At 34.5% G+C, this 130,735-nt stretch overlaps 17 protein-coding genes, 1 long non-coding RNA gene, 4 other non-coding genes and 1 pseudogene across 27 annotated transcripts; 10 read left to right on the top strand and 13 right to left on the bottom strand.

Moving 5' to 3' along the window:
* Nucleotides 1-9,497: 9,497 nt before the first annotated feature.
* On the bottom strand, nt 9,498-16,399 carry LOC118062066 (uncharacterized). Of its 2 annotated transcripts, XM_035075745.2 has the most exons (16): nt 15,818-16,399; nt 15,659-15,720; nt 15,503-15,570; nt 14,232-14,353; nt 13,820-13,925; nt 13,643-13,694; nt 12,946-13,063; nt 12,814-12,844; nt 12,690-12,713; nt 12,396-12,520; nt 11,779-11,860; nt 11,302-11,424; nt 11,112-11,165; nt 10,918-10,987; nt 10,291-10,324; nt 9,498-9,966 (listed from the first exon to the last, which is right to left on the bottom strand). In XM_035075745.2, exons 1-16 carry the CDS (start codon nt 16,011-16,013, stop codon nt 9,620-9,622), a joined length of 1,614 nt encoding a protein of 537 aa, XP_034931636.1. In that variant the 5' UTR covers nt 16,014-16,399; the 3' UTR covers nt 9,498-9,619. The 2 variants fall into 2 exon arrangements, with proteins under 2 accessions (XP_034931636.1, XP_073265680.1); XM_073409579.1 differs by lacking the exon at nt 15,659-15,720 and having other exon boundaries at nt 15,818-15,959.
* Nucleotides 16,400-19,556: 3,157 nt separating this feature from the next.
* On the top strand, nt 19,557-19,644 carry LOC118062306 (small nucleolar RNA snoR20a). Its single transcript, XR_004689727.1, has one exon. It is a non-coding gene; the product is annotated as a small nucleolar RNA snoR20a (small nucleolar RNA).
* Nucleotides 19,645-19,723: 79 nt separating this feature from the next.
* On the top strand, nt 19,724-19,809 carry LOC118062308 (small nucleolar RNA R38). Its single transcript, XR_004689729.1, has one exon. It is a non-coding gene; the product is annotated as a small nucleolar RNA R38 (small nucleolar RNA).
* Nucleotides 19,810-20,911: 1,102 nt separating this feature from the next.
* LOC118062067 (protein BASIC PENTACYSTEINE6) lies at nt 20,912-24,229 on the bottom strand. Of its 2 annotated transcripts, none has more exons than XM_035075746.2 (4): nt 24,104-24,229; nt 22,603-22,652; nt 22,308-22,479; nt 20,912-22,161 (listed from the first exon to the last, which is right to left on the bottom strand). In XM_035075746.2, exons 3-4 carry the CDS (start codon nt 22,374-22,376, stop codon nt 21,223-21,225), a joined length of 1,008 nt encoding a protein of 335 aa, XP_034931637.1. In that variant the 5' UTR covers nt 22,377-22,479; nt 22,603-22,652; nt 24,104-24,229; the 3' UTR covers nt 20,912-21,222. The 2 variants fall into 2 exon arrangements, with proteins under 2 accessions (XP_034931637.1, XP_034931638.1); XM_035075747.2 differs by lacking the exon at nt 24,104-24,229 and adding an exon at nt 23,335-24,088.
* Nucleotides 24,230-28,085: 3,856 nt separating this feature from the next.
* LOC118062069 (uncharacterized) lies at nt 28,086-29,469 on the bottom strand. Its single transcript, XM_035075749.2, has 3 exons — nt 29,245-29,469; nt 28,887-29,057; nt 28,086-28,389 (listed from the first exon to the last, which is right to left on the bottom strand). The coding sequence occupies exons 1-3, from the start codon at nt 29,338-29,340 to the stop codon at nt 28,294-28,296; spliced, it is 363 nt and encodes a 120-aa protein (XP_034931640.1). The 5' UTR covers nt 29,341-29,469; the 3' UTR covers nt 28,086-28,293.
* Nucleotides 29,470-29,714: 245 nt separating this feature from the next.
* LOC118062068 (histone H3.3) lies at nt 29,715-30,677 on the top strand. Its single transcript, XM_035075748.2, has 4 exons — nt 29,715-29,868; nt 29,996-30,072; nt 30,165-30,255; nt 30,341-30,677. The coding sequence occupies exons 1-4, from the start codon at nt 29,797-29,799 to the stop codon at nt 30,509-30,511; spliced, it is 411 nt and encodes a 136-aa protein (XP_034931639.1). The 5' UTR covers nt 29,715-29,796; the 3' UTR covers nt 30,512-30,677.
* A 2,004-nt stretch (nt 30,678-32,681) lies between these two features.
* On the bottom strand, nt 32,682-34,407 carry LOC118062267 (aldehyde oxidase GLOX). Its single transcript, XM_035075996.2, has one exon. The coding sequence runs from the start codon at nt 34,356-34,358 to the stop codon at nt 32,682-32,684; it is 1,677 nt and encodes a 558-aa protein (XP_034931887.2). The 5' UTR covers nt 34,359-34,407.
* A 3,017-nt stretch (nt 34,408-37,424) lies between these two features.
* Nucleotides 37,425-39,298, bottom strand: LOC118062070 (aldehyde oxidase GLOX). The gene has a single exon (XM_035075750.2). It carries the CDS (start codon nt 39,207-39,209, stop codon nt 37,548-37,550), a length of 1,662 nt encoding a protein of 553 aa, XP_034931641.1. The 5' UTR covers nt 39,210-39,298; the 3' UTR covers nt 37,425-37,547.
* Nucleotides 39,299-51,715: 12,417 nt separating this feature from the next.
* Nucleotides 51,716-61,694, top strand: LOC118062071 (lysine-specific histone demethylase 1 homolog 3). 3 transcript variants are annotated; one of them, XR_004689701.2, is made up of 11 exons: nt 51,716-51,870; nt 52,100-54,175; nt 54,954-55,095; nt 55,245-57,557; nt 57,716-57,809; nt 57,964-58,412; nt 58,879-59,595; nt 59,746-59,820; nt 60,251-60,347; nt 61,279-61,315; nt 61,393-61,694. XR_004689701.2 is itself a non-coding variant. In XM_035075753.2 (10 exons), exons 2-9 carry the CDS (start codon nt 52,212-52,214, stop codon nt 60,314-60,316), a joined length of 5,820 nt encoding a protein of 1,939 aa, XP_034931644.1. In that variant the 5' UTR covers nt 51,716-51,870; nt 52,100-52,211; the 3' UTR covers nt 60,317-60,347; nt 60,494-60,982. The 3 variants fall into 3 exon arrangements, 2 of the variants coding, with proteins under 2 accessions (XP_034931644.1, XP_034931643.1); XM_035075753.2 differs by lacking the exons at nt 61,279-61,315; nt 61,393-61,694 and adding an exon at nt 60,494-60,982; XM_035075752.2 differs by lacking the exons at nt 61,279-61,315; nt 61,393-61,694 and having other exon boundaries at nt 60,251-60,982.
* Nucleotides 61,695-62,788: 1,094 nt separating this feature from the next.
* LOC118062072 (V-type proton ATPase 16 kDa proteolipid subunit) lies at nt 62,789-64,825 on the top strand. Its single transcript, XM_035075754.2, has 3 exons — nt 62,789-63,013; nt 63,137-63,422; nt 64,498-64,825. The coding sequence occupies exons 1-3, from the start codon at nt 62,935-62,937 to the stop codon at nt 64,628-64,630; spliced, it is 498 nt and encodes a 165-aa protein (XP_034931645.1). The 5' UTR covers nt 62,789-62,934; the 3' UTR covers nt 64,631-64,825.
* Nucleotides 64,826-67,028: 2,203 nt separating this feature from the next.
* LOC118062073 (1-acylglycerol-3-phosphate O-acyltransferase) lies at nt 67,029-70,524 on the top strand. The gene is made up of 9 exons (XM_035075756.2): nt 67,029-67,349; nt 67,435-67,671; nt 67,966-68,012; nt 68,126-68,244; nt 68,335-68,495; nt 68,994-69,103; nt 69,176-69,275; nt 70,050-70,173; nt 70,263-70,524. Exons 1-9 carry the CDS (start codon nt 67,150-67,152, stop codon nt 70,386-70,388), a joined length of 1,224 nt encoding a protein of 407 aa, XP_034931647.1. The 5' UTR covers nt 67,029-67,149; the 3' UTR covers nt 70,389-70,524.
* Nucleotides 70,525-72,797: 2,273 nt separating this feature from the next.
* On the bottom strand, nt 72,798-76,680 carry LOC118062074 (uncharacterized). The gene has a single exon (XM_035075757.2). The coding sequence runs from the start codon at nt 76,482-76,484 to the stop codon at nt 73,101-73,103; it is 3,384 nt and encodes a 1,127-aa protein (XP_034931648.1). The 5' UTR covers nt 76,485-76,680; the 3' UTR covers nt 72,798-73,100.
* Nucleotides 76,681-79,412: 2,732 nt separating this feature from the next.
* Nucleotides 79,413-79,485, bottom strand: TRNAE-CUC (transfer RNA glutamic acid (anticodon CUC)). Its single transcript has one exon. It is a non-coding gene; the product is annotated as a tRNA-Glu (tRNA).
* A 951-nt stretch (nt 79,486-80,436) lies between these two features.
* Nucleotides 80,437-80,509, bottom strand: TRNAE-CUC (transfer RNA glutamic acid (anticodon CUC)). Its single transcript has one exon. It is a non-coding gene; the product is annotated as a tRNA-Glu (tRNA).
* A 490-nt stretch (nt 80,510-80,999) lies between these two features.
* Nucleotides 81,000-84,460, top strand: LOC118062076 (protein ACCUMULATION AND REPLICATION OF CHLOROPLASTS 6, chloroplastic). Its single transcript, XM_035075758.2, has 7 exons — nt 81,000-81,387; nt 81,477-81,707; nt 81,786-82,010; nt 82,202-82,462; nt 82,548-83,490; nt 83,789-83,925; nt 84,025-84,460. The coding sequence occupies exons 1-7, from the start codon at nt 81,115-81,117 to the stop codon at nt 84,310-84,312; spliced, it is 2,358 nt and encodes a 785-aa protein (XP_034931649.1). The 5' UTR covers nt 81,000-81,114; the 3' UTR covers nt 84,313-84,460.
* An 828-nt stretch (nt 84,461-85,288) lies between these two features.
* On the top strand, nt 85,289-88,356 carry LOC118062077 (uncharacterized TPR repeat-containing protein At1g05150). Its single transcript, XM_035075759.2, has one exon. It carries the CDS (start codon nt 85,708-85,710, stop codon nt 88,099-88,101), a length of 2,394 nt encoding a protein of 797 aa, XP_034931650.1. The 5' UTR covers nt 85,289-85,707; the 3' UTR covers nt 88,102-88,356.
* A 2,529-nt stretch (nt 88,357-90,885) lies between these two features.
* Nucleotides 90,886-93,996, bottom strand: LOC118062078 (uncharacterized). The gene is made up of 5 exons (XM_035075760.2): nt 93,450-93,996; nt 92,926-93,351; nt 91,823-92,428; nt 91,494-91,621; nt 90,886-91,266 (listed from the first exon to the last, which is right to left on the bottom strand). The coding sequence occupies exons 1-5, from the start codon at nt 93,906-93,908 to the stop codon at nt 91,263-91,265; spliced, it is 1,623 nt and encodes a 540-aa protein (XP_034931651.1). The 5' UTR covers nt 93,909-93,996; the 3' UTR covers nt 90,886-91,262.
* Nucleotides 93,997-96,109: 2,113 nt separating this feature from the next.
* Nucleotides 96,110-99,131, top strand: LOC118062079 (uncharacterized; annotated as a pseudogene).
* Nucleotides 99,132-100,403: 1,272 nt separating this feature from the next.
* LOC118062268 (uncharacterized) lies at nt 100,404-102,115 on the top strand. The gene is made up of 3 exons (XM_035075997.2): nt 100,404-100,627; nt 100,671-100,788; nt 100,840-102,115. The coding sequence occupies exons 1-3, from the start codon at nt 100,404-100,406 to the stop codon at nt 100,978-100,980; spliced, it is 483 nt and encodes a 160-aa protein (XP_034931888.1). The 3' UTR covers nt 100,981-102,115.
* Nucleotides 102,116-105,062: 2,947 nt separating this feature from the next.
* LOC118062080 (B-box zinc finger protein 21) lies at nt 105,063-106,683 on the bottom strand. Its single transcript, XM_035075762.2, has 3 exons — nt 106,261-106,683; nt 105,713-106,174; nt 105,063-105,578 (listed from the first exon to the last, which is right to left on the bottom strand). Exons 1-3 carry the CDS (start codon nt 106,444-106,446, stop codon nt 105,288-105,290), a joined length of 939 nt encoding a protein of 312 aa, XP_034931653.1. The 5' UTR covers nt 106,447-106,683; the 3' UTR covers nt 105,063-105,287.
* An 8,295-nt stretch (nt 106,684-114,978) lies between these two features.
* LOC118062081 (uncharacterized) lies at nt 114,979-116,783 on the bottom strand. The gene has a single exon (XM_035075763.2). The coding sequence runs from the start codon at nt 116,268-116,270 to the stop codon at nt 114,987-114,989; it is 1,284 nt and encodes a 427-aa protein (XP_034931654.1). The 5' UTR covers nt 116,271-116,783; the 3' UTR covers nt 114,979-114,986.
* Nucleotides 116,784-118,767: 1,984 nt separating this feature from the next.
* Nucleotides 118,768-127,165, bottom strand: LOC118062082 (uncharacterized). The gene is made up of 7 exons (XM_035075764.2): nt 126,686-127,165; nt 122,907-124,937; nt 122,746-122,800; nt 121,919-122,067; nt 120,649-120,735; nt 119,904-120,032; nt 118,768-119,075 (listed from the first exon to the last, which is right to left on the bottom strand). Exons 1-7 carry the CDS (start codon nt 126,752-126,754, stop codon nt 118,983-118,985), a joined length of 2,613 nt encoding a protein of 870 aa, XP_034931655.1. The 5' UTR covers nt 126,755-127,165; the 3' UTR covers nt 118,768-118,982.
* Nucleotides 127,166-129,156: 1,991 nt separating this feature from the next.
* Nucleotides 129,157-130,170, bottom strand: LOC140955572 (uncharacterized). 2 transcript variants are annotated; one of them, XR_012169835.1, is made up of 4 exons: nt 129,898-130,170; nt 129,748-129,793; nt 129,579-129,640; nt 129,157-129,474 (listed from the first exon to the last, which is right to left on the bottom strand). It is a non-coding gene; the product is annotated as an uncharacterized lncRNA (long non-coding RNA). The 2 variants fall into 2 exon arrangements; XR_012169834.1 differs by having other exon boundaries at nt 129,157-129,640.
* Between the last annotated feature and the right edge of the window lie 565 nt (nt 130,171-130,735).

The raw sequence follows: 130,735 nt of genomic DNA, 5'->3' as shown, positions 1-130,735 counted from the left end.
ATAGGAGTCATGGCAGATATCTGGCCACCATTGAAGAGATGGAAAAAGATACGTCGAGGAGAATAAGATTGGTTGCTGATACACTTTTATTATGAAAGGTTACCTACCTTTTATTTTATTTATGGCAAACTGAGATATTCATGCAAACTTTCTGATAAGCTATTTCAATTATTATGAGAGGACGCAATGAGGGTAAGGGTGCATAGATGAGGACGGCACCAAAAAAGGGTCACAGAGGAAGATACTAGTGGATGGATTAAGGATGATAGGCTTCCAACTAACAATGATGCTTAACAAACCCTTGCATCAAAGTTAAAAATCCAGGATCATTCAATTTCATATCAATGCTAAATCATTAATAATTCCCTTATATGAATATAGGTAACAAATTAATAAGAGAATCTTTAAAAGTTATGGTAAGTGGACAATAAGATATGAATAAGAAGTCGTATATAAAAGTACAAAATCAAAAGATTGGGTAGAGAGGATCATGCCTTTAGTTAATGGATGGCAGGAAGAAAAGGAAAATGGATTACAACCCATCAAACTCAAAGGGTACATATATGGATGAGAATCACTTCAATGATGGGATTTCTTTCTCTATATGAGATATTGACTACCCAATCAACAATAATTTAGTAATATCAGGACCTAAAAACCAGGCTTGCCACAAGCTATGAATTGTATTAGCTGGAATGAGGTATGAGCCAGGTAACGAGTCTATTAATCCCAAACAAGGTATGAGACATGAAAATTCATTGTTTTAACTTAGCTATTTTAGGTAAACAAGGATGGAAGTTGATCACCAAACCTCACTCTTTAGCAAACAGGTTTCTCAAAGCTAAATATTTCCTTAGAAGGGACTTTTTAAATGCCTTTAAGACATGGTTGCAATGGATCTAATAGAAGATGATGGTTACTGATGGAATTGGAATATATTGGAGACTTTGTTTCAACTAAGAGATAAATAGCTAGTATTATGTTATCATCTAGAAGGCTGGAAGACAATCAAATATGACATTATAGCAAAACTATAAGCTACTTAATAAAATCAAGATACATGTTAGCTGTAGGGATAGAGGCTTTGAATTATAAGGATAAGTTAGAAGGGAATTGGAGGTGGTTATAAAAGCTGAAGGTTCCTCTAAAGATTAAATATTTTACGTGGAGGGCTTATCATGATAGTATCGCTATGAAGGTGAGAGTTTTATAGGGAGGAATTCAGACAGGTGGCTCATACTTGTTTTGAGGGTATGAAGGAGAATCTATAAAGCATGTGCTAGTCAAATATCAATTTACAGTCTAGTACTGGCAAGAGCTAGGCTTATACGTGTCTATTTCTCACTTGGATAATCTGTGAGATTGGTTTTTCAATTCAGTGCAGGTTTTTAATGGAGACCTGATGGCTAAAGTGGTGGAAACAGTACAAGCCATGTAGAATCAACAAAATAACATTATTTGGAGGGATAAATGGTGTACTAGTAGTGCGGTGGTGGATTATGGATTAGGTCATTTGAATAGATTAAGAGATGCCCAGAAGAAACTTGAAAGATATATAATCGTTCTTAATGGGCAAGATCTAACTGGGTGCATGACTAGATGAAAGAAACTTGTTACAGGGTACCTTAAATGTAGTATAGACGTAGCCATCTTTAAACATGAACAAGCTATGGGGGCTAGATTTATTATAAAAGATCAAAATGGTTCTATAGGGTGGTGTGAGTGCTAGAAACAAATGGGGGTCTTTAGACAAAAATGACAAAACTATTAGCTTTGAAAGGAATTATTCAACAACTCGTATCTCTTAATACAATATCAATCATAATTAAAGTGGATGCACCAAGATCGTTGTAACAATTTAGCTCGTGGGCATAAAGACGACACAGAGTATGGAATCATTTTATAGGATTGTGAAAACATTATTAATGAAGCTGATAATTTTAGTATTAGCCATGTTTGTAGAATGGAAAATGAAGTAGCTTATCAACTAGCTATAATTTCATGTAATTCTAAGAGTTTTGCCTTTTGGCAACAATCCCCTAACTCTATTTGTCCTTTCATTGCTTTTGATGTTTAATAAATTCTCATATTTATTAATAACAAACTATTTAAGAAGTGTTTTAGCTTAATCTTATCCATTCCCCATATAATATTATTAAGAGTGACAATATTAACGACTTATTATAATTAGTATAATATCGTGGGCCCTAACTGTAACCATTATCATTTTAAGCTACAATATAAACAAGCTTACAATATGATCATATAAAAACTTTTGGTTCAAACATTTGACATACATGACAAGGTAGTCAAACCTACAACTCTCAATATTTCAAATGTTAAGGTTTTTTATAGCCTTGTGTATAGTAGTGATATTAAAGATAGTCTTGTTGATCAAGTTAATTTAATGACTCGTCGATTCATGATTTAATATAAACTGGATCCTAATATTAAGCATGAGTTAAAATGATCAATTTTAATCGACCCTGCAAAACCCGATCAAAATCGAGTAACATTTAGATTGGTTTTTTTTTTTAAAAAACATTATTTTAAATTAATTCGGGTTAAATCGTCCTCTTAGTAACTCTAATCTTGGGTTAGATCACCAAGTTAAATCAAGTTTAATAGCATTATTGGTGTATATATACGTTGTTTAGAAGTTGTGTGGTCTCCTATCATGTTACAAGTAGCGATCAATAAAGAAAGAAATCGATAACACCTACCAAATTAATGGCCATATTTTAATAGCACAGCACCATTTTCATCTATAATCCAAGATTTCTGTTGAGATTTGAATCCCATTTAAAGCGAAGGATAGCCTTCGCACACCTAAGTGAAAAATTATTTCAGCAATCAAACTGGCAATTTAGGTACAACAGCACATGACCGCCAACCATTCAGACTTTCTTTCTTTAAAGGATTGCCTTGTGGAGCCCCCTCGCATGGTAAGACCCTGACAGGGATGATGATAATGAGATAAAATGTTTCTTTCCCTTGCTCGATCAGTGAGCATTGGCTTGTTTCAGGCAATAATTAAACATAGTGTAATTTCATTATAAAACCGCAGACCATCGTTGACAAGCAATTTTTTAGAGCCATGAATCCATCATTGTTGTAGAGCCATGAATCATCATTTAGTGTGTTTAGATGTCTTACGGGGAAAAAAAAAAAAAAAACTTGGAAAAAATAATGATTATCCTTAGCGTAGTATTTGGATATCGTGTGAGAGGAGACAGTTAGTATAAATAGAACGTGTTTACATGTTGTTTATATTTTAAAAATATTGAAATTCATTCCAAAATTATTATAAATACATATTTATTTTATTTTATTTATTTAAGACAAGAACCAACGAGAGATTCAATTTTTTCTGGGTTTTCGTATTCAACATGTTCTATTTTGTATTGTTTTGAGGTGAACTATCCACATTTAAATTAGTTTATTTTAGCAAATTATTTCTCGACCCTTTCATAAAATCGAGCCATGAATGATAAATTGAAAACATGGAGAAAAAATCGAATGATAATCAATCATTCCTTAATTTGACGACTCCGTATAATAACCACAACGATCTTTAACTCAAACATTTTCTGGCCCACAGGCTTATCTGGGCCGGGCCTAAATTGCAGCGACTTTACGATTTCCGCGACCCCTCTTCACTGTCCCATGGCATGTCTGTTTCTGATTTGGACACAAGTTTTGTTGGAATAATTTGGGTTTTTTTTTTTTTTTTTGGTAATTATATGTGTTCGGATTAATTTATACGCATCTCGATTAATTTTTTGAAGTTCTGATAACTATATAAATTTCTATCAGCCTTATAATTTATGATACTTAATTAAAAAAGTAAATCTAAAACGTGACTGAAGCATGATATCTTTAAGTTTTTAATCCATGACAACAACCATGTTGGGGGTGGGGTGGCTGGAATGGAGAGCAACTGATGCTTCCTCGCAGCTTTCCACATGCCCGACTTTACAAGCAAACATACTTGAGCATGGTCCCCCCCTGCATAATTTTCCATGGAGATGCTTCACAGCATAACCAATCTAGAATCTTTTCTTCTGATAAAAAAGACCTCCCAATTGGCTTATTATATAGCTCATCAGTCAGTGAGGAGCAATTGAAAAGCAAAAAATTGCTAAAATATATCGCTTTTTCAATGGTATAAAGCTCTTTTTTTCTCCCTTCTCTCCCCCACAATTTTCTCTCACTTCGTAGTTTTATTGAAGGAACACTGCTCCCATATGTTCTTCCACCAATTTTACTTGTTTTCATTTGAAAAATCTGCCGTTATTCATACAAGGCTCACTTATGAATGATATATTTGTTTTTATGGTCTAACCGTGCTTCTACTAATATTAAAGATAATTTTTAAAAAAATTAAAAAATATATATTTTTAATACTTTTTCAAATAAAAATATTTTAATAAAATATATTTTACCGTTGAAGTCTCTCGGTGGCAGACGAACGAGGGGTCAAATGTATAATCAAAGTGTGCAAAACATGAAGGGACACCGAGGCCCACTCGACACGAAATGAGGCTTGAATCTTGTTATCATAGAAAGAAAAACTAAAATGAAAGTGCGGCTTTAGCTGTCCAGTGAATGCTAGGCCCAACTGGACCTCAATCAGGAATTACACTAGTCAATATCCCCGCAAGTTGATTTTAAAAAAAATATTTGGATATCATGTAATTTGTTAATTAAAAAATAAAAATATAATATACGTGTTTAATATAATGATTGTAAGAAAACTATAAATGCTAAATAAAAACTAAAATGAGAAGCTGATTTTCCAGTAAAAAGTAAAATAAACATACAAATGCAAATACTTTACTTTGAATATCCTTTTCATATTATATATTCTCTTTATGGTTGTTAAGTACAAACGATTTTTTCTCTCATAGACTTCGAAAAAATAAATAAATGATCTATCTTAAATCTAATAAGAACAAAAATCAAACATAAATCACAATAATAAATTAGAAGTATTATTACTGTTTAAAAAAATACTTAAATTAAACAATTAAAAAAAAATGTTAATTAAAAACCTAATACAAAAGTAACAAGCTGCTAGGCTAGAAGACCAAGCCTGCATGCTTGGCTAAAAAGATAAAAGCCTAAGAGCACATGCACATGCATGGTTCTTCCTTTTTTTTATTACTTGGGAAGACGACTTGTTGCCTATGGTTCTTTATTTTTTTTAATCACATCTGATGATTGTCGTAATATTAAGTTTTGGATTATAAAACCCTAATTTTAACTTAATTTTCACCTAGAAACACCTATAAAAAAATCATAGAAAAACCCAACCAAACTAATAAAAACTTGATGGTTCTCAATTTATTTTTTTGGCATATTCAAAGAGTAGTACTCACCTTCTTTGAACTCATTTTTTAAAAAAAAAAAATTATTGACACTAAGATCAAAATTTTTATGACTAGAATGTTATTGATCAAATCATTTCTCTTTTCTTTTTTTTATCCAATGAATTTCTCTTTTTATTCTAAATATCTAGAGATTAAAATATAAAACAAATAAAATTTAAGATGGAATCATAAAAACCTAAAACAAAAAAGAGAAAATATAAAAATATTAAAAATTAAGAAACCAAAGTGAAGTTTTTTGTATACCAATAAAGATAGAAAACAAGCTTTGTTTTTTTCTTGTTTATGTTACATCCTTGTAATTCTTTGAAGTTTTTTAACAAAAAACTAAAATTAGGATGTAAAATGTTCTGTGTAATCTATTCCTTTCGCACAATGGGTTAATTTTCAACTCTCGTTAGGATGCTAAAATCAAATATCATAATTTAATTCAAGCAATTTCACCCTGATATGATATCTCCCCTGCCTTGCTGAAGATATTTGAATATATTCATCTTTTTGGTCAACAAACAAATTTTGTAAATAAATCTAGCCCTCTCCTAAATGTTTGATATAACACGTCCATCCCTCTGCATAGACATGAGTAATGAAAGTTAACCTCAGAAATAATTGACGAGCACCTGGATCCAAAGAGAACCAAACCTGAGAAAGAGGACATCATTGACGTGTTACTTCGCCTGAAAAAGGAACACTCATTTGCATTTGATCTCACTCGGGATCACATCAAAGCAGTGCTAATGGTCATCAATAAGTTTCTCAATTCATTTTGTTTTTGTCATGTGTAGCTTTTACTAGAGATTCTGTAGTTTTCTTCCGTGGAAAAGATATGCATCGCTTCCTATATATTTAGACATTTTTTTTTTTGGTTGGCAGAACATATTTGTTGCTGGTACAGACACAAGTGCAGGCACCTTGGAGTGGGCCATGACAGCTCTAATGAAGGAACCTAGAGTGATGAACAAAGTTCAAGAAGAAGTTAGAAATTTTGCTGGTGACAGAAAACTCGTGAAAGAAGACGATCTCTTAAGATTACCATATCTGAAGGCAGTGGTGAAAGAGACATGGAGATTGCATCCAGTGGCTCCATTACTGCTCCCACGAGAAACAATACAAAATTGCAACATAGATGGTTATGATATACCAGCTAGAACTCTAGTTTTTGTGAATGCGTGGGCAATTGGAAGGGATCCTGAAGCGAGGGAACTACCAGAAGTGTTTATGTTGTAATTAGATGTACTTCGGCAAGTCTATAGACTTTAAAGGACAGGATTATGAACTAGCTAGAACTTGAATCCTAGGCCAGCTGTTGAAAGACTAGGTTTCACCAATTTCTCCTAGCTGAAAGTGAAAGTACGTGATCATGATCTGCTTTTCTTCGTATCTTGCTTCTTCTTCTTTTCATCTATTATACTGTTACGAGGTTTCACCATTATATCTTCGTATAGCTAGTTATAATTTATAAATAATACATGGACTGTGCGTTGATAAGGTTGCGAGTTATATGAAATGCCATCAAGAGATTATTCAAGCCAAAACAATTACAGGTCATGCAATTCTTAGTTGACAGTACAAGAAACTATGTCAGAGGTTGATAAATTCTGATTCGTATATGAGAATGATCCTGGTAGTTCATTCAAGGGTCAGTAAACCTGGCCGAAAGGCAGAATGTGACCAAACATTTAATTATTTTAACTCAACAATGGAACAAGTCACGGATTTTCCCAAGGCACTGAAATCTCTCTTCTTGTCATGGTATTGCAGTATTTCGGAAATAGGCGTGCACGTACGTACTTGGTTCAATTTATCATAGTTCTTATTAAACCCAGTTTTAGTTTGATATTACTTAAAATTCGGGTTTTTGAGTCAACTTGCAGGTTACTGGACAAACCTGGATTGATAAACAACATCATTTCAAAAAAAAAAAATATTATTTCTTAGAATTAAATTAGTTAAGTCTCACTCAAATTTAAATAAATTAACTCATTAAATCAAGTTTAACCAAATCAATATCAAAAATGTCTCAAAATAAAACTTGGTTTAGGTTAGCCTTGGTTCACCAAGACTCTACCAATATGCCACAAAATTTAACTTATACAAGGTTTAGATTAAGGTTCTATTTGTTTTTATGTTTTTAAAATATTTTTAAAAGATTTAAAAATTTTATTTTTTTTTTTACTTTAAATTAATATGTTTTTATATTATTTTAATATACTAATATTAAAAATAATTTTTAAAAAAAATAAAAATATATTATTTTAATATATTTTAAATAAAAAATATTTAAAAAATAACCACAACCATAAATATTATAAAGCTTTATTTTTCAGAAGCCATCAATTTTTATGACACCTAGCCAGTCTGTCTAATCCCTGTGAGCTGTGATCTAGCAACGGGTTTCCAGTATATAAATGTTTTGCTGTAACAGTACTGTTGGCATATGGTCGAGAATTAGTGCCATCATTCAACTTTATCCTTACAGGGCCAAATATAACTTTGGTACGTCTACGATGCATGGCAATATATACACATTTTCATATCAGATGAAGCATGCTGACCTCGATAAGTAGAAAAGAAGACTAAAAATTATTAATTTAATACTTTTTCAAGCATAAAACATTTAAAAAGTATGTTTAATTACAAAAAAAAACACTACATAAGGTATAAATTGCTTCCTCAATTTAAGTTTTCATCAATTTTGAAATTAAAATAAATAAAAATTAATTTTAACCAATTCTTTGGTTTTAATGATTAAACATTTCAAAAAATCAGTTTTAGAAAGATTAAAGTTTCTATTTTTTTATAGATATTTTTTTGGTAAATTTGTATCTAATACAAAATCAAAGAAAATTAGCAAAAAATTAATGTTAAATTGACCTTTGAAAAGTTAAAAGGGCTAATAAAATAGGGGCAAAATCAAGGAGTGGTACTTTTTAGTTCTGAAAGAAATTTACAGTTGTCCATGATATTATTCTTTGATTTTGTTTTGCATCCTTACGGGCCATATTTCTTGGCGGAACAGGACAGAAACATCTGCTGTTACTGTGAAGGGGCCATGACCTTTCTATGAAGAATCCTGAGGCAATGAAAAAAGCTCAAGAGGAAGAAGTTAGAATATTTTTTCTGGGAAAGAAAGGGTTTGCGAATGAAGATGATGTCCAGCAATTGCCTCATCTTAAAGCTGTGGTCCAGGAGAACATGCGATCGCAACCACCACCAGCACCATTACTGAATGGATACGAAATACCAGCGGAGACCTTGGTCTATGCAAATGCTTGGGCTATTAGAAGAGACCCAAAAGCTTGGAAGAATCCATGTGAGTGAAGTTCTACTGACCTGAAAGGAAATGATTTTGAGCTAATACCATTTGGCGCTGGTCGAAGAATTTGTCCTGGAATATTTAAAGGACTTGCCACCGTGGAGCTCTCACTTGCCAATCTTCTTCATAAATTTGACTGGGAAATGCCATCTGGGACATTGATGATGTGCTCCCCGGTCTTGTTCCTCGCGTGAGGGATGCTCTCTGCCTTGTGCCGCAAGGCATTTGTGTGGTGGGAAATGTTACATAAAGGAATCATAGCTCATAATTAGATACTTCCTTTTGTTCAGTATCAGCTTGTTGATTACTATAATAAAGAACGCACAACATAATCCAGGTCATAATTCAGTTGTAGTATTACTGAATTGAACAGCCTTTCCAGAAATGTAAATGGAGACCAATTGAAAGAAATCAGTGCTAGAAGTTCCCATATACTACATCAATTTTGAAAGTGTGCAGTTGTTATTACTTTTCAAAATATTTTCCACTCAGAAAAGCATGCTAAAAATATCTTTTTATTTTTTAAAAATTATTTTTGAGATCAGCACATCAAAATAATTTGAAAACATAAAAAAATATATTAATTCAAAGCAAAAAAATAAATAAAAAATTTTCAAATTTTTTCAAAAGCACTTTTAAAAAGCACTCCCAAACACCAATTTCATTCTATGAAAAAAAAAATTGATACAAGCTGCCACTGAAATCATACAATTCTCCTAGGCCTCCAAGCCATCAAGAGCCAGCCCATAAAAATTGTTTCCGTGAAGAAAACAGAAAAATTGTGGAGGCAATTGAAGATTGAAAATATAAAGCAATTAAAAATGAACGCAAATTGCAGCAGTTAATGTATGCGATGGTACAATTCTCTACATTGAGAGAACAAAATTTCTTATTGGAACCTGGGAATTGTTAGTTATGACTTGCGTGGCTTTCCTCTCTTACCAGTTTTTTCTAGAGAAGAATTTGTGCTTTTATTTGCCGATGGAGGGCGGCCCTGCCCATGTCCAGTACTCTTTCCTGCGGATGAAGATTTTTTTCCACCTCTACTTTGACCCGTACCAGAAACCTTTCCACCACGTATGCTCTTCTTTTCTGTCTGGCCATTGACTTCATCACTGGCGTCACTTTCATCATTGCTATTCTCTTCTTCAGATTCTGATGCATCCTTTGACTTCCTCTTTCTGGAGTTATCAGTGGTTTTAGCAGCTCCCTTTTTCCCACTTTGCTTAACATGGTCTTTACTCCCAGGCTCCCCACTACCTGCACAATAATATAAAATAAACAGGTCAAATTCAACTTCTCATCACTGATGAGTCATACCCTCATTGGTGTCTTCTGGTATAAGCCTTTTGCTTATCAGAACAAAGAGATCAAAGATGTCTCAATCACTGAGGCCACGTAGAAATTGCCCATAACTATGTTTAGCCCGTGGTAAACAAGGCAGAAATCTGGTTGCCAAAACTACTTATGCATGTTTGCTCCTAGCAGATGCAAAGGTATTGTTTATTTATTTTGAGAAAGGGGCAGAGGAATTTGCCAGTGAGAAAATAAATCAATGAATTGTACATTTAACATTTAGCATACCTTCATCAGAAGCTTTGCCATCATAGACATCAAGCTGTTAAGACAACAAGTGTTGCACATGAGTATTCATGTAATTAGCATAAATCAAACAGCACGCGCACGCGCATGTATACACAGATATACACCCACAAACCAACTTTGATAATGCCATATCTAAAGAACCACGTAAATCCAACAAAATACAGAGGGATTTAAAACGAGTCATTTGTCACTGCCAAGGATTCATGAATGAGAATTCCATGGACAATTCTGAGGATCCATATTTTGAAAGATTTAATATGGATCCTCAGTATTTTGAACATAAGCCTGCAGTGTCAATCACATGAACTGAGTTATCTTCTTAAAAGGACAATTGCCGACCAACATGAGCAGGGTGTAATTCCAAAACATATATCTTGTTTCCACTTTCCACCAAATAATTTTTTTTTTTTTTTTGAGAAAACACCAAAAGTTGACACCAAGTAGACTTTTGTTGCAACCATATAGTTGCTTTATTTTATTGATGACATGAGTATGAGCAAAACAACACCATCAAACCATAAATAAGAAACCAGCCTTTTTGAAACTAATGGCACAGAAAGAGCACTTGGCTTGCAATCCCAGGAAGACCAATTCTAAACTTGTTACCTGATCAAGTCCATCACCAACATTCGTCCTGTCAACTATGACCATGGAATGGCCCATGCCACATGCAACACTAGAAAGAGAAAAGCTCTCATTGTTAAGTCCAAACGAACAATTGAAGCATATATTGTTATCTATGCATAAATTTTAATTAAATAAATATAATAACAATAATACTAGTACTAGTAGCTGCTCACCCAATAACATGCATGCCCTCCAGAATATCTACCTTCTTGGGCACTGCCGAAGACCTGAAGTGCAGAAATTTAAAAAAAAAAAAGTAAAAAGTAAGGATAAAGAAGACCTGAAGTGCAGAAATAAACAAAAAGTGAAAAGTAGAGATAAAATAAAGGACCACAGAAATGCCAAGTGTTAAAAAATACATACTTTTGACCATTAGGGCCATATCCCAGTTCTCCATTCCGAGCATGCCCCCAACTTACGCAGGAGTTATCAGCACCAACAAAATGATGCATGTTTCCTGAATCCATGCAACGTAAATTCCAACCACTGTATGCAAAACGACCCCAAAAATTGGATATTTTTTTTTTTACTTGCACATCAAAACCATTTTATTGAAGAAATGAAGGAATCTCAAACTTTGTATAAGCCATTAATATCAAATATTCCAATACACAGAGGCAATTCACAAGTTAACCAACATTAGTATCAATAATTATATTATTGTGCAGGCATTGCTAAATCAAACATAATTAGAACACAGAACATCAATATCTTTACATAATAGCAGAAAAGGATTCATAAGAGAAAAGTAGGGCTTCAATGACAAAACAAAACAATTGAACGCTGCTAAATCAAAAGTGAAAAGGATGACAGTAATATAAAAATGGCATCAGGAAGAACCTTAAATCCATGAGAGGTTTAGGATACATCCAGTCATCACCAGTATTTTTTATTTTGCCCCACATATACAACTGTCCACCTCCTGGAAATAGGAACAGGATCATATATTTGGAAAGAAAATTTACTAATACAACAAGGCTGAACCAGAGCCAGCCAATGGCTAGTCTGAAAAGCTTGACAGGGTATAAAATTATATTGTAAATCATGTCCTCTGAATAATATATAAACCTAGATATCATCTGGAAGCCATTCTAAAACTTCCCATCTAATTGATGAATGATATAAACAATGCATCAAGTCATCTTAAAAGCATCTACATTCAACAGTGATGCTCATTGTCATTTCCTAGATCATGCATCCATCTTCTAACTTTGAGAAACTTTGCAAGCGCCATATTTTGGGATGGCATTTAGTCTGAATAACAATCATAACCAGGAAGTGATGCAATCCAAGAAAAGAATAAATTTAGGGCTTTTTTGACAATCTTGTTTCTACTTGTCTGAGGTACGTTATGTCCCAAAATTAAAACTGTTGGGTCCTCTAGTTGGTCCAACCTATGGTTTCTAGCATCCCTAAAAAAAAATCAGTATAACATGCCAGTCACTAACATATAATACCTGCAGTACAAGCAGGATTCATTGAACCAGCTGAAATAATTGCACCAGGAGGCAAAACATTGTGCTTTGAGAAGATGTCCACGCGCCGAGGGACCCACTCATCCTTCTGCTCTTTATGTCCAAGCCTACAAGGCAAAGTCATGGAATTACATGAATTTTGAAATAGAAAAGAAGCAAGATACCATGTCACCATGTACAAGATTTCAAAATCTTTAATTTATCTAAGTCCAAAATGCTTCAGTTGTCCACAACAGTATGACTCACAGAGACCAATGTCAAGCACATAGTACAAACCTTCCATAACCTCCAAAGCCCCACCTAAACATACCAACAGAAACAATTTGCAAATATAAGTGAATTTTAGATACATGGGAACAAAACAAAGTGTATAAAGTGGATCAAGCAGGAACGTACTTACGTGTATACATAACCATTTGAATCCACAGCCACTGAATTCCCATAATGAATTGGTCAATCAACAAACAAAAGCATGTCAACAAGGGTGTGATGAAAATTGAGAGACAGGAGAGGGAATGTGTTAGACAATAACCTGTATGATTTGTTCCACATGCAACTTTCACAATGGTTTTCCCAGCAAGAGAAGCTATCGCTCTAGGGCGAGGTTGGGCTTCATATGCCAGCCTGACTGAGCTGTCTTTTGTATTGTACTGCAAGCACCCAAAGTCACATTAAAATCTGTAACTGGAAACAAGTAATGACATGACAAAGTGTAGCTACCTGACAAGCACAAGTTACTTAATTTACAGAGAGATGAACTAGATTCCAGATATTTTGTACACTCCTAAAACATTTAAAAGCTCAAAAACGACCTACATCAATCAGATGTGCCTCTTAATGTAAAAGGACAAGAATAAATACATTTGCAATGCTTGGACTGCTGTGGTGCCATCTCAGAATACGAGAAACTGGACACAGCAAAGTGATTTGAAAAGGCTTAGGATATTCAATGGTAGAAAGTGATTGGCAATGCAAACATGTCGGAAGATTTGACATCTAATTCACTATCAGATGGTACAATGCACCTTTATCACTTCCCCGGGTACCCAAGCCTGATGCCAGTACAAATAACATACACAAAAGGGACCATATAAATCTGTTCTATACTTTATTGTTGCTGTTGAGCTTAGCACACAAAGCCACAGAATGTAGCTGCAACAGTGTATCTAGGATGATTCAACATTAATGAAATGCTCAGAAAATAAAAGAAAGATCTGCTTCAAACATACCTCTTTGTCCGTTCCATGTCCAAGTTGACCATACTGTGGAAGGCCTGCAGATCTAGTTACCAAAAGAACATTGTCCAAATCAGTAAGTAATCTGAGTAAAATGATAACAATTAACCATGAAGTTGTTCAGCTGTACAACCAAGAAAAACAGAACTCAAACACATCCACAAACCATACAATATAGAAGCTCCTTCAACAGAGGATAGCCACACTGTGAAGTCAGCGCCACAAGCAGTAGTTTTGACATCAGACACATGACAGCGAACAGGAGATGACTCAATTTCTACAAAGAAGTAGAGCAAAAGAATGAACTAGAAGGTTGATATCTGAAATTGGACATGTCAAGAGACATACAACAAACACTCTACATCCAATTAACATCTTTTAATAAAAACATGCAACTTATATTAACAGCATTCCTTTTTTAAGCTCGTTTTGAAAATGCAACAATCCAAAGCTAGTCAAGAAAAGAAAAAAATATTTCACACCCTTCAATGAGAATATCAGAATGATTTTTAAATGCAGACATCCTATCCAAAGTATCAAACCCTTGAAATTCCATTCAACATGATCTAGAAGATGGATTTACCATTTCTTGCTGAGCCAGAGCCCAGCTGCCCATGTTTATTCCAGCCAAATGCAAGAGATAAACCATCTTCAGTAACCACAACTGAATGGCTCCTACCAGCTCCAGCTCTAATAAGTTTATACCTTCAGAGAAAACCAATAAGGGTTAGTAGAAATATTTATCAACATTTCTTCAGTTAGCAAAAAAGAAATTTCTACAATTCTTTCTAGATAAACCCTTCTCACAATAATCACCTAGTTTCAAATCATCAGACCTGATTCATTTTTTACAAAGGAGAAAAAAAATATATTAGAAAAAAGGAAATCCAGGAAGACACAAAACTGCCAACCAGGTCACTAGAGCAAGGTACTCCATTCAGACAAGTTCTGAATTGGTGCAAGGTAGAACGACAAATTTCTTTAATGAACAACTCTTCTCACAATAATCACCTATTCCCAATTACACAACCTCATTCAGAAGTCACAAAAATGAATTTTGAAAATGAGTGGGACAGAGATAATTTTCCAGTGACATCTTCCGCTGGTCAATATCTTGATAACTTGCTATAGAGTTAAAAATAAAAGTTAAGCAAACTCTTCCAAAATAGCACTAACCATTCCCTCATGCTATAACAGGTTCACACAAATCTTCAAGCCTTTCTTCTAAACTGTAAATTTTACATAAAGAGGTGTATCCTGGTATTTCCCTAAGTATGGTAAAAAGTATTTAGCATTGACAAACATTCTTAAGAGATTTCTTATTGTGAACCAGGTACAAAAACATCATAGAAATGACAAACAAGCATGTTACCAGTCTATACACTCATAACAATTTGCATGCTCCCTTGAATATTACATGTCATCATTTTGACAAAGAAATGCTACAGATCAAGGTCTGGAAGCACTTCCTGCTCAGTGATGTCACATTTTCAGACCACACCGCACCCAACACCAAAGAAATGAGGACTCGGCCTAAACTTTTCGTTAGAACTCAGAAATTTTCCAATCACACTCCCAACAAAAACTCATATCTGCTTCTGTAGTGCCTGGTAACTCTGCCAATGACCATAAAACTCCTAAATATACTTCTATTGATGCTGATCAAACATCTGATCACACGGAAACCTAGGATATCCATACAAACTTTATCAATTTCAAAGCTCATCCTTTCCCCAGTTACTTCAAGTGCAATACCGGTTAGAAGTCCACCTAAAGATCCAAAGCAACACTCCTATCTACATGTGTATTACAATAAGCCAATCAAATATAATAGCAATGGCTCCAACAACTTACTTGGAAAGCTCAGAAACGACTGTTGGTCTATCGCGCGGAATCATGTCTCCGTGACCCAGTTGCCCCCTCTGTAAACACAAGCTAAGCTCCATTAATTGACAGATACTAACATAGACTAGCTAAATTTACTAAACAGCTTTAGAGATGAGTCCGTGCCTCATTGCGTCCCCATGTATAGCAACGCCCCTCAACATCCAATGCCACACAGTGAAACGACGCTACACCAAGAGGTGACGTAATAAAATAACCAATCAGAAGTGCCAGTTTATATGCGCTATACACGTGCAACTAGGCAATTGGGGAAATGGAACTCACCGGAACCTGAGGCAACGACGCGGATATCGACACCAACAAGAGGACGTAGCCGGGTAGGGGAGACCAAGTTGCCTTCCTGTGCACCTTTCATGCGACTAAGACTCCAACAGGTGGAGCCACAGAACAACAGCTCCCCTCCTTTCTCTTCTACCTTCATCTCCTCTGCAGCCTTCTTCTCCGCTTCAACAACCGACATTTCCGGCGAGATTGAAAAGAAGCTGGTAGAAAAAAGGCGCAGATCTAACGGTTAGTGTTTTAGATAGAGAGTGGTGAACGGCTGAGATTTAGTAAAATTGGCGGGAAAGAGGGAGTAACGGCTAGTAGGAGAGATCGGGGGCGTTAGGGTTTAGAGATTTGACTGTGAAAGAAGAGCTAGGTAAGAGAACCCTGATTTTCAAAATGGAAGCCTCTGAAATTAGAGAATAAATGAATAAAAAGGGATTGTTTGGGGATTGTTTGGCTCTTCCAGAAGAGCTACTTTTTATTTATTATTAAACGAAGTAAAGTATAGCATGGAGGAGACGGTTGGATTTTGTTTCTCTTTGTTTTTTACAATTCGTATATCTCTCTCTCTCTTTATTCCCGCTATTTTAAAATTTCCTTCTATCTTTTTATAAGAAAAATAAGACGATAAGCTCCCTTCCTTCATGATTATCAAAATCGGTTCAATTCTATAAGTTGAACCGTAAATCCATTATTTAAAGATTGCAAAGCATGATGAGTTGATTGGTTCTTCTGATGTTTTAATATAAAAAATATATATAATTTCAATATATTTTTAAAATATATTACACATCATAATATTAAATATATATTTTAAATCGAGCTAACTATTTTCTTTCATGCAGTAAATTTTATTATAATTAAGTTGTAAATTAATAATATTTTATTGAGATTTATTTTTTTAAAAATAGATAAATTAAATATTACATGAAAATATTCTATTTATTTTTTATGGATGGCAAATTTAATCTTTCTCTATCTATCTATGTATTCTGTAAAGTAGATCTTGATAATTATAGCTTTAGCACGATGGAATTTTATCTTCATGCTGATATTTATTTTTGCACGCGAAAGGTGTATGATGTTTATCTTCGTTTGCCACGCAACAGACCCGGTGAGTATAAAAGACATTTTTGTCCTGTTCTCCAGGGATAAGACTTGCTTCTTGTACATGGAAAATCATCAAGTATGCTGTCCCACGTGGAGAAGAATTTGGTGAACAGCTTGTAAAAAATGACAATCTTATATTTTATAAAGCAAGGGAACTAGTGATTTTATTTCCTTGCTGCAATTGTTTCCCATCCACTTGTTGTTTGTTTTTCTCTCTCCTCGCCTTCCTTCCTTCATTTTCAACATTTATCTAGATAACTATTAACAATTAATTAACATTAACATTGACAATTAATAAGAAAAATTTAAAGAGAGTGGAGCTTTACGGTACCTCTCCTCATTCTTGTAATAAATAGTGTTTTATTTATTTTTTTTCTTTGATTTTTTTAATTAATGTTTTAAAATATATATATTATTATTTAATATTAAATTTATTTTTTTATTGGGTTATCTCATTCTCGTGAAATGAATTGTGAGTTTAGCAAGTTGACCTGAGTTTTTTTAAAGCACTATTTTATTGGAACAGTGCTTTAGTTTTTTTTTTTTCTTCTTTGGTTTTTTTTAATTAATATTTTTTTTATTTTATCCTTTAATATTATATTTTTATTGAGTTGTTTTAATTTCATGGCATGGGTCATAGATTTGGCAAGTTAACTCGATTGATCTGGGTTTTTTTAATAACTATTTTTCTTAATTTTGTCCTTTAATATTGGGTTGATTCATAATTAAGTTTCATGATTGATTTGTTTTGTTTGCTTTTTATCAAGTCATTTGGGTCTCATAGCTTGAAAATAGTGTTTAACGGGTTAATTTGAGTTGACTTGTGTTATTTTTTTAATTAATTTTTTTTAATTTCATCTCTCAATACTAGGTCAGTTGGGAATTGAACTTCGTAACCTGTTTTAGTTTGCTTTCTATAACGATATCTTGATCTCATGATTAAGATCATGGGTTTTTGTATTTTTAACTCGGTTAAACCGAGTCATTTTTTCTAACAGATTATATGGTCTCGCAACCTAGATCACAGGTCCTACGGTGTTGAATTTGCTTTTTACTATGTTGCTTTGGTCTTGTAATCTGGGTTGCGAGTTTAGTGGATTAACTTGGTTTTTTTAACTTACTATTGTCCCTGATTTTATCATCTAATATTGTGTTTTGTCTTGGAATCATGCTTTATCGTTTGTTTTTGTTTGTTTTTTTTATCAGATTATATGGTCTCATGATATAAGAATAATGCTTAACAGATTATCCTAAGCTGACTTAACTTCTTTTTATGTCATTTTTTAATTGAAACTTTTATAAATTTCATCGTTCAACATCGAATATGATAAGGTCGATTGAGAATTGAGTTTCATAATTTATTTTGATTGGTTCTCAATGAAGCTTATGAGTTTTATAACAAGAGTTATGGATTTTGCATTTTAACCCAGGTTAAACTAAGTCATTTTAAAAATTTATTTTCAAATGGTTATCCTGATCTCATGACTTAGGTCACGGGTTTGACGAATTGATTTGGGATATTTTTTATATATTTTTTAATTGATTTATTTTTCTTCAATATCAAGGTGACTATGAAATAAAACTCGTAATTTGTCTCAACTTGCTTTCTGCAAGGTTATCTCGTTCTTATGACCTAGATTGTAATTTTGAGAAATTAACCCGAGTTATTTTTTTAATTTTATCATTCAACACCAAGTTGATTTAGAATAGACTTCATAATTTGTTTTGATATGCTTTATATGAGATTGTTGTAGGCTCGTAGCCCATATAATAAATTTGATCCAAATCAATCAAATATGTTGTTGTTTTAATACTAAAAAAAGATATTATATTGAAAAAAATCAGTCAAATTATATTTTTTACAAATCATTTAATTTACTTTTAAACCTGTAGAACTAGAAAAAAAAAAAAAAACAAGACAAGTTTACAATATATTAGAAGGAGACGCTTCATGTCTCGTAGTTATCCCCCCTCTCTAAAATTATTAGATAATTACAATATAGAAAAAATAGACAAAAAAACTAAAAACACGAGGAAAAAAATAATTTTTTTTCTAATAACATATAATTCTTATATAATTTTTTAAAACCAATATGATTTTTACTTTCTCCCTGTGTCTATTCCACCGAATAAAAATTCCCATCACCCAAACCAAACACAGCGTTAGGGTAACCATATAAATAGCCCATTTGCTTGACCCAATCCAGGCACCAAAGAAGGCCATGAAATTAAAGCCACGGGCTTCCAGTTACCGAACTTCGGATCCAATCAGAAGCAACGACAAAAAATTTACAGCTCTATTTAAATAATGCCCCTGATTCCTTGTCGAGGAAAACCCTCGTCAAAACCCTCTATAAAAGGACACCGATGACACACCAAAAGCCTAGCACAAAAACGCCGTCATCCTCCTATTTTCTTATACGTTTTGTTTTCAACAGATCTCTTTGTTTCTCCAATCTGAAGAGGCAAACAGCGAATCAATTTGAATTCTTGAATGTTCAGTCTCTTACTTGTTTTTTTTTTATGACTTAGATTCACGAGGAGGAAGATCTGAAGTTCTCTTTCTGCTTTTATCTCCAAATCTCATTTTTTATTTTTTATTTTTCGTGGGTTCACTGTGCTGTCAGCCTATGATGACAAACTTGAGTTTCACTGAAAGCAAGTCTATGAATTTGCATAATTGTTGAAATTCATGAACTAGGACGGTCTGAGGCTTGAATATTTTCACAGTTTTTTTCCCTATATTTTCACGATTTGTTTGAAAACTAAATATTGGACTCTGGACACTACAGGTCTCGTGTATGATGAGAAACATAAAAAAATTACAGTTATCCCTGGCTGATGCATCAGTGCTGATTATCGTTGACTCTGACACAAACTTTAAAGTTTTGATCCAAAAGCGCACTTGATTAACAATAATCAAGTGTTAGCTGGGGCAAGATTAATTTTATGATTGCTTTAGTTTCACATTAATTAGCAGATTAATAAGAGCTAGTTATCGTGTTTCTTTCTTTTTACATAAATCTTGCCTTCCAATGCTGACCTTGCAAAGAACACAGTTAATGAATTTAATTTGTATTATGCGGGGAATCTGTTTGAAACCAAGAAGGCCCAAATCTTTTAGAGTGTTTTTGTGTTTGAGGGGTTTTTTTATTGTTATGGTTTAAAAAAAGAATGGATAGTTGTGGGTAGTTGAAAAAATTGTAGTTGAATATCTAAAAAATTATTTATAAAATATTTGGTAAAAATACTGGTGTTGTTTTTAAAGTATTTTTTACTTAAATGTATTAAAATAATATATTTTTTATTTTTTAAAAATTATTTTTAATATCAATGCATTAAAATAATATGAAACATAAAAAATTATATTAATTTAAAATAAAAAAAATTTAATTTATTATTTAATATCTTATGGTATTTGTTTCACTATAAACACCAAAACAAGTGAAAAATAAATTGGGTCTCAGGCTTAAAAATCCCAATCCTTAATTTGGCCCGTGGAACGTCAGCGACAACATCTGAGAATTACCTCCGAAAAGTTTGCAAAAACGATGTCTGCCGAAGTCGAGGTATCTTGAGTTTCAAGTCTCGACCTTTTTGATGGATGGCTGTAGTCTAAATTCTCCATAATGATAAACCTTCTATCCTCAATGCTAAACCTCCAAAAATAATTTGACAATTGAGGCCTTTTCCTTGGCAGATAATCCCAGCTGCTAACTGTAAGGCAACATCCTCATTGCGCAGGAATAAGATGTGACATGCAAGGGTGTAACTTAAGACCTCGAGATTCACTAGTTTGAGTGTTTAGAACAATTAGAAGTTTACACGTTAACACAGAACACTATACCAGCTGATATCCCAGCTGATAACCGAGCAGAAAATGAATTCCATGACTCTTGAAACTCACTGTTCTGTTGAATCATCAAACAAACATCTCAGAAGATAAGTAATCAAACGTATACTATATCAAAACATTTGGAATGCCTAAAATAACAGATTCTATTATAACTTAATACTTGTATTCATAAGAGTACAACACCACTTTGCAAAAGACCCTTGACATTTAACTAGAGTTACGCGGATAACTGCCATAAATACATCCCCACTTCACGACAAGAACCTGTAGGAAAAAGAAATGCGGCGTGTCTCACTTGCATGATAACCTACTTTATGGCTGTTATCTAATCATTATTTTCCCACAGCAGATAAAAAAATAAAATTGAGGATAGATACAGCTAAGGAACACTACATGACGTTTCCATGTTTATCCATTGATTCGCAGGTTTCTTCATCTATTTAATTGTTATGTAGCGATTAGTTCCATGCTTGGCCCAATGATCCTTGAGATCAACTGGATTTGACAGATCCTGGCCTTCAGCTGCAAGTCGGCTAAGCAGTTTGCTAAAAGCACTCCCACTCATTTTTCGCCCGCCAACACGAGCATGCCGCTTGTTGGGCACTGCAGGTAGAGGATACATTGACAAGGCAGTTGTGCAGCATGAAGACTGCCATCCACCATTTCCCCATTTATAGCACTGCCTAAAGAATCCAGTGCAGGAGCACACTGGTGCTGGCATGGTTGTTTCATCAAAAGCAACCTGGTTCAACCCCAGGTCTTGACCCTTCCAATCAGACTTAGATGCTGCCAGCTGTTTGTTTAGATCATCACCTCCACCATTCATATCCTCCCCATTCTTCCACTCATTTGACTTTCCAAACATGTTGTTCAAGTCCTCGCTCTCCCTCTTAACCTTCATTGGTGATTTTGAGGTCTTTTTATTAGATGGAGTTGACTTAGTATCCTTTGGTCGTTTACCCCGACGTGGCTTTGCAACCTCAGAAGCAACCGGTGATATTGGCACAGCATCACTTGTCTGCATTTCCCTAGCACCATATGCAACTTCATTCATGTGAGGCAGATGAATATGCTGCTGCTGGTGATGCATGTGCTTCATCCCACGCGAGTTATGGTATACTGGTGGACTAGAGGACGTGTTAGCACTTGCAAAGGAGTTCTCTCGATATTGCAGGGTTGCAATAGCATTGTCTCGCTCCAGTAGGGCATTATTTCGCTCAGCAATCGCTGAGTCTCGCTGCAGGAATGCCATGTCTCTCTCTGCAATAGCCGCCTTCTTTTCTGAAAGGGCCATATTTCTCTCATGAATGGCAGCGTCTCTTTCAGCCATGATGGCCATGATCTGTTTCATGGATGGCTGTGGTGGCATCAGCCACTGCAATGACAGCAGAAAGAATAACAATAGTAAGAACTGGCAATTGTATGGAAATATCAGAAACTACATACTCTACGATTGAATTCAACCAATGCTATCATATAGTTTTTAATTGTTATTGTCAGCAGAAAGATGCTTTAAGATACCTGGCCCTGAGCTGTTTTATATTGATCTGCTTTGTGCCTGCCATTTTCACGATGAACACCATCATCCATGTCAGCTCCACAGGTGGCAATAATTGCAGATAACAAATAAAAACCCAAGTGTACATGCAGTGCTCGGTCAATTGAGCATTGAAAACTTGTCCAGCTACAAATCCTGTATCTCAAAGGAGGAAAAATAATTCAGAGGCTGTTTATAGGGCATATTGCATGAAAAAAGAAGGGGGCAAGACAGTTCTTATGCTAATATTGAGAACAAGAAGGAAAGTGCCACAATTACCATCTGAAATTCAAATCACAAGTACAAACTCGTTCCCTTACAAAAGTTTCCTGCATAAGAAACAAATTATAGATCCAGATCAACAGAACAGAAATTCAACCTTTCAACAAAGGTACAATTCTAACTATAGTATAAGAACAGCATTCTTCAATCTTGATTGCATACCAAAGATAAAAAGAATAGGCAAGACCAGCAGAGTTTATTCGGATACATATGCGTGCTTATAAAACAGCTACAAAAGCAGAATTGGAAAGTCATACATTCACGGTTACAGCCTTACGCAATGATATATATATATATATATATATATATATATATATTTTAAACCTTGTTGGATCAAATGCTGTTGTTGGTGTGTTAGGGAATGAGAGAGGGCAGAGCATTTTTTAAAGTGGTTCTTATCAACAACATGGATTCAAGTAGGGGTAAAACAGTGGTTCATAACAGTGACATTCAAGAAAAACTTAAGCATACTTATAAGCATAATTGCACACATATACAACAATACTGAGAATTAAAACAGAAAGATGCAACCAAGTTCTTGTGCAGTGCATATATTGTTGAAAATTGTTTAAGGAAAAAAGCTTGCCACCATGTTTAATATGCGCAATGTGAATTGTTGCATAATGCTTAATAGGTCCAAGTTCTTTCATAATGTGCTACAGTAAGTGATAAAATGTCGACAAGCAATGATTCACTAGCTAAAGACAGCAAACAAGAAGTTATAATTACCAATTCAAACCACGATTGGCAAAACTAAAATCCAAACCCCACCCAGCACAGGCACTGGTCTATGCATTCCAGAATATAGTTTCTTCCTACTTCTGCATAGCAAGGACTGGGGATGTGGTGCTATCTCATGTGCAAATGCTTATCATGGAAAACAGACAAGAACAGTGACAAGCATTCAGAAGAAATGTCTAGTACCTTACCAGATGATTCTAAATCATCACAAGCACCTACTCACAGAGAACATTGTAACTAAAGCTCATTACTAAAGACCGGGTTTCCAAGCACGAATTAGCAATTGGATTCCTGATTATCTCCAGAAACTAACCAAAGATTCAATCTTGCCTCTGGTCAAACACTGGATATAATTCTAATTACATAATGCTAATATGCACCTAACAGGTCAAAACATTGAATCAATCCTTAGCAAAAAATCTAAAATCAAATGCCACTAAATCCATCTCCACTAACCATCACTCCTACGCTAAACACAAAAAAAACCAGGGAATTAAAACCCACCAAGCCCTTTTAAAAACGCACAGCTTTACACTTAAACACGATCAAAACCCAAAATCAAACAAAATGAACACAAAAACAAACAAAAACTAGCTGCAATAGCAACAAAAACGCAACAATAATCCACTTGAAGCACCGAGAACCACAAATGTCAGTGACAAAAAAAGGTAGGCAAAAGCGACAAAGAATGATCGGATAGTAAAGAAAGCGAACAGCAGAGAGAGGAAATTAAACATGCAAGTGAATCTATGCTTACTTAAAGAGGCAATACAGGAAGAGAGACTGAAAACCCTAAGGGGGCAAGAAGAAGTCAAATCCGTGGAAGAACAGTGGAAGAAGAGAAGATTTTTTTGCTATTTTTATTTTTAATGAGTGCGTAGATTTTACCTGTCTGTCTTGTCTTAATACGTTTATTTTTTATTTATTTTTGTACTTTTTTCTATCCTACTCATTCAAGCGGTATTTTTCGGAAAAGAATTACAGTTTCTTTTATGTATTAAAATTATTTTAAAAAAAATTAAAAATATTTTATTTTTAAAATTATTTTTTATATTTTCAGAACATTTTGATATATTAATATTAAAAATAATTTTTTAAAATAAAAACAATATTATTTTAATATATTTTTAAATAAAAAACACTAATGATTATGGCATTTTTAAACATCTTTTGTTAGCAAGGTGGGACTAAACTTCTGATAAGGTCCAATGCATTGTTTTAAGTCATTTGAATAGCTTGTTTCGTGCTGGGGTAATTGTTAATTTTTTAAATATTTTTTATTTAAAAATAAATTAAAATAATATTATTTATTTTTTAAAATAACACATCAAAATAAAAATAAATAAATAAAAATTTGAAACAAATAAAAATATATAAAAATTTTAAAATTAATTTTAAAACACAAAAATAAATAAATTTGCATCATTCAATTGTATATGAAACAGGGAAGATTTTCGTAAAAAAAATACCACAAATATATTTTAAATGTATATGTAAGTTATATTTTTATTTGCACCATAAATAGAACTTCAATGCAAAATATATACATGTAAAAGCTGATGGTAAAGAATCGAATTGATCATGATTATGAGTGTGTTTGGTATTGTGGTAGCTGTTGTGGTTGTGGTTTGAAAAAAATTGTTTTATAAAAAGTACTTTTAGTTGAGATTGGTTTGAAAAAATAGATGTTTGGTTAAAACTGTGATTAAAATTAAGGTTGAAGAAAAAGTAGTTTTAATGTGTTTGGTTAAGAATGCTTTTGAAATTGAGGTTATAAAATAATTTTTAAAAATATATATTAATATTGATGGTTTTTAATTTAAATTTTATGGATTTAATTATTGCTATTACATCATGAAATAAATCACACTTAAAAAAATTACTTTAACAAAAAACTATCTACAATTCCATTACGTACAAAATTCACCCGACAAGAACTACAAAATTAGATAAAATATTATCAAGAATAAAATTAAGATTACACTACGAGTAAATTTAATTCACCTTAAACTAATTAAAAAAAAAACAAAAAAAAATTGTTGTTCACGTGAATAGCACAAGTGAAATCAATTAACTACATTGGTATAAAAAAAAAAAACCTGTTCAGCGAACAGTGGAGGCATGCTCCACTGTTCACCGAACAATGCATGCCTCCACTGTTTCAAAAAAAAAAAAACTGTTTAGTGAACATTGAACAGTAGAGCTGCCATGCAAAAAGCAGCAATTTGTTGCTTTTCATTTTCCTGCGGCCAAAACACAATAAATTGAGGGACCCACGCACAACAAACAACTTTTTTTATTTAACCAAACACTCAGCCATTGCTTTTTTTTAGAAACGCAACCTCTACCTCGTAGCCAAACAGGCTCTGTGTGTACGTGGTTCGAAGAATCAAAATTACTAAGCTTAATCTAGATCCAAAGCTTGAGTTCATGGTTATAAATTAACCCGATTTATTAAAATAATATTATTTTATTTATTTATTTATTTAAAAAATAAAATTATCTTGGTATTTTTTTTAAAAAATTCAAACTTAGTTTTTACCAAATTGATGAGGTGAATTAGATCAACTATATATTATTTTTTTAAAAAAAAAATCTTATCTCAGGTTGAGTTTAATATTTATAAAATTACTGAGTCTTTTCTTATAACTAAGCTTGAGTATCACCTGATAGAACCGAAGTGCCACTTAAGGATAAATTTCTAATTTTTTTTATGGGTTGGGCTGGTCAAGTATTAAATTATGGCTAGATTATTTTTTTACCCCTTAGAAAAATATGGTTTTTATTGAAATCCTTTATTATTGATAAATAAGTGTCTTTTGAGTATGTCAATAATTATTTGTTTTTTGTATTTTAAAAGTATTTTTTTAAAATAAATTATTTTATATTTTTCTTTACTTCAAATTAATATTTTTTTGATATTTTAAATTATTTTGATATGTTAATATTAAAAATAATTTTTAAAAAATAAAAAAATATTATATTGATATATTTTTAAATAAAAAATATTTTAAAAAATAATTAAAACCACATTTTAAACAGCGAGTAGTTACCGGCCTGCCCACTGATTTGTGATTTCTTTCTTCAATTCACATGCTAGTAATCTTCTCTCTCTCTCTCTCGGTGGCTGTCTACAGGGGACGTATGCTGGATAGTTTTTTTTTTTTATCATAGACGCGTATGAAGTTTCTTTGCTTCACCTTCATGATAACATTAAATAAAACAGCCACGCCTCTTCACACATCCTCCCTTTGCTGCTCAAGTTACTGTCGTTAAACTCAAGAAGCGTACACAGCACCTGCCTGGAGCAGAGAAAAGAGAGGTGGGGGTGGGGCAACAAATCATCTATTAATTACCCCCTACCCTTCACTGACTTTGCTAAGAAATTAGCTACTTAATTTGTAACCAGAAGTTAATATCAAGTGAAATAAAGGGTGTTTTGTTTGATGAAAAATAGTTTTTTAAAAATTATTTTTAATTTTTTTTTATATTTATTTATTGTTAAAAAATTGATTAATATAAAATATTTTTTAATTAAAAAAAATGACTTGATTTTCAGGAAAATATATATTTTTTAATTTTTAACAGAAAACACTTTAAGGAAATTGTGGAAAATTTAAAAATATTATATTATTTGCTAATTATATCAAATTTGGTATTCAAACTTTTAATTGCTATATATATATTGTTTTAAATATTTATTTTTCAATTTCATCAATTATAATTCAATTTTATATTAACTTTGATCCTTATTTTTGTAACTGTTATTTACTTTTTCCTTGTTATTTTTTAATTGAAATTTGTTATCCATCAAATTTGACCCTTATTCTTTTAATTGTTACTTATTTTATTTGAAATATTTTATGAAATGGTAATTATTATTATTTTAATTTCTTCATCTTTTAAATTTTTTATTTGTTATATTTGATCTCTATTATTTTGATTATTATTTATTTTATTTGATATAATTTATGAAATTATATATTTTTTTCATTTTCATTTTCATTCAACTTTTTAATTTATAAGATTTGTTCCTCGTTGTTTTAATAAAACTTGAAAAAATAAAACATTAATAAGTTATTTTCCAGCTTAATTTGCATGACATAACCAAACACTAGAAAATGTTTTCTAACTTATTTTTTATTATACTACTAAACATAAAAAATTAACTCATTTTTTTTATAAATAACTCTTTTTATAAAATTACTTTCTACTGAATAAACAAAGCCCAAGTCAATGGAAATAATGCAAGCAAGCAGTACCTGTCCATTCGACTCTGCTTAGGTCAAAGGGTAATTTTTATTTGGAGTTTTCTAAAATTTTATATTTTAAAAAATTATTTTTGAATAGTTTTAATAAAATGATATAAAAATAAAAATTTTAAAATAAAAAATATTGTTTAAATATATATTTTAAAAAATATTATTCTAATATATTTTTAAACTAAAATTACTTGGAACAAACCCTTAATATGACATTTTATGAGAAGCTCTGCGTATCAACAACATTGAAGGCTGTTAAAGTAATACTTGCGAAAAGTTAAAACCATGTTTTTTAAAAAATAATTTTTTTTCTCTGTTTAAAATAATTTTTAAATTTTTTTGAATGTTTTAATATCAAAAATAAAATTTTTAAAAATAAAAAAATATTATTTTAATCGATTTAAAAGTGAAAAACCAAAGTGCTAATTAACTGAAAAGTACTTCCATGACAATTGTATGTGAGGTGGAGAACTCAGATTATGAAAGATTGTGCCATTGAATCTTGTTATAGTTTATGCAGGCCGTGATCCAGCAGACTGCATTGGATTTACACACAACAACCACAATGTCCTTCAAATTCGCAGAGATTACACTGATAATTTTCATAAACGAGAACAAAACCATCTAAATACCGATCGAAACATTTAGCCAAAGTGAATCAAAAGAATCCAGACATGCATAACTCCTAGTCAAGCTTCTGATCAATGCTCTCCTTGCGTTCTATACTTGACTTGCTGAGTATGACCACACCAATCACAATGAGCAAGGCACCTGCGAACCACTGCATGACGGGTTTGATTATCAGACACAGACAAGTTAACGAGTAAAACAACCAATCTAGGGTGCTTTGTTTTGTTAAAAAACATCTCAAGTTCCACCAGACATCTCTGCGATCATATCGACATCATTCTCAAGGGTGAATCATTCACTAAAGGTAGAAGGAAAACATGAGCAAATTTTAGTGTGGATCAGCTTGCAGTCACAACCGTGGAGAACTCAAGCCTAAATCATTTGCCTTCAATATGTTAGCTGGTGTCTTTTTAAAGGGTTCATCCATTTTAAGCAGTGATGCCAGCCAGAATAAACTATAACCAAGCAAAGCTTATAGCATCCAACAGAATACACGGTCAGGACTTGATAAAACTGCTTCCTATATTTGAGAATGCTTACATTGTTCTTCAGTTGACAATGAGTAATGTCAGCAGCAGAATTTATGGATGCAAAGTAGACAAAAAATAAAATTTCCAACGTTGGCACGAACAGCATCCGGTGATTTACCTGAACTGATAGCGTCTCCTTGAACAAAAAGAATCCAGCAAGACCAGAAGACAGGAAATTCGCAGCAAAGTTTGTCACCGTGGCTTGCAGGGATGAAAGAGCTTTGAGGCTGTTAACGTAACATCCCCACATTGTCACATTGAATAACACAACCAAACCATATTTAATCGCCTATCAAGATCAGGAAAAAAACAATCACCTATCAATTTATAGACAAGAACAATAATTGAAACTTTTTTAGAGACTATCTACTCTTTGCTGAATTGGGTTATAGACAGATTATGATTTAGGGGACAGAATAAAATCTAAAATCCATCTGGGATTAATCAGAGATTAGAGTAATTATAAGATTTATTACCTGATATGAAAAGAATTTTGCAGCAATGGCAGCAAAAGCAGCATTTAATCCAGCAGATATTGCCCACACGTAGCCTGTTCTTTTGGTGCCATCCATTGCCAAACTGCAAGAATTCGACACAGCAGAGAGGCTGCCAAATTTAGCAAGGGGTGCCGGGCTAAGCAAGCAACGATGTCGTTTGAAGAAAGGGTAAGCAACAAGTCGTTTGAATTTCTTCCATATAGCACGTTGTTATGATGATGACTCGAGTGAGTTGATGTAGTTACGACTCGGAGGGTTTTACCTCACAAAAGAAACACAACTCGTCCACGCTGGGAACCCTCGTTTGTAAAATCTATCCAATCAAAATTAGTTCTTGGACGTTGGCGATCCTGACGATTAAAGATCAAGCAATCTCAGCCGTTGTTAGATTTTTAATCTTCTTCTCTCACGTTAGTTCCAAGAAACCGACATAATCCCCATTTTGCCACTATATAAAGCCTGTCCTATCTACGTCTTCGTTTCACAAGATAAAAAAATCAGAATATCTCTTGGTTAATCTTAAGAAAGGAGATGGCTCGTACCAAGCAAACTGCCCGTAAATCAACCGGTGGTAAGGCTCCAAGGAAGCAGCTCGCCACCAAGGTGCGTATCTCTAGGGTTTCGGCTTATAATGTTAATTATTTTCTGTATAAACTCAGGGTTTCAAGATTTAATTCTAATTCTTGTCACACTATTTTATTCGATTAATGGTTTATTTGGTGTGATGTAGGCTGCAAGAAAATCTGCTCCTACTACCGGTGGGGTCAAGAAGCCTCACCGTTATCGCCCTGGAACCGTTGCTCTCCGGTAACGATTTCCCTAGTTCCATTGTTTTATATTTAATTGATCGTGTTTTTTAGAACCCTAATAGCAATTTTTTTTGTTCTTTGAATCAACAGTGAAATCCGAAAGTACCAAAAGAGCACTGAGCTTTTGATCCGCAAGTTACCTTTCCAGCGTCTTGTTCGTGAAATTGCTCAAGACTTCAAGGTATAATAATTTCTTCTATGATTGCTTTTATTGTATGAATTTCTTATCTGGCGTTTGATTCATATGGGTTTGTTGTTTTTGGCAGACTGATTTGAGGTTCCAGAGCCATGCTGTCCTTGCACTCCAGGAGGCTGCTGAGGCTTATCTCGTGGGTCTGTTTGAGGACACCAACTTGTGTGCTATTCATGCCAAGAGAGTCACCATCATGCCTAAGGACATCCAGCTTGCTAGGCGTATCCGTGGTGAACGTGCTTAAGCCCTGTTCTTAGTATACTAATTTTAGTTCATTGGATTTGATACAATTAGTTTAGCTTTTGTAGTTTCAATTCACTGTGAACCTAATTGAGGTATAGTTGATGGATTTTTATGTGGTTTCGTTCTCAATTCTGATTATATATTTATGTGGGGTGCTGTTCATTATAGTGGGAGTAGCTACCGTGTCATTGATTCTATTAAAGTTCTTGATGATACGAATGAGGAATGGCTAGAGGTTACTCAGCCTCTCAATGCCCAACAGGACTTGATGTTCCGCCATCCTTAAAACCTGTAAAGCATCTAAATTCCAAGAGTCGGTAGTTGGCAAAATTCCCTTTTCCAAATCATTCAATTTGCTAGTGGAGCGTGGTGTGACGAATCATGTCATCTTCCATGTTAGGATCGTTTATCAGACTATAATGCGTGTCAGAATTAGATTGGGCTGGGAAATCATATTCAACGCCAGGTATCGATTAGGATTAATATTATTCCTGGAGTCAGAAATGGGATGCGGCCTTGAGAAGTGTCCCAATCAAGGCAACTGCCGAGCCTGTAGAATAAGCTTAAACCAGTGCCGAGCTTCTGGTAAAACGCGAAAATAGATTCAAAGAGGTGGACTTTTCCAACTTACGGAAGTGCTTCGCTGTACGTAACCTAAGAATACAGTTCAAGCTTGTCTACCATATCTTGCAATTTCCTATTAAATTTAGTTCAAGGAGGCGAATATTATGACCGAAGGACCGTAAACGTCAGCAGGCTCAACCAGGTCAATTAAATCTATGGCCTCGTGAACTATTGAGAACCTTTATCTAAGATGTTTTTTGTAAGGCCTAGGTCCATTAGATGGCGTTTTAGACATTTAATTTTTTTTTTTTTTTAAATTGAATGTAATTTGTAATTTTTGAATTGTTTTGATGTGTTAAAAATAATTTTTAAAAAATAAAAAAAATATTATTTAAAAAATAATTAAAAAAATATTATTTATATATATTTTAATATAAAAAATTATTTAAAAAATAATCATTATTACACTGCCGAACAACACACGTGGTGTATAGGCCACTATGATCCAACTCTCTTTTCTTTATATTTGGATTTTCGAAGGACGATCTATTTGCCCAGTAGCCAAACAGGGAATGATTTCGATGATGAAGGCGGTGTTTTTACTTTTCACACTCGTTTTTTAAAATATGAAAAAATAATTTTAAATAAAGAATTAAACCACCTAGCTAAAAGTAATACATCGTATGTACTGCACTGCAAACCCTTTATAACCAGACGCGCCCGTGAACTTTTAGAATGAGGTCCAAATGATATCCCGTGCAACGCCAACCTTACGCATGCTTATCTTCACCCTCCAGCATAGCCGCCTATGAACTCTCTTTTGGACAAATAATAACCCCATTCAGTCCCTTTGTAGTCTTTTTTAGATTAAAAACTAGTATAATTACATCTATTTTTTTTAAATGTAAAAAAATATAAAAATATATATAAAATGTGTTGAGTATACGTTTAATTATGCGTACATCGATCGATCAAACCTTTTGAGTTGATCAGTATCTCATTAATAGAAAGAAATACATTTTATCTCCGTGGGAACAAGTTGAAACAACATTTATTGTCGATGACGATGACCTAATTAATTCACAGTGAAGGTGCACGCCCTCCTTTAATGTATTTAGATTTTGTCACCGTGATTGGTGATGAGTATACGATATATTCAAGGGTGACAAACTTACTCCAGGTGCATAAACTCTACACAGGTCCATCGTAACTATGCAATATAATCTTCCACAGCCCACCACTCATAATTCAATGGCTCTCTATTCCTTACCGTGTCAGAAAATCATTTTCCACTTAATTTCCATGATCGGTGCCTGTTATCACCTTATCATCTCAATACCATCAAGAATATTTTTCTTTCACGCTTCAATCTTTCCTCGAAGGATGGCTATTCGATGTGTAATCCATTAATTAATAAAAAATAGTTGATCACAAGATAGAAAATGGGATAGGTGCCAAAATAGTAAAAATACTCGCATCAAATTAATCACAGGGGAAGAAGCTATTACGATTCTTTTCGTAAATGCCTATAAAATAAATAAATAAAAATGATGAACCAACCTCTGTATTGGCACAATTATGCCAAAGCAAAATATGAATCTATACGTTTAGATATATAATTTGACCCAAATGCCTATGCTAGGAATATATTGATGGACCACGTATAACATGTAATAACCTGAGGGTGCAAGGTATCCGGAACTGGGCGTCGTGACTTGAATGTCATAAATTGATGTGCGCACATAGGTCACATTCTCGTTCCTAAGTGCCAGCAGCCTATGATTCATAGAAAAGGAATGTGTGTTGAATGCTGGTGCAACCATTGTCACCGACACCATATCTGCTTTTAATGTTCCTATGACCTTGAACCTTACCCACAATTTTTGTCCGAAACCAATATATTTACCTTTGGAAGCGGTTGATGAGACAATTTTTGGTCTCAAGTACTTATTTTTCGAATCCAAATATGGTGGAGAGAATGCTTCTAAACTCAATTCAGTTGGAAATAAGACCCCAGTGAATTCATATCCACTATGGGGATTGCTTCCACCAACAAGAACCCTGCCATCACGAAGCAAAATTGCCGTGGAATGGTACATTCTTGGGATTGTACTTGGATTTAGCGGCTCAAACCTTGAACCTGCTGCACCGCCGGGCCAATAGAGGACGGGGTTCAAGGCTGGACTTCGCCCATTTTCCCACCCGGCAGTACCATCTCCAGCTCCGTTAATGATCAAGACAACGCCGTTCGGAAGCAATGTCATATCGCCCATTACTCTAGAACAGGGCATAGTTTCCATTACCCATTGAGGATTTGGTTCGTTTATCTTGATCCGGCCACAAGTATCCAAAGCTTTGAGAAATTTACGTTCTGCCGATTTCCGTTTTGTCGCCATTTCAAAAGACCCTTTTGGTGCACCTCCACATACCAAAAGCTCAGCTTCAATAGTTGCAGCATCTAAGTTCTTCAATGGAAGCAGCACTGCAGAACCTGTACTTGGATAGCTTCTTGGATCACCTCCTGGTATTGCTGGATATGTCTTCACCACCTTACCCGTCTTGTAATCGAACAATATGGCTCGATTATTGGCGAAAATGAATAAATTCCCATCACTATTGAGAAAAACAAATGGATATAAGTTGTTTTCACTGTCGAGATCATTAGTTTGCGCTAGAAATGGCAAAGTGTAGACATCCGGGGAAGAAGTTTTCGGATAAAATTCGTAATTGAATTGCCTTCTACCACCAATAATGATTTGCTTCCCATCTGGCAGTATATGATTAGTGGCATACCATCTTCTTGCCTTAAGACCATCACCAGTTTCTACCCAATCACAATCACCATTGCATGGATAGAAAGTCCTGACCTTACGTTCACCATCAGTGAAACCACCGGTCTGAACCAGACTCCCATCAGGGACTACAGCACCTGAAGAACACCAAACATCGGTTTGGACCATAAGTGGCCTGAATTTATTAGCCAAGACATCATACTCAACAGAATGAGCGGTGCAGTCATATTTGATAACCAACTCCCATGAATTATTTCTACATTTTCCATGTGGTAATGAAAGATTCGACCTGCCAAAATCAGTTCTATCATAGATCACTACACGGTCATTGTTGAGGAGTTGCATATGCATAGCTACTATGCCAATGCTTTTCTGCAAGAGTTGCCACCTACCACCAGCAGCAGCAGAGGTCACTACTCGGTGACATGGTTGGACAGCAAAGAACAGTTGCAAGAAGAGAAAGAAGAGTAGTATCGAAGTATAACGATGCATTGATAGATTCTGATGTTTTTTTTACCTATTATTTTATGATGAGGATTTGGTGGGGCTGTGGGTGTCTCTATACTATAAATTATAAGTTGTCTGCCAGTAGAACTGCGTTGTTACAGTACGCTTTTGAACCTCGAGAGATAAGATTCAGTCAATCTGGACAGTGAAAGCGATGAGTTTGCGGGCGATGAAAGGACAGTGTATGTTTAATTCCTTATAGGCTCTATGAATTCCAAGGGAAAATATAAGTTCATACGCAAGATGTTTAATTCACTCGTTTGTCTTTCTTCATTTTTTTTTTTATCTTACAATAAGTAACTTCTACTTCTATTTTTATTATCTTTTTTCTTAAAATAAATATCTAATGAAAATAAAAAAAGTCATATATTCTTCTACCATAATTTAAGCCAAAAAAATGTGTTTCCAAACACAATTTAATATATAAATAATTACTTGATTTTTTTTATGAGTTTGCTTCAATTCGTATATTCTTGGACAAACAGCACAAAACATGTTCAATACAAACATGTCTTTGTTTATTGGGAATTATAATAATAAAATGACAATTTTTTTCCTTTAAAAAAACTATCATAATGTTGCATTTGTAGGGGTAAAATGATATATTTCTTTGGTCAATTTGTTATTTGATAATTGTTCAAGAATTTTATTAATTTTTTTTATCATATTTATATATAATAAAATGATTATGGGAATTTTAAAAAGTAAAAAATCATTTAACTCTAGTTAAATATATTGATGGAGATGCTATAATGGTGTTATTTTTTTTTCTGCTGTCAGAAGACCGAGTGCAGTCCACAGTGTTCATGATAAGAAGTTTGGAAAAGCGAACGCCTTCTAATAACTAGTCTGGTAAAAACCATTCCCCCCCAAATTTTCCAGTCCATCGCCTAAAATTTATTGTGGTGTACCTTGTTGGGATTAGCGTTTGAATACTTCAATTATTAGGCCTCCATTTGGTCCATTGCATCTAAATTTTGGTGAAATAATAAGTGCCACCATTTAGATTTTCTTTTTAACAAAATTGTTAGCACAACATATTAAAAATATTAAAAAAATAGTATAATTTAAAAAATAATTATTAAAAAAATATAATTTTAATACAACGTGTTTATTACACTTAATGATGGTTCATTTATTTTAAATTAATTTTCAAATAATAAAAATAATTAATTTGTAGTCAGTTTTTTTTAAAATAATATTTACACATGATAAATTTATGCTTTAAGAAATTTCGTTATCTTTTCAGCCCACTTTCAAGAAAAGCATCCATTAACAATTCATTATTATAGTTTGATGTAATATCATAAAACCCTTAATACAGAACTAAAAATTCAAGAAAAATAATAATTAATACATGGATAATAAAACTCATTATCTTTGTGGTTAATTTTCTTAAGGAGAAAGCTCATAAACAATGAATTAATTAATACATGGATAATAAAACCTTAATACGCAACAAAGTTGAGTATTAAAACTACGAACATAAAACATAACAAATTATAAACAATGAAAACATAACAAATCAAGAACAACATTAACACATCATACTACTGAACATTATATTTCTTGTATAGTGTTGGACAATCTGCTCTCGTTGTATCAATCCATTCACTGTTCAAACTTCATGAGATTTTAATGAACTCCATATTTAAATATTGCTTTGTTGGGTTCTATGGATATTCCTGGTTCAATATGATGGTGTGTACTTTGGACCTTCGGGATAATATAATTTTGATAAGTTCAAATTTGATAATCCTTGTTTAAGTAGAGTATTGTATGACATGATGGTTTAAGATGATGTTTGATATTGTGATTCAAATGTATTTTTAAAAAAATTAAAAGTTTTTTAAAATTTTTAATTTTATATGTTTTTAAATAGGTTTTAAAGTGCTGTTATCAAAAATAAATTTTAATTTTATATGTTTTTAAATAGATTTTTCTGTTATCAAAAATAAATTTTTAAAATTTTTAAAAATATTATTATAATATATTTTAAAAGAAAAGAAGCTCAACCACTCCTGTACAGTGTACACTGAATATCCATGTTAGCTTTACGCCCCCCTTCATAACTATATGCATGTATCTTTCACGAGTCTAATTTTGAGTATATCTAGAGAGCATATATCATGGGCCCACCACTCAGAATTCAAAGGCTTTCTGCTTGAGTTTTGTTTTGAAGTAACTCGGAATTGAACTTGATATCGGCGGGTTCCGCTGAGGGGAATACCGCAACCACGTGGATTGCTTTGCTCTTAGGAACGCCATTTAACAGGGAAACATAACATATTGAAATATAAAAATTATTTTATTTATTTATTATTCTTAATATTTATCTGTTTTTTTAATCACCTGTTTTTTTATAAGAAATTGTCTCTCAAGATTCAGTTATCAAATCAACTGATTTACATCATTTTATTCTCTCTTTTTTTCATAATTATTATTTAACTTATCATGTTAAGCAATCCTAATAAAATTTAAATCCACTACAACTAACTTACTAAGAAGTCTTATTGAACTTTAAATTGACTAAAACTAATCATCTTGATAATTATTATAATTATTAATTAATCTAATAAGTTAAGGAATCCTGTTAAATTTTAAATCGTCTATAACTAATCATTTTCATTAATGATTGTCATAATTATTAAGAATAAAACGACATCAATCAAGAAGAAGAATTATTTAAAAATATAAATTAAGCTAAAAAAATGTATATTGAATTATATTATTTTAAACATCGTAACCTGCGTGCAACGCAACCCATCAGCTGCTATGTTTTTCCAATTATTTTTTTAGTCAGATTTTGGCCTTTCGTTATATTTAAAAAAACTCCTATTCCTTCACGGGTCGGGAAATCCTTTTTCCACTAACTTCCATGATCGGTGCCTGTTACCATCTTACCATATCAATACCGTGGAGAATATTTTCCTCTCACGCTTCAATCAGTCCTCCGAGGATGATAATTTGATGTGTAATCCATTAATTAAAAAATAGCTAATCACAAGATAAGAAAATAGGAAAATACTTGCAACAAATTAAGCACATATGTATAGAAGCAACTGCGATTCTTATTGTAATTGCCTACAAATTTAAGCGAAAAAAATGCTAGACCAAATCATGAGACCATTATGCCAAACAAACTTATGAATCTGCATATCTTTACATAAACAATCACAGAATTTTGACCCAAATGCCTGTACTAGGAATATATTGATGAACGACGTATAAGATGTAATGACCCGAGGGTGCAAGATATCCAGAACGAGGCGTCGTAACCTGAACGTCATAAGTTGATGCGCCCACAGAAGTCACTTTCGTGTTCCCAAGAACCAGCAGCCTATGATTCATAGAATAGGAATGTGTGTTGAACGCTGGAGCAACCATCGTCACTGAAATCCTATCTGCCAGTAGTGTGCCCGTGACCTTGAACCTTACCTGCAGTTTTTGTCCGTAACCAATATATTTACCTTTGGAAGCAGTTGATGAGACAATGGTTGGTCTCACGTAATTATGTTGTGCATCCAAATATGGTGGAGAGAATGCTTCTAAACTCAATTCAGTTGGAAATAAGACGCCATTGAATTCATAACCAATATGGGGATTGCTACCACCAACGAGAACTCTGCCATCACGAAGCAAAATTGCTGTGGAATGGTACATTCTTGGTATCGTATTTGGATTTAGAGACTCAAACCTTGACCCTGCTGCACCGTTGGGCCAATAGAGGACCGGGTTCAAGACTGGATTTCGACCATTTTCCCACCCGGCAGTACCTGCTCCGGCCCCGTTAATGATCAAAACAGCGCCGTTCGGAAGCAATGTCATATCGCCCATTACTCTAGCATAAGGCATAGTCTCCATTACCCACTGTGGATTTGGGTCGTTTATCTTGATCCGGCCACAAGTGTCCAAAGCTTTGACAAAATTACGTTTTGCCACCTTTTCAAAAGACCCTTTTGGTGCACCTCCACATACCAGAACCTCAGCTTCAATAGTTGCAGCATCTAAGTTCTTCAATGGAAGCAGCACTGCAGAGCCTGTACTTGGATAGCTTCTTGGATCACCTCCAGGTATTGCTGGATAAGTCTTCACCACCTTGCCCGTCTTGTAATCGAACAATATGGCTCGATTATTGGCGAAAATGAATAAATTCCCATCACTATTGAGAAAAACAAATGGATATAAGTTGTTTTCACTGCCACGATCATTGGTTTGCAATAGAAATGGCAAACTGTAGACATCCGGGGAAGAAGTTTTCGGATAAAATTCGTAATTGAATTGCCTTCTACCACCAATAATGATTTGCTTCCCATCTGGCAGTATATGATTAGTGGCATACCATCTTTTTGCCTTAAGACCATCACCAGTTTCTACCCAATCACAATCACCATTGCATGGATAGAAAGTCCTGACCTTACGTTCACCATCACTGAAACCACCGGTTTGAATCAGACTCCCATCAGGAACAACAGCTCCTGAAGAACACCAAACATCGGTTTGGACCATAAGTGGCCTGAATTTATTAGCCAAAACATCATACTCAACAGAATGAGCAGTGCAGTCATGCTTGACAACTACTTCACTTGAATCATCCCGACATTTTCCACCTGGTAATGAAAGATTCGACCTGCCAAAATCAGTTCTATCATAGATCACTACACGGTCATTGTTGAGGAGTTGCATATGCATAGCTACTATGCCAATGCTTTTCTGCAAGAGTTGCCACCTTCCACCACCAGCAGCAGAGGTCACTACCCGGTGACATGGTTGGACAGCGAAGAACAGTTGCAAGAAGAGAAAGAAAAGTATCGAACTATAATGAGGCATTTGCATGTTTTTTCTTTTTTATTATTTTTATTATTTTATGATGATGATTTGCTATGGTTTTTGGTCGGGGCTGTGGGTGTTTTTATACTACAAATTATAAGTTGTCTGCTAGGAGAACTGCGTTGTTACCGCAATATAATATACGCTGGATGTTTAATTCACAGTCTAGGTATTTATTTTTGCTTATCTCAAAATAAACGTTCCGTCTTTATTTTTTTTTTTTTTTAAAATCAACACATTAAGTTTTTTTTTGTTGTTGAAAAACTAGCATAGGTGAAAAAAGATATTAGGAAACAAAACAATTCGGTAAAAACCGTGGTTCTCGAGTGTCAGTTTTAATAAGAGAGAGAGAAAAATAAAAGAAAGGAGGAATCTGACTGCCTATTGAAACTTTAATGATAACTTTCGTAGGATAATCTAAAAACTTTTGATGAGACAAGTCAATCGACACTAGCAATGGCTGGAATTAATGGCCTTACGCTATATACCTTTGTGCCATTCATTCCATTCCCTGTAACATTTTGTATTTTTTTAAAAATTGTGGTTAGTTATGAAGGATGTACACAGTGGTGGAGGCAGGGGAGGCTAGTAGGCCCTGGCCCTGCAAGAAAAATTTTCCCAGCCTCTTTTTTATATAAAATAATAGAAATTTTAATTTTTTTAAACAAATTCTTTTGATTTGACCCTTTTAATTTTTCTTTTCTGCTTTTGATTTTTTTGTTTTAGACTGTTTAAAAATGTGATTATAATTATTTTTTAAAATATTTTTTATGTTAAAATATATAAAAATAATATTTTTTTTATTTTTTAAAAATTATTTTTAATATCAATATATTAAAATAATTTAAAATATTAAAAAATATATAATTTTTTTAAAAGCGCGGAGGTTCCCAACCGGAAATGTCTTTCAAAGCAGTTTTTAGAATTTTAGGAGTCACCTTTTTCAATATTTTTTAAAGAAAAAGGCTAGAAAACTAGGGGGGGCAATGCCAAAAGGTCATAGTTGCAAAAACGGGCACTAATTGTAGCTGGACTCGGTGTTTTGTTGAAAATGACAAACAAAATGAAAAAGAATTAATGCGTTAAGATTCAGCGTAAACGAACACATGTCATTTCATTCTCAAAATAGTGGCATGTTTGGCGTTTTTAGGGTCTGTTTGGTATTGAGGTTGCTGTTGTGGTTGTGGTTTTAAAAAAGTTGTTTTATAAAAAGTACTTTTAGTTGAGGTTGGTTTGAAAAATATATGTTTGGTTAAAACTGTGGTTGAAATTGAGGTTGAACAAAAAGTAGTTTAATGTGTTTGGTAAAAAAATGATTTTCAAATTGAGGTTATAAAATAATTAAAAAAAATATATATATATATATATATTAATGATTTTTAATTTAAATATTTTAGATTTAATCACTGTTATTATATCATGAAATAAATAATATTGATATCAAATATTTTTTATTCTTCCATTAAACTATGTGCAATGTCATTACATACAAAATCTATCCGACAAGGACTATATTTTTCATGGTTTCTTAAGCGCGAACAACAAAAACTGAATTTTTTATTACATCGTTAAGCGATCTCCTTTTAAGTTTTTGAATAAAACACAATTAAAATAAAAATAAAACTGAATTTTTTTTTATGTAGTGTTATTAAATAATATTAAATACTAGTTTTTCAAGTAAAGCATATTTTTTAAAAAAAATTACAATTTTATTATGTACAAAATTCATTCAACAAGAACTATAGAAAAAATAATTTTTTGAGTGTGCAATAAAATTAAGTAAAATATTATCAGGAATAAAATTAAGATTACAATACGAGTAAATTTAATTCACCTTAAACTAATTTTTTTAAAAAATAATATTGTTCATGTTCACATGAACAATGCGAGTAAAATCAATTAATTGCACTAATTTTTTTAAAAAAATAAATTCTTGTAATGTTTTTCAAAAAAAAAAAAAAAAACTAAAACTATAACAGTGCGAGTGAATTAATTCACTCGCACTGTTGCAACAGTGGAGCCATACTGTTGCAACAGTGGAGCATGGCTCCACTGTTCACTGAACAGTGGAGCCATGCTCCACTGTTGCAACTTTTCTACCCTACGAGAAGCAGCATTTTGCTGCTTCTCCCAAACCTGAGGCGCGGCTGAGAATTGGATGGGTCCCACATCAAAAATCTGTTTCCTTTTGTTAACCAAACGGTATTTTGCGTGGCTTGAAACTCACGCAGCCACGTTACCAACAGGCACTTAAAGAGCACAAAACGATGTGTGCTTAGTTGTTCGGATTGAGATTTGAAAGGGATTCGTGAGAGTAACTCTATTGAATTTTTATGTTTAGAATAATTTTTGGGGTTAAGAATTGAATTTTAAATATAATTTAATTTTTAAAATTGTTTTAAAAATAAATTAGATGTAAACCTTTTTTATTTACAATTTTAAAATAAAAAAATGTAATGTTAAAACTATTTTTTGTTAAAATATCCATCAAGCCTTTTTATAAAAAAAAATATTTAAATAAATAATGTAAAAAATAAAAAAAATAAAACGAATTGAATTAAATTTTCTATCTTTTAAACACATAAATTCAATTTATTTATTAATTAAATTTAAATCAAACACTATAACTTCAATTAGTAAATTGTTAGTGGTTATTTCATATATAAAAAGCATTCGAGTTTTCTTTTATGTTTAAAAATCATGTAAATGATGTTAAATTATATATCTAATATTTGTTAAATTTATTTATATTATGTAATTTGAAAAGAATACATTAACCAATACTTGGTACTTGAATAGATATTATACGAGGCTAAGGGACATTAACATTTTAATTTTATATATTCTTTCAGATTTTTTATCAAAAAGAAATTTACATATTCTTAATTAATAATAATTAATTATCATTATCATCACAATCATGTATTTATAATTATAAATTAAACTTCAATTATAATATAAAGTTAGAAACTTAAGTTTGATTTTTATAAGATTTGTAATTATTCATAATAAGAAAATCAAAGAATTTTTTTTTTTTTGGTTTTTTATAAACTAAATCTTAGTTAGAAAGTAAGGATTATATGATTAGGTTTGTTTTACAGGGATTATAATAGTTATATAAATTAACAAAAAAAATAAAATAAAATAAAAATAAAAATATTTTAACCCTGACCAAGCTAGATAAACTTGCGACTTAATTGAATTAATCAAGCTGGATAAGAACCCACACTCAATCAAATCGGATAATATTTATAACTTGGTGAGTCAATCCCTATCTTTCCTCAAGATAAAATAGTCTTTTTGATGATTCTAATAATATTTGCTGGGAATCTTTTCCCCGTGACCTTTCAAAGTGATAAGGACAAGAATCATTCACTTTTTTTTATATATAGAATTTGTTTGTTAGTGTGATTCAAATGTATTTTTTAAGGTTTTTTAATTTTTTTTAAATTGTTTTGAAATGTTAATATTAAAAATAATAAATTAAAAAATAATATTTATCTGGTACGATTTCTCTTCAAATTTATACAGTTGCTAAAGGCTCGATTTTTTTTCTTCAAATTTGGAACAAATATATAAAAAAGAAAGAAGCCTTTTTATTTGCGTGCACGGAAATTACCCCCACAATTACATTGTTTTCGTGGAACTAGAATAAATCTAGAATTGAGTAATTAAGTTAGACCTTTTATACTTTATATTGTTTTTTTTTTTTTTTTATCTTTTTTGAGTGATGGGTTGTCTCTGGTTAGTTTCTCAACCCATTTATGCAGTGCAAGTGAGCTAAGCGAAACACGAGCATGCATAGGCATCTATGAACCTTTTGGAGCTCGATCAACGATCAACCTCGAGCATGGAGTGACGTTAAGGAATGGACTTTATCGTTTTTTTTTTAGCCCCTTTTGACTTGATTAATGTGTCATATTCCACCATTTATTTTCAGAAACATTTTCTCGACAAGTATTCCTATTTTTCAACTTTCGTCTTTATAATTATTTCTTCATTAAAATATGTTTAACTAACTCTTTTCCGAAATAGAAAGCAAAAGATCTCTTTAATTTATTTATTATGAAAATAATGAACCATAAGGAAATAAAAAAAAATCTATGTTAACCAAATAAGGACCCTTTCAAGTGAAAAAATTGGGAAAAAAGCTATGTTCTAAAAGGGCGTAGTTTCTGCTTTTGAGTGTGTTGACAAACTGCAAAGAACACAAGCGCCTCCACTTATATTTACCTGATGATGCTTTTAGCTATGGCATCTCCTTTTCTGTTCCTTGTATCTTGCAGTTGCAGACAAACTTTGTTTTTTTAACACAACTGCTCGAAAATTCCTTGCGAACCCAACACAAGACGAGCCTTAATCCGCAGGTTTACGTACATGATCTTGACTTTATCAAGACATTAAAAAGAAAAAAAACTTTGTGGCCGGTGTGCATGGAATCATGAATATTTGGATTTAATTAGGGCCCCATTAATATATTTTTCTCCACGTTGATTTCCTCTTCGATGTCCACCAGCTTCCCTTCCTGCAAACGCAATTGACTCTGTGTGGTCCAATCTATCTCTCTGAATATTATTTATCAATGCAAATTCCAGAAATACTTCGCTAACTTCTGTGTTCTGACGAGCTCCTTAACGACTACATGTACTGGCATGGCTTCATTTCCAGCTCAAACATTTCTAGTCTAAAAAAATCCATTACTTGTTCTTCGCAAGACGTCAGTCTCAGATTATTTTTCTTCTCACATCGCTCTCAGTTTATCAAGTAGGCTACGGAATCAAATTCAATGCCTACCTTAGCTTGGAGATCGATGGGGTTGCAGAATTACTTGAGCAACCATCTTTTATATTTAAGCTCTATATAATTAAAACCAATGAATTATCTCTTCACCAACCCAGTTTGCTCCACTTTATTAATCACCTAATTCTTTGAAGGTGTGGACGTTTGATCCTCTTAATTAAAGCAGCTAAAGCATGCATTGACAAGTACCCTAATTCTTTGAAAACGTGGACACTTGATCCTCTTACAACAGCCTACGCATGAGTTGACAAATACGTACGATAGGCAAATGATAGATTATTTTTTTTATTATAAGATGAAGGATAAATAACTCAATTTATTCGATCTTATATAATTGAAATTTTTTTAATGTGTTTTTATATTTTTAATTGTGTTTATTCTGTTTTTGTATGGTATCAAATTCTCCAATATATTCTTTTACCAAGTTTTTTCATCTAATTATATTTTCATTATGAAAATGCATTTGAGCTGTACAAGAATGTAATCTTTTTTTTAAAAAAAAAGAAGAAGTGAAAACACGTGTCTTTTAAGATCTTAATATTTGATGAGTAATTTTGAAACTTTTTATTTCTTAGAAAAATTTAAGTAATTTTGAGAATAGAAAAACTTAATTGAAGAACATATTATAGAATTGAACACTATGTAAGGAAAAAATAGACGGAACTAAAAATATAAAAATATATTGAAGACTTGTTGACTTATATATAATGATATTATATTAAATCATTTATATATCATAAGATTAATAAACCAAAATAAACACATCCTTCGCCTTTCCTTTCAAGATTGGTGTCTATAGATTTAGCTTCTTAATTTGGAGAGGCCGATAACTTTCAACTTCTTGCTAGAAAATGACTACTATACGTTGTTGAAAACATTTCCATGATTCCATCCAAGGATCAGCAATGCTTTAATTGTTGATCTAAGACACATACCTAATTGATATCGGTTCTTCATAAATAATCTTTTGCCGTGGGGTTTCTTCTTTGAATTTAAGAGTATCGTATTGCGAATGGCCATGAGAAATCAAAGTCAAAACTAAATCAAGTATTAATTAGGACTGTGATTAAATATTTTTTTTTTCCTGTTCTTAGAAAAAAATAATATTTTTTTTGTACGTTAACTCTAATATTTGAATTAAAAAATCAAGAAAGGGTGAAACCTCCTTAACCCAAAGCACTAACCAAACCACTTGAAGTTAATTTTATGGTACGCTATAGCTCTTAGAAATGCAGGATAATTCATGTTTTTAAAAATTTAAAAATTATTTTTATTAAATTTTTATATATATATATATTTTGGGATAGTTTTAATGTTAATGTTAATTTTTTAAAAAAATATATTTTTAATAAATTTTTAAATAAAAAAAATTTTAAACTACAATCACAATTATATTCCCCAACAGCTCTAAAACATAAAAAGAAAGAAATGGTTCTCGACTAACAACGGTCAATCAAGGCCATGTAAAAAATAGAAAGCCATCGGAAAATAGAACGCAGCAGTAGTTTTAAACCCTTCCAATCCTCGTAATTAGATTCCCATGCACGGCAAAGATAAATTCCTAAATCTTGAATCTTGACTAAACACAGTAGGCAGGGCTACATCTAATATATATAGATCCCTTAGACCAATAAGAAAGAAACAAGATATAGTGCACGACTTAATCATGGCGAAAGTGATTGAAAAATGAAATTAGTCAGATAAGTTTCTCAATCCACCCATTGGCCAAATTAATTAAGCTAGAAAAAAGCTAGCCATTTCCTAATTGGAGGTTTATAATAGCAGACAGGCTCATCTATATCACATGGAAGGGATACGTATGTGCCAGTTATGAACATAAATGCAGCTGTTTACCAGAACAATGTGTGCTGAAATTATCATGACGCATCGAATCAACGTAGTTTGGCTGCTCGATCTGGGCTTGTTTAGGAGATTAATTTTGTTCTTTTCTGTTAATATTTACTTGTTTAGGCATTATGAGGTTTGATTCTGTTAGGTCTCTAATGATAGGAGAACTGTTCATCATTTATGCCTTAGAGAGCAACAAGAACGATTACAAGAGGAACAAGCGATGCATTCTTGCACATAACTTTCTCATGACAACCTTCCTAACTCGGTCTAAGTACTCTTATGTCCGATCATCTTGTCATCCCTGTGACAATTTTTATTTTAAGAAAAACCTTACCTGTCTGCCACAATTTTAGTGCTGGTTTGGCACATTTCTTGCTTGTCTTGGAGTAGAAAAACAAACAGTCTAATCTCCTAGCATTCTAAGCGTATTAGATTGTTAGAAGTCGCCTCAGGCATCATGTTGATAAAAATAATGCCTCAACATTGTTAATAATAAAGTTTTTTTCTTTTTTCTTTTTCCAAATCTTTTAGCCAACTGAAAGGAAAACAGGATAGTATTTCCTGAAGTTCACTCTCAACATATCCAAGCAATCATCTAAGTCTGGCATGGGTTATTAAAAATAAAAATAATGTACAAATTGTTATTTTTCTTATGAAAAATGTGCAAATCGTTTCCCTCTTTAATTAATTATAATTGGGGGGGGGGGTATTCTCCTAATGAAAATCCCACTTTACTAGTTCAACCAAAAACAAAAAATACAAATCCCTTTCCTCCCCTGAGATTCAGCTAATAGGGCTAAAGTGCATGTGGCATTTCATACACATATATATTAAGTTGCATTTCATCATATTAAACATCAAGTAATAACATATTTTATGTTGAGAATTCCGACCAATAATATTCTGATAGTTGTCCATTGGAGTCAAAGCCTACTGACATAATATTTAACGTGATTCGGTAAATCGCCTACATCCAAGGGAGAAGTTAACATTATTAGAGATAAAAAAAAAAAAACAACATAGATACATGAAGGAGGACACTCTACTCTACTGCTATTGCTCTCTCACACACTGCTAAACAAGGCAACATCCCTTTGGCAACCACTAATCTTTTTCTCTCTCACACTATCTAACTCTTTCATTTTATTCTTTAACTTGTACCTTTATTTATAGACATGAATGGTGAGATAACTTGGCCATAGATTATAACACTAATGGTAGCATCACATGGATTACGCCGTTTTATCAAATGGTTGGTGCAACTTGTTTGATAATACCCATCATTGTATTTTTTTGATAATAATAACCCTTTTTTTAGAATAGAATTGTAGATGCTGTCACATAAGTGATAATATCCCAACATTTTATTTTTTGTAAAAATAATAATGAACATTTATAAGTCAAATTTTTACTATGTTCATGTCACATTCATCCTTCATCAGTAATCTTTGTTAGATTCCAGCATTCATATAAATATCTATTGTTCTACTATATATATATATATTGATTTAGATTTAAGTGGGTTAAATAATATATATATATATATACACCTTATTCATTATTATTTATCAAGTAAGTAAGATAATTGTCTAAGAAAATTAATTATCCATGTATAGGTATCCATTGAATTAGAAATAGATTGTCATCCCTGCTCTATGGTATTGACTTTTTCCACAGCAGAAAACATTGTGAACATTGGAATAAAAGATAAAAAAAAAGAAAAAAAAAAAGAAGGCCATTTCATTTTCTGACCCGAATTTTAAACTAGCAGGTGCATGGCTGGTCAATACCAAATGGGCCTAGACGAGCTCCGAGATAAGACCTCGTCCATGCAAGAACAGCCAGATTGGTTGTATTTTCAGTTTTGTTCAAAGTTTAATGGCTGAAAGGATTTAATTAAGCACGATAAAATCCAGCGACAACCACATACGAATTCATAGGTGCTTTAAATTCATTATTTTGATGTATTCTATTACGGGGTATTTGTTTAACGCCTTTTGTTTTCCGTATTGATGGTGTTTTTTTAATTAAGGTCCAATGATGGCTTAACTTTTGGATGAGGTACAAGTTTATTCCATGAGCTTTTGGCCAAGCTAATGTTTCTGGAATATTTGTTAAATCAAATCAATCTGTTTCATTTATTATTAGCGAGATTGCTACCTGATCATATTTGATACCTATAAAATATCATTTTTTATGTATTTAGAATTTTTTTAAATATAAATAGTTATAATTAAAAAACAATTATGCTATTTTTTATTGAAGAGTCAAGAAGAGAAAAGTTAAAGCATAAGTAAAAAATTCTCTAATTTCTCATGATAAAACATATACTTTTTATTTATTATGATAAGATATTTATGATGTGAAAAAAGTATGAGCTCAGTGATTAATTGAGCCCATATTAAATCCTACGTATGAATCAACTTAGCACTTATATGAATTAAAAGATAATGGGTTATTATATTTTATTTGATTATTTTTTTGAATGACACATCTAAATAAAAACAATAAATATTGATGCATCACTTTCTATTTGTTTTTTCTCCAAAGTTATTTTTCTTAATATGCTATGCTAGCATGGTGATTGTTTATCGGGTGGGTGGAATATTAAGTGTTTGATAATGTGGTATAGTGGATTTTTTAAATTATTTTTAATTAAAAATATATATTTTAGATTTTATTATTATTTTTATATTAGTATATTAAAATTATTTAAAAATATATATAAAAAATAAATTTGATATCTTTTCAAATAAAAAATATTTTAAAAAGCACGGAAAAAAAAACTCATATAATATTTCTACATATTCAAATTCTCATCTAGTGTTGTAACAAAAAAAATAAATCTCATCCAGTGTTAATATCACAATCAAATTCTACCTCAAATTAATTTGAAGTATACAATTGCATAATTGTACCCTTTTTTTCCTTTCTAAATTTCATAGTTCGTTGTACTGTAATTTAGCAATGCATATGATGATCTAATTTTAATAGTTTGTTAATTTAAAAATAAAATAAATATACTGTTTCTTGTAATGATGTTTTGTAACGATAATATAGTTAAAACATTGTGTTGAATTGATATAATTATTTATATTTATATCATTCTTGTGGCGTGTAAACATGAATAACATCGAACGTCCATGAAATCAAAACATTTGATTCAAACCTTATTTGATCTATTTGATTATAAAAATATGTACGTAAATATACTAACCATTTTAATTATCTTCTTATTAGTTCAAAACACTTCATCAATTAATATTTATTTGTTGTTTATTGATTGAAATAATTCAAAAATGTAAATAAAATGAAAAACAAAACAATCTTGAAATATGTATATATAATATGTATATATGTATATATGTATATATAATATGCTATACATTCTCACGCATATTCCATTTTTTTTCTGTTCCGCATGTATTCTACAGAATTGCCATGCCGGCTAAGCTAAGCTATCGAAAAAAATGTGTTTGATATTACGATAAATATTATAATTATGGTTTTAAAAATAATTATTTTATAAAAAATATTTTTAGTTGAAATTAGTTTGAAAAAATAGATGTTTGGTTAAAACTGTGGTAGAAATTGAGGCTTGAACAAAAAGTAGTTTAATATGTTTGGTTAACAATGCTTTTAAAATTAAGGTTATAAAATAATTTTAAAAAATATATATATTAATATTTTTAATTTAAATATTGTAGATTTAACTATTGCTATTATATCGTGAAATAAATTATAATTTATATAAAAAAAAATTTATTGTTCCATTAAACTATCTACAATTCTATTGCATACATAATTCATTCAACAAGAACTACAGTTTTCATGATTTTTTGAGCATGCAATAAAATTATGTAAAATATTATCAGGAATAAAATTGAGATTACAGTACGAATAAATTTAATTCACCTCAAACTATTTTTTTTTTAAAAAATAAAAATTACAATTTTTTTAAAAAAAAATGTTAACTGATTTTTTTTAAAAAAAAATGATTAAAAAAAACACTTTTCACTTTAGTGAACAATGCGAGTGTGAAGGGATGCTGCATTGTTCATTGAACAGTGCAGCCGCAAAAAGCAGGTAGGACCTACTTTCTTTTTCCAAGCATTTCAAACGCGTAATTTGGTGAGACCCATAAATAATAACTTATGTTTTTTTTTGTTACCAAACATTGTTACATTTGCATTTTAAGCAAAAAAACAGACACAACAACATAGATAAACTTCATAAGCTTTGAAATTTGATGCCTTGATCCAAAGTCCAAGCTATGAGAAAGTTCGTGTATCTACGTCACCACTCTTTAAAAATATAAAATATAGTTGCAATTATTTTTTAAAATATTTTTTATTTAAAATATTATTTTTTTTATTTTTTAAATATTATTTTTGATATCATAACATTAAAATAATTAAAATAATATGAAAATATTAAAAAAAATAATTTTTTTAAAATATAAAAATAAACAATATTTTTCGTGAATACCGTCAAAAGAAAGTGTCCCAATGAGGTTGTCTGTCGCCCGAGACAGGTATCCAGGTGAGGTAAGACATATCACCGAAGCGTGGTGTCGTTCATCTTGAACTAGTTTACAGATTATTAACCACTGACGAGGAACTCGATACAAACCACATGCCGTCTGCGTGGTAAGAGCTTAAAGGTTCGAGCTCTAGGTTGCTCTGGGGGTCGGTCATGCGCTTGGACGTGTTGGACCGGGTGGTCCTCATCGTGGCCATTGCGACAATGAATGGGCTGAGGTGGTTATGAGTTAAGCACTACCTGAATCGGATGGTATATCGAATCCAAATCCAAAGAACTATCCTTTATATTTGGGCCCATGGCCCATGGAATCAACGCTCTCAATAAGATGTCGTCGTCTTATTTATTACATAGAAAAATAAATATGGATACGTGGTGTTTGTTAAGTTAATAGATTGATGGCGCGTGCTGGAGCCGAGGTAATTTCTTTATTTTAACATAAAATATGAATATTAAAATGTTATTAGCATGTTTTAAATAAATAAAAAAACCCATGACTTATATCATAAACACAACTAGATCAAGTAAGCTGATTTCATTTATTATGTGGAAGAATAAATATAATAATTGATAAGTTATAATTTTTTTTATCATGAAAAATTATAATTAGTTGATGATACGTGATTGATAAATTATGAAGTTTGGGACACGTTATAACAAGTACTCCATGCATGCATGCATGCTTTAAACTTTTTATAATTAAATTAATTGAACTATGATTTTTTAGGCATGAATATTCCGCCATACATCTATGTATTACTTGCTTGAAATTATATTTCAATTGTATTTGGAGTGAGTTTTGAATAATATCGTTTATAAATATATTAATTCTAATTAATTTACAGATTAATTTAAAAACATTTTTCATCATCAAATAAAAAATTTAAATTATGCCTGGATTGTTATAAATTTATGCTGAAGCAAAGCATCGATTCCCTTTCATTTTTTATAGTGTTAAAGTGAAAGACTAATGATATTTATTTACGAGTAAAAGAAAAAGGATAAAAAAAGCTTCGAATACCAGGGAAATTAAAAAAAATGCTAGGAATTTTTTTTTAAAGACAACACAATCAGTAGGAAAAAAAGACAATAGTCTTGGCTCTAAAATAAATAAATAAATAAAACAAAAAAACCAAGACATTATTATATTATTTCCCTTAACTTTAATATAACAGCACAATATATTAAGTATTTAGAGCTGTTTGATTTTGTGTAATATTTATTTTTAAAATATATTTTAATTTTTTTATATTAATACATTAAAATAATTAAAAAAAAAGTTTCAGTTTTTTTTTTAATACCTTTAAAACTAGAAAAAAAAAAAAAGTCTCCTACGCTTCAAGCCTTCTGATTCCAGAAAACAAAAATCAAATTAAAATAAAAAAAATTAAACGCTAACGGACTCCTCTCACTCTCCCTCGACATCCATGACCGCTACCTCCCTTTCCATGTCAAAGCTCCATTACTCTCTCAGGTCTGATTCCCTTCTCCCCTCTCTCCCTGCTCCTCTCTTTATTTTTTTTCCCTCTCTCCACACGCAGCACTGTCTATTCACTCGCTTCAGAATCCTTCACTTTTTTTTCCTGTTAATATCGTTAGATTCTTTGCTTAAACTAAAGCAAAGCTATGGATAATTACTTGCATTAGAAAGAGATGATTCTGTTTCTAATTTGTTGTTTTTTTTTTGTTTTTTATATATTTAGGTTTTGATAGGTTGTGCCTGGATTGTTATTTTGTGTTGTTTTGGTTGGTTAGTGATGGCATTAGTTTGTTAATTGAGGGGAAAATGAGGTTTGATTTTTTTATAATAGAGAAATGGAAAGTGATGATTTGTCGAATTATAAGGATTTGGAAGCTAAGTTAGGGTCACAGAAGGGTTTGTCAAAGAATTTGTTGAAACCTAGGGTTAACAAAGGAATGGAGGAGCAGAAGAAATTGTTGGGGAAGCAAATTGAGGTTGGTATCGATTCAGATGATAATGAGCCTATTGGGTCTTTGTTCAGGTTGAAGAGACCTAGAAACTCTAAAAAGGTTAAGGTGGTTTTGGAGAAGATTGAAGTTAGGGAAGATAAATTGGCGACTGAAGATGAGGATTTGGGAGGAATGGATGATACACTTGCGAGTTTTAAGAAGAAGTTGAAAGCTCCTAAGAAGGGTTCGGGATCTGTAAGTGCCATTCAAAATGAAGGTGATGAGTTATTGGATGGAAATGTGGAGAAAAAAGTACAAAACAAGCATAAGGAGAGAGCGAGTAAAGTGGAGAGTGGTTGGAAGAGAGTGAGAACTCGGGGTGATGCTGCGGTTGATGATGATTTGGAGGGTTTGGGATCTCAGGGTGCTATGTTAGAGAACCAAGAAGAGGAAAGTTTGTTGCCTGGCGAGAGTTCAAGTCAGTCTTTGGATAAGTTGGAAGATTCAATATCAGTTTTTTATCAGAAGAAGCAATCGGATTTGCTGAGGAAGTCTTGTGCAAATTCGAGTTCAAAGCAAATTAATAGGGTTCAGTGTTTGGAGGCCAGATTAAGCCCTGGATCTGGAGTTGGTTGTGGGGGTTCCAAGGATGTGGATTTAAGTACATTCAGATCCACTCCTGTCTCAAATGTGGTCTGCAAAGATCTGGAAGCTGGAGACAGTTCTCATATAGTTGCCAATTTGAGTTTGTTAGATTCTACCTCTAGACAAATTTTGAATACAAAAAACCAGAGGCTTGATAATGGGTTTGGTGAAACTACCTATTGTATAGAAGAAAACTCTGATAGAATCAAAGGGCTCTCTGTGAGCAAGGATGAAAGTATGAAATCCAATGACAAGAGACATGGTAAATCTTCAGAAGTTACTGCTGAGGTTGCTGCACCCGCATCTCCAGCATTGGGATCTCAACATGGGGCGATTGAAGATGAAGAAACGCAGGACCCATGCATCTCAGATTTTAAAGGGGAACCTATGGGGAAACCTTGTAGTTCATATAGAATTTGGAATGAAAGTCATTCCGCTTCAGGCAATAATGATGGCTTGGAAGCTCAAACTTTAAAGAATGGGTTAAAGCTTTGTTCTGTGGGTAAAGTAAGCACCAGGAACACATTAGAACAACAATCTAAGGGTGTTTCAGCTGCATGCATTTCAAATGCAGAACCTCAAATTTCAATATCTTCGGGCGGAAGAGAAGTCTCAGCCTCCTCTAGCCCTAATAGTCAAAATGATCTGCAGGATCTTGCTTCAGTTCCAAAAAAGGAAAATGTGGAAATATCTGATGTTAGGTTATCACCTATTACTGTAACATCCAGAGAAGTCCACAAATGTACATTTTCTTTGTGCATGAACCACAATGGGAACTCCTTAGATTATCTTTCCATCAATGAAGAGGCCAATGGACCATCTCCTCGATCTGTAACTCCAGAAGAAAATGAAAGTTATCCAGAAGATGCTGTATCAGTGCCAGATTCTGACATCAAAGATGGTCACTTAGCAGCTGTACATCGTGCTATGCGGAAGCCCAAAAAGCGTAGACTTGGAGACATGGCTTATGAAGGGGATGCTGATTGGGAGACTTTGATAAATGAGCAACAATTCCTGGAAAATGACCAATTTGTTGAAAGTGACCGATCTTTTAGAACCAGAGAGAAGTCTGATTCTTCTTCAAATAGTGCCGAGGCTGAAAATTGTGGGATCGCAGCAGTTTCAGCTGGATTGAAAGCACGTGTAGCAGGTCCAGTTGAAAAGATCAAGTTTAAGGAGGTCTTAAAGCGCAAAGGTGGGCTTCAAGAATATTTGGAGTGCAGGTTAGTTATTATTATTATTTTTTTAAAATCTGGCTGTGCATTGCACGCAGTACAGTTCCGGTAATTTCTTTTTACCTTTTTCCCTCCTTTTTTTTCTTGTTACAGTTCAGAAGAGCTGTTTTCTTTTGTTATTTGTCGTGTTATCAAGTTGACACCAACGGTTCTTTATGTTTAGTGGCATTGGATATTGCTATATATGCTTTATACTGTTGTTTTTGTATCCACATCTAATAGCTACCCACCACCTCTTCTGAATCAACTGGCAAGTATCATTCCAGCCAGAGCAAAAGATCTTGGAATCTTGGTCTGTTGTGCCTTTTTATGTGTTGGAATCACAGGGATATCCAAGTAGCCAACTATCTGTCCATCTTTCACTTGTTGCTATTTCTTGTTCTATACAATAGTATGTTTGAAGGACCATATATTATTTTATGGATAGTGAATATATCCATTGGAAGGTGGCTTCTGTTAAGAAATATATTGTGATTATAGGCTGTCTATTGCTAGCCTCCTATTTCCACGAAATAGATATAATGTTGATCTCGTTTCAGTTTGCATTTTTTATAGCATAGCTTGTAAGAGCAGCAATGCTGTTGTTATTGTATCTTACTATGTTGGCTCTTTATAGTCTTCCCGTTCAGAGACTAGAATTAGTCGTCCTCCTATTTTCTTGTTCTCCCAAAAGAATATGTTCTTGGGATGGATTATGGTTACCATAATAGACTATGGACTGTGCCCTTTTTCCCATTGCTTACTTGATTGCCTTGGTGCATTGCAGGAATCGGATATTGGGTCTTTGGAGCAAAGACGTTAGCCGTATATTGCCTCTTGCAGACTGTGGCATCACCGAGACTCCTTCCCAGAATGAATCTCCCCGTGCTTCTTTAACAAGGCAAATCTATGAATTTCTTGATCAGAGTGTAAGTTGTGTTACTTTTGATCTTGTTCTTTCATGCACGTTCACAGCTGATGCCTCCTCATCAAAAAAATTAAAAATAAATAAACAGTCCAATATTTTGGTTCCAGTTACATCATGTCTGGCATCTAAATGCTCATAATATGTTGACAGGGCTATATAAATGCTGGAATTGCTTCTGAGAAAGAGTGTGCAGAACCTAGTGCCAATCACAATTATAAACTTGTCGAAGAAAAAACTTTCGAGGGAAATCCTGGAGCTTCAGTAGCCGATTTAGAAGATGGGGTCTCCTTTATCCTTGGTCAGGTTAAAAGTTCTCAAAATTCCTTGAAGCCAAAGGACAGAGTTCCAATGGATAACCAAGACCTGGCATTGAAAGCTTTGAAAAGTGGGAAGCTTGTTACTCCAATGACACTGGATTTACCCAATGTCAAGGAATGTGAAGAATGGCCAGCTGAAGATATTAACCAAAATAGTGTTAGCAATACAAAGTTATCTAATGGGCTGGCCAGTTTGGATGTTTTGAGCACTGATCCATCTTGCACAATGTTGGATAGCAGGACGGCCCCTGTAATAAATCCAGAGTTAAGGAATGGCTTGCAGAGTGTTAAATCTAACTCTTGTGCTGAAATGGGAGGAAGTCATAAATTGCTGTGTGATTCCAAAGACAGAAAGAAAATAATTGTCATTGGAGCTGGTCCTGCTGGCTTAACTGCTGCACGTCACTTGCAACGTCAGGGTTTTTCTGTCACTATACTCGAGGCTCGGAGTAGAATAGGTGGTCGTGTTTATACAGATCGCTCATCTCTTTCAGTCCCTGTAGATCTTGGGGCTAGTATTATAACTGGAGTTGAGGCTGATGTGACTACTGAAAGAAGACCAGACCCTTCCTCATTGATTTGTGCTCAGTTGGGCCTTGAGCTAACTGTGCTAAATAGTGACTGTCCTCTTTATGATATTGTGACTGGAGAAAAGGTTCCTACAGATCTGGATGAAGAATTGGAAGCAGAGTACAACAGCCTTCTTGATGACATGGTCTTGGTTATTGCTCAGAAAGGGCAACATGCTATGAAAATGTCTCTGGAGGATGGTTTAAGCTATGCCCTCAAGACACGTCGCATGGCACACCCTGGAGCCTTTTTCGATGAAATTGAATCAGGAAATGCAGTGGATGCTTTATATGATTCCAAAACTTGTAGTGTTGATGGTGGAGCTCCTGAGAATTCTAAAGAGGAGATTCTGAGTCCTCTTGAGAGGAGGGTTATGGATTGGCATTTTGCTCATTTGGAGTATGGCTGTGCTGCTTCTCTCAAGGAAGTTTCTCTTCCCTACTGGAATCAAGATGATGTTTATGGAGGATTTGGAGGAGCTCATTGTATGATTAAAGGGGGTTACAGTAATGTTGTCGAGTCTCTTGGGGAAGGACTCTCCATTCACTTGAACCATGTAGTCACAGATATTTCATATGGCATCAAAGATGCTGGAGCAAGCGTGAGTCATTGTAGCAAAGTCAAAGTCCGCACCTCGAATGGTAATGAGTTTTTGGGAGATGCTGTGCTGATTACCGTGCCTCTTGGGTGCCTGAAAGCAGAAGCCATCAAGTTTTCCCCTCCATTACCGCAATGGAAACGTTCTTCCATTCAGCGACTTGGTTTTGGAGTTCTTAATAAAGTAGTCCTTGAATTTCCAGATGTTTTCTGGGATGATTCTATGGATTACTTTGGTGCGACTGCTGAGGAAACTGATCGGAGGGGTCATTGTTTTATGTTCTGGAATGTCAAGAAAACTGTTGGGGCTCCTGTTCTTATAGCCCTAGTGGCTGGTAAGGCAGCTATTGATGGCCAAAGAATGAGCTCATCTGATCATGTAAGTCATGCACTAATGGTTCTTCGTAAACTTTTTGGGGAGGCTTTGGTACCTGATCCAGTTGCATCGGTGGTGACTGATTGGGGCAGGGATCCTTTCAGCTATGGTGCTTACTCCTATGTTGCCATTGGATCATCTGGAGAAGACTATGATATATTAGGCAGGCCTGTTGAGAACTGTGTATTTTTTGCGGGTGAAGCCACCTGCAAGGAGCATCCAGACACGGTTGGTGGTGCTATGATGAGTGGACTCCGGGAGGCAGTGCGTATAATTGACATATTGAGTATGGGAACTGATTTTACAACAGAAGTAGAGGCAATGGAGGGGGCACAGAGACACTCAGAGGTTGAACGCGATGAAGTTAGAGACATAACAAAGAGACTTGAGGCAGTTGAGCTGTCCAATGTATTGTATAAGAATTCTCTAGATCGGGCCAGGCTTTTAACCAGGGAAGCTTTGCTACAAGACATGTTCTTCAGTGCAAAAACCATCGCAGGACGTTTGCATCTGGCCAAAAAGTTGTTGAATCTTCCTGTTGGAACTTTGAAGTCCTTTGCTGGGACCAGGAAAGGGCTCGCTATGCTCAACTCATGGATTCTGGTACGTTTTTTATCTCACATCATCCCACCCTGTTAGGAATCTAGACCACTGGGGCTTTACAAATTATTTCAAAATTCTCAAGCTGCTAGTGTCATTTAATGATGATCATATGCAGACCAAAAAATCCTAACCATATGGATCTATTCGATTTATTGCAGGACTCAATGGGGAAGGATGGGACTCAACTCTTGCGTCACTGTGTTCGTCTTCTTGTGCTAGTTTCAACTGATTTACTTGCTGTGCGTTTGTCAGGTATATTTTCTGATCTACATGCAACTTGAGCATGTCTACTCATTGAATACAAAGCGTTAACTTGGAGAGATGTTTGATGTGATCAGACATCAGAAGTCGTGGATTCAAAGTATTAAACCATTTTTAATTGTTGAAATTTAATTTGTTTGAACAGGCATAGGGAAAACAGTGAAAGAAAAAGTGTGTGTGCACACAAGCCGTGATATACGTGCCATAGCAAGTCAGCTGGTTAGTGTGTGGCTTGAAGTCTTCCGCAGGGAAAAAGCTTCAAATGGTGGGGTAAAGTTATCAAGGCATGCAACTGCATTGGAGTCTTCAAAGAGGAAATCTTTCAACAATTCAACCTCAGGAAAGCCACCTTTGCACACTCATCATGGTGCTTTGGAGAATAGTGGCAATCTGCAGGTTTCTACATTGATTAGAGGCCCCTTTCCATCAAACTCTAACATGGAAAAAGCAAAGAGCAAGCCAGAAACTCTGAAATGCTCAAGCAGACTGGGTACTGAGGTAGAGGAGGGTAACGCAATTGCCATCTCTGAAGAAGAACGGGCTGCCTTAGCTGCAGAGGAGGCAGCTTGTGCTGCTGCCCATGCAGCTGCCCAGGTTTGTTTCTTTTGTACCCTATTCATTGCATGAAGTGCAATTCTCTTCTAAAGTTTCCTCATTCCCATGAAATTTTGTAAATCAATTCTTTGTCTACTTGGAAATATATACGAACATCCACTGCCTGGTTACTGTTTTTAGCAAAACAAACCTTGTGTGGATCTTAGCTTGAGGTTTCGAAAATCTTTTTACATGATTTTGTGGGTTGGTGGAAGAAAAATGCTACTGCATTTTGGTTTTTTCTTTTCTTTTACCCCTTCCTCTGATATATGGATGGTAATTTGGTGCATGTTAATAGCGTGTAATCCACTGTAAAAAATGACGAACATGTGTGCAAGGATACCACTAGTTTTTCATCTTGATTGTACCTAGACTAGCTCTTTCCTTTTACTTTAAGGCTGCTTTCTTTTCTCATCCAGTTGTGATTACCTTTATGAATAAATTAAATAGCAGTAGCACATTGCAGGCATATGCATCATCAGAAGCCAAGTTTAGCACATTGGTGCAGCTGCCTAAGATACCCTCATTTCACAAATTCGCTAGACGGGAACAATATGCACAGATGGATGAATATGATCTCAGAAGAAAGTGGTCTGGTGGTGTTCTGGGAAAACAAGACTGTATATCAGAAACTGACTCAAGAAATTGCAGGGTTAGGGACTGGTCTGTTGATTTCTCTGCTGCCTGTGCTAACTTTGATAGTTCAAGAATGTCGGGTGATAATCTATCTCAGCGGAGCCATTCAAATGAGATTGCTTCACATATGAGTTTTAGAGAGCAGTCTGGAGAAAGTGCAGCGGTGGACAGTAGCCTTTTTACAAAAGCATGGGTGGATACTGCTGGTAGTGCAGGCATAAAGGGCTATCATGCCATTGAGAGATGGCAATGTCAAGCAGCAGCAGCTGATTCAGATTTTTTCAATCGGGCCATGCATATAAAAGATGAAGAGGATTCAAACACAAGTTCTAGACCACTGACCTGGAAGCATGATGGAAGAGCAAATGAGAGCTCCATCTCACAGGTCACTGTAAACAAGGAGCCATCAAAACATCATTCTCGAGGTGCTGATCGTATTAAACAGGCTGTTGTTGAGTTTGTTTCATCATTGCTCATGCCTGTTTACAAGGCAAGGAAAATTGACAAGGAGGGGTACAAATCAATAATGAAGAAAATTTCAACCAAGGTTTGCACATTTTTCCTCCAGCTCCTCCTTTATTCTATATTTTGTTTCTAATTAATTGCTCTTGGGCTATAAATATGTACGATTTGGTTATCCAGGATGTTGCAACTATCTGTTCTGTCACTGTCTTACATATATACTATTTGTCATCAGGTCATGGAGAAGGCTACAGATGCAGAAAAAGCCATGGCTGTTTCTGAGTTTCTTGATTCCAAGCGCAAGAATAAGGTGTGTACCCCAATAGCTTAGTATTGACATCAAGTCTTCCCTCCTTCAATGTAGATATTTCCATTCCTTCTGAGAAGATTCCTTGCTTGCTCAAGAAACATTCCTTTGCCAAGCTTTTAATACACCGGAACTTGTTTTTTGGTTTGGCAGCAATAGTATAGTTCCTAATTATCATTTATACATCATATACTGCCCAATTTACTTGGAAATTTTGCATCAGTTACCTATCCATCCTTCATCACCCATCTTTTCATGAGCATGAAGCAGAACTTCTTTTTATTGTTCTTTTATGTTATTACCTCTTAGAAAAAACTTTTCTTGTGGGTAATATCTTTCCATGAGTATGTTTTTTCATTCTATGATCTCGATGTTATTTTCCATTTTCATCCTCTCTGAAACTTAATAATCTTTGGATGCTTTTAATATGCAGATCCGTGCCTTTGTGGATAAATTGATTGAGAACCACATGGCAATGAAGCCAGCTGTTGAACCTTGACAGTCCCCAGAATTGACTTGCCTGTTTTCAAGTATGCTTCTGTGACATTTACAGAAAGTCCATTCATTTATGTTCCTTCACGAGTTCACAGTATAAGATGTTAGCCATGGAGTTTGTGGCTCGGCACCTGCATAGATGCTTTAATTTTGGAGTGCCAATATGCTGTTAATGATGCAGAAAGGGGACAGTTTTCCTGTTGAAATCAGGAGGGCCCCAGTGAAGATTGTTCGATATCCAAGTATTCTCGCAAATGTCTTCAGATTCTACTGGAGTGCAGCTCGGAGGACCAAAGGAGCGTGGCAATTGCTGTAGCTCTGATTACAAGGATCACGAGCATCAGCATATTTTGAGTCAAATTGCTCCTTGCAATTGGTTCGTCACCTTGCAATTGGTTCGTCACGTCAACAATGATTCTGAGGCATTGAGAATTGATGCCTGACTTCTTTTTAATTCAGGGATTGGCACAGAGGAGCCACTACTTAGTCCTGACATTTTCTTGTTTGCTATGTGTACAGTCTAGGATTGTTTCAGTCTTGACAATTGACAAACATACAGAATATTTCTCTCTTACTCCGAGAAGTGCTAAAGTGCTTCTCTGATTTTTCAAGTAAAATGTTACTAATTTTTCTTTTCTCTGAAATTTTAATACAAGGAACATGTTCTGCATTTATGGCAGCCTTTCTAGGCTATGCTTTGTCTATTTGCTCTCTGTGTGTGTGTTTGCATTTGTTGATGTGCATTGACGTAGCATCAATGTGCATGGAGTTTACTTTCATTACCTTAAATCCCAGCTCAGCGATGTGTACGCATGGCATTTGAAAATCAAAATGGTGAGAGGTCTTTGTAATAATTGGCTGACTTAGCGTCTGTGGAGTTCATCTTTTTTCAAAGTAGTGACTCTAGTTAATCCTTGCTTGTCTTTTGGCTATTATCTTACTGCTCACATTTTCTGTTGCTGCCAGGTTGGGAAACATATTGTGGTTGTCTTGCCAATGCGAGGTATGCCCGTTTCATATACAAGTCATTCAATTTCTCTTAATGAACTTATAGTAACTGGATGTACTGCAACATGGCAGCCTTGTGTGCTAAATATCAGTGGCATGGAACTACTGAAGATGTGGTTAATGTCCAGAAAGTGAGTTGTTTGTTCTGGCAGTAATGAAGAAAACTCTGCCCCTGGTTAGTTGATGGAACGTAACATTGCTTTTTAGCTTTGATTGTCTCCCATCATGTCACCGATCTCTTTTAGAATTAGGGAGAGAACAAAAGTTCTTTGATGACATTGGAGTGCTCATTCAGTAAATACATTCTGTAATGTGCTGACATTTGTTTTGTTTCATTTTGATCTCTTTATGGAAAGAAGAGGGCCTTTTTTGCACGACAGGTCTCCAGGATTTTTCTCCTCCGGAGCACTGCTTTACTAATGCATAATAACTTGACGGTGACCATCTTGTGGTTCCTTTTTGGACCTGAAACGACCTGGCAAGTTTCAGCTTAAATAAAACACATTTTAAGTGGTGCCTGGCCACTGCTTGTGTTGTCATTTTTTTGCACACTTCTGACTGAATTATGATTTATCTTAACTGCCTTTACGTCAACGGGTGTTATCCTTCTGTAGATGTATTGTATTACACTTTCATAATACATTGACAAGTCGTTTTGATATGATAAAAAATTCTTACATACTCTCATCTGTGTCAAATGCCTTTGTTATGTTATCTGTATTCTGTCCTCGACATGGTTTCGATTTGTTTGTCAAACAACCATAAATTATGAGAATGACATTTTACATAGGAGTTTCCAACGAGGTCTGCTTGTTCATATAATGTCCTGGATGGTTGGATTATGGGTTATGTGGGTTACATGATTCTATTCTCAGTTGGCTGGATGTTGTTTTTGTTTCTTGTCTTGCAGCAAGGACATGGGCGTTGTCTACTTTGATTCAAATTTCACCTGGTGACCTCCAAGAAAGCAAGCCGATACGCCGAAGCCCCTTCCATTCATAATAAAATCAAAGGAACAACCTGTCAATTAGGGACATGTTTGGTTTGATTTTTTGCAAGTAAATTTGGTTAGAAATACTTTGCCTTGAATCAAAAAATTATTTCTAATTTTGAATCGAAATAAAAAAAAATACATATACTTACTAATTCTAACTCCTTATCTTTGTTTTTCAAGAACAAGTTTGAGAATATGTTTTTATTAGAAATAATTTTTATTTGAATAGAAAAAAAAAACAAATATTTTTCTTATTAATTTGAATTTACAGCCACCTAAGTTTGGCCTGACAGCTGTGTGGTTGTTTTTTAAATTATGTTTTTGTTTACTTGAAAATGTATGAAAATAAAAAAATATATTTTTAAATTTTTTGATATTAGTATATTAAAATTATCTAAAAATATTAAATAAAATTAATTTTAAATAAAAAAATACGAAAATTTATAAAATACAAAACAGGTACTGTATCTTGAAACAGGCTGGCTTTTGATGAGCCCAATAACTTCCTTCGCCAAGAAGCTCTCTCCAGTTTCTCTTATTATTAGAAAATTAATCAATTAATTAACACGAGCTCTAGATTCAATCGTCCTCCCCAAAACTCGTCAAAATCCAAAAACAAAATGTCTTCAACATTCAGTGGCGATGAAACTGCGCCGTTCTTCGGATTCCTTGGCGCTGCCGCCGCCCTCGTTTTCTCCTGTAATTTTGATCTCCTTTTTTTTTTTTGGAACCAAATTCTGATCTGGATCTATGAGTATTAAGATTCTAGTTATTTTCATCGATGCTTACGTGGATCTGGTGTTTTGATTGGGTGTTGTTCAGGCATGGGAGCTGCTTACGGTACCGCGAAGAGTGGAGTTGGCGTTGCATCAATGGGTGTGATGCGACCAGAGCTCGTGATGAAATCCATAGTCCCGGTCGTTATGGCTGGTGTTTTGGGTATATACGGTCTGATTATTGCCGTGATTATCAGTACTGGTATTAACCCTAAGGCAAAATCCTATTATCTGTTCGATGGATATGCTCATCTTTCTTCTGGTCTCGCCTGTGGCCTCGCTGGTCTCTCTGCTGGTATGGCTATTGGCATCGTTGGTGATGCTGGTGTTAGGTAAATCTCTTGAGTGACTTAATAACTGATTCCAATTGCTTAATTTTTTCTTTTGGATTTGTTATTTTTTTTTTAATTATAAAAAAGGTATCTTATGATTAATTCTACCGGGATAAAAAGTTTCGTGTTTCATTCGCTCAGAAGCGGTATTTGAAGCTGCTATATGATATGCAATGCCTGTTTTAGTTGCGTTATGGTTTTGTCTTCAATATTTTGTTTTGTACTTGTTTTGTAATATGGTTGCTAGAAAGCTGCCAATAGATTGTTTGAGATCAATTTCGTGGATTGGAATAGTTGCTCAAGCTTGGGTTATTTTGGAATTGAGCTCTAGAAGCTTGTTTGATTTTAGTTCATAAGCTCCTCCGTCAAGTGTTTGAGATTGGCTCAACTGCCTCTTGATGCTCATTGGAGTTGTTAGAGCTGGGGGAGCTTTAACTGGGACTCAACCTGAATTTGAACCTAGTTTCACTCAATAAAGTTTTTAATCTAGTTTCAATTTGAAGTAATCAAATGTTTTCAAGAGAATTTAAAGGAAATGGTTATCAGCTTTAAGTTTCCATAAACAGACGCGTCAACTAATTTATGTAAACATAACAAATAGAGATCATGAAAATTAATGAATGGAGGGACCCTGAAGGCCTGAATGTTATCATATATGAAAAGCCTTCCAATAGAAAATTAGATGTTAACTGCAGTCACTAAAATAAACCAAAGCTAAAGTTAACTAGACATTGCTTAGAATTCTATTCTGCTAGAATGTTTAAGGTCGAGTTTTGCAATTAGTTTATTATTGTTACTATTCCTTCCTGTTTGCACTTGTGAAGATATTTGGAAATATGAGGTTAAATGGTCGAGGTTTTCTGTTGGGTCTTGATTTTTGGAGGTTCAGCGAGAAACAGGTATTTGGTTATAAGATTGTCTGTTTGACGCGGGGTGCCTTGATTAGCCTTCCATTTTTTAGGTTGATACATGCTATACATATGGTAGTGTTCTCCTTTATGGTTTTGCGCAGTGAGTTATTGGATTTCAGTTTTTCATTGAAAGTTTCACTTTAATGTCGGGCTGTACTTTGCAGAGCTAATGCCCAGCAACCAAAGCTTTTTGTTGGTATGATCCTCATCCTCATCTTTGCTGAAGCACTGGCCCTTTACGGTCTCATTGTTGGCATCATTCTCTCCTCCCGAGCTGGTCAATCGAGAGCTGAGTAAAGAGTCCCTCTGCTTGGTGTCTGTATGGCGGTTGTGATTCATCTTTTTTAGCTTAACTTAAAAAGTGTTTTGTACTAAAAAAATTCTTGTCTGAATTAAGTGCCATTGCTTGTATGATAAAAATGTAGAATTGGTTGTTATCTCTTCTCTTGATAAATTCTCTTTGTTTAATTAATCGATGTATGTTATGGTTCACTTCAAATTCTTGTTGGAAGGATGCCATATTGCCTGGTTTGCTGATCCTGCACTCTCCCACTGTGGTGAAGGATCCAGATTGACCATGCCATCCATCTATAACTGCCTTGAAATATGTTTTTCTGCCGGGCTCAATACTCTGTAGTCTACAGGCTGGTATTTTGCCCCCCTCCATTTCGAGATAGTTTGCGTGTGTGGAGCTGCTGGGGTCGCAAGTTTGAGCGCTGGTGGGTGCATGTATTTTCTGAATTGTGTTGCTTTTTTTTTTTTTCCAAAAAAAAAAAGAAATATATATGACATGTCATTGTCCATTTAATGAAAATAAATAAATAGAGCAAGGCCAGGCATGCGTGGCTTGCTCCCGTGGGCTTTACACTAGGCACGATCCTTGTCTTCTTTTTCTTACTTCATGTGTTTTTTTTGGTTTTTTTGGCACCTTGAAGAATATTTTTTTGGCTTACTTTTGAGATTTAACGTGATTTTTAAATATTATTATAAATTTTTATTAAAATGTTTAATAATATTTCTTTCAATTATTATGCATGTGATATTAAAAATAATAATACTAATAATAAATTGTTCATGAAAACTTTATTTATTTATTTTTATTCTTAAAACTTTTAAATAGATTTTAAACATGTTTTTACTTTTTATTGCATTTATGATTTTCTTAGATTCTAGTTGCACATAAAATATGAACACATTTTTTTGATACTTTTTTGCTAACTTAATGTAACAATCATAAAATATTTTTTTTAACACAAACAATTATTTCAGTTAAAAACTCTGTGCTTGTTAAGATAAATGATAAGCAATGTTAATAAAAAATTTATCTTTATGTAAAAAAATCATATGGCTGTTTCTTAAGTTTAATAATAATGCAAAAAATTCTCTAAAACTGGGATACTTTTTCATGTTTTAAAAAATACTGGTCCCTTGTAGTGTAGTGCTTTTCATGGTTTTGAGTCAATAATTAGTAGTGCTTTTCATGGTTTTGAGTCAATAATTAAAAGAACATCTAAACAAAAATCATTCGATGCATTTTTTGTTTGAGAAAACTTTTGCTTATGCTTTTGAGCACTTTTCAAAAGTAATTTTGACCAGAAAAAACATTACATTAATTTTTAAATGTTTTCTAATGGTTTTAATTACTGGTGTCAAAAACTAAAAAAAATATTTTGATATATTTTTAAATAAAAAATTATTTTAAAAAACACATTAAACTACAATTTCAAATAGATACTAAAATGATATTTGAGAACAGGAATCCAAACGATGCTTCACACAAATTTAATTATAATTTTTTATGATTAAAATTTATTTTTTTATGTATTTAAATTATTTTGATGTACTAATATCAATAATAAACAAAATACTATTTTTATATATTTTAAATTAAAAAATATGATACAAATACATGTTGCACCTCCAATAACATGTGTTCTTAAATAAAAAAGCATAAAAATGAAAGAGAAAGAAGTAAAAAAAAAACTAGCATAACATAAATAATCTTTCAAATACACGTGGCTCCATGATATAGGGAGTGCCCCTGGTATTGAAACGAGGGGGGGAAGTATTTTGGAATTTGAACACGGTATATTACATTACGTCACTGCTAACGCAGCTAAAAAAAATTCCCCCGTTAACCGCCATCACCATTGATCACTGAAGACGTATAACAAAGGAGCGTGATCAGATGCAATCAAGACCACCAAGTTTAAGTCTTCATCTCCATTCACAGCTCTCCAAATATCCATCTAGTGTCGCGGAAATATATGATTGGAGCTTTATTGGTTGCTTTAGCCAACTGGTCAACAATTGTCACAAAACCGATTCAGCTTTCATGTTCTCATAAGAATATAAGAAATAATTTTAAATTAAAAAATTAAAAATTTCTTTTAAAATATTCTGCCTTTATAAACCTTATTAATCATTTTTCTTACCAAAGGTGTATTTATCTTTTTACAATTAGCTAAGCTTCTTCTTAAAAAATTTAGATTTTTTTTTGTTTTGATTTGATGTGTGATATTTAAATTAAATTTTTAAAAATTAAAAAATATTGTTTTAAAACAAACACATTAAAAAACCATACTACCTAACAGTCGAAGTAGCAACGAAACCTCCATTCTTGAAATCTCTATTTACGCACGTACTTTTTGACCACCCACCAAGCCACCGCCGTCTTTTAACGACCGTTTATATCGCGTGGAGCACAATCTAGCAGGCAGTCACCGTTATCTATAAATAACTCCAGCCAGGTCAGTCTTATCAAATTTGAAACATTTTCCGTTCTCTAATTTGTATGATTATTTCTATATGATTTTATGAACTTGTTTCGTTCACGCGTCTCAAGCTCAATAGTATCTACCATGGGCGAAGAGCTAGGATCCTCTGCCTCCGCTTCCACTGCAACATCATCATCACAGGCAAAAACAAGATCTATATGGCCCTCTACTCTTCGCTGGATCCCCACTTCCACCGATCACGTCATCGCCGCCGAAAAACGCCTTTTCTCTCTAGTCAAGTGAGTGATTCCTTAATTCTTCTCTCTTTCATCGTGATTGAGTGAAGCGAAGCCCTAATTTGTTGTGTATTTTTGGGAATTTTAGGACTCCGTACGTGGTAGAGCAAGTGAATATTGGTTCGGGTCCACCAGGGTCGAAGACTCGGTGGTTTCGATCTAAGAGTGATGAGCCTAGGTTTATCAATACGGTGACTTTTCAAAGCAAAGAGGATTCTCCTACGCTTGTAATGGTCCATGGATATGGTGCTTCTCAAGGTTTCTTCTTCAGGAATTTTGATGCTCTTGCTAGTCGTTTCAAGATCATTGCTATTGATCAGCTTGGGTAATTATGCTTGTATTATCTTTTAATTAATACAGTATTAATCCCTTAGCTTTTAAAATTTAAGTCACACAAGGTTTTTTCAATCCTATTTTGAATGGCATATATTGTAAAGGGCTCAAATTTGGTTACTTAATTGTAAATAATAATTACATTTCTACGGTCAGTGAATTCTCCGGCTCTCTGCTAAGCAATATATAGCCATATAAATCATTAATGCGTCATCATTGAATAAATCTTAATTGTCTTCTGCTAAACTTATTTTTTTTCTTTTTTTGGGGTTAATTTTGTTTATAGTTGGGGTGGATCAAGTAGACCTGACTTTACCTGCAAAAGCACTGAAGGTAGGTTAGTTTTACATTTCTTCAGAGGATTTATTCGTTAAGTACTTTGGAAAATGCTTTGTGTGCTTTGTTTGCCTTGAAACAAATTATGTATGTTAAGTTTGGTAATGCAGAAACTGAGGCGTGGTTCATTGACTCCTTTGAGGAATGGCGAAAAGCAAAGAACCTCAGTAACTTCATATTGCTTGGGCATTCATTTGGAGGTTATGTTGCGGCTAAATATGCACTCAAGGTGATTGTTTTGCCATGATTGTTAGTATTTTGAGGACTATACGATGGCACTTTCTTCATTTCTGATGGTTGTTGCACATTTGTGTTATAGCATCCCGAGCATGTTCAGCACTTGATTTTAGTGGGATCTGCTGGATTTTCATCAGAATCAGATTCCAAGTCTGAGCGGCTCACCCAATTTAGGGCAACTTGGAAAGGAGCCATTTTGAATCATTTGTGGGAGTCTAATTTTACTCCTCAGAAGGTTGTTAGGTATGTCCCTTTCCCTTGTCTGGGTGTGCTTCAACATCTCTTTAAAACATATTTTGGTCTCCTTTCAATCATTTTAGATTGCCATGTCATAATCATACACATGCCTTTGCCAATGCATAGCCTACGTCATTAAATTATTATTCTTCACATAGTTGGTCTGTGGCAGCATCAACAAAGCCCATGTTCCAAAAACTGGAACTGGGATCAACATTTTGTTTTGTTTTCAATCAAATAGTTTTGGTTTGAGGTCTTTAAGCACGTAGAACCAAGAAGATTCTCAATAAATGACTTAAAACAGGATTTTATTATGAATTGTACCTTATATAGAGAAGGCTTATTGTCCTTCTCTAGCTCCTTTTATTATATTTTCCATAAGTGGCATCTGGATTCCTCCATTCACCCACTGGAGCACTTTATACATAGTACCAGTATAGTTGATGCTGTCAAGCTTCCTTTACCTTTCTGTTTCTGACAGTCCTGATTAAACCTTTCATCCAGAGGGTTGGGTCCTTGGGGTCCTGGTCTGGTACGTCGCTACACAACTGCTAGATTTGGTGCATATTCAACCGGAGAAGTATTGGCTGAGGAGGAGTCCAAATTGCTAACAGGTAGTGTGGGATATCATCTAGGCTTGTGTGCATTCATCAGGAGGTATCTGACGCTTGCTCTTTTAATTGCAGATTATGTGTATCATACTTTAGCAGCCAAAGCTAGTGGAGAGCTATGCTTGAAATTTATATTTTCTTTTGGAGCATATGCACGGAAGCCCCTTTTACAGAGGTCTGATTAACCCAACTTATTCTGATCTTGTCTTTCCTCTAGTGTGTCAAAATACCTTGTGTGAATCAAAGTTGACAGCATCTTTTTGCCCAAGTGTTTGCTGACTGAATGTGTTAAAACTAGAACCTATTGCTGTATCTATGTCTGTGGTTGAAAAGTTGATCTTGTGAGTTACGGACTTACGGTCGTCATAGATGCATAGATGGGTTTTATGCTGTTGCTAGAATTTGTTATGTTAATTAGGTTGTTTGATTGGTGGGGGTCTATATAATGGCCTAGAAAGTTCTGCGTGGAATATCAGATTGCATGCTTGTGTAGAGTGGATTGAAGGAGCTTCTTAGAAAAGCCTGATATGCTGAGACTAAAAAGTTATTTTAGAATGGCATGCATCTGCTTTTGGTTGACCAAAAGAATGTTCGAACACACGCACACAGAAGAAAGTCCCAATGAGTTAGAGGGTGGCAATGGGTTTGATTCAGAAATGCCTTCTCTTCCTTTTTGCAAATGAAAAATCAATGTCATCCCCAATAAATCTAAAACTTGGCTGTGAATGTTAGCTAGCCGTCCTTGTGAAAACCCTATTATGGCTGACATCTATTTTCCAGGTCTAAACACCCTTTGATTTAGAATGATCATCTGAAATGAACTAAACACAATTACCATAAATGATATCTGCATCATGAAATATAATGCTTGTATCCTTTTAACATGTATAAAGTACCGGATGAAGTCCCTTCGAAGAAGTTACTAAATCCTCCGACATTTTGTATGCAGTGCATCAGAATGGAAAGTGCCAACCACTTTCATATATGGCTTCGATGATTGGATGAGCTACGAAGGTGCCCAACAAGCTCGCCAGCATATGAAGGTTCCATGCGAGATCATTCGGGTTCCACAGGTCTCGCTTTTTCTCAATTAGTTTGGAATATACGGTAATCAAAATTGGATTCAGCTTATTGAATTTTATTTTCTTTTGCCAAATGACAGGGCGGGCACTTTGTATTCATAGACAACCCAACTGGGTTCCATTCAGCTGTGTTTTATGCTTGTCGGATGTACATTTCACCTAATCTTGAAACTGAACATCTCCCTGAAGGTCTCACGCTTGCGTAGGAAATGTTACCATATTTAATTATTTGTGTATGATTCATTTATTTTATAGCCCGATCACAAATTTATATTAGGATGTATTAATAAAACATTCATTTTTCATGTACATGTACATCTAATGCACTTGAGTTGTGCTGTATGCAGCTGTATTTATTGAATATGAGCTCCGGAAGTTGAAAAAGTTTCTGCATTAATCATTCTGAAAATAGGAAATGTTTGTTTATGAAAGGGATGCACTATAGTGTGCATTTTGGCAATTTTATAGTGTGATCATTAATTACGTGCGGATAAAGGGCTTGGTTGATATCATAATTTATAAAATCTGATTTGAGGTTTTTTAAAAAAAAAAAACGATTTGAACTAGATTTAACTAATTTGTGAAGTAAATTTTTTTGTTTAATTTAACTAGAATCAGATTTTAAATTCTAGTTTTTAAACTATGATTGATATACATTTGAAATGGCAAAAATAGAATAAATGATGGGGTTTGATGCTTGATATTGAAAGTTATTTTTTATATAAATATATTAAAAAGCACTAAAATAAAATTAATTTAATACTTTGAACTTCATTGCGTGGTTTATTAATTTTTTTTCTTCCGTGATGGTTACTTCGGTTTAATTTATTTATTTTTTGTAATTTAATTACGTAAATATAAACAACTTACTTATTTTTTATTTTTTTCTAAAAGTGAAGTGACCATTATTTTAATTCACTATAGATGATAGGTATTGTTCTTGTTAAGAACTGATTGACTGGTCATAATGATTGTACCGCGTACTGCTTTGGCATCTAAAGGCAAAGGCAAGTCAAGAAAAGAAAAGGTATTATAAACTCCTTTTCTATTTAGATATATAAGAGTGGGAAAGGAAGGATAAGAAAGAAAAAAAAAGGTATTAAATTACAAAAAATAATTTTGAACAAAAGTAGCTGGTTTTAAAGTTTAAGTTTTATATATATAATTTGTATAATTGGGCTAATCTGGATTTTTTCAGGCATATTATCAAAACCAATCTAAAATCATTCCAGAACTTTTATTTTTACTTACTAATTCTTTTTTTTTTTTTAAGAAGCACTCGCCCCGTATGAGCAGCCAATGAGCACAAGGTCATGTTGTTGACTAGAGTTTGTATATTTTTATATTTAAAAAAAATATATTTTTTAATTTTTTAGTTGAAATTAAATTATTTTTATATTTTCCAGATTTTTATAATATATTAATGTAAAAATTAAATTTTAAAAAATAAAAATTATTATTTTAATATATTTTCAAATAAAAAATACTTTAAAAAAACAATTATTACCCATCCAACTACCAAGTTCTTACAACAAAAATACGACCTTCAGAAACTATCAAGTTCTTCCAACAAAAAATATCACTTCATAGAGAATACAGGCCCCGCTCCCTGATTTCACATGAAAGAACTGCAGCATTGTAATAAGAATGAGATTGAATTTTCTTGGCAGGTCCATTGTAATGGTGTCAGAACCCTTTTTACTGCGTTAACTATCCTCTACGGCTTAAAGCAAAATAAAAGTTTCCCTTCGTTGACGACAACGCAGAGTACAGTAAAGCCAAGCATTTAGCCTGAATCGCGGTAAAATTGAGGTATGAAAGTGAGAGATGAGAAAAAAATTTGAAGTAAAATTCGACAATGACGCTTCCTGCAGTTAAGCACTGCAACTTTTGTCCTCCACTGTTATGACCCCATTGATTGATAGTGGTTCTCTCTGAACTCTGAAACTTGTCACAAGACACCCTACCACTCTATTTAAACGATGGATGAGTAGAAATACAGTATAAATTTACATTGTGACAGTGTACGTGACTGCTTTTGCCAGAAACCATACAACTTTCGTGCCGCCATATTATTGCTCTACAGAAATCGACAAGACAGGACCTGGGGCTAAAATTCTTGTGAGGTCCCTTTACTTTTCCTATTTATTCAAATCAAATCCTTTACGTTTAATTTTATAATTTCATACTCTCCATTGTCACTTGAAAGAAAATTGAAATTTGTATCCACATACGTTGTAGAAACAGAATTAATAATTACTTTTTTGATGGAAACTAGTCTGGGTTAGAGGACTCTAACCCAAATTAACTTTAATTAGAACGTAAAGGTTAATTAGAATATAAAGTACAAAGTTGAAGGACCGTGTGTGAACTTAAGCCACTGGAGTCAGTTAGGGGACCGCGTGCTGGTCAAAACTTTAAAATCCAACGTGGCAACGACTTAAATATCTGACTGGCTAACTAGACGGCCTTTTTAAAAACTGTCAGAGATTCACGGATCCTGACGCCCTCCATTTCTCGTTTCCGATAAAGACACCTGGGTGTTACCATTCCCCTTAACGGCTACTTTCCATTAGCCCCGTTGCTTGCCACGTGTCATATGGCGGGAATTCAGGCCATGGGTCCTTCGCTGTGGAATCACGGAAAATTATTTTGACCATGGATATGGAACTTGAGTGGACCTTGACGAACTTTCTTCAACGGCGCCGTGGGGTCAAAGTTATGCGCAGATCGGAGGAAATTGAGGAATACTGAGTAGTCAAAGAATAAACAAAGACACCCTCTTGGATTAAAGGGTGATAAATTAAATCAGATCATACTAATTGATTAACATGAAAAAAATGGAGTGTTGCTGAGTACTGATGAAGAATGCCTTCTTTCTGGAAGTAAAATACAAAGGGAAAAAGAAATGTTTTTCTTCAAGTTGGAGAAGGTAGTGAGGTGGGATTGGCTGAGGATGGAATATCTGGTCCAGCCCTACAACCTTCAAGCATGAAAACAATATCAGCCATTGATGGTCGATCAAGTGGATCAGGTGCTGTGCAAAGAAGACCAACTTTGATTCCTAACAAGAACTCTTCCCATTCTGATGACTCGGGGTCTAACTCAAGCAATCCGGGTTCGAGTAGTTCTGAAATTTGGCCTCTTTGCAATTGCTTTTTCACCCACTTGACGATGTCTTCATCTTGTGTGAACATAACTGGTTTCCTTCCTGTTAGAATTTCTAACAATACAATCCCAAAACTGTACACATCAGCTTCTTTTGTTGGTTGTCCTGTTAAAGCTACTTCCGGTGATATATAGCCTAGTGAGCCAACCGGGGTGGAAGATGAGGAGGCTTCTGCTGGTGTTGCTGTGGTTAATTTATCGAGCCCAAATTCAGACAAATGTGCTTCAAAATCAGCGTCAAAAAGGACATTTTGTGGCTTGAGATCACCATGAACCAGAGGGAGTGAATGCAAGAAAGCTAGTCCACGAGCAATACCGAGAGCAATTAAATGACGCATTGGCCAGTTTAGAACATGCCCGTCTTGGTGTGAGGCTTCTTGAAGGAGAGTGGCCAGGTTTCCATTTGGCATGTAGTCATAGACAAGTAGCCTTACATCAGGTGGTCCTGCATAGTAGCCACGTAAAACTGTTAGGTTTCGATGCTTCACCTTGTCTAATGATTCTGCTTCTTTACGAAAGTTGCCTTCGCTGATTGATCCATCTGGGAGGCGACGGACTGGGAGCACCATTCCATCTTGATATGAAGCCTTGAACACAAGTCCGTATCTTCCCCTGCTTAACACATTGTCCTCGTCAAATTGTCTGGTTGCCTCCAATGTCTCTGCATATGTAATCTTGTTATTGAACATCACAAGTTTTGGCCCTCCATTTTCTCCGCTGCCACGACTTCTGTCTGCCCCTGAACTTGCACTCGCCGGGCTTCGCTTCTTTTCACCGGTTACCCCGTCTCTAAGCCTCTTGCGCCAGCGTAAAAGACTGTAAATGTATGCACAGCAACACAGTGCTAAAAGGACGGTTGCAGCTATAGGCACGCCAATGAACAGAATCAACTTCTTCCTCTTTCTGTTCCTGACATTCGCACATTCTCTATCCAGTGGCTTCCCGCATAATTCCCGATTCATAGCAAACACGGAAGGATCATTGAACCGGGAACCCAGCAACCTTGGAATCTCTCCTGCAAGATTGTTCCTTGATAAATTCAAGGATCTCAAGCTAGGGATGTGAGAAAGACTTGCAGGAATAGTCCCATTCAAGCTGTTGGAGGAAAGACTCAGAACTGCGAGGTTTGATAATTTTGACAAGGACTCCGGTATACGGCCTGAAAGGTGATTGGCATCCAACAACAGAGAACTCAAAGAGGAACATCTATGAATATCCTCTGGGATTTCACCAGTCAAAGCATCCTCACCCAAATCAAGCCTCTTTAAACGAGACAAGCGAGAGATATCACCTGGAATGCTGCCCCTCAAATGATTAAAACGCAGTTCGAGCACTTCAAGACTTGAACAGTTACCGAGCTCAGCTGGGATCATCCCCGAAATATAATTCCGAGACAATGAAAGAGCAACCAATGACGTAAGAAATCCATAATTTGCTGGAATCTCACCAGTGAAAAAATTAGATGTGAGATTCAAGTACTGTAGACTAACTAAGCTGCTAAAACCTTCAGGAACAACCCCGGATAACTTATTCTCTTCCAAAGCAACAACTTGCAAGCTTGGCAACCCAAAAATCTCAATCGGCAACTCACCAGACAAATTCTGCTTGCTCAAATCCAAAGTTGTAAGCTTCAACAAACTCCCAATAGTACCCGGAATCCTCCCCGAAAACCCACAACCACTCAGGTTCAAAACCATCAAACCCTTCAACTCTCCTATACTGTAAGGAATCTCCCCAGACAGCTTATTAAAACTCAAACTCAAAGTGCTCAAATTAGCCAACTTCATTATCTCCTCAGGCACATTTCCACTCAAATTATTACTCTCCAATTTCAGCGTTTCAAGCTCGGAAAGACCACCAAAACTCGCAGGAATCGAACCCGAAAAAAAATTCCCTCCTAAAGATAACAGCTTCAACCTCCTTAATTCACTCAAAAACAAAGGAATCTGACCATCAAACCCATTCCCTTCAAGATCAAGAACTTGTAAAGAACTACATTTTACAATATTATTAGGAATATCACCTGTTAATGAATTATTAGCCACTCTAATCTCCTCTAACCTCCAAAGATTACCGATACCACCCGGCAAACTCCCCGAAAAGAAATTTGTCGAAAAATCAACAACTCTAACCGTAGTCAAACCAGTCAACCAAGACGGAAAGACGCCTGTAATGTGATTCTCGTGAATATCTAAAACCTCCAAATTACTAAAACAACTTCCATTTGACGGCGGATCAATTCCCGTGAATGCATTAAATCCAAGATTCACAATCCTCAGCGAAACTCCACAGATAATACTTGCAGGAATCGTACCGGAGAGTTCATTCCGCGATAAAGAAAGCACTTCAAGTTTAGGAATTGAACCGATACTTGCCGGTACCAATCCTTTAAGTGAATTATCTCCAGTGCTTAAATGAATAAGTGATGAGCAATTTGCTACTGCTGATGGTAAAGTACCGTGCAACTGATTAGAATCAAGCCATAAGTACTCAAGCTCTTGAAGCTGCCCAATGCTCGCCGGAATTTCACCGGAGAATTTATTGTACGATAAATTGATTAGTTGAAGCTGAGATTTTGAAGAGAAGTTCCCCGGTATCTCACCAGAGAACGAATTTGACGAGACATCGAGGTAACGGAGAGAGAATGAAATGTCACCAGAGATTTTTCCGTTAAGGAAGTTGTGAGCAACGTTGAGGACTTGAAGGTTAGTGAGGTTAACGATGGTTGACGGAAGGTTACCGGAGAGTGAGTTATACTGTAAGTAAACGGCGCGTAAGAGAGAGCATTGAGAGAGTGAAGGAGGGATAGAGCCATTGAAGTTGTTAGAGTGGAGACTTAACTTACGCAACTGACGTAAGTTAGAGAGCTGGTCACTGAGGTGGCCACTGAGGTGTAAACGAGGTAACCGGAGTTCATGAACTCGGTTATTGTAACAGACAATGCCACGCCAGTCACAGGGAGCTGATGGCGTGGATGCATCCCAGCCGTCTAATGCTCCTAGTGGATCATTGAGACTTAGCTTGAAAGACTTCAAGGCTTGGATCTCCTCGGACAATGAAACGACGTCGCTTTGACAGCAAGTTATTACGGTTGCAAAAATGACGAGGAGAGAAATAGCCGTTGTTTTTGACATTACAAGATAGAGAAACAGAAAGGGTTTTGGTAGTTGAAGCTGAAAATGGAAATGGGAAGTGGTGGTTACGTTGCTAGCGCAGGCGACGGGGTAGGAGGAGGAGGAGGAGGAGGAGGAGCGTGTGTGCAAGGAGAGAGGGGCTGGAAAGAGTGGAGGACAGAAACGAAGCCATATATAATTGCTTTGCTTTGGTTTCTTTTTCTTTTGCGACACTCTCTCTTCCCAAAAAGGTGCATGCCCTTTTAAAAGAATTAGGGTTATTAACTGAGGAGACTTTTCTGCACTTTGGCTACTTCTCATGGGGTTGATCATTAATTTGCTTGTGGACTCTTATCACGAGGGGTTTGATAGCACCACCCTGGCAGGAGGAATGGTGACCTCTTTGAGTAAATGAGTTGATGAATTGTTCTATTACATGGCATCATGTCATTAGCTGGTACAGAAAACTCGGGGTGTTGGTGTTGCCTATTTTGTAACAGAACGTGGGAGGAATGGGCCAAATAGACAGGCCACATTGCTCGATCTAATGGCATGTTGGAGGAAGTTTAAGAATTAGATTACATGAATGAATAAATAAATGATAAGCTCAAAATAATGATGATGATAATAATAATAAATAAATGGTAATTATGCTGTAACTGAATGATGCTCTGAACATGGATTCTGGAAGATTAAGGATTAGATTACATAAATAAATGTTAATTATTCTTAACAAAAAGATAGTATGAACATGGATTTATTACATCCCGTTGGCAAGAAGAATAGCAAAAAAATTGATTTGTATTCATGTGTTACTTCCCCGTGTCTATATTTAAAAGTTTCAAGTCAAGTCAGGGTGAAAATTGAGTTTTTTTTTTTTTTTCAAGCCACATGCTTAGCTTATAGTTAGATTTCGTATTGCGGAAGCCAAATATTTTTAGATTTGATATTATACCAACCTGAATAATATATAAAATTAATGATATTTTTAAATTACATACCAATCACTAAATTTCATTTGTTTATTTTTAAGACTCTTAAAATGTCAAATTGACAATGTTTATCTTTCAACACCTCTAAATATATAAAGTTTTATAAAAATTTACTATATTTCCATTAATATTAATAAAACGCAGTCATGTTTATTATGATTAATAATGTATAAGAAAATATTTATTTTTTATTAATAGCATGTAAATAATATTTATTTTTCATTAATTTCATATATACTTTACAACCTTTTATTTCCTTAAAAAAAAGACTCGTTATTTATACAAATTCTTTAAGTATCATGTTTAAAATTTTATTTTTATAGCATCTCTTTTTAAAATATTTCAATTCATTTTTATAAATATATTTATTTAATTATATAAAAAAAATCAAAATCCTTTTTTTTTTTTTTTACATTACTAATTATCAGTCATCTTAATTTTTCAAACACGAAAAAGCATCCAACAGCCATTCTAACTAGAAAAATATAGATCGGAACACTACAACTAAAAAGTTAACTAATTATTCATCATATAAACAGTTTTTCTAAACTACCTGAACAAAACAGGATTTGTTACCTCCCGTCTCATAGAAAAGAAGGAGACGAAAATAATAAATTGATTGAAGAAAGCATGATTTAACCTCTGAAAGTGATATTTCTGGACATCAATTCGACGATGGGCTCAAATTGGACGGTTGATAAAACCAGATATCAGTCGCTGGAGGCAATATAATTGAAGTGGTCTTTATTTCAACGACGTATGACTATTGTATGCTTGACTTGTCGCGTGAATGTTGACAATTTCTCTTGCTGGGGTGACAAGGTTGAGCACTACTCCTGTTCATGATCAAACCCTCGCTTGCTACCTGTCCAGTGTGACGCTTTTCCAGCTTCAGTGTTCCAGGAATCTTTTGCTTGCGCGCGCTATCAGGAAGATTTTTCCGTTAAAAAGGGCGTGTTTTTTTTTAATCTATTTTTAATTCACTTTTTATATAAAAAAATATTAAAATAATATGTTTTTAATTGTTTTAGCATGTTAATATCAAACAAAATAATTAAAAAAATATATTTTTATATATTTTTAATTAAAAAACACTTTATATCGGAATTACCAAATATAAACTTAACTTTTACATGAAAGATTAGTAATTTTAAATAGTGTTATAAAAACAACAATTCTATATAATTTTTTTCACTTAAGCATATATAAAAAACTTTTTTTTATAAAAAAAATAATTATTTAGTACTTTGCAGGATCTTTGTTATTAATCAATAGACAATTCATTTTTTTATTAAATATGTTTAATGCAAGGAGTTTTTTTTGTAAATATTAAAAAAAAAAATCAGGAGACTCCCACTTTATTATTCATGGTAAAGTTAGAAGAAGAAAAAAAAAAATCCAAATCTAATATAATTTTCCGTAGAAGTTGAATTTTTTGTAAAGGTTCGTGAATGTGCGATGACTTAAGACTATATCTTTACTTATATAATTCAAAGCACTATAGTTCCCCCACCAAAAAAAAAAAAAAATAATATAATATATATATATATATATATATATATATATATATATATATATTATTCAAACCACTATAATTCAAACCACTATAGTTCCCCCACAAAAAATCTCATGAGATAGAATCTCGTGTGTGGAGATCCAGGAGGAAACCATGTGACAAAAATAAGAAAAAAAACAAAGGAAAGTGATGAAAAAAACTAGTGTTTTACGGGCACGTTCAAAGAATTTGAAGAACCAGTTTCGTAATATAAAGATAAATGTTTTTTTTTTTCTTACAAGGTAAAAGTTTAACATCAAAGCATATAAAAATCAAAATGAAGGTTACCTCCAATCATTAATGGGCCTTGGCATCTACCGAAACTCAATTTTCTAGAAGCCCAAAAGAAACAGACAGATCGGGCCCTACACTCACAAATGTAGCAATGGATAAAAATAGAAATTCCGTTGCCGGGACTTGAACCCGGGTCTTTCGGGTGAGAGCCGAATATCCTGACCAACTAGACTACAACGGAGAGACATTTGCAATCGTCTCAATTTTATTATACATATACTAAACTCATTGCATTCCTTATACACAAGCTAACATTCTAGAAGTTCTTTTTAGTGCAAAATTGAAGTCTTTTTGGGATTGAATTCAAAATATAAAATCACAAATTAATTGTTAAAATTCGTAAGCATGATAATAAAATTGAAATTGCATATGCATGGATTCTCAGACCAGATATATTAAAAGTAATTATCTAAAAATTAGGAAAGTATTTGCTAGTTTTCCTGACATGCCCAGTGAAGCAGGGAGACAGAAGCTTAAGGTGTTTTTCCCTCTAAGGTCCATGGAGCAATCAACTTGAAGCTTGTATCGACATGGTCCATGGGCATTGCAGATCCGTTTTCTTTATATTCATTCCACTGAAATAATTCAGAGTTGGGTAAGCTATTACTTGCTTTAGCAGGAAGGTTGATTTTGTGACAATGGCTTAGCCTTTTCCCGTTTCTTTTACTTTAAAAACCAACGAAACTTGGTGCCATAGCTGTAAAAACCAAAAACCTATTTTTTTTTTTTAGTTTTAAAAATATATTTTTTAAAAATTAATTTTTTATTTTTTTAAAAAAATTAATATTTGTTTTTAGTATTCTCGGATATATAATAATGTCAAAAATAATTTTTTTAAAATAAAAAAATTATTTTATTATTTTTATGTGCCAACTGCCAACCTCTACCGCATCATCTAAACCACCGGCCAGTGAATTGGTTCAGGACATTAAGCCACGATTTGAAGAAAACTTTACCAGGTCACAACCTAACCTCTCATTCGTTCTGTTTTTGTTTTTTGGATAAAATTATGCTTGGAGTAAAAGTTTTTGGAAGGGCTTGGCACAAGAATGTGCCTTGGGCCGGCCACCTGCAAGAACCTCAATTATCTAGAAGCCCATTACCACAACGGGGAAATGAATAAAATTAGAAATTCCGTTGCCGGGACTTGAACCCGGGTCTTTCGGGTGAGAGCCGAATATCCTGACCAACTAGACTACAACGGATCGTCGTCGAAACCCCTTCCATCAAGTTGTAAAACAAATAAAAAACATATAGAGGTTAATATTAATGATCAATGACATTCTTTGAAGCTAAAGTTTTGGCAATGCTTTTTATGTGTAAAAATAAAATATTTATTAATTGAATGTTCATAATTTAAAAATAATATCTTTTTTTTTGTATTATATCTTAGCTTTTTAATTGGATTTTAAGAAAAACTATATCTGTTATTTTTCATGTATTTATCAATTGGATTATAATATGAATATTATATGCAATAAAACAATGTATTTCAGAGAGAAATTTATAAAAAGAAATCAATGAACATCGGAGAAAATGTCAAATTGAAAACATGGTGGATGTAAATGACACAGTAATTGAGATTTGAGGTTTTCCTTTTAGTTTTTTGGGCTGTTCCACCTTTCCTGCCTTTTTGTCAACGGGCTTGTATTCAAATAGGTTCTTCCTTTGCACACCCTTTTTAAACACGGCCCATTGTATTTTGTCCTCGGCATTATCACTAGCCAGTGAAGAAAGGGAAGAGACTGAAAACCTCAGCAAGAGGAGGATGGTTTGAGGTTTTAAGCACACAAAACAAAAAAGACCTGCAATGGAAGCCTTGAGACATGTCGGCATTGGCCTTTGCACTCCCAAACTATTTCCCCCTTTAAAAAAACCCTCAAAAGTAAGCACCACAATCACCTGCTCCGCCAGCAAATGGGCTGATCGCCTCCTTAGTGATTTCCAATTCTTCACCTCCACCGACACCTCCTCCTCCGACCTCCTCCACCACCCTCTTTCCTCTTCCACCGCCACTCTCGCTCCTCCTCTCCCTCTCTCACCTCCCGAACGCTATGTCTCCATCCCCCTCCACTTCTACCAGGTAAGTACACTATTTAATTCAGTTCATTTCCCTATCTATGCTCTCCATTTTGGCCTCGACTGAAAAAATTTACTACGGTTTTTTTTTAGGTTTTAGGAGCTGAAACACATTTCCTTGGAGATGGAATAAAGAGAGCTTATGAAGCTAGGGTTTCTAAACCACCACAATACGGTTTCAGTCAAGACGCTTTGGTTAGCCGCAGGCAAATTCTCCAAGCTGCCTGTGAAACCCTAGCTGACCCTGCCTCTAGAAGAGATTACAATCAAGGCCTTATCGATGACGAGACTGATACCATCATCACTCAAGTTCCCTGGGACAAGGTAACTGAGAGAATGTGTGGGAACTGAAAGAGAAATTGTAATTGAATTGTTTGTAAGGTGAAATTTTTTTATTTGTAGGTTCCGGGGGGATTGTGTGTATTACAAGAAGCAGGGGAGACTGAGGTGGTGCTTCAAATTGGAGAGAGTTTGTTAAGGGAGAGATTGCCGAAGTCGTTTAAGCAAGATGTGGTGTTGGCAATGGTGCTTGCTTATGTGGATATGTCGAGGGATGCTATGGCGTTGGATCCGCCAGATTTTATTAGAGGGCGTGAAGTGCTAGAGCGGGCTTTGAAGCTTCTGCAGGTACTATATTGCTCTTGCTTAGTGTTTTGTTACAGTTATGATTCAAGACTCATTCTCTCTTTTACTGGTAGCATTAGTGAGTATTTATCAAGAATAAATGTTTTTTTTTTATTATTATTATTTTATCACCAGATGTTGACGCTTACTCGCCTGATTGGCTTCCCGATAAAATACTTATTCTGTGCATGTAGGAGGAAGGTGCCAGTAGCCTTGCACCTGATTTACAAGCACAGATTGATGAGACATTGGAAGAGATTACCCCAAGATCTGTCCTCGAACTTCTTGCATTGCCCCTCAGTGAAGAATACCGAACAAGAAGGGAGGAGGGTCTCCAAGGAGTGCGGAACACATTATGGGCTGTTGGAGGAGGAGGAGCAGCACCGGTTGCTGGAGGATTTACCCGGGAAGATTTCATGAATGAGGCCTTCTTACGTATGACAGCAGCTGAGCAGGTAGGACAAATTATGATTGTTATGACATTTGCCTTTGCCTATTTATGCTTGCCCAATTCTTATTGAAATTCCCTCCTTGTGAAAGGTTGATCTGTTCGTCACCACGCCAAGTAATATCCCGGCTCAAAATTTTGAAGTTTATGGAGTGGCACTTGCCCTTGTTGCCCAAGCTTTCGTTGGTAAAAAGCCTCATCTCATCACAGATGCTGATAACCTATTCGGACAACTTCAGCAGATTAAGGTAACAAATCAAGGGAGTCTTGTTCCTGTCCTTGGTTCCATGGAAAACCGTGATATTGACTTTGGTTTGGAGAGGGGTCTTTGTTCACTGCTTGTAGGTGAGCTTGATGAATGTTGTAAATGGTTGGGTTTAGACAGTGATAACTCTCCTTACAGAAATCCACCTATTTTTGATTTTATCATGGAAAATTCAAAGGATGATGATGACAGCAATCTTCCTGGACTTTGTAAATTGTTGGAGACATGGTTGATGGAGGTGGTATTTCCTAGATTTAGGGACACCAAAGATATAGAATTCAAGCTTGGAGATTATTATGATGACCCCACTGTCTTGAGATACCTAGAAAGGCAGGAAGGAGGTGGCCGTTCACCATTGGCTGCAGCAGCAGCCATAGTGAGAATTGGGGCTGAGGCTACTGCTGTTATTGATCATGTGAAGGCTAGTGCAATTCAGGCATTGCAGAAGGTGTTTCCTCTTGGTCACAAGGACATGGGTGCAGAATTCCATGAAAATGATGGGATCAATTCAGTCCTTTCTGCTGTAGAAACGGAAAAGCCTTTTGAAAGTCTTGGTCTAGAGAATCGTGAAGAAATATATTCTGATGAAGTACCTGAAGAAGAATTAATTACTGAAAAAATAAAAGATGCCAGTATCAAAATCATGTGTGCTGGTGTGGCAATTGGACTGCTGACTTTAGCTGGCCTGAAGTGTTTTCCTCCTAGGACTGGCTCCTTCATTCGACAGAAAGAAATTGGTTCGGCAATGGCATCTGACACCATCAATTTGAGTATGATTTTATTTAACTTTTACCATATACCTCAAACCAGACAAAATCTCAAGTTAAACTAAATTATTTTCTGTAGCGATGCTAATTTTTTCTTTACCACTTTAGCCAGTCATTTTTTGATTCACCACTTAAAAATTTTCCATCTAAAATTTCAATCTGGTCATTTTTTGATTCTGCACCAATGTAGCTATAGGTCTATGTTACGCACGTCCACATTACTTAAAGCTACTCCGTTACTCATGTATACTTCTAGCAAGAAACTAAAGTTTTTGCTTGTAATGGAGCTTCAACTGTGCAGATTCAGCAGTAGATGAACAAATTTCCGAGGACTTACCCAGAATGGATGCAAGGTTTGCAGAGGATATAGTTCGCAAGTGGCAAAACATTAAATCTCAGGCTTTTGGACCTGATCACTGCCTGGCAAAATTGCCAGAGGTAACATCACTTCTATGCTTTTAATTGAACTTTTGCTTGAACACCATTACGAGGAAACTAGTTTAGTACTTTTTTTCTGACTCTAAGAGAACTCTCCAGGTTTTGGATAGTCAGATGTTGAAAATATGGACAGATCGTGCGGCCGAAATTGCACATCTTGGTTGGGTATACGAGTATATGCTGTTGGACCTGACTATTGACAGTGTGACTGTATCTGTAGATGGACTAAATGCTGCAGTAGAAGCAACACTCAAAGAGTCAACTCGCTTAACTGATGAGGTTCATCCAGAGAACAATGCCTCAAATGTCAAAACCTACACGACAAGATATGAGCTATCACGTTCCAATTCGGGATGGAAAATAACTGAAGGAGCAATTATGATGTAAAACATGAAATGATCCCAGTGTAAATCCTTTCCTTGTCTTTGTTTATAGTTTTTGAAAATTCCCTTGAAGACAAGTCCCGATGTTTTTTTTTTGTAGCTGAACCATCAAATTGTGCAGTAACAAGTTCATAAAAGTCACTGTTAGCATATGGATCTTCTTTTCTTCTGCTGAATTTTTAGCTGGAGACCAATGCGCAGTAGATGGATTATTGAATGTATCTTGCACAATTAGAGAATTATCGAAGCCTGTTTCCGTTTATGCAATACGGGGAAACTTGCTTGTACACAATCAAGGAGTCCATCTGGATGGAATAAAAGCACAGCTACGCGGAGGCGGAGATGCACCCCAGCCACTGCTGCTGCATTTCCGAAGGCCTTCCCTTCTCTAACGTTTCCTGGTGCAGACATAAAAAATTAAAAACCACCAGTTTTCAGTAGTAGAAAAATATCAGGAAATCTTGAACAAGAACAGTTATTTCTGCTTGTAGCCATGCGGGTTTGGTTAAAGAAGGGTGAAAATAAGGCGGAAGAAAGATTAATTGTTTTTTATATTTTTTAGTGTGTTAATATAAAAAATAATTTTATTTTAATATATTTTTAAATAAAATATTTTTTTGAATTTCAAACAGGAAAATCATTATGTACATGTTGAAGTATCAAAAAAAAAAAAAAAACTGTAACAGCCTAGCCCATGCTAGCTGGGCTGGGCAGCACCTCGTCCGGGCCATGAAGAGTAATTTACGAGTCAGCAAAATCTATGAAGATCGATTGTTTTTTTTATTAAAATGATTTTATTTTATCTAAAAAAACTAATGTTTACTCGGTAAAGTTTGACTAAATCAAATAAATCACTCAAAAAAATCTGATCAGATCATACAACCCCAATCAGGTTTGATCATGATTTTTTGAAGTAGATCAAGCAGATATAACTGCCATTCGTCCCATAGCAAGTAAGCAACCTTATCAAAGCAAGATAATAAAAATAAAACACAGCAATCGTGCTCGCTCACACATGCCAGCTGGCAAAAAAGCCTTCCAAAATCAGGCCATTAGCCGACAGCCACCCTAGCAACTAAAGTTCTCGTAAATTAATTGAAACAGAGACTGCGAAAGGACTTCTTCAGAGCGGGGCATCAAAGCCCCCACCACCACCCGTCATCAAGAAAAGCCAGGAAGGAAAAAAAAAAAAGAAACACAAAACAAAATTCAGATATAGCAGCCCGCCGCCGCTTCACAAACAACCACCCCTCCTCCTTGCAAAAATGCAACAAATCAAACCCTAACCCTAAAATTAGCAACAAAATTATTATCCTCCGACACTAAACCCTAACATTTATCCAATTATACAAGCATTATCAACAGGTCTGTTAGTCTGCTTCTTCTTTGAAACCCTTTAATGACGACAAGAGGGACTAGATCAGAGAAAGTGAAGAGGATTTTCCAACAATTTGATGCCAACCGTGATGGAGGTCTCAACAGAGATGAAATGGCAGCTTTGGTGGTGGCTGTGAACCCTAGAGTTAAATTTAGTGACGAGCAAATCAATGCGATTCTTGACGAAGTTTTCCGCACTTACGGAGAGTTTATTGATGGCGACAAAGGGTTAACCTATGATGGTTTATTGCGTACCTATGATGATGGAGCTGGTGACGTGGACCGTGATTTCGATGCGCTTGAATTGGAATTGAATGATGATAATAAAGGGAGCACGATCGAGGCGGAGGCGTCGTCTTCGTCAATTGTGGATGAAGGGGTTATAGAGTCGCAGAAGAAGCAGAGGACTGCTGCGTGGGCGGTTTCGCCTAATCACGGGATTGTTTTTGATGATACGTGGAAAATTGTTGATGATTTGGAGATTTTGATTAAGAGATTGAAAGCGAAGCAAGCTAAAGATGGGAAATTTAAAGCTGATAATTTTGATGCGTTTTCTGATGCCGGGTGGTCAAGGGAATTGGGGCCATCTTCGGAGATCTCGGAAAAGAGGGTGTTTTGGGAAGAGTCTGGGAATGATTTCGCGGCTTTCGTGAGAGAATTGGGGGCTTTGAGGACCAGAGCTGACGGGGCGAGATCGAGAGAAGAGGCATTTGATGGGCATATGGCAATTGGGAGGGTTTTGTACGATCATCAGTTGTTTAAAGAGGCGTTGGTTAGTTTTAAGAGAGCTTGTGAGTTGCAGCCTGTGGATGTTAGGCCACACTTTAGAGCTGGGAATTGTTTATATGTGCTTGGAAGGTATAAAGAGGCTAAAGAGGAGTTTTTGTTGGCGTTGGAGGCAGCAGAGGCAGGTGGGAATCAGTGGGGTTATTTGCTTCCCCAGATTTATGTGAATCTCGGGATTGCGCTGGAAGGTGAAGGTATGGTTTTAAGTGCTTGTGAGTATTATAGAGAAGCTGCTATTCTCTGCCCAACCCATTTTAGAGCTTTGAAACTTTTAGGTAGTGCTCTGTTTGGGGTAGGGGAATATAAGGCTGCTGTTAAAGCCTTAGAAGAGGCTATCTTTATGAAACCAGATTATGCTGATGCTCATTGTGATTTAGCTTCTGCTTTACATGCCATGGGTGAGGATGAGAAGGCAATAGAGGTGTTTCAAAAGGCAATTGATTTGAAACCTGGCCATGTGGATGCTTTGTATAATTTAGGTGGGCTGTACATGGATCTGGGTAGGTTTCAAAGAGCTTCTGAGATGTATACTAGGGTTTTAGCTGTCTGGCCAAACCACTGGCGGGCACAACTTAATAAGGCTGTCTCGTTGTTGGGGGCTGGGGAGACTGAGGAAGCTAAGAAAGCTTTGAAGGAAGCATTGAAATTGACAAATAGGGTTGAATTGCATGATGCAATATCTCATTTGAAGCAGATACAGAAGAAGAAAGTGAAGGGTAATGAAGGTGCCAATGGGGAGGGAGTGTTTGTCATTGTGGAACCTTCAAAATTTAATACGGTGAATGGCAAAACTACATTGAGGCAGGACTTAGCTATTGCTCTTCAAATCAGGGTGTTTCAGAGGATTTCCAGGTTAAGTCGATGTGATGTGGAACTTTTGAAGAAGGAAATGAGTGAAAATGATGTACCAATGTCTTATTCTGGTGGTGGTGTTCCTGAGAAATCAATACGCAAACCTAACTTAGAGGAAATTCTGCGGCGGTTGCTTAACTTCCTGAAGCCTGAAACCTTCCAGGGGGCTGTCAAGGTAATAAACGAGAGGATCCTCTCTGTTTTGGACGATACAGGCTCAGGCAGGGTGGATTTAGGTATGATCTATGCCGTTCTTGCTCCCATTTGCAGTGGCACTCCTGATAAGCGAAAAAGGGTTGCTTTTGATGCACTTTTATGGCGTCCTGTGAATGAAGGTGGTTCACAGATTAAAAGGACTGATGCTGTTCGTTACATCAATTTTCTGAGGGCTATTTATATTCCTTCTCATGGAGTTAGTGAAATGCTAGAGTTTCACGGAGAAGAAGATTCTTCAATGGTGTCTTTCAAGGAGTTTCTTGTGATGTTCGATGATCCTGATTGGGGCTTTGGTATTATGTCAACTCTGGTGAAGCTCGAATCTGGGGACAGGAACCGCCATGGAAATTGTGTTTGCTCAGTTTGCCGCTACCCAATTATTGGGTCCCGCTTCAAGGAGATAAAATCTCATTTTAGTCTATGTAGCCAGTGTTACAGCGAGGGGAAGGTGTCTCCTGCATTTAAGCAGGATGATTACAAGTTCAAAGAGTATGGAAGTGAGGCTGAAGCGATGAAAGACAAGTGCACGTGTCTCCCTTTGCAATCTCGTAATGGTCGGTAACTCTTCCATTCCAAGTTCTTTTGTGGATATCCCGTCGTGTTATTCTAATTGTTAAGTGTGAATTATTTGTCTCATCAATGTGTTCTGTGGGCATCATCTTGTATAATAAATGGTCTCAACCGGCACCTGTATCTTTGATCCCCGTTTCCTAGTAGGTGTGCTAGAATTTCTCCTTTTTTTGTTCCACTATTCAAATGTTTGAAATGATGTATATTATCCTTTCTAATTTCTGATACATTTATTAGTTCTTTTAAAGCCGTCTCTTCCTTTATGTGGCGTGTGAGTGAGTGCTGTGGGTGTCTTTATGGATGCTTTGTGGTTTTCTTTTGGAGCTGATCCTGTCGGATTTTGAGTTTGAACGTTGCTTCCTTGAGTTTGGATTTCAACAAATTCATTAATTGTAGAAATGAGTTTCTTGTTCTCGCATATTCGTGACAGGTGTTTATGAGGCTGCTTCATTCTTTTTTGTTTGTTAGCTGACTTGTTGGTTGTTTATCTGAAAAAATGCAAGAACTAAATTCTGTACTAGACTGAAGATTAAGAGAAGAAGTAATGATTTTCTTCGTGTCTAATGAGCGATCTGTCAATACTCAAAAACGAAAAAATGCATCAAAAGGCAAGAGCTTCAAGCAATGAATGAACTTCCAAAGCTTCTTTTTCAACGACTTTTGGTGCCTGTGTGGTATCATGGTTGAATCGGCAAAATGTAAGTTGAGTAAAAAAAGAAAAGAAAAAAAACGGTGTCTGATAACTTTTTTAAAACCATGGTTTTTAAAAACTTGAAATCTTGGTTTTTATCGTGCTGTAATTTGATGCTTTTTCGAAACATTTTGATCTTGTTTGTTTCCACGGCCCTGTTATGTTTTTTAATTTCAAATTAAATTATATATTAATATTAAAAATATATTTAAAAAATATTATTTTATTATATTTCCAAATAAATAACATCACTTCCTTTAAATACAAACCGTCTACAATTCTTGCCCGTATGAAAGACATGTCTGGCAAAGACAAAAGATTGTTAAACAGTTTCCACTAACCAACCGTGGTTTCTTAGCCGCGGGGCCCATTTCACAGCTAATTCCAAATTTAAGGGTAAATTATTGACTTTTTAAGTTGATGGGGGAAGGGTTAAAATGATTATATCTATTAGGTTTGTTCCAGCAAATGATGATAAATCAGCAATTTCCTTCCAGTTTTCATTGCATGTGTTGGTAATATAGTGTTTTTATAAAATTATTTTTAATTAAAATAATGATTTTTTAGGATTTTTAATATTAATATATTTAAAATATTTAAGAAATATTAATTTACTATGAAATAGATGAAAAATAATTTAAAAAAATATCTCGAAAAATAAAAGCTTTCACAAAATCAAAGAGGAAGACTTAGGTTCTTTGATTAGAGTGATTGGAGTTTATGCATGCAATTATTGATACAGTTAGACACACGTCAAAGATAATTTTTCACAATGCCAGCAACGTGGTCATCATCATTAACACCCCTCCTAACATCTTTACCAAGAAGTATCAGTATCTTAAAATTTGTTGGCAAATTAATCTACCTTTTGGGTAATTTTGAGCTATCTTGTGTAACCGCGTACAGAGACAGATTTATTTTTTTTAAAAAAAAAGTTAAAAGCAAGTAATTCACACTGTTTAACTATAAATTTTATGAGAAAATACATCCAAATATAGTTGGCCTTGGATGGAACGAAGTTTATACAAGGTGTCGAATCACTATTTTATTCATATTTTTTTGCATTGTGATTTAATTATGTTTTTAAAAGTTAAAAAAAAAAATTGTTTAAAATTAATTATTTTTTAATATTTCTATGTCATTTACTAATGTTAAAGTATATTTTTAAAAAATAAATTATTTTCTTTACCGTACTCTCATACATCAAAATTCTACATGGCTTTCCACGTTTCCTGTATTCTTGATTTTGGACACACCGAACTATGAGTTTGTTATATCATCCATTAGGAGTGAACGGAGGAAGAGTTTTATTTGGGTGTTTCAAGACACCTTAATCTCCAAATCCGCTCAAATTAGGGTACCATATGCATATTTGTTGCGACTAGAGGTACCATAAAAAACAAATAAGGCCATCATTAAAGCTGAAACACAGGTTAGAAAGGTAAATTTATGAAGCACACGACGACCTTAAATGGAAGGTCGGTTGTGCATATTTCATGCATGATAGTGATGGTTTTGATGACATTGATGCCCGTGGTAGCAACAGAACCATCATCAGCATGGCCTCCAGCTCAAGTATCATCGTCAGCCTCCCTTTTCTCCTATCCATTCGACGATCATCAGGAGGAAGGAGTTGAACAACACACCGAGATTCATCCACCAGATGTGGTAGAAGACTACAGCATCTGGGATCCTGCACCTAGATCTGGTGGCGGCGATTATGCTCCCATTCCCCACGCAGAGTAGCAATGCTGTGCTTCTTGTTTAAATTCTCTTTCAGGAAGCTAAAGTATTCTGGCTTTGCTTCTTTTGATGATCATGCTATAATTTGATGATAAATATACTTCAAATAATTTAAATAAGTGGAGCAAATGGATGAATGGCTACAGTATCTGTTTAGCTTAGATACAGCCATCCCATCTCGTTTTTCTGGCTGTACACTGGCTCTTGCCTCTACATTTCTCTTTTCAACTCACTTTCAGGTCTGGCAGTTGTACCGTTACATTCAAGATAAATCATCCATGGATTTCACATTGATACTCTGCTGAGATGCTTTTCAAAGCAGATTACCATACAATACAGACATCTTAAATCATGGCATGATATATGATATTAATGACAGAGAAAACAGGTGATTAAATACATGTTTTCCAACAAAACGGTAGCCATGGCTTTGTAAGTCATCGTAAGTCCACCTAAAAGTGTCTTCCAAAAACCTAGACAATTTTACCCAAGGTATGACATTGAAAATAAACTTCATAACAAAAACACATCAAAAAAATGTTCCATGGGGAACTGAGGATGAAGTATACAGAACCTTTTCTTGTTAAAAATGTTCCCCTTAGAAAACCAAGTATATGGCACCTTCTCAAGTTACAAATGTTCCCCCCTGGATGGTTTTCAAACAATGCTGATATCCTCCTACACGATCCTGTTGTCTTGAGCAATGACCTAATGGCAAATTACCTGTTGCATCAGAGGGAGCAAAAGCCACATTAGCATCAAGTAACTCAACATTTCCATATCAGAGAAATGAAGAGATTACGACTGATATGCAATCTCACATCAGAGTTTAGCCTGTACTTCAAACAACATCACAAATAAATATGATTACTGTAGCCATTATCATCATATATGTAAGTACTGTAAGCATTTCAATTGATAGAAGCAAAATCAATAATCAGTATACTTACACAAGATGAATGGAAGATGGGCCTGCTACAGCAGCAGCTTTCTGAGCACGCTGTGCTTCACACTGGTAGAGCCCCTTTATCTCCTTTTTCACGCGTCGAGCTTCACGCTTTTCCTCCTTTACAGCAGTCTGCTTGCACAATCTCAATGTCATAATCAAAGTTCAAAACATAGGCAGTTGCATATGAACCAAAGTATAATTTTTGAAAGTGCCAAACATGTTTTTTTGGATAAGCAAATTGTTTCTTCAGGCGTTATCCTGTGGGTCTATGCATTGCATGTCAAAGACAAAGACACAAAGGAAATGCTGAAAGGAACAACAAATATAAACCTTTCGTTCTTTCTTCTCGTCCTTTGTCTCCTGGCCATGTTGCTTCCTCTTTTGCTGCTCCACTTGTAAGCTAGGCGCACCCTTGACCTTTTCTGCAGCAGGTTTTCTGCGAGGCAAAAAGTCTACAGGAAGCTTTTCTTTTCCTCCAAGGGCAATAACATGACTGGAAGCATTTAAAGCCCCAATAACAGCTTTGGACAACATCTTTTTTCTAGCAGTTTCTGGAGCTCCAATTTTAGCAGGGTGGTTATCAAGATTTGAATATGTTGAGACAATAGTCTCACAATCCCACTTTTCTGACTCATCACTACTTTCCTCTTCAATAATAACCTCTTTATCTTCATCCTCATTTTCATACTTCTTCCCATATTCTCTACAGCGGCGAATGACAGCAGCTGCCGATTCTAATAGTTCTTTGTCTTTTGGTCTATCATTTCCATGCAATAAATCTGCAGGAACCTCATATTTTTCATCAAGTTCCAGGTCATTGACTGCATGATCATTAAGGGCATGTTTAAGCTTGCCTGCTAGAAATTCATCTTCTTCAGCTATGTAACCATCATATTCATCACCTTCATCATCAGTGCCATATTCTTGACTTTCAAGCTGGAATGTGCAAAATAGAGATATCTTATGAGACAAAGGAATCTTATAAATGTGATGAATTATTCAGTACTCTAGGTGCATGCACGCCACCCGGACATACTTACAATTTAGCTATGGACCACAAATAAATGTGCAAGAAGCTTCACCTACACCAGGGGTGCCTAAATACTTGCTCAAGGCATAGATAACTGACTAGATGAAACGGTCACAAAAATTTAACTAAAATAGCACCATGTCTAGATTACATGCCTCCAATCAAATCCATGTGATTAATATGGTCATGCCAATCTCAAAAGAATGATATCCCAAATGATATTTAAAAAATAACAGGTCAAACAATTACGATTTGATGTCACTCTGGCATTGCACACATATAGCATAAAACAGAATATAATTTTATGAACTACGTGCTTGAAAATTAGATTTAAAAAAGATCGAGTCAAGATAAAAATGAAAAACATGATTAGAAATAAACTACTCAGCAAGAAGAGTCTCACCAAATCAAATTGTTCATCCAAAGGACGACGAACTCGCTGCTTTTCATCTCCAAAATCACCTCTTACCTCCACTGGAGCATTGATTGCTTTCTCTACCCCACTGCGATCCACTACATTTTCTCGACCATAGTTAACATATTCATTGATCCCTTCGTTAATCACCTTTGATCCCTCAACCAAATCACCAGCATCCACATCATCCTCTCCCTCAGGAAGATTCGCACGAACAACAAAATCCTCCTCCAAGTCCTCAACATCGGAATCAAACCGCGACAAATCACTGTCATCCAGCAATGCCGCTACTTCAGGATCAACAGCTTTCTGAACCCTAACGCCAACACTCTTCGAAGCTACATGGTAAATCGACTTATCATTCCTGTCCTCACTTTTCAATTCCGACACTTTTAGTCTCGATGCATCATAAGCCTAACACAAACCACAAAAATCACAAGCATTATCATTCTCACCACAGTAACACGGAACAGTAAAATTAACGAGTTAATAAAATCAAAACCTTGACTAACCTTAACATCATGAGGAAGCTGATTAAGCCTGGCTTTAGGATTTTGAAAAAAACCCGAGCCATTAACGGTACTTTTAATCTCTCTCAAGTGAAGTAAATAATTATAACCATCATCGGGAAACCCTAATTCCAAAATCTCCCTCCTGACATCCTCTGGGAAAGGCTCCGAGGATGACTCACCAAAAAAAACGCCTCCAAAGTTCGCGGAATTACCAAAGCTACCATTGTCTCCATCCTCCATATCATCCGGCGCGTCGGCGAAAATTGAATTAGGATCGTCATCGAAGTGGCTGTTGCTGGAGATTTTGTTGCCGGGCAAGAGGCTTTCTACTGTGTAGGGATTGTTATCGACTCGCACGAAAACTCGGTCAGTGCCGTCGAAATTGGGATCGGAGGAATCGCGTGCGAATAATTGGAAAGTTGCGGCTTTTTTCTTGTCGATGAATTTCTTCTTCCCCATTTTTTTTAGAAGAGTTTGAATGAAGAGCCAAGGCTAAACTGATTTGTGCAAAGCCCTAAAGTGTCGTGTGAAGTGCATTAAACCCTAGATGATGCTGGGGTTATCCTCTGTAGTCGGGTGTATCAACTTTCAATTGGACTTTGATATTTGTCTCAGGAAACGACGTAGTTTCTCCGAAAACGTTGGGCAGATTACTTTGTGAAAAATATTGATACATGACTTCGATTGAGGAGCGAGATGAAGCATGGATAACCTAATCCTCGAATCGACTTCAGACAAAACTCGGCTACATATCAGCCCGATTGATTTAGGTTAATTTAATTTAAAAAATAATATGATATGATATTTTTTAAAAAAATCGATGAATTTTAACAGGACAAAAAACCATCTCTAATTTTTAATTGAATTACATCATGTTATCTCCTTTTTTTATATGTAAAACTTAACTTGATCACATCTTTAATCAGTATTTCAAGTTTAGGTAAGTTGTAATAACCCTGTTTTTCCATATATTTTTTATGATATATTAGAAATTTCAATGTAAATTTTTTTTTCATAGTACACTTATCATAACACATACACATTATCAATCTTTCAAGTCACCACTTAACATTTATCAATTATTTTTTACAATGCCAAGTATACTTTTTATTTTTAGATATTTCATTCTACTACATGCATCCAACTTGTTTAATCCATACATAATTAATCTTTCGTGTCAGGAAAGTATTGTAATAGAACCAAATTGACTTTAAAAATTAGAGATGTATTGTCCAGGAAGAACAATTTATGGCTAGAGTGTTTGTTTTCGATTTTCACTGTTCAGGCTTCAAAAATATTTAAACGAGCAACTTATCAAAATTACATCTCCATCCAACGGTTGACAGAGAAGAAGACGTTCGGCGACCACGATTGTACAGAAATGTGTTTTATCCATAAATGCTCCACGTGCCATATCTCTTAAAGAGAGCCTGGTATTGCAAATCTCTCTTGCTAGAATGTAGCATACACAACCCAAAGGGCAGCCCAATCCAACAGTGTAGAATGGAGATATAACTGTCAAAGCCCTCAATATGCTTTCTCTCAAATACCAACTCAATCTCACTTAAAGATGATTTCCTTAAAATTTTGGGAGAAGATGAAGGCTTTACAAGCTATTTTCGTGGCTTCTAGGTTTGCAGCTGTAACAAAAATAACCAATTTACCCCTCATAATTATATATATGCCCCTTTCTATCCAATCCGAGTTTATTGACATTTCTGTAAAGTTTTACTTGACTTTTATTGACCTCAAAATTTAACACATATATATATGGTTAAAAAATTAAATATATTTTCAATGATAATTTCAAAGTAAATTTTATATTTTTAAAAACACCAAAGTACATAGAGATATATCTCATTCATCTTTATTATATTAATTTTTTTATTTATTATAATACAATAATTAAACGGTATCTAACTGTTATAAAAAATGGAGAAAAAAGTTCATAAAATTACTATATAGTTTGTATTATATAAAAAACAATATATTTAAAATACATGAAAATTGAAAAAAGGGCACGTATATGCAAATTTTTTTTACACGTAATCGTTATTCTAAAAAAAAAAAGTCACCATTAAACTTTGATAAAAGATTAGCTATAGAGCGAGTTTTACCATGATTGGTTTTCATAAATGTAATTTAAAAATCAAAACAAGTTTTTTTTTTAAAAAAATATTTTTTAATTATATTTTTTTTTAAAATGCTCATAATTAAAATTACTATAAGATAAATTTTTATATATAAAATAATATTTTTAAATATTTTATATAAAATATAAAATATATTATTTTAATTTCTACAAAATAAAAATTTATAAATATAATTATACACAAGTTTTTTTGAAATCACATGCTCGTTGAGTATAAAAAACAAGAGCTATATAACTAATCAAACAATGTTTTCTATATCGATGAGAAAAAAAAATAAAAATTACCAGAGTCTCGTGACATATCAGCTGAACGCATACGCCGACTGAAGTTGACGTGTCCATTTCCATTCATGGTTAAAGTTTCAAACACGCCGTAACCGGCCCTACAAGATTCGTTCCCCTCCTCCTCCAGCAAGTATTTACAAAATTCGTTTCATTACACTAGCAAACGATATTTTGTGAGTGCCAAACATCCATCCCCTCTGCTTCAACCTCCACAAGGTTGGTATATGCTTTTCTCAAATTTTTTTCCCAATTTGATATACAAAATCAAGATCCGGTTCGATTGCATTTTTTTATTAGCTATTTTTTAACGGATTTTAGGGTTTTATCTTTGTTTTTAATGATCAAGTTATGGATTCAAAGAACCAGGGCTGGATTTCTTGAATCCCTTGCTCATTTATGTTTATTTTCTCGTCAAAAACGCATTAATTGCTCAGATTCAAATCTCGAAGTCTGTTTCTGCCTGTTGCTTCATCATGAGAAAATCTTTGATTTAGCTACAGATAATCTATTTTATGTTCTTAGATTGTTTCTCTCGTTCTCTTCTATTTATTCAATTTTTTTTTTTGGTTTTCGTCATACTAGATTAATTGCTGCAGAAAGGGTTTGTGAAAAAAAAAAATCCTGGTTTGAATATTTACGAAATAGGAGGTAAATTATACATGTGGGTGATTTGTTGCGTGGTTGGGGTTTTGTGGGTCAAGTTAATGCAATGCTCATAGTGTTCACAAATTGAAAGTGTGAACTGACCGAACAGTTCTTTCCCAGAAGAGGTACATAAATCTTCGTCCAGAGTATGTTTCGGTTGAAGAAATGTTTCTTTAAGTTTACATGGTATGCTTTGGATGTATTGAATTTTTAGTTTGGGTGGTGGTTGTTGGACGAGGATTTTGTTGTAGTATTGGGAAATTGGTGTTTCTGTTTGAAGGTTAAAATAGGAGCATGAGGTGAATGAATGCAGATAATTTTGGGTGTGATCAATGTTCACAGGGAAGCTGCTGTAGCTGTGGAATTTTGGTGGTGGGCTTGTGAAACTGTGGTGGTTGACGTGATTAGTAAAAGGTTGAGAAATGAGTTCACGTAGCAGGAGCAGTAGCAGAAGTCAGGGTATGGGTCGGAGCCGTAGCAGGAGTAGGAGTCCCCGAGATCGCAGATTTCGATCTCAGCGTAATTCCTATCGTGATGGTCCTTATAGGAGAGAGACACACCGTGACCGTGACCGTGATCGTGGTTTCAGGTTATTGGTTTTTTATAACTTCTTTCTTTTCTCTTCCTTTAGATTGTGTGCAGTTTACATGCATTGGGAGGATGGTTTTGAACTTATTGCATCTAAGCAGCAGATTTAGTAGTGTGTGTCTAGATGCTAAAGGAGCACATTGTGACACTTTGTCCTGTAAGCTTTTTGAAGGCTTTCATTGTGCTCTATGATCGAGTGCTGGAAACTCCTTTCTTTTTCCGCCCTTGTTGGCTGTGGTTGTTAATGCAATATACCTTTTAATGCCAATGAAGCATCTAGTTTCTTAAGGTTCTGAAAGTTGTTAATATACTCCTTCATGACATCCTCACATTACTGCTGTTTAAGATTTTTACTGTCTTATCAAGGGAGTTTTTGGCTTAATTTTTTTTTTTTTTGTTATTTCTACCTTCTATCTTTCATGCAATTGGTAAACAAAAAAATCAAGTTTACTTCTGCTCAATGTTGGTGTCAATTTTTGGTTCTTAAGGATCATCTATCATTTTGAAAAAAAAAAAAATCAGAGTCAAGAAGGAACTGACAGTTACAATCAGTTTCCTGTTTTATCATTTTACTTCTGCTCAATGTTGGTGTCAATTTTTGGTTCTTAAGGATCATCTATCATTTTGATAAAAAAAAAAAAAAATCAGAGTCAAGAAGGAACTGACAGTTACAATCAGTTTCCTGTTTTATCATTTTTGGATAAAGTTTTTACACTTTTGCAACTTAGACGAAAATGTTCCCTTTGCATTCTTTCTTCTATTGCAGTTGGATACTGCATTCTGTTTTAAGAGTTGAGTTTCATTGGTATTTGGTTTGAACACTTGAAAAAAACAGATAAAAACACCCATCACCGAGTCTAATTCCTGGTGGGCATTTTCTGCAATGGTATAAAATGTAAGAATCATTGTTTGTTTAAATTAAATCTTGTGAAACAATAACTATAATGGATGTGAATGACAGTGATGGGAGTTTTTTGAGGTTAGTTAGATGCATGCACTTTAGGTTTAGGTAATTTTATATTCTAATTTTTGTTGGTTGTCTTCAGCCAAACCAATTTGTGCCATAATTGCAAGCGGGCTGGTCATTTTGCAAGAGAATGCCCCAATGCTGCTGTTTGTAACAACTGTGGTCTTCCTGGGTAATAATTCTTCCTGCCTTCAATTTTCTGCGCTCTCCGATCCCGTGTTCTTATACATTGGATAAGCATTTCAGCTCTGCATCTTTAATTTTTTTTCCAGGCATGTTGCTTCTGAGTGCACCACACAACTGCAGTGCTGGAACTGTCGGGAACCTGGGCATGTAGGGGGCAAGCAACTGTCCGAATGAGGGCATCTGCCACGCATGTGGCAGGTCTGGACATCGTGCCAAAGATTGCCCAAATCCTGAGCCTTCACCTGGAGATGTGAGGCTGTGCAACAATTGCTACAAGCCAGGGCATTTTGCTGCTGACTGCACAAATGATAAAGCATGTAAGAACTGCAGGAAAACTGGCCACATGGCACGTGACTGTCAGAACGAGCCTGTCTGCAACTTGTGCAACATTTCTGGGCATGTGGCAAGGCAATGCTCAAGGGGAAATAGTTTTCCAGATAGAGGAGGCTGGGGTCGTAATAGCAGTTATCGGGATGTGATATGCCGTACATGCAATCAGGTGGGCCACATGAGCAGGGATTGTATAGGTCCCATGATTATCTGCCACAATTGCGGGGGGAGGGGCCACAGGGCAATCGAGTGCCCATCAGGGAGAATAGCCTTCCGAAGGTACTGATACTTCATAAATCGACCCGTCTTTGATTTTGTGAGGCAAGGAGCTAAAACATTTGACAGTGATGAGTTGTATGGTTTCTCACATGCAATCTACATAATTTAAACAACAGGAAGATGGTTTCACTTTGTAGCAAATTTTATGAGATGATTGTTTCTATTCTATTTGAATCGTCCTTTTCACAGTCTGAAAACAGCAGAATTGTTATGCTATATTCCACAATGCATTCCTTATTTTTTCTGCTCTTGCTTTGATCTGGAGGATAAAAGTCTATGGTAACAAAAATGGCATGTTAATGCAAGCTCCATCTAAAAAAACATTATCTTGTAGTGTAAATCAATTTAAAAGGCATATTATTATAACTTCAAAACAAATACTCATAAATCTGACTTGGAATCTGCTTTGTGTTTATTTTATCCGTATATTGTAGGAACCAGAGTGTTTATTTTCTTTCAGAAAAGTAGGTGTTAAACCACATCAATGCATGGGCCTTCTCTGTTCTAGCTTTCAATAACAACGGAGAAGGTACTTTTATGTCTCTACTTATTGCCTTGTTTTTTCAGTCATCATCGTCATCATTAATTTGAGCAGTAGCTCATTCTGTTTTCAGTATTTTAGCATGCATAATCACTTTAAAACTCTTCTTCACCAGAATATGAAATAATATAAATAAATTAACTAGTGGGTGCTTGCAAGAAAACTTGAGCCTGAATCCTAACATTCAATTTATTAAAAAAACATTTTCCACCTAGAATAGAAGCATATGATGGTACCAACACCCTGAAATCAATCAATTTGTATACCTTCGCAAGGAACCTTATACACAAGTAAATTCAAGCTACCTCCACCACCAGTTCTCTATGGACTGCAACTTCATTCACACACTTCAATTCTCAGACGTTATTGTCAAGCAATAGACAGAAGCACGGTGCATGCTAATTAAAGCACTATTGGGTATCGTGAGACAAGTTGGTATGTTGGTTTGGTCTAATCAAGCAATCAGTCTCCATTTTTTTGTAAAAAAAATAATCAAATGATTAGAATTTCTTATAGTCATTTTCACTCTTTGTTTACTTGAGTTTACACCCAATCAAAGACCAAGAACATGCACGCTATGTACAGCTATATATCTTAACGACTACAGTAACGCATGCCATCGTAGTGGACAAGGGTGGGCGCGTTTGCTGCATGCAGAGTGCAGGGTTTTAGTTTATCTTATTCCTTGCTAACTAGGTGGGGACAAAAGTGAGCCTTAAGGCACGATCTTTTTCTTCTTTGGACCAACAGAACTAGCTTGATTGTTTGGAGGTGGATTTGCTTCACTTAGTTAGAGATCTGGATCAAGTGGGGTCCAAAATCTAGCTGTCAAACTGTCAAGGGAGTGCTATATAAACCCATGGAGCGATGGCATGAAAATGCAAAATAATTGCAAATCAATTTGAAAGAAGGCACTAAAAAAATTAAAGATGGAGATACCGACGAGAAAGGAGAAGCTTATTTGTTCTCTTGTTTCTAGCAATGGCAGCTGTTGAGCTGAGAGGTGACGAGGGAACGAACAGCATTGCTGATGATCATACCAAAGTCAATGTCACTTTTTTAGATCCTGCCAAGCTACAAGGAAGTCAAAACAAAACTTCTAATACTGAAGCTGTTGTCAACTACAACAAAAACAGGTATGGTGGACAATATAGAGGAGGAGGAGGAGGAGGTGGTGGTGGTGGTGGTGGGGGAGGGGGAGGCGGGTGGAGGTGGCGGGGGCAGTTTTGGATGGGGATGGGGGGGGAGTGGTGGTGGTGGTGGTGGGGGAGGTGGGAGTGGATGGGGATGGGGAGGAGGAGGCGGTGGTTGGTATAAATGGGGGTGTGGCGGGAAAGGGAAAGGAGGAGGAGGAGGCAGTAGAGGCGTTAACAACCACCGGATGCATAGGAAGAGAGTTTTTTTTTTCAGTAACGAGGACTACAAGCTCGGAGAGTTTGCACAATGCACGAGAAAAGGAAGGTGTAAAGGAATGAGGTTAGATTGCCCTCTTCATTGTGGAGGCCCTTGCTTCTACGACTGCCAACACATGTGCAAGGCTCATTGTCGACGTCCTTGATGATTGATGAGAGAGTACCTTTCTTTTTGGTGTTTGTCAGATTAGGTAGGTTGATTTGTGCCCTCATTAAGTAAACCAAGTGGTGTGTGCTAATAGTTTTTGGCATTTGGATGTTTGTACTTGTCTTCTTTATATTGTCTTGATCTGTTCTTGATGCAAAACCTGATGACTCTGTCTCACCATATGTTGCATGCATGCATGCATGCTGCTTGGCATATGGATGATAAAACTCTTGGATATGGCTTGCCATACATCGAAGATACATGGCTTCAAAATTCTAATGAGTGTTTTGATTCATTTTACTAATGTGAAATGGACGCAGAATGATCTTCTGATTTCTGATGGACATGATTTTTCCATTTTTCTCTTCTCACTCTCATTTCCCTTTCCAGATTAGTTTCTTTACTTGGACCGGCACTGAGCCTTTCTACAGGCCATCCTTTGGGCACATTAATTAGTCATAAGCTACCACATATGACTTTGATGGACCCAATTGGGCTGGAGCCTATCCATGGGTGGCTTGAGAGCTGGCCCAAATCCAGGATCTGCTCCCATCAAGTTCGTTTATGGATCTTAACCAGGCCTGCAACTCGCTATCAAGGGAATCGGCCTAATTTCAAAGAAAACAGCGTGCGCCGTAAAGAGATAAAGACAAAGACATCGTAGATAAGACAATGGGAACTTGAATGCGAGCCCGTGGTAGAATGACCGACCGACCGACAGTCACTTTGGACATTAGTATGTGACCAAAAGCTCGGCCGCCCCCGGGCTAGCCAGCCTAGCGGGACAAGATTAGGATGGAGAAACAAAGTCGCTGAAGTCGAATTAATCTACTCAAAATTTTGTTGTATATTAGACCAGTAGCTGTTGCAGGGATAGGATTCAGGAAGAGCCCCCACTCTTTTGTGATAGTGAGAGTAAATGTTAACGAATAGTCATAAAAATACACAGCTAACGAGGCCTCGATCCATTGATCAAAGATTTGAAGTATCCAAATTCAAACCCTCGAAGCAAACCTATGAATTATGATCCATTCTTGTCAATTTTAATTGTAAAATAGCATTCTCTATCCATCCAAGCACTAGTCTAAAAGGTGAATTTAGCAAGTGTTCTATACATAGAGTAATCTAGGGCTTCCGGCCAAAAAAGGGAATGGTCCATTCTTTAATTAAAACAATTAATGAATTACTATTATTTTTAATGCCGATATGCAGTGCTCTTGCGGTGGTGAAAACTGCGTTTCATATATATAAAAAAAAAAAAACCATTGAAAAATGTTGCTTACGCAGTTTACACTGTCTAGCTAAATACTCGTGTGTGGTGTTTTTGAAGATTTTTGAATTTTTTTAGTTTAAAATTATTTTTTATATGCTTTGATATGTCTATGTTAAATATAAATTTTTAAAATAAAATATATTATTTTAATATATTTTTAAACAAAAAAAATTTAAAAATAACTTCTGCTGTATTTACAAATAAAAACTAAATGCATGTTAATATTTTAACACAAAGTGTTTTTAAAAATATATTAAAATAATTATATATATATATATATATATTTTTGAAATCAACATATTAAAATCATTAAAAAAACACTAAAAATATATTAATATAATATTTTTTACCAGCAAAAATAAATTTTCAAATCCACCATAACATAATTTCAAAAACAAAAATGAAAAAAGCCTTCAAATGAAAGCCTTACTCTCCACCGTTCCCATGTGAGCTGGGTGATCCCGAAGCATGACGAGGCTGACGTCACTGACTCCAGACTACTTGTACCCTCACCTGCCTTTCTAAAATTGACGGTCCTGGAATTGAGGATCCTGGCCTATTCACGTTGATGTTCTTTCCATAAACTACATTTTCACTCCTATAAACTCGAAGACTTTCCACTTCAGTCCCTATAGTTCAGGTCTCTGTAGTACCCACCCCGATGTTTCTAAGAAATTATGATGTGGCCTCTAGTCGTTAAATGACTTAATGGTGAGCCCATTTTTTCTAACATTGAATTTCAAAATTTTTTTCCACCGAAATTAAAAAGTTCCCTTGCTTTGGATTTCGTTTGATGATTAATGGTCAAAGACCATATGGGAGCTATTTGAAGACACCAGGGTTGATATTAGGAAATTTTAAACTATAGAAACCAAATTGGAATATTGATAAATTTGAAGGGGCTCTTTAATTTGATATCATTGTCGTTTTTTCGAAATTGGACAGTAAAGTTTCCCATCTAGCAACTTCGATCACATATTCTTGTTACGGTGGATTTATTCTAGCTTAGATTCCGTTTGCAAAGGCTGGCTTAGTGAGTGCTTAGTTGGTGATCTTAGTCATTACCTTTTTTTATGGTTTTTAAATATTTTTAAAAATTATTTTTGTTTTTTTAAAAAAATACTTCATTAATAATTTTTAATATTTTTTACTGTTGATTTTGATGTACTAATATTAAAAATAAATAAAATTTTAAAAAATATATTTTAATATATTTTCAATCTAAAAACTATTTTAAAAAACACTATACCAAAGTGTGGTTGCTTATATTTTTAGATACATTTAAAAAAGATGTTTTGATTGAAAAAATATCAAAATAAAAAAGATAGTGTTTTTTGTTTTGTTTTGACATGCTAATGTTTAAAATATAAAAATATTATTTTAATATATTTTTAAATAAAAAAATATTTTTAAAAAAATATAATCCACCACACTAAAAAAAACATTTAGATGAGATGTAGCATTGTGTTTGAAAAGTATTTTTGAAAAAAATTAAAATTTTTTATTTTATTTTAAATTAATATGATTTTTTGATGTTTTCAAATCATTTTAAAATTTTATCTCAAAAATAATTTTTTAAAAATAAAAAAAAATATTATTAACATTCATTTCTAATGAAAAATACTTTTTTTTAAAAAATCATAACCATATTCATAAATGCACTTTTACTTTATTCTCTACAGATTCTGCGGTCACACGGAGACTTCTTTGATTTTGTTGGTTACAATTCTTCTATTTGTTTTAAGAAATGGACTGAATATGTTCATTCAGGATGGGATTTGATCATGATAATTTCTAGCACCTAACCAAATTTGACTTTGATTCAAATTTCAAAACATGATGCAAGCCACGGGATCAGATATTACTCGAGAAAAAGAGAATGCTTGTTTCACCACCACCACAAGCACCACCACCACCTTGCGACCACCACCACCACGTTGTCGTGAAAAGACTTTGATGTTTAAGTGAATATCCCTGAAGGAAACCAAATAACAAAATTCCTATTTGTAAATGAAATTGTGACAAGATCAGACCACTTTTACTACTATTCGTCATCCTCTTCCTTCTTATCCGATCTCTGTCATCTTCATTTATCATCATCCTACCATATTTATCTTCTCCTTGTTCTATCCAAGTTCCCTTCTACAGTGCTCAGTGTCATATCTAGAAATGAAGACTTCTCTTCTGGGTGTTTTTTCAAACCAATACAGGGCGACTTTTTTTTAAAAAAAAAAAGGTGGCACAAACGAAACTTTTTTTTGAAAAATAACACATCTTAATAAATAATGCTATTGAGATAAACATTTTTCGAGGAAAAAAATAAATAAATTAGTAAAAAGTTTTCCAGTCTTTGTAAAAACCATTTAATCTGCTATCGCCTCCCATCAAATTCTAATTCTATCTGTAGACGAGCGTTCTTAGATAAAAAAAAATTGCTATTTTTTTAATTTTTTTTTCCGCTTTAACTACTAGCTTAATTTTCATTATTTTTTTTCAAAGTTGCTAGCTTTTTTTCAAAAATAATTATCTTCCTTAAATTGTCACTTCTCTGATTTGTTCAAGACAAAGGACAAATTTGTCGTTTCATTCATCTTTGATATTTTCAGGACATGATTCCATGCACGCAAGATTGAACAACGGTAAGGGATAGAATAAGATATTTCTTAAGATTTATCTTTTGATTTTTCATATTATTATGTTAAAAATATTAATTCAATTTTTTTTTTTTGAAGCGAATAACACTAACACTTTGAACACAGGATGTGTAAAACACCCTCTCAGTCATTTTTCATTCTAAAGAAAAAAGCTCTAAAAATCCCATTCATATTTGCAGAAGATGGCTGTACCTTGTCAAGTACAAAGACAAACAAAACCCATAAATCAGTTTGGACGCAGAGAGAAGCTGGTAATATACAAGAAGACTAACTCATACCCAAACATTAAAAAGAAATTTGACTGGAAGGCATGCGATCAAAACTACAAAGCATAAGGCCTTGATCTTGGTAATTAAAAGAGATTATGAAATTTTGGCCCTACCACAAGAGCCTAGATCTCTTGGAGCCAATATTTGATGGAGGACTTATCTGTGGAACAGTGAAGGCATCATCTGTTAACCTTCTGTTAGCTTTCATGTTTGTGGTCTCTTTTATCTCCTTGAATCCACTCTCCGCTACCAATTGTGGATAGTAATATTGTTGAGATGTGCATAGGGGAGGAGGTGGTGCTTGGGGGACCCAAAGCCCCAAACTTTCTGACGAGAAAGAACTCATATTGCGTTCAAGATCATGAGTGTCCATATACGGCAAGAGAGTACCATCATCAATCTACAAATCACATAAACTTCTCAAATTTCAAGCAAGATATCAAAGTAATCAATTTTTCTCCCTTTCGGTAATACAGCTGAAAACTGTAATAATTAGTAGATAATCGACCAAGAAGGAAAGAATCAAATGCAAACCTTACTGAAACCAAAGGGAGTAGTGGAAGAGGAATCAAGAAATTCTTCAACATGCCAGCCAGGAAGAGTCTCCATCAAGTACTCTGATATAGTACTACTTGTTGTCGAACCAAACCCTTCACTTGTTACCAAATTATCCCCATCCTTGTTTATTACTGTGTTTGCTGACAAGGTACTGGGAGCTGCAGGTGGATTGGAATTCACTGGAGCAACAGACACAGGTTTCTTGATTGATTGTTGCTGCTGCTGTTTTTGAGACTTGGAGTCAGGAGCAAGATCGCCACTAATGGTAACGGAGGAAGAAGAAGACATATAAACAGCAGATGTAGCAGAGAGCTTGACTCCTGTGAGAAGAAACCTATTATGCTTCTGGGTATGCTCGTTTGCTGTGTGTATTGGACCGTCACAATCTCTGCATAAAATCGCCCTGTCTTGTTGACAGAACAAGAAAGCCCGTTTGTCCTAAGAAAAGTAGACAAGAAATCAATTAACCCCAGAAAGATTTATCAAGAAATGAATAATCAAAGAGCCAGATCGGGCAAAAAAACCTGGCAGATATCACAGACGGGGAAGTTTTTTGAGGAAGGATGGAGAAGGGAAAAACGCTGATGCTTTGAAGCAAGCTTGTTGGCATGATGGACACGGTGGTCACAAGTGTCACAAAGCGCTGCCTCGTCAGCGGTGCAAAACACCGAGGCCTCTTCTTTGCTACAAACGTCACACTGGATCTTCATCGAGTATTATCTCTCTCTATGTTCAGATCAAGCCAGTTATAATCTGCTCCTACAGGGAGAGGAGAGAGAAGGTAAGGAGAAAAAAATAAGAGGAGAAACGGTGGGGTGGGCTTAAATTTGGAAGGGAAGGGAGAGAGATGATAAATATAATATGAGCACCACATGAGTGGATGAATAGGTGAAATCAAATCAGTAATCAGGAACGCAAGCACAGACAGTGAAGGTTCCAAAGATCCGTGCTTTCTGGGCTAAAAATCATGCCCGGGCACTCTACTTTGTATATTTATTGGCAAATTAAATTTAAAATATTCGGTTAAATCTTTCCTTTTTTTATTATTCATTTAAAGGGAATTCATTGGGCTCAAACTAATAGGGTTTTCCGATTTTATTTGAGCCTAAGACCTTTAAAAAATCGATAAAAGATTTTTGCATATTTTAATCAAGTAGAGGGGTTTTTTTTAGAATAAAACAAAGGGATTGGTTTCACCAAATTTAGCAGGTTGGCCAAAATTTATTATTTTAAATTTATTATTTTATATTTTTGTATCATTTTGATTTATTAATGTCAAATTAAATTTTAAAAAAATAAAAAATATATTATTTTAATATATTTCTAATGAAAAGTATTTTTAAAAATAACTATTACTACACTTTCAAACACCCTTTTAAAAATATTTTAAAAAAATTACAAAATAAAGGGATTATACATAATACATTTTTAGCATGTTTGAGAGTAGTAATTAATATTTTTTAAGTATTTTTTTCTTAAAATAACATATATTTTTAATTTTTAATATTAATACATCAAAACAATAAAAAAAAAACTAAATAAAATATTAATTTAATTTTTTTTAAAAAAAATCAAAAGTTTTAAAAAACAGACCGCAACAACAAAACAAACGGTATCAAAAGTGTCACAACAGAGAGATGTGCTAGGGGTTAAGTTTTTCTACGTTTTTAATCTTCTGGGCTCCGTGAAACTCTGCAGCCAAGGATTGTCTTTTAGTTCCTGTCATTTCTATCTGAATTATACAAAGTACTGTAACAAAGGGCCCATGCACAGTAGCAACTGGGTCATGAGATCCCATGTTTAAGAGTAGGACCCACTCTGCCAAGCTGTTTTTTTTTTTTTTTTTTTTTAACGGAATCAAATCATCAAGTCGTCTTTTCCCTCCGAGGGACTGTGACTGCCCATGTTGTCCTTGTCAGGATTTTGTACATGTTAAGGAAAAAAACGCATCGAGGAGTTTTGATGACATAGAGATGTTGAGTTACCAACAAACATTGCCTTAACTTACACCGAGTTGGACTGCCAAATTTGGCTACAACAATACTAGATGGTCATGCATGCTTTACAACGATTTTTTTTTTTTTTTTTATTAGTCTTAGATAAGCCATTAATAAACCCTAATTAGGTTAAGAGGTATTAATTAATAAGGTTTGTTTTCTCATTTGAGTTCAAATTTTTAAACTATATCATTCAATAAATCTTATTTCCCTAAATCTACCAATTTAAGGTTGATGATGATCTTTTGCCGAGGGCATGATCTAGATATATCTTTTATTGTTTTAAAAATTATTAAAGTTACTGATTATGTAACAATAAATAAAACCATAGAGATATTAATAGTAAACATAAATTAAAATATATTATTTGATATGGTAATTTTAAAAAAAATTTATGGTGTTATTGAAGTAACTAATAACATCATATTAGTTACTTTTTAAATTTTATAATTTTTTTTATAACTTTACTTAATTTAAGAAAAAACCTCAAATACAATTCTATTAAAAAAAGAAATGATTACAACAGTTTTCCATTTCAGAACTTCAGAAATACAGAACAAAATATAGAGTGGAAAAGAGGTTTTTTACTATTACCACTAAGATAACATCAATATCCTTCTTATCCAGCTTTGAAAAAAAAATAAAAAAACTAGTACCAATTAATCACACTTGATCAACGTGTAGCCAGGCTAAATGTTGTCAACTTCAGGTTAAATCATTGTTAAATATTTATCATACCAGAAATATCTCCGATCATGTCAACCTGACCCCTCTAGCTAGGAAAGATCAAATATCTTCCACTCCACCCCAAGTTGAGGGCTATATATATATATATATATGGGACCTCTCCTTTTGCTGTAATCGGGGAGCGCGGGATGCCTTTAAAGGCGTGCATTATGAACTCTAGCAATTCTTTGGTGCTAAATTAAGTGTCTCGACTGTTTTTCTAGAGCTGTGGTCTCTGTAATTATATCTATACTTGCCTCGAAATGGAGAGGAGGTGTCAGCTAATGACCATCCAGCCCCGTTGCTTTCTTCCCCTCTGTTATAGTTTTTGGTTTATACCTCTAGAGCAGTTTATGATATACCTAAATTGATACATGGTGAAATAAAAATCCATTGCTTCTTTGAATGTATTAGGGCTTCGTTTTTTTTATTTTTTATTATTAGATCAGCACTTAATTTTTTAACCTATAGTACCTAACACACACTTCATATAATTGAGATGGCACATGTATAAAAGAGGGAGGATCAATCAACGACCTCCCACGTCCTCCTTTAACCGGAATGATCTAGGGCAATATTTATGCAATTTGGGTGGGAGTCGGCGTGATGTATGATCAGTAGTTAAATAGGAAAAACCAGGCCAGCCTTCAACACTTTCAAGAGCATTAGCTCTTTTGATCAACTTTCATTTGTACAGACCAAGTTTTTTCAATATTAATTTTCAAGAAGTCATTTGTATTGGAAGTTTTATTTTTTTTTTCCCTTGAGAATCTCTTTTATAATTAATATATCTCCTTTTAATTTGAACATTTAAATAATAATAACCCAAGTAGCAAACCCACTCTCACTCTCAATAACCCTCTTAAGCTATGTAGCATTAGCTCTAAATAAAATTAAGATTTATTTACCTTATTATTTACTCTAATTTGTTATATTAAGAAGATCTCAAGCTATCACTTGACAGGTGACACTTTTTACTAGATTAATTCACAATCTAATTAAAGTAACAAAGATATGATAACCGTAGATTAAGAGTCAATTAACACAATGCTGGGCTCCCTCCAACACAAGAAAGACAAACAACACGTTTTATGTCCAAAAGATATGATGATCAAGCAAATGATGCTATACTCTCTCCATCTCTGAGAAAGTTGAAATGTAACATAAGATGGGCAAAAAGAGTTGTCGGCATCACTGTTCAGTGATAAGACGCGAATATTTTAATCATGCTTGGATCCTAATTCGTTCATCTGGACGGTATTATGGGCTCGAATCTGTACCCTAGGCCCCGGGACAAGGACAGATAAATGTATGTTTATATGTTACTTAATTAATACATACTTAAAAGTGTATGAGATTTTTTTTATTATTTTCCACCACTTCTGAAAGAATTTAATTACTACTAAATAATAGTCTCAACTCATAATAAGAGTCCCAGCTTTTATAAATATATTAACTTTTTTTTTAATATTGATTTTGCTAGAGGATTTCTGAAATAACGATGTAAAGGTTTTTTTAGAAAATAAATATTTTTCATAAGTAATTTTTCATATACTATATTATTATGATTTTCTAGTTTTTTTTTTTTTTCAATTTGAAAAAAGTGAATTTCCCATTTTATCACTCATGTTTAGTAATACTAGGGTTAATTAATAGCTAGCTTTATGACGGAAAAATCATGTTTTATTTAGAAAATCTTTTCGATATATTTTTTTAATCTTTGAATATTTTAATTTATAACAAAATTCGCTTTGGCTTATGTGAAATAAAGATAAGAGAGAGGATGTGTCATAACAAAGCTAGAGAGTTGATGTATAACAGAAATTAAAGCAATAATCATGTTTAATCAACGAGTCATATATATCATCACACCGTGATAATATATAATAATTTCAAAGTAATTTCATGTTCGAAATGATTGACAAATATATATAAAATAGTAGCAACACTAGACAACTTGAAGCCACTAACACACTTATTTAATGTTAGATGGCATGGTGGTGGTATAATATTGAGGGATTCATGTATATGAAAAGTACTTAGCATCCATCATTCACCGACTAATAATAATGTCTACTGTTTATCTTGTTTTCTACTTCATTGAAACTGCCCGCCAATGGTGATCACGCACGTATCAGTTCAGAAACTTGGAAGTATATCGTTGAAACATGGTCCCCGTCATTGAAAGCTCAATCCCCTGACATGCATTTACTATCAAGCTTGTACATCGATGGAGGTAATTAACCGAGCATGGAGGGAAGGAATTGTGCTGCACAAGAAATCTGGGACTGGCTGGTAAAGTATGGGCTTTTGTGGGAGTGGGAGGCTGGGGATGTACACTACATATTCATTAAGCAGAAACAATAATATTCTAGAACTGACAAGTATGGGGAACGAACTCTTTGCTGCCGGAAAGGTTCCTCATTATCGTCAACAATAATGAACATTGGATGCGTCCGGTAAGGTCTACTGCTGCACAGAAACTAAGGGATCTCTACGGATTATGGTATTTGATTCTGTACAATTTGCAGCTATCCCTCGCTATGGCAGTCTCTTCGCCTCCCTCGTTGGTTGTGTAGCTATAAGTTAACTCTTACCATTTGGACCAATCGCGAACTAAAATGACACAGTTTTGTTCATGGAAAAGTCACCTTGTAGGGAAGATGAGGGGTTAAAACTCGTGTGAGATGGTATTCTTTTCTACTACGAATGCAACGAGGATACAAAGGGTATGTCTTTTTGTATATTTTGAATTTAAAAGTATAAAAGTTCACTTCAAAATTATAATAAAGATCATATATTTAATTTATACTTTTGTTTTTGTCTCTTCAATCAAAATCATTTCAAGGATTGGAATGGCAAGCTTTTCTGACGCGTCCAAACTCAAAAGGCCCAAGCTGTTCTGAGTTATGGCAAAACCACTTCAAGGATGGTTTTTACCAATTTGCCAAAGAAATAGGCTCACAACACCATCACAATACCAGACAAACATGCTGCTTACTCTATCAAGAAGACAAGTGAAGTTCTGTGAATACAACGATGTTTGAATAATATTGAATCCTTTTTGGTGTGCTTTTATTACACCACCAAGCTGGCGGATTGAAGTGGAGAAAGTCTGTATTGAGCCTGGATCCACCCAACCACTAATGGAGAGGACCACAAATTAATTCCATATTAAAAGCTGCAATAAGATCAACTAATCAACTCTGTGGTAGCTTCGAGCGTATTGGTCAAAACAGCTCACTGTGAGAAGGGCTACGCCACATGTGGGAAATTATTGGCTCTCCTAACACAGCAAACGTTCTACCAAAAACATGTAAGGAAACAATAAAGGTAATTTCCAGGAGAGTACTTCATAGAGTTGCCAAGGTGCAAATGGTCATCGATTGGGACAGATGATTTCTATGAAGACGTGGGCGGAGTGTTTAATGGAGTGGCCAATATTCCTGCATGTCTAGTCGGAACCATGCTAAGAGGAGAACATTTACTATACTGACTCCTGTGAGACACCGTACGTAGTAGTAATTGATAGAAACCTCAATCATTGTGGGCTCGAAACTGCGGGAATACCTTTGGCTAAGAAATGATTTCAAGAGTAAGGAGATTTGATCACCTCGGAGCTCAGACCTCAGTGCTGCAAGGCCCCGAGCTACCACAGAATGAGATGATCCAGCATGCTGCCCGTTTAGAAAAATCAAAGAATGCTCATAGACGGGTCACATGTAGATGTCTTAATATTGTCTGCTATATATGGGAGTGATTCAAACCCAGGCACTGGCGCCAGGCTGCATCGATCGAAGGTTATTTAGCATTTTTATTGCTACTAAGTAGTGCACAAAAAACAACAGCAAGGGAAAGAACCACTTGTTCTCTGGAGAAGCACTGATCTCAGTTGTTCCACGAAATTAATGGCTATTGACACGTGAAAACATCAATATCAACAAAACATGGGTGGCCCAAAAAAGCATTGTACAGGCATCAAAGTGCAACCCCGAATTAGTATCAAAATAGTATTGTAAAGGATAGATAGATGATTATTTTCATCCAGCATAGTTTTAAAAAATAATATAAATTATATTTTAAGACCTTACCTAACGGTTTAAGTTATTAAATTAAGTTGATTATTTGACATGGTATCAAAGGCTGAGCTGTCACGAATTTAAATCTTATCATTCCTATATATTTGATAAAAAAAATCAAGCACAAGATAATGTAGACTGTGTACAAGTTTCAAACCCAAAGGATATTTAAGCTTTCATTTGAGGAGATATGTATTAGAAAATAATATAAATCATATCTTGAAACCTCACTAATAATTTAAACTATTGAGTTGAGATGATTCTTAGACAAGTTCATATATCAAGTTTGCATCTTTGTCAGGCCTAGCCCCATGACTTGATCACGGGTATTGAAATGAATCTGAGAACTGACTGAGTTCATAAGAAATTAGCAACTTGTTGTTTTTAACCCAGATGGTCATAGTCAGCTTGCCTGGGGTGGGGTGGGGGTGGTCTAAACAGCTAGGCTTCATGGAATGGACATCAAATCTGAGGGCCAAGAGTCCCATGTTCTGGTCCCAATATTACAGTCCCCAACGGTACCAAACTCATTAGTTCTAGGGAGCATCGAAGTCTAAATCAATGTCTGAAAGGGAAGAGAACCAGTTGAATGATTCAACTCTGCAGCACAAATTGAGAAAACTGCCCTAGTGATGGACATAAAGGAGTGGCCATGTTCGGGTTTTTAAATGACCATGCAGGTTATAAAAGAAGTGCACATGGAGGAGCTACGATTCAAGAGACAAGGTATCAGTACTATCGTAAAGTACATCGCTATAAAAATAATACTAGAGGATATTATTAACTGATAAATACAATACTTTAATATCATTAGTCTTGGATCTAGATCACCTTAAACAATGTTTTGCACAGAAACTCTAGCAGAAAACACCAACCACTCATGTTAAAGAAAGAAAAGAAAAAAAAAAAAAAAAAGGAAAAAAGAAGAAGAATAACAACCCTGATCGAATCCTGATGAGAGAAAATAAAGAACTCTTCGATGGAGCCCAACACCCACTAGCCCATTCAGCTGAAACTAGCAGCATGCGCAGTGCAGCACAGAGGCACAGACTGATTAAACATATTATGTGGGCGTTTGGTAGAGGGATGCACCCGTTTGCATCAAAGTGGGATTAGATAGCAGAACATTTCACTCCACTCATGTTTTTAGCAAGAGCAAAGTAGATAGACATGGGATCCCAAATCTTCGTTTTCAGAAGATTTGAAACAATATTATTTATTATTATTATTATTATTATTATTCAATGTAACATATACTAAATATATTCTTGGTATTTTACTGTAGAATAAATAATGAAATGTAAGGTCTAGCTCTCAAAATTTCAACTTTTTTTATTTTTTTATTTTATCTTTCAACATCGTATTTAATTGATTTATTATAAATTAATTTCATAATTAATTTTTAATTTATTTTTTATAGGGTTATCATCATCTTATGACCAGAATCGCAAGTTTTACGTGTTAGCAAGGTTGATTTAAAGTTTTTTTTTAAAATCTTTTTTTAATTGATTTTTTTTTTTAATTTAATCCTTCAAATATTGAGTTAATTGAGAACTAAACTTCATAAATTTTTTTATTTGTTTTCTGTTAGATTATCATGATTTTCTAACCTAGGTCAATAGGTTTGAAGCCAGTTAACTTATAGTTTTTTAATTTGTTTTTTTTAATTGATTATTTTTTAATTTTTTATTTAATATTAGGTTTATTGAGAATTAAGCTTCATAATTTATTTCAGTTTGCGTTCTATAAGGTTATTCTAGTCTCATGACCCGGGTTACGGGTTTGGTCGATTGGTTCAGGTGGTTTTTTATGCTCTTTTTTAGTTGATTTTTTTAAAGAAATTTCATTATTTAACATCGGGTTGATTGAGAATTGAGTTTCACAATTTATTTTGATTTTTTTTCTATGGTGTTATCCTGATATTATGACTCAAATTTGATAGGTCAGCCCGGTTTAACTCGAATTATTTTTTATTTGAATTTTATTTTTAATTTTATTTTTCAATATTGATTTGATTGAGAATTGAGTTTAATAACTTTTTTTATTTGTTTTTTATAGGGTTATCAAGGTCTTATGATCCAAGTAATAGAATATTTGATAGGTTAACCCGAGTTGATATATATATTATGTTTTTGTTTTAATATTTTAAAAAAAAAGATGTCTTGATTTTTATTTTTTTTTGTCAAACTATATTTTTATCAATTATTTGGGTTGTCTTCACACATGTCTAGTCGACTAAATCACATTAATTCAATTAATGCATTAACAACACTTAAATATTTTTTTCACGTAAAAAAATAATCCAAACCAGCAATAGTGCAGAAAATAATCTATTTTCTTTTAAAAGTGCTAACTAAAACTTCTGTTTAAGTTTTTAAATAAAAACCAGAAAAATGGAGATAAAACTTTAAAGGAAAATATTGTATTATCATTGGTTAGTTTGGTGTTCTAATCCAAAGGGATCACTGTTTCAAATCTCTTCTTACAGTCCACTAATGACTTCTGATTCCCACCTTGACAAAAGAAGAAGGTATCAGGACACCTATACAAACAATTATCCACCAAACTCACATTAGCAGAACCCGGTTTTAAACCCATCAGAGCACTTGGAATTGGACCAAACAAGTAGTTCCCACCTAATAATAGCCTCTCCAACGAGGACGAATTGCTCCTAGGAACAGCCACTTTCAAAGCATACTGGGATGGTATCATTCCTGTAAACTTGTTATTCTCTAGAGACAAAGATGACAACTTCGGCATCGAACACAAAAAACCTGGTAATATGCCTCTAAGATCATTGTAGCTCGAATCAAGAGCTATTAACTTGCTTGTTAGACCCACTGTACCTGGAACTTGCAGGAACGTGAAATTATTATGGGAAAGGGTAAGTTGTTGAAGAGAAGGATGGTCAAAAAGAACTGATAAAATAGGACCGGATAACTTGTTGTGGCTAAGATCCAAGACCTGTAAAAACTCCAAATCGCTTACATTAACAGGTAGCTTTCCTCGTAAGTTGTTGTTTCGCATTGATAGCTCAACAAGAGACACCGGTAGTGTTGAAGGAACTTCACCAGATATTTGGTTGTCACTAGCATCAAGATAATTCAGGTCTTTGAGAGCACCCAGATCAGGAAACTCGCCAGAGAGATTGTTTTCTTGGATTTCAAGCCTTTTCAAGCTTACAAGAGAGTTGAAGCTTGATGGTATGGATCCATGGAGACTGTTGCTATCAAGATAAAGCTCTTCGAGGTGGGCCAGAGACACGAGAGAGACGGGCATTTTTCCAGAAAGCAAGTTCATTGAGAGACTCAGTCGACGGAGCCGAGTGAGGTTGGAAAGTGAGTCTGGGATTGAGCCATAGAAGGAGTTGTCTGATACATCAAGAATTTGCAAGTAAGGCAGATTCCAGGTGGTTGAAGAGAGTAAACCAGAGTAACCCACTGGGTCAAGAGTGATCTCAGTGACTCGGAAGAAACCAGAAGCAAACCAGTCACACCTGAACCCACAAGTGAATCTGTCACTGAAGATATGGTCGCATGGATCCACTGAGAAGTCCCACGAGCTCAAGCAAGATCCGGGAGCTATGGACTCGGGGTGCAACCCATGCTTTAGATCCTTGAGCACTCGTACGTCTCCAGGGTGCGTTCTTGAATCTACTTTAAGCAACAGTAAAGTGATCATCAAAAGGAGATACTGTAGAGAAAGGTTGAGATTGCATATGCTTTTTGACATTTTCACAAAGAGTGACTAGATAAACGTAGATAGGGAAATAAGTGAGTGAATATTGGATCTGGGTTTAGAAGGTTGTGCAGGGAAGCAGTAACTAGAAACTAGAGAGTAAGATACTTCGATTGTGTCTTGCGAATTGGGTTTTTGGACTCCTTATTTTATAGAGACTAGATATATAGAGTTGTGAGATTTGACATCGGCCATAGTCATATTCAAACCGTTGGACTTGACTACAAGGAATGTAGCAGGGTCCCATGTGAGATCCTCTGACTGGGCGTGAACTGAATACATGCAAAAATTAAAAAATGAAAAAGAGAATCCAAAAGATACAGATATTGATTAGCCGGTCCTGTTGGTTTTCCATGTTTCTTGCTCAGATCACTCTTGACCCGGTGGGTTACTCTTCATGTATATCAGTGCAACAAATCATTAAGGAATATTGCAACCTCACCAGTGAACTTTCGGCTCAGAATTTGGGAACTGTTGTCTTACAAAACAAAAAATCAATCTGATAGGTAAAGAGGAAAGAGGAGAGCACAGTTTAATTTTATGAGATTGAAAATCCATTGTGAGATTGAGAAATGACTTTGATGGGAGAATGAAGTTTATTTCCAGTCTTATCCTTCAAAAAGTAATGAATAAGTGTTAGAAGATGATGGTAGTTTAAGAGGTAATTTAGAGGTTTTAGTAATTAGAAATTGAAATGAATGTAGTTTGATAGTTAAGGTTTATAGTTGTAGTAATTTAGTAAAAGAAGGATTTAATTTATAGTTTGGAAATGGTTGCAGGACGTGGGATATACATAGCAAAATCTTTGTTGATGGAAGACATAATACAAGGAGGAGAGTTTTAGGACAAAGGCTTTAATCTTAGCATTGGTTTTTGTTTAGCTTAGAATAACTTGTAATTTGTAGTATTTTCTATAATTGATATATAGAATCTTCTTTTAAGTCCATTAATAATTTAATATTTTTTTTTATTACACTGATATTTCAAATTGATCTTCTAGCGCCTTGAATTTGACTTGTGGAAGTGCTTTCATGAAGATATTTGCTAGTTGTTTTTTCAGTCTTGTAATACTCGAACTTGATTTCTTTGTTGCCAACTGTTTCTTATAGAAAATGATATTTGATTGATATGTGTTTAATTTTGTTATAGAATGCATGATTTTTTATCATAGCAATCTTTGACTTATTATCACATAATATTGTTGTAGATCTTTGTTACTGTTCTTTCATGTCTTCTAGTGTTCTTCCAAGTCATATAGCTTGACTTGTTGCTCTTGCGATTGTCACATACTCTGCTTTAGCTATTAATTATGATATAGACTCTTACTTTTTAGATGCCCAAGAGAATACTCTAGAATCGAGTGAAAATATGTAGTCTGAAGTGTTTTTCATATTATCAATTGATCCAACCCAATCACTGGTTGTGTATTCAATTAATCTTGCTTTTGTAGTTGGTTTATACTTTTTTATGCCTTACAAGTATCTAAGTATTCTTTTAGCAACTCCAAAATGGATTTGGCTTGGACTTTGCATGATCTCGATAGTAGACGTTGCATATATTATATTATGGTCTTGTTGTTGTTAGATATAGTAAACTTCCTATTAAACTTCTGAATGTTGATGCGTTCATCTTTTTTTATCTATCTTCCTTCTATAATTTCTCATTATTTACAAGTGGAGTAGTAACTTGTAATTTTTTATCTAATTTTTTTCAATTTAATCCTTTAACATTGAATTGATTAGAAATAATTGAGCTTTATAATTTATTTTATTGGCTTTCTATAGAGTTATCATAGTCTTTTGGCTCAGGTCGCAAGTTGAACCGATTGACTCAGGTTTTTTTTTTTTTTTTAGTCGAGCTTTTTTCAATTTCATCCTTAATATTGAGATTGGAATTAGGCTTCATAATTTATTTTAATTTGCATTCTTCAAGGTTATCCTGATCTTATAACTCAAATCATGAGTTTATTTAGTTAACTCGAGTGGTTTTTTGATTTTTTTTAATTGATTTTTTTTAAATTTCATTCTTCAACATTAAGTTGATTATAATTTAAGTTTTATAATTTATTTTGATTTTTTTAAAAGAATTATCTCAGTCTCAAGCCTTAGGTTTAACAAATTAATCTGAGTTCACTCAGTTTTTTTTTTAGCTGATTTTTTTTCGGTTTCATCCTTCAACACTGGGTTAATTGAAAATTTGAGTTTAATAATTTTTATTTTATGTTTTTTCTATAGGGTTATAAAAAGTCTCATGATCTGGGTAGCAGATTGACAGGTTAATTATAGTTAATTCGAGTTGATATAATATGTTGTCATTTCAATACTTAAAAAAAATTTATTCTTAATTATTTTTTAGTCAGGCTATATTTTTATTAATAGTCCAAGTTATTCTTAACTTACTAAGTTGATCAGGTAATATCAAATCAATCTCATATAATTTAAATTTTTTATGCTAAAAAAACACATTAACATTATTTGAAAAAAATTTGTTTTTGCTCGTCAAAGAAAAAATTCAATCCAACCCGCCACAGCATAGCACGGGAAACACTGTGTGGAATATACCTCTCTACCATTAGAGAACACTACTCCCTCTTTCGAAGGCAGCGGATCTACATACAACAGACTGAACATAGCTTACAGAAAGAACCCAGAAAGCACAAGGAAAAAAATTAGCACCTTCTGAATACGCTCTGATTCATGGTGCGATTCAAACCAGGTGCTCCTGGGTTTGGTTCTTCTTGGCTAGATATTGCTTCACACAAGTTTGGTTTATCTCAAATATGAAAGGCATTCCCCTAATCTGCAAAATCACAAACACCGAGAAATTACTTACGATTAGGTGTATAGTGCAAGCATAAAACTTTGAGGAATAAAGCATGTAGAGGATAAAACCATTCATGGATTAAGACACCAGTGTCCAATTGCAACAAAATAAATTGCCTCTGTTAATGTTAGGAGAAAACAAAATTTTAAGGTTTCCATAGGAACCTACAGATGCTGTTTAATGGTGGTCAATTATGTGGGTTGTGAAAAAAGTGATACACGAGCTGCTGGCACATAAATAAAATAGAGTGCAATCTTGTAGTCAATTCACAGCATCGAGAAACTACTTAGGATGTACACAATGCGAAAAAACAAAGGGCAGCTGGGAAGAAGAGAGGAAGAGACAAAGTTTACAAGTGCATATACAGAAGCAGTAAAATTCTCAACATTACCTCGTAGGCTCTTGCCTAATGGGTGTCAGTATGTGAATGAATGATATACAAGAAAGAAACTACATTAAGATTCAAGACAAATCAATTCAAGATATTAAATACTCTTTTTAAAATGGCAGTTTGACCAACAAAATGAAGAGGGTTCATCTCAATTATTGTAAAAAGCCTTAGTGAAAGATGGCATCTCTTTCGTTCTATCTACACGAAGTTTAAACTTGGTCATGATAAATGGCCGATTTTGTTATTGTTAAAAATTACTTGCATAAACCCTGATAGGTAAAAGCAGGCATGGAAAAAGCCAACAAAAAGTTCAATACAGATAAAATTGCAGAGATCACTACATGGAAATTCTACACAACAAGAACATCTTATTAACCATGCATAATGCTGAAGAAAGACCTGTTGCAACAAACCTCAATCAAACAACCAGAAGAAAGGCTTAGACTCTGTCCAGGGGCTATTTCCTTGTCATTCACTGAGAGAGAGCACTTGCCAAGGTTTTTCAGATAAAAAGATCCAATTTTGTCCAAATTTATAGTGGCCTAAACAGAATAAATGATTAAGTTAAATGCACTTAAAGAAAAAAGTAGGCGCCTTAGTGGACTAGCAGAGATAGGTAAAAAGAAGAGACATTGAATTTAGAAGCGAGAAAGCGTGGTGTGCATGATGGAGCCAAAGGATGCTAAATTCAAAAAGATTACTTCATTCTTTTCGGTCACTACAACTTGAGTAAACTTTACTCGAATCTTTTGGTTTACAGCACTTCAAGATCCAGAACTCCCACATGTATTCTTGAATGGCCAGTAAGGCAATCACAAGTTTGATTTTCATGTGATTTTGCATTGCTATGATTACAAATTTTGTTAAAAAAATTAAATGTAAATACCATCATCAATTTCAACCTATCTTAATCCATATGTAATAAACAATTTTCACTTTTCATGACTCTTTAACATGCAACTTTTCTTTAATTTACCAGTTTGTTGAGTTAGTAAATGCTGGCAAGATGTTTGAAAGAAACCCAGCAAATCCTTGAATTTACAAAAAGAACAACAAAAAAACTTTCTGAATTCTAAAATCTTTAGGACAAAAAAGAAAACGAGAGTAAGCCAATAACAGTAACATTAAAATACATCAATAAACTTGGACAGATCTCACCTGCCGTCGAGATATTTTATTAGCACGGCCTTCCCTTCCCAAGTCAATGTCGACAGTAACATCTTCTGTTGCTCTACCAAGTAATACCTGCATGGTCACAAGAAAATTCACATGCACTTGAATCCTACTTGCCAACCCAAGACATGAATTCTTAGCTTTATGGGCTGTCAAACATTATATTTAGCTTCAGAATTTAAGCTCCATACAAAAAACAGCATCTTATTGAGGTTCCATAGTCTTAAATTTAAAAAGAAAAAGAAACATAATCTCCCACTCCTAACTAGCAGGAAACGTTATTCACGCACAAAGATTTGTTACTGAACAAGATTCTAAAATGACTTAAATACCCACTGGAAATCTCCAAATTAACCTTACCTATAGCTGAGAATTTTGATATTTTCTTACGTGTGGAACCCAGGTCTCTGTATTGCAAAAAAATCTTCCAAAAGTTCCAAACCACTTGCCCTAAAGTATTTTTTTTTTATTATATAACTTTTCAAGTAAAAGTTTACTTAACATTTGCATCCAATCAATTGAAAATAACATGATCAATTATAAAAGTTTATTATTTCTTGGTTTCTGTCCATTTTGGATAATAGATGAATATTTATGTTAGATGTTAAAAAGAATGCCATGCTTGTCTGTATTTATATGGAACATTATTTTCATTATTTTACATAATTTTTAGATGATTACACAATAAGAACATCTCAGAGTATCAATGAAGTTTATATATACATACAAATATTATTCACTTTATTATTGATATTGATACAATAATTCTTAAAACAGAAAGCAGTAGGAATATTCTCTTGACAAGTTTACTGTTTCATCATGATTGAATTTGCAAATGAGATAAAAGGAACCAGAGCACCAAACCAAGTTCAAACCAACCAATGAAAGACAAAACAGGCAGATTTTTCAAATAAATTAGGGGTGATTATGAAATTTCATTGGGGTATTTAGATCACTTCGACAATTGTTGTGCGGTTAACAGATACGAGGTGTGCGAATAACATTTCCCCTAACTTGTGTAACATGAATATCCATCATACAAAAATTACCAAACTGTCCAGAGAATTTACTTTTACCACTCAAGTAGTGCTCCAGATACACAATTTGGATGAGCATTGAGTACATATATAAAGTTATAGCTCTAGTTGTGGTTTTGTAGGCGAGGCAAAGTACAAAGGAATTAAAAAGAACAGGACTCCTTAAAGCAAATACCCAACATAGTAAGCAATCAGGTAAGTTTGCAGCTTTGAAATACCTCAGGCTTCTTAATATAATGTTTTGAATGGCGACCATAAATAACTGCAAATGCTCCATGAGATGCAATGGATCTGTGCATATACGAATGAGCACCCTGCTCCAGCCTTATGATTGCTCTCTTCATGTCCTCATGCTGATATCTTGAGACTGCAGAGAACAATTGAAACTTATATGCCATGCTTAGATACAATGCATGTACACAGTGCATTACTTTTCAAGAGCATGTCAATAAATTAGTTAAAGATATTAATATAAAACACGAGAACATGTGCACTTAAACATGCGTGCACTAAGGCGCACACAAACACACAGATGATAGTATATGTGATATCTTTCAATGATTTCAGTTATGAATACTGAGATAGAACTTCAATCGAATCAAAGTAACTATCAATACAGGCAGCATATACTTGTATTTTCATTGCTGTGCAGACAATAGTATAGAGATTGTCTTAATTTTGCTGTCATCGTGTCAGAAATTCAAAACAACATTACACATATAATGTGATTAACTAATACACACCAGTCTAAGTTACTGTATGCATCTATGATATAATAAAGCATTATATTCAAGAAAAAAAGGCAACAGGCAATTAAAAATAAAAGGGAAAAACAGATACACAGAATAATGCTAGAGATTTGTAGAACATCCCCAACCCCAAGATGCAAAAGATAGCACCAGGGTGTATCATCATGCGATAACAGATTTCAAGCATGGCAAGGACTAACAGAGTACAGGGAATTATTGCAAAGCTTGTGGAATGTTTCCAGTGGATCCATACATAAGAGAAGTAATTGCTAGGTACTAAGCAGACTGTATGTTACCTTCCTCACTGCAATACAAATCCTGGTCTTGTGGATCTAAGTCCATATCAAGTATCTGATAACAGGTGGAATTGCAAATATATATTATATATAAAAAAAGGAGAAATGGTCAAAAGAAACCGAATAATGACCCATCTGCTTGAAGGTTAGTGTATGGTTACCATTGCTTCAATGTCTGAAAAACACGGTACATCATCATCACTCTGGATAGGTGGCTCAGCTGGATCTGATATTGAATGGTTTTCCGCTAGTACTGAAGCAGCAATATCTGAAGAGCCCACTTTCATATGTGATGCTTGATGATTTTGAACTCCAGCTGGAGCATCATCTGCCTGTTTAACAGCAGACACGTTTGTCTGGGGATATGTAAAGCAATCAGAAACGAAATCCAGTTTCTCTGTTAAAGAATCTGCTGAATCATGACTCGTATGCTTCACCAGTGGGGTTTCTGTAGTTTCTTCCTTCACTTTAGCAGGAACAAGAGTTTCCATCTCATTGTCTGCTGAATTAAATTGAGTTGAACCATCAGAAGCAAAACCAGCACCACCCCTGTTAGTGGCTTCACTGCTGGGCAACTCAAATTTCAAAACATGATCACCTGCAGGATGGAGTAGACCACGCTCTGGCATCACCTGTAATCTGGTCATCTGAGAAGATGGGCGTGGTTGTCTAGGATTATCTAGATCCCTGTGCACCCCTACTGGAACTCCACCACTTTTTTTTTTACTTGGTAATTCCTTAACAAATAAAGTATTTGGTTTGCCAGCATCTTGAAAACTTCTTGATGCTAAGGAGGCAGCTGAACTTGTGTGCCACTCAGTGGGGAAGAGTATATCACCATTGCATGGGATTTCTGTGTCCTCGGTGTTTAGCACACAGCAAAGAACCCCATCTTTCATCTCAGGATGAGGGTCTAGAACTGATGTAGATGAAACAAACTGCATTTCAGAATTACAAACTACGTCAACACTGTAGTGAGACCCTCTATTCTCCCATAAGTTACCAGGACACACACCAGAGTGATTTTTTAGACAGTCTGCTGATATTGATGATTCTGGTTCAGTTACACTGGGCATGTGATTTTCATTTTCACTATTAGGTGAACTCAATAAAATTGTATTGAGACAAGCAATATAAGGATCAGTGCTGAAATCTTTTCCATCAACATCCACACCTGACCCTTCCTCATCATTAGACAAATAATTCGTAAGTTCAGCCAGAAAATCTTCTGTACTGTGAGAAGAATTTTGTGGCACATCAGTCAGCATTTCCATTTTTAACTTGGAGTCTTCATGGAGATCATCATATTCTGTCGAACATCTATTCTTAATATCACCATCATCAAGAAGTGAAAATGTATCTCTCGGGTGCAGATCTTTGTCGCATAATCCAAGATTATTTGGAATATAAGGCACTGAAATCACTTCATCCATTCTCCACATTGGCATCTCATGAAGAGGAGATGGGTACTCCAAATTGTGAAATGACGAGCCGCGATCTGGAACTGGTGACTGAAGGACTTCCTTTCCATCAAAGTTGGAGCACCCATGTACTAGATCATCATTCACTGGCAATTGTTGACTGAATTCCCTAACCACAGTGCTGCTTTCAGTGTTAGACAGATTCTCTCCAAGTATACAGGGAATGTGTTCATGTATATTGTCTTGCTCCATTGGATAGTCTTCTTGAAATGTATTCTGGAATTGAGTATCAAAGGCATGGGCAGGATCACTATCCATAATTTCTGGAAAAGCATGATGCATGATGTCTAAATTAGATTCCTGATGAACAAAGTGATTTGTAACTGGATCTCCAAGCGTGCATTGTCCGGATAACTGCTCATATTCATTGCCAACATAATTGCTATTATTGGGGCCAACAAGAAAACTCAAATCCATGGAGTTAAATGGTTCGCTACAAATTCTTTTACGCAGAGCATAGTAACAACTACGAACACTTTCAGTTTTCCTCTTCCCTGAAAAATATTTATTTTCTTTTGAATTTCCAGCTCTGCTGTATTTTGACGGAAGAGTTGGTGTAGAATGCTCAAACTCAGTCATGTGAAAAGCAGCCTCAGCAGAAACAACTGGATCATAAAGGAGAGAATACCAACGATCTTGTATTTCTCGAACAGTGAATTTTCGAGAAAATTGCACTGCACCTTTTGCCAGCGATTCCAAGGAAGCACCAGCCTGCAAAACATAAGTAAGAAACAAAAATAAAAAGGAATTACCAAAACAATCACACTGAGCAAAAGTCAACAAGCTTTAACAATAGATGTTTAATTACATAATAGTAGCAAACCAATGACCCGACCCTACAACAACAACAAAAAAAGAACAGATGAAGAAGAAGCTGTGCCAAGCACCAATTGATGAAACTTTTTATATGCCATGCATGGTATGTCATTTCAGTCTTAAGAAGCACAAAAAAATGGACACCTACTAAAATCCACATGCTGCAAACTATAAGCAGTCTAATAAACACAAAGATATTCAAAAAGATTAACAGAAAGCGAGCAATCAGGCAATGGTTCTTACTAGCAGATGAAGAAATAAAAGTATCACTGTCAATAATAACTATATTGTCTTAAACTGCAAGCAAAAAGAATCCATGGTAAAAATCCTCTGGTGTGCAATGTGAGCAAGTACAAATGCACCAGTTCACACAGACATCCTAGCCAGCAACTGCAACCTAAATCTTCATGTTTTCGAGTTAGTATTCTGTGTTTTCCAATATATGGTATCTAGTTTTATACAGCTTAAGAAAAAATAATGAGGAACGTAAGCTTTGACTCCCAATACCTCCTGCCATATCCATGGATGTTCTCCCTCTTACCCTCACTAATGTCTGCTAATAACAGCACATAGACAACATCCAGAATAAAAAGAATGCAATACCTCTCTCTCACAAACGCCCGAAATTTCTCTTCTTAAAATACTTATATGAGGTCATACGAATAATCAGTGTTGGTCATACATGTCACCGTTAATGTTTTCTGGTTTTGGTAATGCCACTCACTCACTCTCAGTGCCCCCTTTTGCACTAGCTTATGAAGGATTTCTTTTTTCAATTTACATACAAAATGGAGCATTATAGATATCTATCTTGGCTTATACCTTACTCCCAGTGCCTCTATTAGCAGCTATCACAGGGTGATTGAAACCACATAGATTATCATAACCAACAGAATCACAGTCACTGAAACCACATATATTATCCTAATCACCAGAATCAGCATACATGGAAAGCAGGGAAAATTTTATGGTGCACCGGGAGTAATTAGTAACGTCTCATTAGTTACTCTTGGCCCTCCTGGTCCACTTTGAAGGAAAAAAAGAGATATAAAGAGGAGAAAGAATAAAATTCATGACTCCCTCCCCAAATGGAATAAAAATATCTTAAACTAGTATTTATCTTTCTATTTGTATCTATATATTTCTTTAAGCTGAGTCCAGAGATATCATTAATTACTCACTGATCATGAGAAATTAAGACAGCAGAACCTGACAACCTGACCCTCATCGTTTATCATTAAGAAAATTGGAACTCACCCAAGAGCTACAGTCTTCCATTCTGATAGCCTAGAAGAATATATTGTCCAGTTACAAGTCAAGAACACTATTATAAATACATTCCTTTCTCTTTCAGTTTCATATATCTTCTCATACTGATTACATTAACATATTTCTAAGTTCGAATTCAGATTCTCTTCTCAACATTATCAAGCACGCCCTTGTTAAAATCATTATCTTTAGAGAAAAATTGTGCGAAACATATCAATCTTGTTTCAAGAAAGAAACCCAACATTACAAAAATAACAACAAAAATATTAACTTGAACAAATATAAAATAATGGGTTTTATTAATTTTTTAAGGAAAAAATATTAACAAAGAATTGGTGAGAGAGAAAGGATTAATGATACAAAAAAAAAATTACCTCGATAGAATCTCTCAACAAAACGTCATCCCCTGGCGTCCAAGGAGAGACAGGGCCAAGAGCTCCCATGACTAAAGAATAAACATGCAAAAGAAGAAGCAGCAAAAGGCTTTTCTTTTATTGAAACATGGACAGTGAAGGAAGTCTGGTTCTTGCTGGTGCGTCGTGCCGGCTCTTTCAGGTGACTGGAGATTTCATGAGAAACCCATGAAAGTAACGTCGGTGATAGGGCGTGTGTGCCAACAATTGCTTTCTCAGGTGACGGAAAACTGGGAAACTTTGTTCATTGTCGCGAGCAGAGAGTGTTACTGGGGGTTTGACCTTTTGACTAAAAAGAGGAATCCTTGATAATTAAGTGAATTTGACGGAACTACCCTTGACAAGAACCACCGTTTTCGTTCTTTCCACCGCTTGCTCTTTCGGTGATGGTGGGCTGTCACTGGAAACAGCTGTGGTCAGTCGCGAGTTGAACATTAGTTAAATTCATTAAAAACACTTTTAAAATTTTTTAAAAAGAATTCATTTAAATTATTAATATTAAATTTGAAAAAATAATAAAATACTATTTTAAATAAAAATTATTTTTGAAAACACTTGATATCAGTAATAAATACTCTTAATAATTGGTTGCAGGAGGCGGCGACTGGGATTTTTACGTTTCCATAGAGCCGAAATAAAAATGCCTTCTGTTGTTTCACATTATATTGGAGGGTAGTTGTGTCCAACTGAATTACGGGTTGTGGGGGCAGAAAGATTTTGCTGTTAGCCTGTTAAAAAAACGGCATTTGATTTATTTATTTATTCTTTTTTATTTTGTGATTCAAAAGGAAATTGAATTTCTCTGGGATTCTGAAATAATTAAGTAACGTTTGATGTTGAAGAACAAAAGAAATAAAATGTGTCTACCCAACCTTTTTTTTCTTGGAAAATCTTGCTTTAGTCCAAAAATATCACTTGATTTTCAATAGCATCTTGTATTAATTAATGTTTCAATTTAATCCAAGTTTATTGGACTTTCACAATCAATATCTGATACAGTAAAATTACCTGAATTATTATTTATGGAATAGCAATATTGTTTAATTTCAAACGAATTTGAAACAATGTGACAAAATTTAATTAGTTCTTGACAAAAATAATTGTTAGAGATAAGATTAAATTTCTGGGACAATAGCAATAAAATAAATTAGTTATTGATAAAATTAAAAATTAAATTTTTTATATATTTTGGCCGAGAGTCTCAATATGTGTTTAATAATATACTGTATGATGTTTTGTAAAAAAAATTGATTAAAAATATATTAAAATAAAAATTATTTTTATTTTATATTAAAATATTTATCAAATTAAAATTACCATGAAAAACACTTTTAAAATAAATTTAAAAATATTAAACTGCGAATTTATATCTCATGAGAATAAATTTGAGAGGAAGGATGGCTTTGGGGGGTTTATGAGTTTTATCTTGGAATGATGGGTAAGGCTGGAGTTAATTGAAAAGGAAGTAGTGTACTTGTCTCGAGAAAAAGAAGTGGGAACCATTAGGAAATTGTCAAGTAATTTTTGTCCTGGACTTCCGTGCGGAATCATCCAATCAATTTCATAATTAATTATTGGATGATGATTAGGTGATGGTTAGGTATCTAACTAATAATTTGGGAGTGTGGAAGGGGGTGGTGGAAGTTAGGAATAATGTTTTTTTTTTTTTTTATTTTAGAAATCTATTAAAATATTTTTTTTTATTTTTAATAAAGAAAATATTTTAAAAAAATAAATAAAAAATAAAAAATATAGTTGGGTAATAACAAACAAGTACTATAATAAAGGTCATTAATCCTCCTCAATTCCAATTATTAATCCTAGCATGGACTAAATAATTTCCTAATATCATTTCAACTTAGAAGATCTACCAACACTGTGAAAAAGAATTTGTTTAGTGAGTATTTGGAAATATGCATGATAGTTTTTATTTTTTAGATGCATTTCAAAAATTTATTTTACTTTTAAAAAGAAATATTTTCTTAGTAATTTTTTATGGTTTTAATGAGCTAATATTAAAAGTTTAAAAATTTTAAACAAATATTTCAATACATTTTCAAACAAAAAATAAAATATTTCAAAAAATATTCTACATCAAATTACTCTTTTTGAAATGCGTTACAGATCACATCGATGCTTCTATCAATATGAAAGACATACTTCCATGGATGTCATGTGCATCAAAAAAAAAAAAAAAAAAAAAACAGCAAGCATGCATGCATGCTAAAGTTTAGATGATGGGTCATTCTTTTAAACATTAATTAACTGTTGCGAAGCAACCTGAGCAGCACAAATTTGACCTAGCTCAAAACTCATACTCATTATTGAAATGATTTGAGGAATTATTACAGATTAAAGTAACAAACGAAGTGTCCAGACAAATTAATTTCCTGCTAAAAACTTTATTTATTCACAAAGTATTCATAGTTTAATTAAGAGCAAAACATAGGAGTTGAATTGCTGGATGATTATCCATTACAAATCGACTACACATTTCGCAAATAAGGAGGCTTAGGTTTCAAATTAGAAATCACACTATATAGAACACGAAAGTTCTGGATGGCTCGAGTAAAAGTATATATGGACTGAAAATGTTCTTAGTATATATATAGAACCCTAAGAGAGCTGTGAACTGGGCTGAGAATCTTGCCGCGCGGTCATGAATAACCTTCGAAGCACTTTCAATATCTTTCTAAGGATTGCGCAGATCCTGAAAGCTCAGATCATTTAAACCCTGACCCATCTTCTGCCTGTAAAATATGATTACAAGAACATCACAACATTTTTGCAAGAAACAGAACAGAGACCGCCTAAGAATAACGAAATTCAGGGCCACAAATCCAGGAAGATTTACCCTGTCTCCCTCCTGATTTTCCTGTTCTTCTCTTTCAGTTTTCCCAAGTTTTCTTGCATTTTCTGCACGTGTGAGCTTTATACCATTAGAGAGAGGCACAGGGGGTCTTAACTTCAAGCGATAATTGCACGTACAAATAGATAGAATAAATAGAAACAGAAATAAACACCTCATAGTGAGAGCTCCAAAGATCTATCCAGTGTGTCTTCTGATACCTGTCAAATATTTGCTTCGTTCTGGTCATGAAAATAAAATCAAAACAAAAGGGGAAAAAAGGGTTTGACGGGAAAGGAAAATGAGGAAGAGAGACGGGACTTACGTGGTGGGGCTAATATGCTCGTAAATTAACCTTGTCAGTGCAAGAAACCATGATAAGAGAGAGGCCTCTGCAGCATCACAAAGAACTGCGAGCTCATGAGCTTTCTTGAAGAGACCATTTCGTCTTCTGGGGTAATTAAGTAACTTGCCTCTTAGTTGAGTTCACAGTCTTTTTGAATTTTGATCTGGATCTTTCCTCTTGTCAGTTTCTACTTGGTGATCTCCTTCTCTGTATAATTTTCTCTATTCAAACAAATAACTAGCTAGCTCCTCAGAATGTAATTCAAAACCTTTCCTTTCCTTATGATATAAGGAAAAGATGAAGGGAAAATGATAAGATTATTGTACGTCTATGTTGCTTAAAATGTAAAGAAATTGACAAATTCCTGAAAGGTTTTGCTGGGATTGATAATACCTTATGTTGTAGGCAAAACATTACCTCCACTACTATTTAAAGTTGATTGCGTTGATTTGATTTTGCTTTATTTTGTTCGATGCTGACAGAAATTACCAGCATATAATGGAGGATATTTATTTTTATATTTTTTTCAATTTCCCAGCAATAAAATGTAGAATTGTCTTGTGGTTGCTTTAAATTAGATTCTATTCATTTTTTATTTTAAAAATATTTTAATTATTTTTAATTTTTTTATGTTTTAAAAAAAATTATATGCTAATACAAAAAATATATATTATTATTTTAATATATTTTTAAATAAAAAAAATATTTTAAAAAATAATTATTACTATATTTTCAAACAAGGTATAAATAAATAAAAATATCTACATTGTAGTTTCAGCCGGTATCAACATCGGGAGCCTACAAATTGGTTCCGTTT

The sequence above is a fragment of the Populus alba genome, chromosome 5, assembly GCF_005239225.2.
Source record: "Populus alba chromosome 5, ASM523922v2, whole genome shotgun sequence".
Taxonomy (NCBI): domain Eukaryota; kingdom Viridiplantae; phylum Streptophyta; class Magnoliopsida; order Malpighiales; family Salicaceae; genus Populus; species Populus alba.
Note: the sequence above shows the minus strand (reverse complement) of the source record. Positions and strands in the feature narration are given on the sequence as shown.

Excerpts from the sequence above, each read along its gene's own strand:
- LOC118062073 (XM_035075756.2), top strand. The coding sequence starts at position 67,150 with ATGAACTTGTTTCGTTCACGCGTCTCAAGCTCAATAGTATCTACCATG. Across the intron at positions 68,013-68,125 it reads TACCTGCAAAAGCACTGAAG|AAACTGAGGCGTGGTTCATT; the intron begins GTAGGTTAGTTT and ends TTGGTAATGCAG. Across the intron at positions 69,104-69,175 it reads GGAGTCCAAATTGCTAACAG|ATTATGTGTATCATACTTTA; the intron begins GTAGTGTGGGAT and ends TTTTAATTGCAG.
- LOC118062066 (XM_035075745.2), bottom strand. The coding sequence starts at position 16,013 with ATGTCGGTTGTTGAAGCGGAGAAGAAGGCTGCAGAGGAGATGAAGGTA. Across the intron at positions 13,695-13,819 it reads GTTGAAGGAGCTTCTATATT|ATCTGCAGGCCTTCCACAGT; the intron begins GTATGGTTTGTG and ends TTTGGTAACTAG. Across the intron at positions 9,967-10,290 it reads TGGCAAAGCTTCTGATGAAG|GTAGTGGGGAGCCTGGGAGT; the intron begins GTATGCTAAATG and ends ATTATTGTGCAG.
- LOC118062069 (XM_035075749.2), bottom strand. The coding sequence starts at position 29,340 with ATGGATGGCACCAAAAGAACAGGCTACGTGTGGGCAATATCTGCTGGA. Across the intron at positions 29,058-29,244 it reads CAAAATTCTTTTCATATCAG|GCGATTAAATATGGTTTGGT; the intron begins GTAATAAATCTT and ends TGATCTTGATAG. Across the intron at positions 28,390-28,886 it reads AGGAGACGCTATCAGTTCAG|TGGTTCGCAGGTGCCTTGCT; the intron begins GTAAATCACCGG and ends CCCGTCATGCAG.
- LOC118062074 (XM_035075757.2), bottom strand. The coding sequence starts at position 76,484 with ATGTCAAAAACAACGGCTATTTCTCTCCTCGTCATTTTTGCAACCGTA.
- LOC118062081 (XM_035075763.2), bottom strand. The coding sequence starts at position 116,270 with ATGTCAAAAAGCATATGCAATCTCAACCTTTCTCTACAGTATCTCCTT.
- LOC118062072 (XM_035075754.2), top strand. The coding sequence starts at position 62,935 with ATGTCTTCAACATTCAGTGGCGATGAAACTGCGCCGTTCTTCGGATTC. Across the intron at positions 63,014-63,136 it reads CGCCGCCCTCGTTTTCTCCT|GCATGGGAGCTGCTTACGGT; the intron begins GTAATTTTGATC and ends GGTGTTGTTCAG. Across the intron at positions 63,423-64,497 it reads GTTGGTGATGCTGGTGTTAG|AGCTAATGCCCAGCAACCAA; the intron begins GTAAATCTCTTG and ends TGTACTTTGCAG.
- LOC118062070 (XM_035075750.2), bottom strand. The coding sequence starts at position 39,209 with ATGCAAATGCCTCATTATAGTTCGATACTTTTCTTTCTCTTCTTGCAA.
- LOC118062268 (XM_035075997.2), top strand. The coding sequence starts at position 100,404 with ATGGCAGCTGTTGAGCTGAGAGGTGACGAGGGAACGAACAGCATTGCT. Across the intron at positions 100,628-100,670 it reads GGTGGGGGAGGGGGAGGCGG|TGGTGGTGGTGGTGGTGGGG; the intron begins GTGGAGGTGGCG and ends ATGGGGGGGGAG. Across the intron at positions 100,789-100,839 it reads GAGGAGGAGGCAGTAGAGGC|GACTACAAGCTCGGAGAGTT; the intron begins GTTAACAACCAC and ends TTCAGTAACGAG.
- LOC118062068 (XM_035075748.2), top strand. The coding sequence starts at position 29,797 with ATGGCTCGTACCAAGCAAACTGCCCGTAAATCAACCGGTGGTAAGGCT. Across the intron at positions 29,869-29,995 it reads GGAAGCAGCTCGCCACCAAG|GCTGCAAGAAAATCTGCTCC; the intron begins GTGCGTATCTCT and ends GGTGTGATGTAG. Across the intron at positions 30,073-30,164 it reads CCTGGAACCGTTGCTCTCCG|TGAAATCCGAAAGTACCAAA; the intron begins GTAACGATTTCC and ends TTGAATCAACAG.
- LOC118062076 (XM_035075758.2), top strand. The coding sequence starts at position 81,115 with ATGGAAGCCTTGAGACATGTCGGCATTGGCCTTTGCACTCCCAAACTA. Across the intron at positions 82,011-82,201 it reads GGGCTTTGAAGCTTCTGCAG|GAGGAAGGTGCCAGTAGCCT; the intron begins GTACTATATTGC and ends CTGTGCATGTAG. Across the intron at positions 82,463-82,547 it reads GTATGACAGCAGCTGAGCAG|GTTGATCTGTTCGTCACCAC; the intron begins GTAGGACAAATT and ends TCCTTGTGAAAG.
- LOC118062080 (XM_035075762.2), bottom strand. The coding sequence starts at position 106,446 with ATGAAGATCCAGTGTGACGTTTGTAGCAAAGAAGAGGCCTCGGTGTTT. Across the intron at positions 106,175-106,260 it reads CCGTCTGTGATATCTGCCAG|GACAAACGGGCTTTCTTGTT; the intron begins GTTTTTTTGCCC and ends TACTTTTCTTAG. Across the intron at positions 105,579-105,712 it reads CTCCCTTTGGTTTCAGTAAG|ATTGATGATGGTACTCTCTT; the intron begins GTTTGCATTTGA and ends TGTGATTTGTAG.
- LOC118062267 (XM_035075996.2), bottom strand. The coding sequence starts at position 34,358 with ATGCATCGTTATACTTCGATACTACTCTTCTTTCTCTTCTTGCAACTG.
- LOC118062078 (XM_035075760.2), bottom strand. The coding sequence starts at position 93,908 with ATGGGGAAGAAGAAATTCATCGACAAGAAAAAAGCCGCAACTTTCCAA. Across the intron at positions 92,429-92,925 it reads TGGATGAACAATTTGATTTG|CTTGAAAGTCAAGAATATGG; the intron begins GTGAGACTCTTC and ends TGCACATTCCAG. Across the intron at positions 91,622-91,822 it reads ACGAGAAGAAAGAACGAAAG|ACTGCTGTAAAGGAGGAAAA; the intron begins GTTTATATTTGT and ends TTGTGCAAGCAG.
- LOC118062077 (XM_035075759.2), top strand. The coding sequence starts at position 85,708 with ATGACGACAAGAGGGACTAGATCAGAGAAAGTGAAGAGGATTTTCCAA.
- LOC118062082 (XM_035075764.2), bottom strand. The coding sequence starts at position 126,754 with ATGGGAGCTCTTGGCCCTGTCTCTCCTTGGACGCCAGGGGATGACGTT. Across the intron at positions 124,938-126,685 it reads TGTTGAGAGATTCTATCGAG|GCTGGTGCTTCCTTGGAATC; the intron begins GTAATTTTTTTT and ends TATGTTTTGCAG. Across the intron at positions 122,801-122,906 it reads TTTCAGACATTGAAGCAATG|ATACTTGATATGGACTTAGA; the intron begins GTAACCATACAC and ends ACCTGTTATCAG.
- LOC118062067 (XM_035075746.2), bottom strand. The coding sequence starts at position 22,376 with ATGGATGATGGTGTTCATCGTGAAAATGGCAGGCACAAAGCAGATCAA. Across the intron at positions 22,162-22,307 it reads ATAAAACAGCTCAGGGCCAG|TGGCTGATGCCACCACAGCC; the intron begins GTATCTTAAAGC and ends CTGTCATTGCAG.
- LOC118062071 (XM_035075753.2), top strand. The coding sequence starts at position 52,212 with ATGGAAAGTGATGATTTGTCGAATTATAAGGATTTGGAAGCTAAGTTA. Across the intron at positions 58,413-58,878 it reads CTGCCCATGCAGCTGCCCAG|GCATATGCATCATCAGAAGC; the intron begins GTTTGTTTCTTT and ends AGCACATTGCAG. Across the intron at positions 59,821-60,250 it reads ATTCCAAGCGCAAGAATAAG|ATCCGTGCCTTTGTGGATAA; the intron begins GTGTGTACCCCA and ends TTTAATATGCAG.